The 144,179-nt window shown below is 38.0% G+C and overlaps 2 protein-coding genes, 1 non-coding gene and 1 pseudogene across 6 annotated transcripts; 2 read left to right on the top strand and 2 right to left on the bottom strand.

Annotated features, from left to right (window-relative positions):
* Window positions 1-32,760: 32,760 nt before the first annotated feature.
* FBXO48 (F-box protein 48) lies at window positions 32,761-38,346 on the bottom strand. 2 transcript variants are annotated; one of them, XM_086700968.1, is made up of 4 exons: window positions 38,244-38,346; window positions 37,456-37,694; window positions 35,366-35,707; window positions 32,761-34,889 (listed from the first exon to the last, which is right to left on the bottom strand). In XM_086700968.1, the coding sequence occupies exons 3-4, from the start codon at window positions 35,669-35,671 to the stop codon at window positions 34,728-34,730; spliced, it is 468 nt and encodes a 155-aa protein (XP_086557094.1). In that variant the 5' UTR covers window positions 35,672-35,707; window positions 37,456-37,694; window positions 38,244-38,346; the 3' UTR covers window positions 32,761-34,727. The 2 variants fall into 2 exon arrangements, with proteins under 2 accessions (XP_086557094.1, XP_025787881.1); XM_025932096.2 differs by lacking the exon at window positions 37,456-37,694.
* Window positions 38,347-38,553: 207 nt separating this feature from the next.
* APLF (aprataxin and PNKP like factor) lies at window positions 38,554-130,089 on the top strand. Of its 3 annotated transcripts, none has more exons than XM_086700967.1 (10): window positions 38,554-38,870; window positions 52,944-53,015; window positions 64,539-64,711; window positions 80,466-80,613; window positions 80,938-81,070; window positions 88,851-88,996; window positions 100,198-100,553; window positions 101,462-101,587; window positions 120,020-120,066; window positions 129,650-130,089. In XM_086700967.1, the coding sequence occupies exons 1-10, from the start codon at window positions 38,775-38,777 to the stop codon at window positions 129,778-129,780; spliced, it is 1,428 nt and encodes a 475-aa protein (XP_086557093.1). In that variant the 5' UTR covers window positions 38,554-38,774; the 3' UTR covers window positions 129,781-130,089. The 3 variants fall into 3 exon arrangements, with proteins under 3 accessions (XP_086557093.1, XP_025787640.1, XP_086557092.1); XM_025931855.2 differs by having other exon boundaries at window positions 38,556-38,870; window positions 129,575-130,089; XM_086700966.1 differs by lacking the exon at window positions 52,944-53,015 and having other exon boundaries at window positions 38,556-38,870; window positions 129,575-130,089.
* On the top strand, window positions 68,215-70,772 carry LOC147582458 (small ribosomal subunit protein uS2 pseudogene; annotated as a pseudogene).
* On the bottom strand, window positions 78,654-78,777 carry LOC112869745 (small nucleolar RNA SNORA28). Its single transcript, XR_003224403.1, has one exon. It is a non-coding gene; the product is annotated as a small nucleolar RNA SNORA28 (small nucleolar RNA).
* Window positions 130,090-144,179: the final 14,090 nt, after the last annotated feature.

The following is a 144,179-nucleotide window of genomic DNA, read 5'->3' as shown; positions in this document are numbered from 1 at the left end:
TTTAGAGTTCTAGTTAGGAATCTAGGAATGACTGCCCATTAGTGGTTAGAGATCTATAGGACTGGAGCAAAGAAGAAAGGTCAAAACTTTTAGATTTCAGAGTCAAGAGCTTGTCTATGGGTATTTGAAATTCTAATAATGGGTGAAAATGCCCAGGGAGAACAAGAGTCTATGTATTCATTAACTCATACATTCAGTATTTACTGAGAGTCCACTATGTGGTAAGTGAAGAAATGGGAGATCAACTTGGATAGATATGTACTTTAAAAAAATGCAGGAGTGTAGACTCTTCTCTCAAGAAACTTTTTATTGTTCAGGGAAAGTGATCAATAGCTGATAACTAGATAGGGTAGGAAACCAAGAGAACACTTTTAAAGGATGAGAAAGACTTTCTGGAATTGAAAATGTAGTTGAATTTTACCTACATTTGGAAAAAAGCTTTTTGTTAATGAGCTAAAAGTTTATTCTACACATATCTATTAATATTATTAAAGTTTGCAGAGGTTTAATCATATTTATTAATGTAACCGTTCACTTCTCTCATTATCTGATTGTTCTGCACTGCAAATAATGAATCTAGAAGACTTATGTTTCAAAAGAAATTGATTAAACAAATTTTAATTGACCATCTCCCGAGGTGTTATGCAGGCACAGAAAAGTCAAGACCTGATCATGCCCTCTGGGACTTACTGTTTATAAAGATTAATGCCTGTGGACTGCATAGATGATCACTGTGATGAGATTGTACTTCCATTTGTAGAAAATCTCTTAAAAAATAAGAAAGTGGAAACATTGAGGAAAGTCTAGAAAATTGAATTAAGGCTCTGTTTGTGTCAAATGAACAAATGAAGAATTTGAGCTCTCTCTTTTTCCTTGTAGGCAATGGGATCCATTTATTAAAGGGGGCCTGCACAGAGGGATCTTGTAGGACAGTGACTCAAAGGACAGGGGAATCAGTTGGGGACTATTGTAGTTTGCCTTTATGGGAGGTAATAGTATGTAGGTAGTAGAGTTAAGGATGAACACAACTATTTCAAAGGAAGAATCCACAGATCGTACCAACTGAATAAGATGGTGAGCATTAAGAGGTACTTAGGAAGGACTTTAGTGTCTTGATCCTCTGAGGAGAGTAGTTCCTTAACAGAAAAAAGAAAGTCATAGAATGAGGTGGGTTTGGGATATGAGTTTGAAGATAAGGAGAGAGGGGAGAGGCAAAGATCTGCTTAGACTCATGAGCAAAGAAGTAAGAGCTAAGGAGATATTCCTAGACCTTCTCCAAGGAGAATATGTAGAATTGAGAAATCAACACAGTTTTGTTGTTTTGAAGGGGCACATACAGCCCAGGTTTTATAGCAGTGCTATCAACAATAGCCAAAGTACGGAAAGAGCCCAATGTCCATTGATGGATGAATGGATAAAGAAGATGTGGTATATATAGGAGGAGCCAAGATGGCAGAACAGCATGGAAGTTTTTTGTGTGTCTCGCTTCCGTGAAATACAGCCAGACCAACACTAAACCATTCTATACACCTAGAAAACTGATTGGAGGATTAACACAACAATCTGCACAACCTGAACCAGAGAATTCAGCAGGTACGTGCCGCAGAGGGGTGAATTTTGGGGAATGAGAAGCCACGGAGGGTAGGGAACCACTTTTGTGGGTGGAGAGAGGATGGAGACTGGGGAAGGGGGGAGAATACGGGAAAAGCACCCTTCCCCAAAAGCAGCTGGAGAGAAAATTGGAAACAGCCACAGGGACTAAACTAAAAAGGGAGAAAGGAGAAAGGAGAGGGTTTAAATTCCATTAAGCCTGTAAATAAGGGGAGCACAGAGTCTGCACCTCCGCAGCTCGATACCTGGCAGTGCTCTGGTGGGAAGGGCGAATCCTCAGGAACAGAGTGGGGTCCGGGAGGTTCTCGGGCCACACAGGGAAAAGCGGTTCCACTGCTGGAAGGACATTTGGTAGAGGCTGTTAAAGCCACCTGGTCCCAGCAGAGCCCAGAAAACAGCCACATTTGCTGGTGCTGGAACAAGGTTGTTAAGGGTGAAGCCTGTTGCCAGATGTGTGTTGTGATTTGCCATAATCCCTGAAGCACTGCTACTACACTATCTCAAGAACTTTTTCTGGGGTGGGCTGGCACCTGACCGCAGTCTCGGGGCACCGGGAGCAGCAGGGTCCAGCAAGTGTTCCTGGGTGCAGCCGACATTTGGCCATTGCTCGTGAGACCCTCCCACAGAGGGGTGGAACGGGTCAAAGCCGCAGTTCTTCAGAAGTAAGGGGCCGGGGAAAACAGCCGCCTCTGACACAAAACTCGGGAGAGAGGTACTGCCTGGGGCTTGGTCACGGAGAGTGAAAAAGCGGGGAGTGGACGAAAGCTGAAGACACAATTGCTGACCTGGGAGAACAGACTGGGTAGCTGGGTGGTGCCATTTTCACCGCTCCTGCGCATGCGCATACCTAGTGCACCTATGAGCACTGCAACAATCCACCCCAGTAGGCTAGCAGCGCCATCTAGTGGAGAGTGGAGCTGTTGCATTGAGCCCCGCCCAATTGGGCCAACTTCGTTCTGCAAGAACACAAGTCTCACCACCGGCTTACTTTGTGGACTATAAAGCACTACACAGACTGACTTCTAGAGGAAAACAAAGTAATTTCAGTCCTACTTCAATCTGTTAGCAGGTTCATCTATTCAATTTTCTTTCTTTCTTTTTTTCTTTTTCTCTTTTACACTTTTTTTCTTTTTCTTGAATACAGGAGAAAAAATTCATTTTTATTTTCAATTTTTATTAAAAATATTTTTCTTTAATTTTTTCTACTGTATTTTTTACTTTTGCATAAATTTAAAAAATTCTAATTTACTTCCATCATTTCATTTTAGTCTACTTCAGTATATACATTTTTTCAAATTTTCCAACGATTTCCTTTTTTTTTCCTTCTTTTCCTTTTTTTCTCTAATCTATCAAGCCTCTTTCAACACCCAGAACAAAACACACCTAGGATCTGGCATCATTTATTCACTTTTGTGTGTGTGTATTTGATCTATTAATTTTAATTTTTTTATTTTAATTTATTTTAATTTTAATTTTTCTACCTCATTAATTCCTTTTCTCCCTTCAAAACGATGAAATGAAGGAATTCACCCCAAAAGAAAGAACAGGAACAAACTACAGCCAGGGACTTAACCAACACAGATACAAGCAAGATGTCAGAACCAGAATTTAGAATCACGATGATAAGAATACTAGCTGGAGTTGAAAATAGATTAGAATCCCTTTCTGCAGAGATAAAAGAAATAAAAAATAGCCAGAATGAAATTAAAAATGTTATAACTGAGCTGCAATCACGGATGGATGCAGCGGCGGTAAGGATGGATGAGGCAGAACAGAGAATCAGCGATATAGAGGACAAACTTATAGAGAATAATGAAGCAGAAAAAAAGAGGGAGACTAAGGCAAAAGAACATGATTTAAGAATTAGAGAAATCAGTGACTCATTAAAAAGGAACAACATCAGAATCATAGGGGTCCCAGAAGAGGAAGAGAGAGAAATGGGGGTAGAAGGGTTATGTGAGGAAATCATGGTGGAAAACTTTTCTAACCTGGGGAAAGACACAGACATCAAAATCCAGGAAGCACAGAGGACTCCCATTAGATTCAACAAAAACCGACCATCAACAAGGCATATCATAGTCAAATTCACAAAATACTCAGGCAAGGAGAGAATCATGAAAGCAGTAAGGGAAAAAAAGTCCTTAACCTACAAAGGAAGATAGATCAGCTTTGCAGCAGACCTATCCACAGAAACTTGGCAGGCCAGAAAAGAGTGGCAGGATATATTCAGTGTGCTGAATCAGAAAAATATGCAGCCAAGAATTCTTTATCCAGCAAGGCTGTCATTCAAAATAGAAGGAGCGAGTAAAAGTTTCCCAGACAAACAAAAATTAAAGGAGTTTGTAAACACTAAACCAGCCCTGCAAGAAATTTTAAGGGGTACTCTCTGAGGGGAGAAAAGATGAAAAAAATATATATATATGTATGTATGTATATATATATATATATATATATATATATATATATACATACAAACACACACACACACACACATATATATATATATAAATACCAAAAGCAACAAAGATTAGAAAGGACCAGAGAACACCACCAGAAACTGCAACACTACAAGCATCATAATGGCAATAAATTCATATCTTTCAGTAATCACTCTAAACGTCAATGGACTCAATGCTCCAATCAAAAGACACAGGGTAATAGAATGGATAAGAAAACAAGATCCATCTCTATGCTGTTTACAAGAGACCCACTTTAGACCTAAAGACACCTTCAGATTGAAAGTAAGGGGATGGAGAACCATCTATCATGCTAATGGTCGACAAAAGAAAGCTGGAGTAGCCATACTTATATCAGACAATCTAGACTTTAAAATAAAGACTGTATCAAGAGATACAAAAGGACATGATATCATAATCAGGGGGTCTATCCACCAAGAAGACCTAACAATTGTAAACATTTATGCGCCAAATGTGGAAGTACCCAAATATATAAATCAATTAATTACAAACATAAAGAAACTCATTGATAGTAATACCATAATAGTAGTAGACTTCAACACCCCACTCACAGCAATGGACAGATCATCTAATCAAAAAATCAACAAAGAAACAATGGTTTTGAATGACACACTGGACCAGATGGACTTAACAGATATATTCAGAACATTTCATCCTAAGGCAGTGGAATAAACATTCTTCTCCAGTGCACATGGAACGTTCCCCAGAATAGACCATATACTGGGACACAAATCAGCCCTAAGTAAGTACAAAAAGACCGAGATCATACCATGCATATTTTCAGACCACAACGCTATGCAACTTGAAATCAACCACAAGAAAAAATTTGGAAAGGTAACAAATACTTGGAGACTGAAGAACATCCTACTAAAGAATGAATGGGCTAACCAAGCAGTTAAAGAAGAAATTAAAAAGTATATGGAAGTCAATGTAAATGATAACACCACAACCCAAAACCTCTGGGATGCAGCAAAGGCGGTCGGTCATAAGAGGAAAGTATATAGCAATCCGGGCCTTCCTAAAGAAGGAAGATCTCAGATACACAACCTAACCTTACGCCTTAAGGAGCTGGAAAAAGAACAACAAATAAAACCCAAAACCAGCAGAAGACAGGAAATAATAAAGATTAGAGCAGAAATTAATGCTATTGAAACCAAAAAACCCAGTAGAACAGATCAATGAAACCAGAAGCTGGTTCTTTGAAAGAATTAACAAAATTGATAAACCACTAGCAAGTTGGATCAAAAAGAAAAAGGAAAGGACCCAAATAAATAAAATCAAGAATGAAAGAGGAGAGATCACAACCAACACAGCAGAAATAAAAACAATAATAAGAGAATATTATGAGCAATTACATGCCAATAAAATGAGTAATCTGAAAGAAATGGACAAATTCCTAGAAACATATACACTACCAAAACTGAAACAGGAAGAAATAGAATATTTGAACAGACCCATAACCAGTAAGGAAATCCAATTAGTAATCAAAAATCTGGCAAAAAACAAGAGTCCAGGGCCAGATGGCTTTCCAGGGGAATTCTACCAAACATTTAAGGAAGAGTTAACACCTATTCTCTTGAAGATGTTCCAAAAAATAGAAATGGAAGGAAAACTTCCAAACTCTTTCTATGAAGCCAGCATTACTTTGATTCCAAAATCAGACCATGACCCCACTAAAAAGGAGAACTACAGACCAATTTCCCTGATGAACATGGATGCAAAAATCCTCAACAAGATATTAGCCAACTGGATCCAACAATACATTAAAATAATTATTCACCACAACTAAGTGGGATTTATACCTGGGATGCAGGGCTGGTTCAGTATATGCAAAACAACTAACGTGATTCATCACATCAATAAAAGAAAGGACAAGAACCATATGATCCTCTCAATAGATGCAGAGAAAGCATTTGACAAAATACAGCATCCTTTCTTGATAAAAACCCTCAAGAAAGTAAGTATAGAAGGATCATATCTCGAGATCATAAAAGCCATGTATGAACGACCCAACACTAATATCTTCCTCAATGGGGAAAAACTGACAGCTTTCCCCCTAAGGTCAGGAACAAGACAGGGATGTCCACTCTTGCCACTGTTATTCAACATAGTATTGGAAGTCTTAGCCTCTGCAATCAGGCAACACAAAGAAATAAAAGGCATCCAAATTGGCCAGGAGGAGGTCAAACTTTCACTCTTTGCAGATGACATGATACTCTACATGGAAAACCCAAAAGATGCCACCAAAAAACTGCTAGAATTGATTCATGAATTCAGCAAAGTTGCAGGATATAAAATCAATGCATAGAAATCGGTTGCATTCGTAAACACCAACAATTAAGCAACAGAAAGAGAAATCAAGGAATCGCTCCCATTTACAGTTGCACAAAAAACCATAAAATACCTAGGAATAAATCTAACCAAAGAGGTGAAAAATCTATACACTGAAAATTATAGAAAGCTTATGAAAGAAATTGAAGAAGATGCAAAAAAAAAAAAAAAAAAAAAAAAAAAAAAAAAAAAAAAAAAAAAGGAAAAAGATTCCATGCTCCTGGATAGGAAGAACAAATATTGTTAAAATATCGATACTACCCAAAGCAATCTACATATTCAATGCAATCCCTATCAAAGTAACACCAGCATTCTTTACTGAGCTAGAACAAATACTCCTAAAATTTGTATGGAACCAGAAAAGACCCTGAATAGCCAAAGCGATCTTGAAAAAGAAAACCAGAGCAGGAGGCATCACAATCCCAGACTTCAAGCTATACTACAAAGCTGTCATCATCAAGACAGTGTGTCATCATCAAGAACAGACACTCAGATCAATGGAACAGAATAGAGAACCCAGAAATGGACCCACAAACATATGGCTAACTAACCTTTGACAAAGCAGGAAAGAATATCCAATGGAATAAAGACAGCCTCTTCAGCAAGTGGTGCTAGGAAAACTGGGCAGTGACATGCAGAAGAATGAATCTGGACCACTTTCTTACACCATACACAAAAATAAACTCAAAATGGATGAAAGACCTCAATGTACGACAGGAAGCCATCAAAATCCTCAAGGAGACAGCAGGCAAAAACCTCTTTGATCTTGGCTGCAGCAACTTTTTACTTGACATGTCTCCAGAGGCATGGGAAACAAAAGCAAAAATGAACTACTTGGACCTCATCAAAATGAAAAGCAATCAGCAAAACTAAAAGGCAACCGACAAAATGGGAGAAGATATTTGCAAATGACATATCAGATAAAGGGTTAGTATCCAAAATCTATAAAGAACTTATCAAACTCAACACCCAAAAAACAAATAATCCAGTGAAGAAATGGGCAAAAGACATGAATAGACACTTCTCCAAAGAAGACATCCAGATGACCAACCGACACATGAAAAAATGCTCAACATCCCTCATCATCAGGGAAATACAAATCAAAACCACAATGAGATACCATCTGACACCTGTCAGAATGGCTAACATTAACAACTCAAGCAACAACAGATGTTGGCGAGGATACGGAGAAAGAGGATCTCTTTTGCATTGTTTGTGGGAATGCAAGCTGGTGCAGCCACTCTGGAAAACAGTATGGAGGTTCCTCAAAAAACTAAAAATAGAACTACCCTACAACCCGGCAACTGCACTACTAGGCATTTATCCACGGGATACAGGTGTGCTGTTTCGAAGGGACACACGCACACCATGTTTGTAGCAGCACTATCAACAATAGCCAAAGTATGGAAAGAGCCCAAATGTCCATCAATGGATGAATGGATAAAGAAAAATGGTATGTATATACCATGGAGTATTACTTGGCAATCAAAAAGAATGAAATCTTGCCATTTGCAACTACATGGATGGAACTGGAAGGTATTATGCTAAGTGAAATTAGTCAGAGAAAGACAAAAATCATGACTTCACTTATATGAGGACTTTAAGAGACAAAACAGATGAACATAAGGGAAGGGAAACAAAAATAATAAAAAACAGGGAGGGGGACAAAACAGAATAGCCTCATAAATATGGAGAATAAACTGAGGATTACTGGAGGGGTTGTGGGAGGGGAATGGGCTAAATGGGTAAGGGGCACTAAGGAATCTACTCCTGAAATCATTGTTGCACTACATGCTAACTAATTTTTATGTAAATTAAAAAAAAAAAGAAGATGTGGTATGTATATACAATGGAGTATTACTCGGCAATCAAAATGAATGAAATATTGCCATTTACAACAATGTGGATGGAGCTATAGGGTATTATGCTAAGTGAAATAAGTCAGCCAGAGAAAGACAAATATCATGACTTCACTCATGTGGAATTTAAGATACAAAACAGATGAACATAAGGGAAGGGAAGCAAAGATAATATAAAAACAGGGAGGGGACAAAACATAAGAGACTCTTAATTACAGAGAACAAACTGAGGGTTGCCAGAGGGGCTGTGGGGGGGGGGGTGAGCTAAATGGGTAAGGGACATTAAGGAAGACACTTGTTGGGATGAGAACTGGGTGTTATACATAGGGGATAATTCACTGGAATCTGCCTCTGAAATCACTATTGCAATATATGCTAACTAAGTTGGATGTAAATAAAAAAAAAAAAAAGGAAATTGACACAGCTTTATGTCAAACAACTGGGAAGAACCATGGTGGAGATAGGGAGCAGGAAGGCGAGCCAGTAAAGGGATTGTTAAAGGTGTGGTTTATAGAAGAAGACTGTTAGAAGCCTAGGGAGAAGGGTGATTCTACAAGAAAAAGGAAGTGGTCAAAAGTATCAAATGCATAGAGCCTAAGGAGGCTGAGGCTTCAAAAAGGCAGTTGGGCTTGGTGATTAATGCACCATGGTGACCTTCAAGGGGCAGTTTCAGAAGGAGGCCAAGGGAAAAGTCACAAAGAGAAAATGGGGTGGGGCTAGTGAAAAGGGGAAGGAGTGGTTGCAGACTATTCATTCTAGAAGTTTGTTACAGTGAATTATAGAGTAGAGAACTGGTTTGTAGCTTCCAGGAATAATAGGTAACTCATTCATTTATTTGTTTACTAGGGCCATATTTATTAGAGCCTACTATGTGCTTGGTCACTGCTAGGTGAATAAGGTGGGCCTGATCCCTAGTATTACGGAACTTGCATTCTAGTGTGGAGGGATAGTCTGTAAACAGTGAAGACAACTTCAGATATTGAAAGTGGTATTGATGAAAATAAAATGAGGCATGAAATAAGCACATAGCTGTTTATGGAAAGAGAAGGTGTGTAGATCTTGAGGCAGGAATGAGCACCATATGTTCAAGGAACCCAAAGGACCGTGTGTCTAGTGCTTGATACACTAGGGGGAGAGTGATAGGAGACATCAGAGAGACACAGGGAAGGACTTTGAATTTTATTCCATGTTTACGAGAACAGACACCATTGGTGGATTTTAAATAGGGGAGTGACATGATCAGATTTACAACTATCAAATTCTCTTTGGCTGCTCTGTGAAGAATGGATTGTAGAAGAAAGCATGAGTTCAAGCTTGGACACATTAATGAGAAGCTGCTGAATAATTCAGCAAAGGGATAAGCATGGCTTAGACCAGACAGGTAGCCCAGAAAATGGGGAGAAGGGGTCAGATTTGGGATATGTTTTGGTGGTAGAATCTCCAATAGGGTATGCTAAATGATGCTGAGGATAGGGGAAAAGAAAAATGACGGGTGACTCTTAGGTTTTTGGCCTGAGTGACTACATAAACAGTGAAAACATTTCCTGATATGGGAAGACTGGAGGAGGTGCAGATATGGGGTGTGGTATGGTGGTAGGGATCAGGGGTTTCATTGTGCTTATACGGGACTTGTTTTGAGCCATCCAAGTGGAGGTGGAGTTCATAGGAGTGGCTGGAGTCAAGTGCTGTCCTAGTGAAGGGCTGTGTATTTGTAAGGCATAGATTGAGGGCAGGAATATGCTGGAAAGAAGAAGAGAGGAGGAAAATGAGGAAGGTGGGTTTGGGAGGGGGTGAAGAAGGATTCGATCACTGGCCCAGAGAGGGTTTCCATGGAAAGCAGGAGGGACACCACTGATACAGAAAAGGAAATAAAGGCACATGTAGCAACAGAGTCCTTTAGAGGTGGGAGGAAGAAAGGAGACAAGGCTTAGGCTGAATGCCCTCTGATGTCTCTCTGAAGTGAGAGATGAAGTCCCCTGGTCAGGGGGATTTGAGTGAGAGGAACTGTTGGAGCCTGAGGACAGAGGAGGTTTGGAATAACATTTTGGAGAATCATTTGAGAGTAGAGAGCATGGAGTGAGAAAAGCCCTTGACCTCAGAGTCCTTAATGACCCTAAGGCAAGAACAAGGAACCTGAATGGAATAACCCAGTGAGGGCATGTGTGGGATACAGAAAGACCCTAGAGCACTGAGTGGGGCTGGGGAGTTAGGTTCCTGGTGTAGGCAAAAGGCTAGGTGTTTGCAGCAGCATAAAAATGTGGAAGTGCAACTAAAAGCTGGGTCCACAGACCACAGTTTCAGCATCCCTTGGCAGTCTGTTCCAGAAAGCCAGGGCTCCAGCCCAGATCTCTGAGTCAGGCCATGCAATTTAATTAGATCCCTGGGTGATATCCTATGTGTATTAAAATTTGTAATGAGCTGCAGTAGGGAATGAGGATTTCAAGGGTTAAACATTTTATTTTTTTTTAATTTTTATTTATTTATTTATTTATTTATTTATTTATTTATTTATTTATTTATTTTTGGGACAGAGAGAGACAGAGCATGAACGGGGGAGGGGCAGAGAGAGAGGAAGACACAGAATCGGAAACAGGCTCCAGGCTCTAAGCCATCAGCCCAGAGCCTGACGCGGGGCTCGAACTCACGGACCGCGAGATCGTGACCTGGCTGAAGTCGGATGCTTAACCGACTGCGCCACCCAGGCGCCCCAGGGGTTAAACATTTTAAAAAATAAGAATGGTGTGTTCCTGCAGAAGGTCAGAGGATCTTTCTTATTGATTAATACATTTTCCTTTTTATAGATCTTTATGTTTTCCTGATTTTAAAAAAGAATGTACACCTGTTTCAGAAGTGGAAATATGGGCAGGTACGAAGGCACTAATGTCCAGCCACATTCCTAGGGCCTGTTTCTTTTTTTTTTTTTTTTAATGTTTTATTTTATTTTATTTTCGAGAGAGACAGAGCATAAGCAGGGGAGGGCAGAGAGAGAGAAAGACACAGAATCAGAAGCAGGCTCCAGACACCGAGCGTGCCTAAACAGAGCCAGATGTGGGACTCGAACCCACGAACCGTGAGATCATGACCTGAGCTGAAGTCGGACACTTAACCAACTGAGCCACCTAGGTGCCCCTCCTAGGGCCTGTTTCAATAATAGAAGGAACTGAGTAATGACTGTGAGGCTCCCTGCAAGTTTAGTCTCTCCCAGGGAGTTATCACCAGGAGGCAGTTTAGCAGCAGAGCATTTGTTTCTTCATAAGATGACCTTCAGCCAGTTCTTAACTTAGCCCCTATTTCTTTATCAGCAAAATGGGCATGTAAGTAATACTACATAGGGTTAATGTAAATATTACATTAAATATTTATGCAAATACTTTAATAAAAGCCCCAAAAGTTATTATTACATGTACTAGGGTGAGAAATCACCAGGCAAAACAAACTTTTAATGCATGTAATATAAAAGTTCCCCTGCTTGGTGGTCTTTGGGCCACTTCCTGTACAAACTACTAATTTGAAGATCCTTATCAGCATGACAGTTCAGGAGAAGAACCCTGGAGGACTGACGAGACAGTATACATGCCTAATGTGAGGCACATGGTCAGGGAATGGAAGCCAAGGTCTGTGCAAAGGGGAACAAGTCATGAAGACTTCGGTGTGGGAAATTAGAAGCAACAGAGCAAAATTTCAGGTCCTGGGATGGAACACAGGTTTCTCCTGGGGCTTCCTCCACTTTGGGGCTTTCCTTTTCCGTTTCCCATTAGTCCCCAGATGCAATGTAAATTGCTTTTGCAGTTAATAGCTGCAAATCAAAACTATAAAAACCAGGAAATAAATGTATGCCCATACATAAATGTATGCCCCTGACGAGGCTGGGGGTGAGGTGTGTTAAACAATTTGGAGATCTCCCACTTTCTCATGGTAGCTTGCCTACATATTTAAATAAGCACTGATGGGGGCACCTGAGTGGCTCAGTCGGTTGGATGACTGACTTCGGCTCAGGTCGTGATCTCACAGTCAGTGAGTTCAAGCCCCCATGAGGCTCTGTGCTGACAGCTCAGAGCCTGGAGCCTGCTTCAGATTCTGTGTCTCCCTCTCTCTCTGCTACTCCCCACTCGTGCTCTGTCTCTCTCTGTCTCTCAAAAATGAATAAACATTAAAAAAAATTTTAAAAGCACTGATGATACGCTATGATACATGTTCAGCATAATGCCATACAAGGGTATATGAGGTGTTTAATTTGCCATGTGGCACCTGTAAGGTTGAAGGACTACATACCTTCTAATGCACTGAGTAAGTGTGTCCCTCTTTTTGAAAGTCCCTCTAACTACGGGTTGTGCTTGAGCTACAGCACTAATATATCTTTGTATGAGAGAATAATGAAAAACCCTAGTCTTGCTTCTTTAACATCCTTTGCATCCTTTGTCTTTCCTGGGGAACAAATGGGGGATTGAAATTATTTTATGCACGGTAGATTTGTTTGTAAAGGCAAAGTTGGTACACTTTGGGCAGCACAGTTTTAACCTCATTTTTGCAATTCTTCTGGAGAAAGATGCACACTATCATTAATTCCTTGAGGAGTGACACATGTGATTTTGGAGCTTCCTTGGATTTAATACAAAAACAAACCACTTACAGAATAGGTAGCCTGGGCCCAGCACCGTGCTAGGTACTTAGCAAGCACTGTTTTATTCCAACTTCACACTAACCCTCTGAGGCAGTTCCTTCTGTTATTCCCAGATAAGGGCACCGAGGCTCAGAAGGGTGAAGTAAATTGGACAAATTTACGCGACTAGTTAGAACAGCAGAGATGGGATTCAAACCCAGATTTTGCACTTGCAATCAATGTTACATTTTCTCTTATTCCTCACAGTCTTCCTCTGGATGTCATTCAAATCTCTTGCTACCTTTAACATCTACTGTAGCAGGAATTCTCCAGCCTTCTAAGGTTACCTTTTCTTTTAGCATCCAAATAAAACGACTCTGTTCCTGTATACCTGAGAAATCTAACCACCTCACCAATGTTTCCAAAACTTCTGAAGGGTAGAGAAGACTTACATTCTTTCACCCCTTCTCATTCTGAACTCTTCCTTCTATCTTGTTCTCATTACCTGCCCCTGACATTAAGCACTTACTGTTCACAGTCAACGTATAGCCTCACATCCTGCACATGCACACAGCTTTTCCCTCTCCATTACCCTGAACACTGCTCATCCAAAGGGAGAATATATCAGCTGGGTTTTCTGTAAAGCAGAAATTGAGACAGAATTAGGAGTGGAAGAGGTTTGCTGAGAAGGGGAGGTGGTAATCCCATACAAGATGAAAGAAAAAAGAATCAGAGTTGGGCAGAGAAAGCCTTCAGACTGCCATATAGATCTGACAGGGGTGGTCTTGAATATCAGTCTCAAAGGGTAATCCTCCTAATGGAGAGTGTTTTGAGCTTTGTGTGGAAGAAGAAGTGGCCCAAGATGATAATATACATGGACTCATGAAGTGGCAGATGGCGTGGTCAGGGTCCTATAAAGAAAAAGATCAGGGGAGGAGCCAGATGGCGGGACAGCATGGAAGTTTTGTGTCTCGCATCCATGAAATACAGCCAGATCAACACTAAACCACCCTGCACACCTAGAAAACTGGTTTGAGGATTAACACCACAATCTGCACAACCTGAACCACAGAACTCAGCAGGTATGTGGTGCAGAGAGGTGAACTGGGGGAGACAGAAGCCTCTGAGGGCAAGGAGCTGTTTTTGCATCCAGAGAGAGGAGGGGGGCAGGGGGTGGGGGAGAATATGGGAAATAAACAGGGGAGCACAGAGTCTGAAACTCTGCAGCTCAATACCTGGTGGTGCTCTGGTGAGAAGGGCGAATCCCCAGGAGCAGAGTGAAGTCCAGGGTCTTTCGGCCACATGGGGAGAAGCGGTTCCTCTTCTGGGAGTACTCCCAACAGGCAAAGGTCCCAGCAGATCCTGGAGAACAACCACAGCCGTTGGTGGTGGAACAAGGTTTTTATGAGTGAATCCTGGTGCCAGATGTGTGTTGTGATTTTCCATAATCCCTGAAAGACTGCTGCCAGACGATCGTGTGAACTTTTTCTGGGGCGGGCTGGCAGCCCGCCGCAGTTTCTGGGTATTGGCAGCAGCGCAGTCTCAAACGTTCCTGGGTGTGGCTGGCACCTGCCCATTGCTCGATGAGACCCTCCCGTAGAGGGGTAGAACTGGTCATAGCTGCAGTCCCTCAGAAGCACGGGTCGGGAAAACAGCCGCATCTGAGATAAAACTCAGGAGGGAGGTGCTGCCTGGCAACCTGACGGCTTGGTCACGGACAGCGTAAAAGCGGGAAGTGGATGGAAGCCAGAGACGGAGGACGGGTGCACAATTGCTGATCGCAGAGAACGGAGTTCCAATACTAGAGACTGGGAGCTGGGTGACGCCATTTTTCACCGCTCCCGCACATGCACGCACACACACCTACAAGCGCTACAACAATCCACCCTCGTAAGCTAAGCAGCGCCATCTAGTGGAGAATGGAACCATTACACTAAGCCCAACTGACTGGTCCAACCCGGCTCTTCAGGAACACCGCAAATCTCTCCTCCTGCTTAGTTTATGGACTATAAAGTGCTTCATAGTTTGACTTCTAGAAGAAAACAATGTAATTTCAATTGTATTTCAAGTCTGTTTGCTGGTCCATCTATTCAATTTTCTTTTTTTTTTCTTTTCTTTTTCTTGAATACAGAAAGGGGAAAAATTTATCTTTATTTTCAATTTTTATTAAAAATATTTTTCTTTAATTTTTTTCTACTATATTTTTTACTTTTTTGTAAATTCTTCAAATTCTATTTTGTTTCCATCATTTCATTTTATTCCATTTCATTGTATTCATTTTTTCAAATTTTCAAACACTTTTTTTTCTTTTTCCCTTTTTTTCTCTAATCTATGAAGCCTCTTTCAACACCCAGATGAAAACACACCTAGGAACTAGCATCATTTATTTGATTTTTTTGGTGTGTGTTGTTTTTAATTTTTTAATTTTAATTTTTTAATTTTAATTTTTTTAATTAAAAAATTGTTTGCCTCATTAATTCCTTTTCTTTCTTCAAAATGACAAAATAAAGGAATTCACCCCAAAAGAAAGAACAGGAACAAACGACAGCCAGGGACTTAACCAACACAGATACAAGCAAGATGTCTGAACCAGAATTTAGAATCACGATAATAAGAATACTAGCTGGGGTGAAAAATAGATTAGAATCCCTTTCTGCAGAGATAAAAGAAGTAAAAGCTAGTCAGGATGAAATTAAAAATGCTATAACTGAGCTGCAACCTTTTAATGGTGCCACAGTGGGAAGGATGGATGAGGCAGAGCAGCCGATCAGCAATACAGAGGACAAACTTATGGGGAATAATGAAGCAGAAAAAAAGAGGGAGACTAAGGCAAAAGAGCACTATTTAAGAATTAGAGAAATCAGTGACTCATTAGAAAGGAACAACATTAGAATCATAGGGTCCCAGAAGATGAAGACAGAGAAATAGGGGTAGAAGGGTTATGTGAGCAAATCATAGTGGAAAACTTTCCTAACCTGGGGAAAGACCAAGAAATCAAAATCCAGGAAGCACAGAGGACTCCCATTAGATTCAACAAAAACTGACCATCAACAAGGCATAGTCAAATTCACAAAAAATTTGTGGCAAGGAAAGAAACATGAAAGCAGCAAGGGAAAAAAAAGTCCTTAACCTACAAAGGAAGACAGATTAGGTTTGCAGCAGACCTATCCACAGACACTTGGCAGTCCAGAAAGTAGTGGCAGGATATATTCAATGTGCTGAATCGGAAAAATATGCAGCCAAGAATTCTTTATCCAGCAAGGCTGTCATTGAACATAGAAGGAGAGAGTAAAAGTTTTCCAGAGAAACAAAAATTAAGCAGTCTGTGACCACTAAACCAGCCCTGCAAGAAATTTTAAGGGGAACTCTCTGAGGGGAGAAAAGATGAAGAAAAAAAAAAAAGACCAAAAGCAACAAAGACTAGAAAGGATCAGAGAACACCAGCAGACACTCCAACTCTACAAGAAACATAATGGCAATAAATTCATATCTTTCAGTAATCACTCTAAACGTCAATGGACTCAATGCTCCAATCAAAAGACACAGGGTAATAGAATGGATAAGAAAACAAGATCCATCTCTATGCTGTTTACAAGAGACCCACTTTAGACCTAAAGACACCTTCAGATTGAAAGTAAGGGGATGGAGAACCATCTATCATGAGAATGGTCAACAAAAGAAAGTTGGAGTAGCCATACTTATATCAGACAATCTAGACTTTAAATAAAGACTATAACAAGAGATGAAGAAGGGCATTATATCATAATTAAGGGGTCAATCCACCAAGAAGACCTAACAATTGTAAACATTTATGCTCCAAATGTGGAAGTACCCAAATATATAAATCAATTAATCACAAACAAAGAAACTCACTGATAATAATGCCATCATAGTAGGGAACTTTAACACCCCACTTACAGCAATGGACAGATCATCTAAACAGAAAATAAACAAGAAAACTGTGGCTTTGAATGACACTGGACCAGATGGACTTAACAGATATATTTAGAACATTTCATCCTAAAGCAGCAGAATATACATTCTTTAGTGCACGTGGAACATTCTCCAGAACAGATCACATACTGGGACACAAATCAGCCCTCAACAAGTACAAAAAGATCAAGATCATACCATGCATATTTTCAGATCACAACGCTATGAAACTCGAAATCAACCACAAGAAAAAATTTGGAAAGATAACAAACACTTGGAGACTAAAGAACACCCTACTAAAGAATGAATGGGCTAACCAAGAAGTTAAAGAGGAAATTAAAAAGTACATGGAAGCCAATGAAAATGATAACACTACAGTTCAAAACCTCTGGGACACAGCAAAGGCGGTCATAAGAGGGAAGTATATAGCAATCCAGGCCTTCCTAAAGAAGGAAGAAAGGTCTCAGATACACAGCCTAACCTTACACTGACTCCACGATCGACAAATCCCTTTTTAAAGGGAATGCTAAATGAAATGAAGTGTTTCTTTTCACTTTGAAAGTAGTGAGCACTTCACAGCGGTATTAGCATTACCTGTGACATTGTGAACAATAGATGTCACAGACATTTTGATATTGCATCACAATCGTCACCAGTATCTCAAAGTACCATTTATGTTTCCCACTGCCACAAACTTTTAGGCACACCACTAGCTGTTGTCATGTCATGCTTTAATAAAGAAGCATATAAATTAGGTTTTTAATATATTTTGATGATTGCATTTCAATATAATTGATATCCTTTGTAATCTTATGTATTTTATTTTTGACATTTAAAAATTTTTTTTCAACATTTATTTATTTATTTTTGGGACAGAGAGAGACAGAGCATGAACGGGGGAGGGGCAGAGAGAGAGCGAGACACAGAATCGGAAACAGACTCCAGGCTCTGAGCCATCAGCCCAGAGCCCGACGCGGGGCTCGAACTCACGGACCGCGAGATCGTGACCTGGCTGAAGTCGGATGCCCAACCGACTGCGCCACCCAGGCGCCCCTATTTTTGACATTTTAAACCAATATTGTGAAAAAAGGCTGGTTCACCGCCTTTCCCCAGACTGCTGAAGGGGTTCATGGCATGAAAAAAAGTTAAGAGCTTTCTGTATGTGTATAGACACATATACTAGAGCAAAAATGCAATAATAATAAATAATTTAACCTTATTAAATTAAATCCAACAATGATCACTGCATCACTAAAGAGTAGCATATAAGTCTCATTGTATATTTTTTACATTGATATAAAGCCTTTTTAGACACCATTTACATGCATATGTGTATACACACAAACACACACAAACACCCCTTACACCACACACACACACACACACACACACACACACACACACAGTAGTCTTCTATAATTCCAACTAGTGAACATAGACCTCTAGTTTCGTGAAATTATATAAATGTTAATTTGGTCTTATAATTTCACGATCTTTTCAAAGTGAGGAAATTCCACAGATGTTGAAAAATTCAAGAAAAATGTTATCTACTTGAGGTAGTTTCTACTGTGCCCTTTAAAATCTAGATATCACATTGAAAGGCTATTACAAGTGATTTTTTCCCCAAATTTGGATTTGCTTCTTTCTCAATTCTTACTAGTTAGAAACATTTGAACAATTATCTACATTTTATTACAGAATTATACTTCATATGAACATGGCTCTATATTGTTTTTAGATATCCCTGACTTATTTTTAAAAATCTACATTATATGATTAATTGTTATCTGGTAAAACACATACATAGGTATTTGTGTTTATGTGTGTATGTATATGTGTGTGCCTTTTAATTATGGTATTATTCAACCCACCTTTTTAAAAAATTCTCCTATCATGTTAAAATGTATTAGGCATATTACTGTGATATTTGCAGAATATCTTTGGAACATTTGTATGCTCAGAAACTAATATGAAGATCAATACAATCTCATTCAAATGAAAAGAAAAAAAAGAAAAAGATCATAGACAAGAAAGTCTGGGGTAGTGGCGTATGGATGTAATGGGAGTGGGCCTGAAGTCTGAAGGTGTTTGTATCATTTGTTAATACCCCGCAAAAAGCATTCACCCCAAAATTAGTTGGCTATTTGATGTTAGCCAGTTCCTGGTCTACTCTAGAACTGGCAGAACAGGGACATGAATAGAGTGGTCACAGTGGCAGAGATGGAGGCTATGCCTAGTGCCAACAGTATAGACTTCCACTCTCCAGGGCTCATCTAGCTACTTCCTCCTGGGAATGCGAAACCTGTCAGTAACAGAGCATGATGCTCTGAGCTCTCTGTATGGCACTGTTCTTCAAGGAGGCTAACAAGTCATTTGGCAAGTTGACTACATTGAATACCTTCTATCCTGGAAGGGCCAATGATTTATTCTCATAGGAATAGATGTCAGTTTTGAGTGTGAATTTTCCTTTACTGTCCAGAGTCCTCAGCCAGAATCACTATCCAACGGTTTATAGAGTGCCTGATCTAAGGCATGGGACCCTATACAGCATAGCATCCAAATAGCTGACTCATTTCACAATGAGGGAGGTGAGGAAATGAACCTGTTACCATGGGGTCCATTAGTCCTATGACATATGGTACCATCTAGAAACTTCTAGAATAGTAGAACATTGGAATGGCCTACTGAAAGCACAGCTGAAGTGACAGTTCAGAGCAACACTCCACAAAGATGGAGACTACCACCAAGGACGTGGTGTTATCAACTGAATCAGAGACCTCTATGTGATACTGTGAGAACCAATGGGTAGATGCAGGAGTAGCTTTACTTACCGTCATGCCCAATAACCCACCAGATGACTTTGGGCTACTGGTCCTTGCAACTCTGGACTCCGCAGGTTAGAGGTTCTCATCCCCAGGGAACACATTCTTGCCAGAAGGAGCAGAAAAATTCCCACTAAACTGCAAGTTGTTGCTGCCACCTGGGCATTTGAATTCCTTGTGTCTTGGGACCAACAGGCAAGAAGTGGAGTCACTAACTTCAAGCAGAATTAGTATGTATTTTTTGAAGACAGCCTTTCCTGGATTTCAGGAAGTGTTCTTATATATATCTTACCCATATATTTCCTTAGTGTCTAGTTAACTTTCAAATGAATTCTATCTGGTCCTATAGCTTTGGCTCAAGTGAACATAAAATTCCTTTCTTCTCTCAGTAAAACCTAGCACTTGCTAATTAAAACATCGATTTTCATAGCTATTATCTCTAAAATAAGTATCAAAGCTTAGTTTGGAACTAAAATCTGAACACTGTTTCCTTTTTTGGTGGCTGGGTTTTGTTTACCCCTCTGAAGAGGCTAAGGGGGCAATACAAATTACCAGGAATCAAAAGTGCTTCTGATAATATTTCAAATTATTACCCTGCATAGATTCATCTCATGGATGCCACATGAAAGAAACCAGCCCCCAAAGACTACATACTGCATAATTCCATTTATGTGGAGTTTAAGACCTGGTAAAATTAATGTTTATAAAAGGGAGAATATATCGTTCACTTTTGGGGGCATAGTATAAAATCTGTAAAATTGCAGGAGAGAATCTTAAAAAAAAAATTTTTTTTAACGTTTATTTTTTTTGAGACAGAGAGAGAGAGAGAGCATGAACAGGGGAGGGTCAGAGAAAGAGGGGGACACAGAATCTGAAACAGGCTCCAGGCTCTGAGCTGTCAGCACAGAGCCTGACTCAGGGCTGGAACCCACGGACTGCGAGATCATAACCTGAGCCAGAGTCGGATGCTTAACCGACTGAGCCACCCAGGCGCCCCTGCAGGAGAGAATCTTGTAGGATGCTGGAATGTTCTATAACTTGACATAGGAACCGTGTATTAATATGTGGAATGCTATCCTGTTACCTGTACATTTTGCACACATTTGTGTGGCTATCGTTATGCGTTCATGCATCAGTACTGAATGTTCTCTCTCTCTCTCTATGTGGATGCTACTTCAGGGCCCCCAGTCTTATAAAAAATTGGAAAAATACCTTTCCAGTTGATTCCCTCCCACCTTCTCTAGATAGTCACTCTTCATGTGCATTTGCCTTTGGGGACTGGTTTCTTGTTGTTGTCAGCTGAGTCAGCAAAGATGCAAATATCCCCTTACTTGATTTGTTTCTTGTGTTTCAAAGGTGCCAGGAATGCTGTTCCAAAGTCCGTGGTGTCTGTGCATATGGCAAAGCGCACACAAGTGAAGGCATCCATTTATCTCCTCTACTCCATCTGGACACCTGGATGTCAGTTACAAATACTAATTGGTTGAATGGCTTGTGTACTTTCTCTTACAAAGCCTGAAGTTTTTTTAAAAAACTGAAATTTCTTTTTATTTTTTGAAATTATTTAAATTATTTTTATTTGAGAGAGAAAGAAAGAGAGCTATTTGAGAGAGAAAGAAAGGGAGCATGAGCAGGGAAGAGGGTTCAGGGGGAGAGAGAGAGAGACAGAGAGAGACAGAGAATCTTAAACAGGCTCTATGTTCAGCAATGCCACAACCCTGAGATCATGACCTGAGCTGAAACCAAGAGTCAGATGTTCAACCGACTGAGCTGCCCAGGTGCCTCAAAACTGAAATTTCTAAAATCAATAGAAGGGTTAGTTAAAAAGCGAAGCCTCGAAAGAAAATGTAGTAATTACAGTTTATTAAAGAGTTAACTTAGGCAAATGATTCAAACTGGAAGTAAATTTAAAGTCATATATAGGCATTACTGTGTGATTTTCTATTAACAAAACTTCTGTAGTATATATTTTTCTTACTCATTCAAAGTGAAGTCAAAAACTTCAGAAGCAGTTGTTACTGAAGGGTACTCAGAGAATAGGAAAGAATACACTACTGCTTTGAAGAGAATGCTCTTATGTAGCCATTTATATCTTATTAGATAAAAGTATATGTGTGGGAGTATTTGTAAGACATCTGCCTTGTAGATTATAAAAATATGTCCCTTAACAAAAGTTGGGGTTCTCACCCTTCTTGGGAAGTAAATAATTATGCTGCAACTAGTTACTGTGAAAATATTCTGACCAATTGTTTTTCATTCATTTCATTTCATTTATTTATTTTATTATTATTATTTAAAATTTTTAAAAAAACTATTTTTGAGAGGGAGAGACACAGAGAGAGAGACAGAGTGTGAGTGGGGCAGGGGAAGAGAGAGAGGGAGACACAGAATCCTAAGTAGGCTTCAGGCTCTGAGCTGTCAGCACAGAGCCTGATGTGGGGCTTGAACTCACAAACCATGAGATCATGACCTGAGCCAAAGTCAGAAGCTTAACTGACTAAGCTGAGTAAACAAGTTGCCCCTGTTTTTATTATTTTTTTAAAAATGTTTATTTATTTTGAGAGAAAGAGAGAGAGAGAGAGAGAGAGAGAGTGTGGGGGAGGGGGCAGAGAGAGAGGGAGAGAGGGAATCCCAAGCCCGTTCCACATGGAGACCGTCACAGGGTCGATATCACTATGGTGAGATCACGACCTGAATTGAAATCAAGCGGGTCAGTGGCCAGTAGTACTCTTTTAGTGAAGGTAGTTAGGGAAGCCTTCTCCAATAAGATGACACTGGAGCAGAGACCTAAAGGAAGAGGGCGAGCCATATTGATATCTGGAGGGAAAGCATTCCAGATAGAACAGCAAGTGCAAAGGTCCTGAGGTGGCAGTATGCTTGAGGAACATCAAGGATGCCAGAATGGCAAAAGCAGAATATGAGTGGGAGGTAGAAAAAGGTACTGAAGGTAAGATCAAAGCATCAGCAGAGTCCAGGTCATATAGGACCATTTAAGAGAATACCACATATGAGTAAAAATTTCTATGCAATGTGTTCTATAAGTTCTCTGGCATTTTTTAAATACCTGAGCAACAGTATCTCCAGTTAGATTTATATATGCAAGGAATTGCATCTGTCAACCTATTGGATACTTAGATGACCTCCACATAGTTCAAATCAATGGTCACAATCACCCTATTATTTCACCTATCAGTGGCATCTGATGTCATCGATCCCCCAACCTCCTTAAGGCATTTCACTTTACTCCCTAGTTTTCCCTCTACTTCACTTCTCAGATTCTGGCTCCTTTTCATCCTCTTCAGTCTCTGAATGATGGAGTGTCTCAGGGCTTAATCCGTGGATCTCTTCCTTATCTAGTTAACCCTGTGCTGTGAGAAGTCTTGAATTTTTTAGTGTAAGATGATCAAAATGATTATGCTCCTGTATGGTTGGTGTTAATGCTGAACTTGTTATGAAACTTAAATTAAAAGGCGAAATACTTTGCAAGGATACAATGCATGCAGATATTCATTAAAGAGTCATCAAGAATACTCTGTCCTTAAAATCAAATATGGAAAAGACTATGGATGTATTGCTGTGAACTAAATATGGCCCCATTGCTTAACACCCAGACAGTCCTATGCTCTGCTTAATAAATTGGCCCCATGATGTGGTAGCAGCAATTGAATGGGTTAGTTCTGCAAAATGTTGAAGAGATTGTTTGAAATGTGAAAATGAAACAAAACAACCAACTTATTTTATACCATTAAAAAAACCCCTGCCTTAGATAACCAGCAAGCTCAGATCAAAGACTTGGTCATTTGGTTGACATTTCCACTCATCACACTGAATATAACCTTGAATGGGCATTCATAGGTGGTGACATAAACATATCATGTAATCTACTCATTCTTCATGAAATAGTGTCTTGAGGAAATTCAACTGGTGGAAAATAATCTGACCCACTTTGCTACATTGAAGTCAGTTTCCAAAAATAGAAATCACAGTATAAGGTGTAATTGTGAAGCTAAGAACTACATTTCAAAAAGTTCTCTGATTTCAAATTTATGAAAACGAGCTAAGATTATTCTTTTTACCATCTAACTGAGTATTGATACTGTGGAAAATTGCTACAAAGGAAAGTTACCAAATTCAGTTCATTAAGAGCATAAAAAAAAAAAAAGAAATAAAATGATTTCACAAGAGCAGAATTTTACAAGTATCTTAAGAATGGTAAATCTAGGTATAAAAACCATGGTGCAAAGACTGTATCCATATTTGCAAGTACCTATATTTGTGATCAGTTGATTTCACTATGAATAAAAATAAATCTCTTTCTTACCTAAATGATTTAAGGCTAAATTCCGCATTGCAAACTATAACAAGAAATGCAAACCTGACAAGGACAGCTTAGTGAGGAAGAAAATCCATGATATTTTAGTTCCAAATTAAAGAAGTAACCAATTAAGGGGCACCTGGGTGGCTCAGTCAGTTGAACGTCTGACCTCGGCTCAGGTCATGATCTCATGGTTGATGAGTTTGGGCCTTGCGTCCGGCTCCGTGCTGATAGCTCAGAGCCTGGATCCTGCTTCGGATTCTGTGTCTCCCTTGCTCTGTGCCCCTCCCCCGCTCATGCTCTGTCTTTCTCTGTCTCAAAAATCAATATAACCATTAAAAAAAATTAAAAAAAAGAAGTAACCAATTAAAAAAGGAAAATGTAATTTAACAGTGGTGATATTTAAAGAAAAGTTATTGTTGTGCCTTTCCAAGTTCATGACCATTTTCCCGGTTAGCCTTGGAGGAGATTTGGATCTGTTACGGAAGCAATGTGAGAGCAAGAATAAGGTAATACTCCTTTCTCGGCATTCTTTGGGGTTTACAGAAAGACGATATGCTTAAAATTCAGTTAATGGGCGACTGAGAGGGCTTAGGTTTTTCTGTTTTGAAAACTGAGATCATAGTGTTCATGTAAAGGAGAGACTCTGCTGGGACAGCCAGCTGGGGAGGCTAGAGCACAGAAAGGGATGGTGGTGGTCAAAACCTGCCCATTCTACTTCTGGGGTTGTGGGAGAAGGCAGAAGGAGAATCAGGAGGAGTAGAAGTATGCTGTGGTTGTCCATCTTGTCCATCTTTGGCCCTTGGTGTAGAGAATGGGAAGTCAGATAAACTGAAGGGAGAGTGGCTTTCCCTGCGCTCAGGTCAAGATTCTGGAGGAGACTCCTGCGTGGAGGCTCCGTGCCAATATGGGTGAACCAACACAGCCTAGAGAGCTGTTGGGTGTGGCCAGGAAGAGAGCAGCTCTCACTTAGACACCAAGCCTCTCTTGGTTCCATACTGAGAGCCAGGGGGCTTCTCATCAGGCCTGCCATTGGTAGGAGCAGGTTGCCCCACAGCAGATATTGAAGGGGGAGCTACTTGGCTGTGAGACTGCATGGGACACCTGGGGGGTTCAGGTCTACAGCCAGGCAATATCCAAAGGCAGGCCTGGTTAGCATGACACAGTGGAGAAAAGCCCATGTGTGCATAGATGTAAGTCAGCAGTAGAGGCCAGTAGAAAGCCTAGGACAGTACCAGCCAACTATCCTTCAGCAGCCACAAGATCAGATGATGGTAGAACAATAAACATCATATGACCTCTGGTGCAAAACCACATGAATCCTTCGCCCCCAGTGTCTTCACCATTTTGAAGGAGAACAGGGCAGAGAGCAATGGAAACACAAGATAATGAGCATTTTTCTCAAAAGTTTGATATTTAATAATTCTTTATGTTACTGGGTTGGTCTAAGGCTTGAAATGGATTGAACGGTAAACCTTCTTTCCTCTGCTGCAGGAGGAAGGTTGTAAGGGACACCTGGTCAGGTACACGAGTTAAATAAAGGAAAAACACTTTTCTATGTGTATGCAAGTTGTATCAGAATAGCTATGACAATATTCAGGATAATTCAATATTTATATTTTTCAATTTGTATTCCATTTCATTTTCAAAATAAAACCTCCAGTATTATATGAATGTGTTTGAGATTGTGTGCTTAAGCCACAGTTCTGTAAAAATAAGGCAAGTTAGGGGGCGTCTGGGTGGCTCAGTTGGTGAACCGCCTGACCTCAGCTCAGGTCATGATCTCACGGTTTGTGCATTTGAGACGAGCTTCAGGTTCTGCGCTGACAGTGAGGAGCCTGCTTCAGATCCTCTGTCTCCCTCTCTGCCCCTCCCCAGCATGTGCTCTCTCTCTCTCAACGTAAATAAATGAACATTTTTAAAAAATAAGGCATGTTTGGTTATCTTTCTTCACTTGACTTTTCTTATATTCAGCTTTCTACATTCCTGTTTATTGCCAGCTTGGGCCTTGAAGGCATTTGCAGTTTAGGTATTTTTGTATTTAAAGAAATCAAATGACTCTTTAGGAACTCCTTGGCCCTAAAAGGAACACAAAGGGAGGAGAGAAAAGAAAATTCACACACTAAACTCACACATTGAAAGGAGCTTTTAGTAATTCCATGAAAAATGAACACAAATCCAATTAAAAATACACAGAAGTAGGTTTTTGAAGAATGAGTTTGCCTTATTCCATTTGGGGTTTAGGGGAAGGTTAAACACTATATGGATCCTTAAAAAGTAAGACTTTTTCTTTTTTTTAAATTTTTTTTTAATGTTTTATTATTTATTTTTGAGACAGAGAGAGACAGAGCATGAACGGGGGAGGGTCAGAGAGAGAGGGAGACACAGAATCTGAAGCAGGCTCCAGGCTCCGAGCTGTCAGCACAGAGCCCGACGCGGGGCTCGCACTCACATACCGTGAGATCATGACCTGAGCCGAAGTCGGACGCTCAACAGACTGAGCCACCCAGGCGCCCCTAAGACTTTTTCTTTTTTAAACCAGGATGGAGCCAAGAGTAATTCAGAAAAGTAAAGTAAGAGATTTGGTTTAAAAAAAGAAAAAGAAAAGAGTAAAAGGGCTATAACTAAAAAATTAAAGAAACAAGGATTACAGATAAATATTAGAGCTAAATAAAAAAAGGATAGAAAAAGGATAAAATATACACTGTGAAGTCAAGAATAGATAGGGTGAAAAGTAAAAATGAAGCTAAAATAAATAAGCTGAAGGATAAATACAGAGAATAAAAATAGAGAGGTGACAAAAGACTAAAGGGGAAGTGCACAAAATCAAAATGTTAAACCTTACTAAATTTAACTCCAAATCCCAGGGTATTTGTGGAATGAAGTTCTGGAAAAATAAGCTCCCATTACTTAAAAAGAAACAAAGCTGACAAGTCACATGAGTAACTCAGAGTGACCTCTGGGCTAAAGTAACTCCCAGGGGTTGGGGTCCTCAGCAGAACTTCTTAAGGGCAGAGATGGCCCGAATTTCCAGGGTCTGCAGTCTCTCAAGTGTCTTTTTAATGCCAACAGCAGGCCTGTTCATCAACAGGAAGTAATCAGCCTGGAGCATCACCACTAACCAATATTAATATTTCTATTGCCTTATCTCTGTTCCTATTTGTTACTGCACAAATTTATTATTTATTAGATACTATTTATTATACTGTACTGTATAATACAGAAAATACCAGAGGAACAATATATCTTGACTATTAATGTATTATTAAATGCCTTCTGCTACTTTAGCTACAAAAGAGATATACTCCATGCTGAAATTGGCAGAAAAGACAGCCCAATCACTCAGAAGTATTTTTTTTTTCCTGGGACAGTTTTCGCTCTCCTCCTTATGGAACACTCCCCCAGTTAAGGTAAGGTTAAAAAAAACAAAAACAAAAACAATTCTCTTGAGACTCAGAATAGGCAAAACAATCTTGAAAAAAGAACAAAGTTAGAGGACTTAGACTTCCCAATTGCACTTAATGCAAAGCTACAGTAATCAAGACAAAGGGGTACTGGAGTTAAGAGTAGATAGATCAATGGAATAGAATTGAGAGTCCAGAATGAATCCATGCATCTATGGTCAAGTGACTTTCAACAAGGGTGCCAAAACCATTCAATGAGGAAGGAACAGATTTTTTCAACAAATAGTTCTGGGACAAGTAGAGAGCCACATGCAGAAGAATGAAGCCCTACCTCATAAATTTGTAAAAATTAACTTAAGTGAAAAGAATAGGCAAATTTATAGAGACAAAGTTGATAAGTAGTAGCTGAGGCAGAGAAATGGATATGAGGAGATGGAACATGACTGCTGATCTTTGTAACAGTTCTATGAGATGAATCCTTTTGTAAACATATTACAGATAAAAACTAAGGCATTGATAACTTGCCCACACGGTTAATAAGGGGAAGATGCAGGAATGGACTGTCCCTAATGGTTGTTGGAAAGGTATCTTGTACATGGTAAGCACTTACCTTAGGGTAGCAATTATTATCCATAGGCATTAATCTTGACTGGTGACTCTAACATCACAAATATACCATACTTCAGGCAGGGTCAGTAAAACAGAATCCAAAACAAGTGATATGAAATTATACATTGTACTTAAGCACATTTTGCTTTCCATTTTGAGATGTGGATATTGTATATATAATAAGATGTGTAATCCAGGAGATGTATTTCAAAATGTACATGTGACAGGTTTATTTTTAAGTGAAATGGGATCTTGCACATGAATTTTGATTACCTTGCTCAACTCCTCAAGGCCCCTGACCCACTCTTTCTGCCCAAATGAGTTTCAAATGGAAAGAATAAAAACATAATTCTAGAAAAGTCTTCACCTCTGGGTGAATTCTTTTTATAGTCTCTTCATATAAGGGCATAGAATTTACTCACAAGGTTGGTAAAAGGGTGAGAAATTTCTTGACACCTAAAGATTGTTTGACCATAAATGTCTAATTCTAAGCTGTTGAAGTCAACTTCAGAGCTCACATCCGTTACTTCAGAAGAATATACTCACACTAACAGCTCAGCCTCATAGAACTATAGCATCCATGGACACTGAGCTGAAAATTTGGAGAGCAAACCTGTGGACAATGAAATAATACCCTCATGTAAAAACATCTGCACAGAATAATCATGTGGACATATTTTTTGGGGAAAAAAACTGCAAAACTGAATTCATATGTTCTTTATTGTGCCTTTGGAAACATAGATAGAACTCTTTTGGGTGGTGGAGACAAGAATGAAAGACAGAGTGGGATAAGAATTCTCTTCATTGGAGGGTTATATTCCCTGACATCTTAACATTTAGCTAGAAAGGCTGATTGTGATTTTTAAGTTATATCCAGTCTTCTCTTCTTGGAAAGGCCCAGAAGATGGGCAGGACTAGTTTCAGTTCTGTCATTTACAACAAAAGGGTTTGTACAAATTCTGACTCAGTCAGATTTTCCAATCAGCTAACATGCCTGAAATGTGCAACTCCCACACTCAAGCTCTTGTTAGTTTCAATAGAAGTATTGCTCCCTCTGCTGGCAGTTTATTAGCATTTACTAGGTCTCAAGGATGGTGTAGCAGAAACAGCTACCTGAACCAGTCCTGAGGTCAGGGTCCTTTCCTCCAGGTACAAGCTGCTTGACCTTACTCAAATTACTTTGCTTCCATGAATCTCAATTTTTGCATTTCAAAAAATTAGTGATAAAAAACTAACTTTCAAGACTATATGATTCAAGTACATGTAAAATGTACTCAATCATTGGAAGATATTATTATTATTATTATTATTATAAGACAATTTGAAGGGAGAAAGCTAGCCTGTTCATCAAATTTTTCAATGTTGTAAAATATGATTTTCAATATTGTTGGTTTTCTGGATGTGAGAAAAAATGCACGTTATAGCAACCTAAGAAGCTATTGTCACAGCATGTAGAATAATAACAAAATATTTGTAAAGTTCTTAAAAATTCTTAGGTGTATAACTTAAGTCGCAGGTGCCAAACACTCCTTTTATAAAGTTCAATATCCATTGTTAATAAAAGTATTAGATAAAAATTGAAATTAATGGATATTCCTTTGATGTGATTAATCTAAATTGCATAATTATTATATATTGTCCTATAACTATATACATAGTTATATATATTTTGTAGCCTGCTGACTACTGAATTATTTTGTTCATATCAGTGTTATCATTGATTCTATTGGGTTTTGCAGATATATTATCATACCACCTGCAAGTGGAATTTTACTTCTTTTCCAATTCTTATGCCTCTACTTTTTTTTTCCCCTTGAATGAATACAGTGACTAATGCATCCAGTATGGTGTGAAATAGTAATGGAGATGGAGATTGTGGACATTTGTGCCTTGTTCCTTACCTTCATGGGGATGCTTTCACTGGAGGAGAATGTTGAAATAAAGAAACACTGAAAGTATCCCATGAAGGTAAGGAACAAGGCAAAAATGTATTCATCTCTCAGTTGGTCTTGCAGAAATTGGCAAATGCTCCATGGCAAGATTAACCTCAATCATGGACTTACCTCTCTGGCTCTTTTTCTTTCCCCAGACACTGGTCCAATATTTTTTTTTTCTCAATATATGAAGTTTATTGCCAAATTGGTTTCCATACAACACCCAGTGCTCATCCTAAAAGGTGAAATATTTCTTTACTATTTGTTAGCTCTATCTACAGGGAATTAATTTTTGTTGCCCCAAGTTTTCAAGTTGTCCTAAGTAGGAAGGCTTGTCAGAATTGCCTGATCTGCTATTAGCATAAATGTCAAGTTCTATACATCTAATACTGGTTTCATCTAGATATTGATTTTCTAGATATTTGTATTGGGAGGTGTTCCTTGTTAGTCTTAGTCCTTTATGTTGCCTTAATGTAAGGACTGTCAAAATTATACAACGTGCTCTACTCTAGTGGTTAAAAACTTGGTCTCTGAAATCAAAGAGAATTGGGTTTAAATAGTGATTTTGCATCTCCTTATGTTGATATGGAAAATAACTTGGAGATGATTTCCTGTGTTCTTTGAAAGTCTAATTATGAAGATGGAATATGAAAATGTTATAAAGCATTTAGCATAGGGTTTAGTCAACAGGGAATACTCTAGAAATGGGTTCTTGAAAAAAGAAATCTTGACTCTATAAGAAAATATTCTTTGAATGGAGAGATTTGAGGATTACCACCTCAATCAAATAATCAGACTTACCTGGTCACACAGACATGTGCCTCTTAATGTGGTGCATTAAAAAGCATATTACATTTATCTATGTAGTATAATTGCTAAATATGTGTTACCTGAATCAAATCATGAAGAGATAATCAGACAAATCATTTACAGAACATTCTGTAAGAAAACCAACCAGAATTCTTAAAAAATCCAACAAATCAGGTTACCTGGGTGGCTCAGTTGGTTAAGCTCCCGATTCTTGGTTTTGGCTCAGGTCATGATCTCACAATTTGTGGGTCTGACTGAGCCCTGTGTCGGGCTCTGCAGCTGGAAGCATGGAGCCTGCTTGGGATTCTCTCTCTCTCCCTCTCTCTCTGCCCCCCATCCACTTGCGCTGTCTCTGTCTCTCTCAAATAAATAAATAAACTTAAAAAAAAAAAAAAAACAACCAACAAGTCAATATCCTGAAAAAGAAAACCAAGGGCAGAGGGATACTTCTGGTTCAGAGAGATTAAGGGGACATAAAAAAATGACACGCATTCGAAACCCTGTTTGGATCCTGAATTGGAAAAAAAAAAAATCCACATATTTTTGAGGCCATTAAGGAAATTTAAATAGGGATTACAAATTATATTATTGAATCAATATAAAAATTTTATATGTGATAATGGTATTGCACATAGGAGAATGTACTTAAGAGATGCATGTTGAAATATTGAGGGGTAAAGTATTATGTCTGCAACTTAGTTTCAAATGCTTCAGTTAAAATAAGTAATAAATAAAACAAAAGTGGAAATGTTAACAACTGGTCTAAGTGAAGTATATACATAAGAGTTTTTTGTCATGTATTTTTACTTTTCTGTGTGTTTAAATCTTTTCAAAATAAAAAGTTGGAGGCTCAGTTGGTTAAGCGTCTGACTTCGGCTCGGGTCATGATCTCATGGCTCATTGAGTTTGAGCCCCACTTTGGATTCTGTGCTGATAGCTCAGAGCCGAGAGCCTGCTTCAGATTCTGTGTCTCCCTACCCCGCTTGCCTCTGTCTCTCTCAAAATAAATAAACTTAAAAAAAATTTTAAGTGAAAAATAAAAAGTTGGAGGAACATTCTTGGCTTTTTTATTCGAGTTACTCATTCTCAGATAAGCTTTTAATTCATTCATTAAAAATGTATTGAGCACTTACTACATGTTACATACTCATAGAGGTGCTGGGGAGTGGTGATGAACCGATAGGTAAGATCATTCTCCAATTTTCAGTTTCCTCATCCATAATATGGATATAGAGTAATAGTATCCCCCGCATTAGCACTGTGCTTGGTTCAGAGTAGGCACTCAACAAATGTTAGCTATTATAATTCACCAACTTTGTCCATTGTTGATCTAATTTAATCTATTTGATGATTTTGGTCTTTTAATTCTGCTCTTCCATCTATTCTTCCCAATCCACTTCCTGATGTTACTGCTCATTGTTAATATTATTAGGGTATTTGAAGTTTTGGAAAGAAGATATTATATGAAGTCAAAGCAAAGATGAAATTAAAGTGGTTAGGGTATATTTTTCAAATTAGGCTTTTATATACTTGAGTATTCTAAGATCTGAAGTTTATATTCATATAGATTTTTACTGATGATTATGTCCTGGCTTAAGTAAGATTGTGTTATAAACTAGAAGCAACTAAAGAAAAACTTCTAAATTAAAAAAATATATATTAGATCTTGAACTGATTAAATAATAAACAACTAGAAACTCAATATTCTATTCCAGTAATCTTGCCTTTTTTACAAACTGTGTATATGTAACATGTTATTTTATCTATGAGTAAGAGTATGTCTTCTCTCCATTCTACTCCACCCACTCATGTTCTCAGATGCTAATGGCTCGGTCTGATAAATGTACAGTTCATTCTAAGACCATACCATAAAAGTTATCATTAAGTTTCCAAACTTTACTTTCTGTGTAGACTGTGATCATAGCTTATAGCTTATAGCTTATTATATAAAAAATTATTTTAAGGTTATGGTACTAAAAACAACTAGATTGTTCATATAGCTTGCAAAGTATTACTGAAAACTCACTGGAGTGACCCAATAATTACAGTAAGTGATATTTTTGGGTTAAGTTTATTTTCAAGTGTTTATTCAAAAACATAAAAGAAAACATTTCTATTTCCTTATTTTTCCCTTGTAGCTTTTGAGAAGACTAAAACAATCATTCATATATTAGCATTAATAGTAAGCATCCCATCTATCTTACAGGTTTACATTGCATTTCAATACAGTTTTGTCCACTAACGATAATGTAAATTATTTTTATTATACATTCTGGGTAGGGTTAAAATAAATAACATAGGAATAATTTAACAAATCATTAGGGAAAAGCTACTATATTCCAGGTTTTGAGAACACATAAATAAATAAATGGTCCCTGCCTTTAAGAAGCTCACAGTCCTGGGGTGACTGGGTGGCTCAGTCAGTTGAGGATCTGACTCCTGATTTTGGCTCAGGTCATGATCTCACAGTTCATGAGATAGGGCCCCGCATTTGGCTTTGAGCTGACAGCATGGAGCCTGCTTGGGATTGTGTCTCTACCTCTCTCTCTCAAAATAAATAAACTAGGAAAAAAAAAAAAAAAAGAATCTCATAGTCCAAAGCGGCAGTGGGGGCAAGGGGGACAGACAAATAAGACTGACAATTTAATGTAGTAGACAGCTTTGAGAATGGTATGTACAAAGAACTATGGGAACCTTACTTAACGAGGGCCACTTGATCCAGAATGGTATAATCTAGGGATGGTTTCCAGGTCCAGAGAATAAGTTTTACAAAAGAGTTTGCCAAGAAGAGAGTTAATGGTGGCTGAAAGGTATTCCTCTAAAAGGGATTGTCAACTAGTCCTAGAGAATGATGCCTGGTCTTTAAGGTTCCTTCCAACAGATCCTCACCTGCTTGATCCAACACAAGGAATCTGCATAGAGTAAGGCATCTTTCCAATATTGTGCCTATTTGTTAAATACTGGTTTCCCGGATTCTTATTTTTTGTGCCACAGAGCACAATTTAAGAAGAAAATGCCATATTGACTAAAGTGTTTCACAGACACTTTTTACTATGGTGTTGACCACAGATTCAGAATGAACAATCTGGTATAGTGAGTACTATACCATCTACTTTTAAGAAAAAGAAAAACAAAAGTTAAAGATTCCTGGAAAGCTATAAATTTAAACAAGTCAGGTATATAGCGTACTCTAAAATAATACAGTTCTTCTCCTCCTCCTTTTTTTTTTTCACGTTTTTTCTTTTAAATGTGGGGAAAACAAAAAGGATCTAAGTCCCTTGCCTTGGTTATCTACAAGTAGTACACTAGATGGTGCTGTAAGGCTGTTGGAAAGCGTTTGCCAAGAAAAACAGTGTGGCGGTGCTGATGGCTGTCCCTGAGAGCAGTTCTAGGTCTGTAGGCAAGTAATGGGTATCATGATCTCACAAGTTTCAGCCTTCCAGTCAGATTAATTTTAAACTAAACCACAAGTTTAGCACATTTTAAAATGGGCTCAGTGTTTGACAATTCAATCTGATGCCACTGAAATGGACATTTCAAAGTTATCAAAATATAAATTTATTATATTCTACATTTCAACATGTTACTATTAATTTCATTTTAGGTAGTCTTGCTAATTATGTCTACTTCTAGTTATAAGCCTAGTTATGTCTACTACTTAATGAATCACTAATCAGTTTCTTCATATGGTTTCCTGAATTTTTGAATTACCATTAAGCAGGAAATACCAATCAAACTCCTTTGTCATTAGAGTACTGCAATATACTAATATAAATACATGAAGCAATACATTTAAAACACTCTATCAGTATAGTATTTCTTACATAAATAACATATCATGATTTTTCTGCATTACAGTAAAGCCAGAATTTTTATGAAAGTGCAGAATAAAAACAAAGCTGGACTTTTACAATATTTTCTTTTGAATGTTAAACATTAAAAAGGCGAACAAAAAAACAAACCTAAGAATCATTTTAGTTTTAAACTCTCAAAGTTACAAGATGTGTTTGTAATTTTTCAGCTTATCTTTCCAGTTCTGCTTCTAGAATTTCCCCCCATGTATCTACATCCATTGGGTACATGATTTTTTCTGGTAGGCTAAGAGGAGAACATATGTTGCTGTATCTGCCACTTAGCCATTCATGTTTCACTTTACTCTTCTGGTAATTCCTCAGTAGTATTACCTGAAAGAGGTAAATCATCATTGTTAAAAAATAGAGTAGGTGGTTGGTCAGTGAGTTTGTTTAAAACTAGAGAAGCTGAATGACAGGGCTGAAAAGAAGATTAAATATTTACTTTGATATACACATCTACTATTACATTTGTGGTAAGCATATGTGCGTGGGTGGGTGGGTGTGGGTGTACGTATATGTGTATACACACAGAGTGAGCCACAGAGTTTGCTGTGAGTTGTGGAAAAGGTGGAATGAAGTAGCTAACAGAGGAATATGCCTGAATTTAGTATTTAAAAAACGTAAAAGGATGGATGGGATGATGTGGTTTGCAGGAAAATACTAATTCAACTTCAAGGCCAAAAGCCAACACACTCTGTATGTCACTCTGTATATGAAATCCTACCTCCTCTGTGCAGAAGGCAGAGTTGGCTCAAACCTATCACCATATTGTCAAGAACACCACAGACTTCAAAGACTAAACTTACTCTCCAGGAATATCCACTTTCTAGATCATCGTCTACTTCTCTTTGGCACACAGCTCTTAAGGTCAAGCAATGAGGTTTCCATAAGGAGTCACTGTTTCTTACTGTGTAATTCCAGCTCCTGCAAGTTATGGAAGCCCTGCACAAACTCCGAATGTCCAGCTGACTGAAAATTTTAAAAGTGACTTCTGGAGGCAACAGTTCAACAAAGGTCTTTTGACTCTCTTTCTTTTCCTTCTCAGCATCCACAGAATTCAATTTTATGCCAGAAACTCTTGAATTATTGTTCCTCTTGAGGCTTTTCTGCATAGCTTGATGTTTTAGCAAATTATCCACATATGTAACCTAAAAGGCAAAGTTTAAACACGCTCAGTCTCTTCAGATCAGACTATAGAACCTACTCTGAGCCAGATATTTTCTGGGTATGATTACAAGAACCTTAACTTTCATGACTTGAGGTTTTCAATCTGTAAAATGGGGCCAATGATGCTCCTTTCCTGTGTGTTCTTACAAGGATTAACAGGGATAATGTGTAAACCATCTAGCTTCATCTAAATTGCACATAGGAGGGGCGCCTGGGTGGCGCAGTCGGTTAAGCGTCCGACTTCAGCCAGGTCACGATCTCGCGGTCCGTGAGTTCAAGCCCCGCGTCAGGCTCTGGGCTGATGGCTCAGAGCCTGGAGCCTGGTTCCGATTCTGTGTCTCCCTCTCTCTCTGCCCCTCCCCCGTTCATGCTCTGTCTCTCTCTATCCCAAAAATAAATAAACGTTGGAAAAAAAAAATTAAAAAAAAAATAAATTGCACATAGGAGACACTCAACACATGTTACTTCCCTTTAAAAAATTTTTTTTTCTGGGGCGCCTGGGTGGCTCAGTCGGTTGAGCGGCTGACTTCGGCTCAGGTCACGATCTCACACTCCGTGAGTTCAAGCCCCGCGTCGGGCTCTGTGCTGACCGCTCAGAGCCTGGAGCCTGTTTCAGATTCTGTGTCTCCCTCTCTCTCTGACCCTCCCCCGTTCATGCTCTGTCTCTCTCTCTCTCAAAAATAAATAAACGTTAAAAAAAAATTAAAAAAAATTTTTTTAAAAATTTTTTAGAGAGAGAGAGAGAAAACAGAGTGTGAGCAGGGAGGGGCAGAGAGAGAGGGAGACACAGAATCAGAAGTAGGCTCCAGGCTCTGAGCTGCCAGCATATAGCCCGATGTGGGCTCGAACCCACAAACCAGGAGATCGTGACCTGAGCCGAAGTTGTACGCTTAACCGACTGAGCCATGCAGGCGCTCCCTACTTCTCTTCTTTTTAAATGTTTTTGGTAAATGGGTTTGTTTCTAAACATTTATGTTTCTGCTCCCAAAGAACATTATCTAAAAAAGTGAAATGATACCTCACAAACTATACTTTGAGTTTAGTAGTAGAAATAACTATTGTGGGAACACGTTTGATTCCACGCATTTGCTGAAAATACTTTTGAAAATGTGTATGGTTCAATCTCTTGAACTCCTAAATACTTGTCTGTGGGAATTGATGCCTTGTCATTAAGTTCTTCATCTACAGTTTGTGACTTAACCACAACCCTGATGGACTTTTGTAGTTTATATGATAATTGTTATCTACTTGTACCTAATGGGTAGGTGCTCACAGTTGACACAGTGGAAAAGAGGTTGAAGTCCAGGTTATAACAACACAAAGCCTCAAATTTTCAATTCAGTTATTAGATCAGTGTTTTAGAAATGGCCTCTTGAAGGTATCCTACATGCATAATTATGAATGAAGAACACTAGGTATTGAGGCCATAAAGCAACAGTAACCAGCAATTATAAACAATGTTTATAACTCAGTTAGGTATAGCATATAATTACAGACTGAAAGTCCAGTTTCGGCTAATTTACCTAAAGTGCATGGTCTAGGCTCCAAAATCAGTTGAAAGCATGAGCTATTTTTGCATATAAAGACAGCTCAGATTACTCAAAATCAGTTTACTCCATGTTGCACTTCCTTTTATAATGGGGGGTGGGTTACAGTGCAGGAAGAAGGGTTTGCTAAATACTTCTTTTTAACTCAGCTAATGATTCCCCTTTCTAAACATGCTACTTACCTATGTTTCTGTACTTCTCAAGGCCACAATTGCTCCCATTCGTTTGATTGTTTATGATCCAAATTAGCTATAGTAAGAATTTTAATGTCTGTGTTCAACAGACATTAGGACTTCCTCTCGAAGTTTTGGGGAAGTAAAAAGCAAACTGATAGAAACAAGTTCATGAGTCAAGAGCAAATTTTTATCAGGAGCTCGTCTCTCTCAATATCAATACAAACCAAAGCCGAACTACTGTATTTCTGGGGGAAAAAAAAATCTCATATTAATGTGGAGAACGTTACTGTTGCATTTAAACATTTGTTACTTCTCCCAGAATCTCATTGGGGAATAAAACGCGTCCTCTCGTTACAGTTCTTTCCCAGGAGGCAAACGAATTTTTGAGTTTAACAGCTGGGGGGTGCCTCGGTGAGGTTCCTAAATTTCCGCTAGGCATCTTCTTCTAAGGCCAGTTTTGCCTGGATACCTGGAAAACTATCCCTCTTCTGCCCCTTCTTTATGAACCAAACTTTGCTGAATTATCTCTCGAGTTAGGGAAGAGCTCGCCCCCCCTTTCAGGTGTCACAGGAAGGGAGGGATCGAGAGGCGGCGCAGACACACCCCGCAGGTAACTCCACATCCCATCTGAGTGCCCTCCTTGAGGATCTCGCGCAGTCTGCAGCTGCCCGAGTCCAAAGAACACGGAGCAATGACAAAAAAGCGACAATAACAACCGTCAGCACTGACTGTCACCGCAGCTCCAGGGGACTGAGCTGAGGCTGCGTCGTCCAGACGTCAGCGGGAACTCCTACCTCCAGGGCCGCGGTCCCTTCTCCAGCAAATTAAATCCTCCGGAATTCGAATCCTTCGCCATAGTCCCTCCAGTTCCGCCCACTATAGTCCCGCCTTGCTGACTCGGACTTCGCACAGGCGTAGAGAGGAGCGCGCGTTGCCTTTTGGGAGTGGTAGTTTTATCTGGGCGTTTCAACTCAGCAAGAGAGGAGAAGGAGGGCGCCACGGACTACAAGGCCCGACATCCCCTGTGACGGGTGGGCGGTGAGAAAGCGGGGTGGTGGGGTGGTTAGCCGGGGCTTTTAAAAAATAATTTTGAGGCGGAGTGTTGGAGGAATCCCGGAACGCGTCACTGGCCGGAGAGGAGAGGCGGGGCTCTTGCTGCGGCGCCAGAGCTCTTGCAGTGCCAGGCCTGGACACCCCCGAGCGGAGCTTGTGCTCCCCTCCCCCTGCATTTTTCCGAGGGCCTGCCTAGGCCCTGTGCGTGTCCATGGAAGGCGGAAACGGCTGCGGGGACCGTCTCCTTGCCAAGGGGTGTAGTCTTCGCCGCCATGTCCGGGGGCTTCGAGCTGCAACCGCAGGACGGCGGCCCCCGGGTGGCCCTGGCGCCCGGGGAGACGGTGATCGGCCGCGGGCCGCTGCTGCGAGTAAGTGTGGCAGGGGGCTCGGCCGGGCCCGGAGAGCCGTGCGAGGTCCTGGCTGTCTCCTGAAGCCCCGTTTCTGGCTTCCCTACCACCCGGCCCTGCCTGTCTGGATTTTAGAAGCTAGGGAGCAGCACGGTTTTCAGTCAACTTTAAACAGCTCACAAACGTTTTCTAGTGGTGCCCTTAATAAGCACTGATTTGTATGATCATTATAATTTTATCCAGGGGTCAGCAAACTATGGCCCTGGGTCCAAATCCAGGCTGTTTTTGTATGGAGCCATGTACTAAGGATGGTTCTTAAGTTTTAAAATGTGAAATGTAAACAAACAAACAAAAAACCTGTTAGCCTTTTAGGAAGAACAATTGGCCCAAGAGTTGAGGATATTGCCTCTTGGCCTGACAAGCCACAGTATTTACAGTAGAATTTGGCCCTTTACAGGAAAAGTTTGCCAACCCCTGATTTTCTCTTTCCTAGAATGATTTCTTTTAAGCTTTTGGCCTCTTGTGGGACTGTATGGGCCTTACTTTTATGGAATAGTCTTTTTCAGTAATATCAGCAGCTAACTCTTAAAGTAGAGTGTAGTGTTCCGGACATTGATCTAAGGACTTTACATGCCCCAACTTTTTAATCACTTCAAAATCCTAGGAATTAGGTGCTCTTATTATCTTCATTGTTCAGAAGAGAAAATTGAGCCATAGAGCGGTTATTTAAAGGGTGCAAATAAGCTTTTGGACATGTAGTGCCACTAAGCTATATATTCTCCACCCTCTTTGGGATGTTTAAGAGTTAGGAAATTTTCCTGTTGCATTCTTAAATTTTATAGATCTCTACCTAAAACAGATATATTATTTTTTGTAACATTCATCATATTTTGTTTAGTGCCCACTTTGCGCAGCACCTTTGCAGACGGTAGCACTGTGGGGTTACAAAGATGAATGAGATATAGGTCTCTGCCCTCTAGGAGTTTTCTCTTGGCCTCTGGAGACAAACCTGTGTCAGTGAGCTAATGCTAGCCAGTGAGGAGTGTGGACTGTTATCCTGGCTAGCCTCCAGTGTCTACATGGAACCATTGATATTATTAGCCTTAGGCTCCTTCTTGGCGCAGGAAAAGGAGTGGTACTTGGGGGTTCTGATGCAGAGGTCAGTCCTAATCGATGTGTATGTGTGTGTGTACATATATGGATAGTAAGGTTATTGAGACAGTTGAAGTTCACCTGGTATTTATTTTTTTTACTGGACAAGTAATTACTTAAATGTTTAAATAACGTTGTTACTTTTCCCCATAGTTAGTTTACACAAACATTTGAATTTGAGAGAACTACCTGAGAGATTTGTTTCCTTCTTCCCTCCCTTCCTCCTTTCTCCATATATATTTAAATATATGTGTGTGTATACATATATATACATATGTGTGTGTGTATATATATATATATATATATATATGAAATTTAACAGAGTATGTGCTTCATCTAGAAACCTTATGTCTGTTCACAAGTGAATTTTGATTTGCTTAACAAATTGTATCACCAATACAGAGTACTGTGTTTCTGGTTAAGGGTCGATGAATTTTAGGCCTGTGTTTTATAAACATGGCAACAGGTTGCAGACTCTTTCATTACTTGTAGCTTGATCTTTGTATTATAGGCTTGCTGATGTGAGATGAGCCTACTTGGTTCCTGTCTTCAAATAGTAAGGAGTAGAAAGTTAGTCTGTCTGGTCAGAATTTTGCTTCTCCTTTTCGATTAATCATTCTGTGATGACATTCTTTTGCCAAGTTTGGCAGATATTAGAAGTGGTTATGAACAGTGTCCTAAGTGTGTTAAAGGAAAAATTTGAAGAACAAATCAGCTTGTGGTTTTTTAAAAAAGATATTCTTTCTTTGCAGTGGTTAAAACTCAACATGAAGGTACTATTTCAAACAGCAATTATTCCAGTGATGCTTTTTTTTTGTAGTGTGAGAGAGCAAAGACTTACTTGAAGTGGGAAAACTCAGGATGTTCATTGTAAATTACTCATAATGTGATTATTAATCATTAATACTTAATGATTAATAATGATTTTTGAACTCATTTAACAGGTTATGTTTTTTTGGAGACAAGTTTCACAAGCGTTCATGGCCACACAAACAAAGGTTTTTAATTCCAATGTGTAAAATGGGCTTGGTGGTGAAACAAATTGATGAGAATGTCTTTGTCTTTACAGTGGCAGGAGAGTACATATAGAGACCACTTATAGATAACAGAGTACAGTGAAATTTAATGTTCTTGTGCCATTTACTTTAGTGGGAGTCATCAGGGAACCTGAGGTCTTGGTTACTTTACCAGGTTGTAATTGTGTTTTATGATCCATACCAGTTAAAGGTTTTACACCAAGATGAATCTCCATGGAATTATACTGGCTGAAGTCAGCCAATCCCAAAGGTTACATATTGTATGAATTCATTTACATAACATTATTGCAATTACAAAATTGTAAACATGGAGAACAGATTAGTGGTTGCCAGGAGTTAAAAGAAGTGGAGAGGGGAGCAGAAGGAGACTGGTATGGCTATAACACAGCAACATGAGGATTTGTGTGGTGGTGGAAATATTCTGTATCTTGACTGTATCAATATTAGTATCCTGTTGTGATACTGGACTATAGTGTTACAAGATGTTACTGCTGGGCAAACTGGGGATATGGTACAAGAGGTCTTTGTGTATTATATCTTCCAACTATATGTGAAACTATAATTTATCTTAAGTAAAAAAATTTAACTTTAGTTAAGGTTTTACAGTATAGCATCTCAAGAGTACCTTTAGGCCAAATTATTTGCTTTATAGTTTTTCTCTAATTAAAGCTGATTATATGCGCTTTTTAAAAAGCTGATTATACTCTTAAATGAAAACCACTGTTTCTAATTTCAAATTTCCCTTTTTCTGTTTTGATGGGGATTATATGACACATTCGTTTCTAATCTGTTTCCTCCAAGGAAAAAGGACAATGCCAGCTATCTAGTGAGTCTTCCTAACGGCAGGTGTAATAGAATCTACTGCTTTAATTGAAAAGAGAAGAGGCCCTTGGTTGTGGGTGGGGATAGTCATGGGCTCTAATATAGACCTTCCCTGGTATCAGTTCACCATTTCTAAGAATGCTATAAGTGTCCTACAAAGTATATACAAAAGTAGCCAGTAACCACTCCCTGGCCTGGCAACTCTGTATTGTTTGTGCCTTTTGCAGAATCTCACTGGCCTTTCTGGAACCTAGTCCTATCTGGTCCCTAGGGATGTGCCAAGCACTCCTAGCTGCTGGGTATCCCCTCCATCTCCTGCACCTTTTTAGTCTAGTACAGTGTCTGGCACATAGTAGGCCTTCAAAGGACATGATCTCTTCCTTTTCTGTGTCTCTGCTTCTCATTCTTCCAACCCTCAAAAAGAGCCTACTTGTAACTTAGGTTTGAAAAGGATATAGAATTTTGCAGTGAATTTAAGCATAGCAAAGAAGCAGTGCTACCAACTGCTAAAGCTTTCAGAGCAACATTCATGATGGATTGAATGTTAGCATTTTTTTCTATTCCATTTCCTATTTCATTTTCATTTAGTGAATTCAGAAAATAGTTCAATATATACTGTAGTCAGAATGGAAGGATGAAAGAGAAACAAGTCATTACTCTCAAGAAACTTAGTTTCCTAGGTATGAGAGTCAGAGAAACAAGTAACTAAATAGCATTTGCAACCTCAAATGGGAACTGGAACCAGGCAGGCACCTGAGTGAATGAAATGGGACTGTGTAGGAAAAACAGCACAGGGATGATGGTAAATAAATTACAGCAGTGTCATAGATGACAGCTGCCTTAGTGTTGGGAAGGCCACAAGGAAAATGACCTGTAATGTGGTCCCCACCACTCACCCCCATGCCCACCTGGTAACAAAGTCCTATGGTTATTTTCAAGATTAGTAAGAAACATGAAAAAAAAAAAAAAAGGAGAGTAGTAAGAAATCTGGATTTTTAGATATAACCCCCAACTTCTGAAAGGTCACATTTAATTAAAAATTTTGTTTCAGTACTATGAGCCAAACAGAAAAGGATGTTACATGATACAGAGAGGTATAGGAAGGAACCCACAGTTAAGATGAGGGGTTAGGGAAGGCTTCCTGACTCAGTGACATTGAGTTGACTTTGGAGTGTCAGAACAGTTAGCTGTTTGGTAGGTGGAGAGTGGGTGGTAGAGAGGGAAAGGCCCTTCAGGCTCAGTGGATGTATGATTTCCCGGGTCCGAGACAGAAAGTGTATGACCGATTGGATAATTGGGTAAGTGCTGACCAGGCTTGTGGGATAATCACATTACATCACTGATCCCCTTTTAACTTTTATGGACTTTGCTTTTACAGTATTTATTTTTCTTCTTTAAAATAGGCTTTATTTTTTCAGCAGTCTTAGGTTCATGGCAGAATTGAGTACAAAATACAGAGAGTTTTCATCTCTGTTCCTCACCCCACCTTTCTTCGCTGTCGATATCTTGCACTACACTGGTATATCCAATGAACCTATATTGACTTGTCATTATCATTCAAAGTCCATGGTTTAGCACTAAGCTTCACTCCTGGTGCACATTGTGTGGGTTTTGACAAATGTGTAATGACACATATCAGGTATTGTAGTATTACACAGAATAGTTTCACTGTCTTAAAAATCCTCTATGCTCTTTCTGTTCTTTCTTCCTTTCCCAACCCCTTGCAACCTACCGAACTTTTTACTGTCTCCATAATTTACCTTTTCCAGCATATCATATAGTTGGAATTATACAGTATGTAAATATAGACTTTTTTAGGCTGACTTCTTTCACTTAGTAATGGTATTTAAGGTTCCTCCATGTCTTCTCATGGCTTTTTAATGATGGGTAATATTGCAATATCTGAATGTTCCACAGTTTATCCATTTACCTGCTGAAGGATATCTTGGTTACTTCCAAGTTGTGGCGGTTATGAATAAAGCTGTTACAACCATCCATGTGCAAGTTTTTATGTAGACATAAGTTTTCAGTTCATTTGGGTAAATACCAAGGAGCTCAATTGCTGGACCATATGTTAAGAGTGTGTTTAGTTTTGTAAAAAGCTGCCAACTGTCTTTCAATGTGGCTGTACCATTTTGCATCCCCACCATCCATGAATGATTTCCTGTTGTTCCGCAACTTCACCAGCATTTGGTGTTCTCAGTGTTTTGGGTTTTGGACATTATAATAGGTGCATAGTGAATTACTTTTCACACGTATGTATATTCCTGTATATTTTACATATATTTATTTCTTTTTTTTTTTTTTAATTTTTTTTTTCAACGTTTATTTATTTTTTTTGGGACAGAGAGAGACAGAGCATGAACGGGGGAGGGTCAGAGAGAGAGGGAGACACAGAATCGGAAACAGGCTTCAGGCTCTGAGCCATCAGCCCAGAGCCTGACGCGGGGCTCGAACTCACGGACCGCGAGATCGTGACCTGGCTGAAGTCGGACGCTTAACCGACTGCGCCACCCAGGCGCCCCTACATATATTTATTTCTAAATCAATCTCTCCAAATTATCTCCCACGTACTACTCAGCCTGAATATGCCATCTTCTCACATGCTTTTGTACCTCTCTCTATGTTCCTTCCACTGGTATTTTGATTCTTGTAGGTAGCATTTGGGTATCTGTATTTTTATTTACTTATTATTATTTTTTTAATGTTTTTTATTTTTGAGAGAGAGAGACAGAGTGTGAAGTAGGAAGGGGCAGAGAGAGGGAGGCAGAATCTGAAGCAGGCTCCCACGGCGGGGCTCGAATTCACGAACCATGAGATCATGACCTGAGCCAAAGTCGGTTGCTTAACCGACTGAGCCACCCAGGCGTCCCTGGGTATCTGTATTTTTAAAAGCTCTGAAGATGATTCTGTTGTGAAATCAGAGTTGAAAACCACTTTTGGACACACTAAGAATGCTTGGCACAGAATAAGTCTTTTAAGAAATTTTTGCTGAACTGAATTTTATTGAGAAACTTTAATGTATCAAAGTCCCAAGTGGAGATTTCAACCCAGTTTTGTCTTCCTAAGCTCTGCTTATGTTTTTACTCATTATATTGTCTCTATTATGATGCCATCTATCACATCAATGGTGAGGATAATGTTCTTACGTTTGTATAGCATTCACTTCACAAGTAGCATTGCAAGCCAAGCAGGTTGGGTGAGTTGAAACCTCAGTGGCATTAAGTCAGCCCAGTTTTATCATATTGGCTGGCTATTCAGCAACCTTGAATTAGGAGCTCAGCAGGTATTGCATTTTACTTTTTAAAATCTAAGTGATCCATATTTCATCAGTATTGTGGATTAAATAGATAGTTGTGAGGTAACCTGATAGCCTAACTACTATTATACCATTGGTCTTATGGGAAAGTATTTCACAAGTTCAAAGACCATTTCACATCCAGTGTTTTAATAACCTTTTAAAGAGAGCTTACTGGAATCTCTCTAGAGAGCCTATGTTTGTTTCCTCAAACTTGCCCTTTGTTAATATCAGAAAAATGAACTTCGGTACATTCCAAGTATGGTAACGTTAAACACCTTGTGTCAACTAACTTTTGCTCTTTTGAGGAATAAGATTGACTTGTCTAATGTTTTGACAGAGTCTCAAGGTAGATTGAGCTCTGGGGAGTGCATCTTGGATCTGGTAACTGGGAAGCACTCTAGATACGACACTTTTATGCTTCATCAACAGGTTTGTCAGCAATGAGTCTGTTTAATTTGGGTCTTAATTTTAGGTTTTATGTACTTGCCACATATACACACAAAAGTTTGAGGAAGATATTTTATGCAAACTATGCCTAAAGTAGAGCCTATGCTTCTTTAGGTTTATGCATTGTCTCATGATATAGATTCAAATCTCCTACCAGATGTTTTTTTTTTTTTTAATTTTTCTCTACCGTGGAAGTTTGAATTTGCTTATTTTTTATTTGTCTGTTGTTAATAGAGCAAACTAGACAATCTTGTGTGAAAGTACTGTAAGTTATTAAGCATTGTACAAGAAAAATTTTATTACCTTACCCTTTGGTGTCTTCTGTAATTCATCTTGGAAAAAGCAAATCTTGCCTCTTCTCTGTTCTTGTGTTTATAGGAGCCAGGCTACATGGGGATATTGTATTTATGAGATACATTAAACTTGCCTGTGATATTCAGAAATTTCTGTAGGAAAACATTTTAAGAAAAATGGACTGTTGTTGGTTTTTTAGTAAATATATATAGGCAAAAATGAAATGAAAGGTACCAGTCTATTCTATTTCAGGGTCCAATAACTTTTCTGCTTTTATTTTATTCAGGTTTGTTTTTTATTTTTAGAATTTTGGAAATAATAAACAAATAGGTCAGAGACCTTGAGTCAAAACATCCAAGCATTTCTGCTAGTAGCGTAAGAAAATCTTCATTCTGTTTGACTTCAGTAGATGTCAAAAATAAATATTTGTCAAACAACTCACAAACAATTCTTTTATGTTTTCATGTCTTTATCTTTTCTTCTAGCACAAACTTCATGTCTTAAAAATGAGACATGAAGACAAGGCGAAAGGACTTGTCCTTATCAGGAAACATTCAATTCAGAACCAGAAAATCAAAGAGAAGGGATCCACATTGTATCAATACAAAAGACAGAGTCCTGTCCCCATTCACGAAACCGTATGAAGAATGCAAGTAAAAAACATTTGTTCTGTAGTGTCTGAAGAAGAATTTCTGTCATTTCAGCTGTTGTTAACAAAGGATAGGAGTGATTTCAGCATTACCCTGTAGCCTGCGTATGCTTCAGCTCCTGCTGTATGCTGTGCAGTTTTTTTAATACTAAAAAAAATTCTTGTGCTTGAATGCACAGATTTGGTTAGCTTCTCTGTTTTCTACTATTCCTTCTCTGACTGGCTGAACATAAATAAATTTGTTATTAGATGTCCAGTATTGTTGAAGTAAAGGATATTAATCATAATTGCTTTTGGCTGCAGGTAACCGAGATGTGACAAACCAAATTGATTTTTCTTTTGTAAGAGAATCTCAGGGGCAGTCAGCCCGGGGCTGTTGCAGATACTCAAGGAACCGGCTCTTCTGTGTTCCTCCTTGGTCATCCTTTGCATGTGATTCATGCCTGCAGTCGAGATGGCTGCTGTACTTTGAAGTGTCCCATTTAAGCAGGAAGAAAAGAGAAAGGCACAGGGCAAAAAAAGGTCCACTCCTTTCGAGCCTGTTCCTTGTTATCTTGAAGACAATAATCTTTCCAGAAGCTCCACTGTTTTAAAATGGAGATTTTGTTGTTTTGTTCAGGAATGGTGAAGCCAACTGATCATGGATGATTGCCACTGAAAAGATAATTTATTACTCACAGTTCCCAAGAGAAAGAAAGGCACACCATGCCACGCAGGGCCACGTGAGATTGGTGGGAGGCAGAAGGCAGAGAGAGCTAGGGGAACTGCAGGAAAGCCTTTCTCACAACTTTCTTAGGAATGAATGGGCAAGGCAAGATAAACAGGTGTCGGGTGGTCTAGTTTTGAATAATTTTATGAGCTCTGAGCTGTATGGGCTGTCCCTAGTTGTCTGATGCCTAGTCCTGGGGTGATTAGCACAGCATAAGAGCCAGGTAAAGCCATAATCGGGGGTACAGACTTTAGATTGGTTATTTTGCATATGAAAGGTATACTTGCAGGTGAGTCATTTACTGTGTCTAAGAACCTGATAACCCTTGGGGTAGTCCTTCCTTAGTTCAAGGTGCCAGATATTAAAACATCAGATACGGAAACTAGAAAACGTCGTTAATACACACCCTCCCTCTCATATTCTTTCCTAGAACTTGTCGTTTGGCTATCCACAGCTACGAGGAGTTCTGGGCATTTGGATATTTTTAAATGGGTACCTTGTTGGCCTAAACAAAAGGAGAGTAAATATTAGTATGGAAGAAGAAATGAATAGCTATTGATCAAGCGACTAGTAGCATCTGGCGTACAATGTCACATGTGAAGAACTGGCATCTGAAAGCATAGGTGTAGTTTGGGGCTGCCAAACTGGTTAGCTGGTGGAACGTGCGTCTCTTGGATCTCAGGGTTATGATTTCGAGCCCCACATTGGGTATAGAGATTACTTAAAATAATATCTAAAAAAAAATTAAAATCTTAAAAAAGGTGTGCCTCAAATCATAAGTTGGAAATTCAAATGCCTGCAGAGGCCAGGCATACACTAAAGAGTGAAAGGTGTTCAGTGGGAGATTGTAGGGGTGCTGAGCACTGTGGTGAGATTGAGGGTACATATACTTTTCAAAACTTGAGAGAAAAAACAGCCTGAATGATTTGTAGCCAATTGCCAACCAGTTTGTGGTACCGAGTCTCAAGCGAGGAAGTTAGAAAAATCTACTATAGAAAGAGTCTTATTAATTTTACTGAGATGACTGTAAATAAATTTTACTGAGATGGTGTATTTATGTCATTTAGCAATCATATACTACATTTTCTAGGTAATTTGATAATAAACCTTTTAGGCACCAACATATTTGAAATTTTAACTATTTTTCCCTCAACTTTTCATTTTGAAAGATTTCAGACCTGCAGAAAAAGTTGAAAGAATAGTACAATGAACACTTAATATGTCTTTAGCAGATTAATTAATGGTAACATTTTGCCACATTTTCTTTATCTCTCATACACACACATATATATATATGTATATATTTATTTTTTTCTCATATATGTATTGTTTTCTGAACCCTTCTGAAGGTACATTGTATGGATTTTGGCTCTTCATCCTTAAATATGTCAACATGTATCACCTAAGAGCAAGAACATTTTTATATAAAATGTATATATACATACATAAATATATATAAACTGTTATGTACATACATATAAACTTACCACATTTGAGAAATTTATAATTGTACAGTAAATTTTAATGGTCCTATATTTAATTTTACACAACTTTTCCAATAATGTCCATTTTTAGCATTTAAAAAAATTAGGATCCAATCAAACGTTCTCTTCTTTAATCTAGAACTATTCTGTCTTTCATGGCATTCATGTTTTTAGGAGTCCAGGCCAGTTGTTTTAAAGAAGGCCCACAATTTTGATTGTCTGATTGTTTCTATATAATAGGATTCAGGTTAAACATTTTGGGCAAGAATATTACATATTCGATGTGAAATTGAAGCAGCTTATCACAAGGCCCAGCTAGGAGTTTGTGCTGTTGTTGGCGATGTTGGGTGGTCACTTGGGAAAGGTGGTGTCTATCAGACTTCCCCAAAAAAGACACAGTTCCCTTTGTGAGTAATCTGTGCAATGATGCTTTGAGACTTCAGGAATATTCTTTTTCTCATCAAGCTTTCACCTGAAAGTTAACATCCACTGGTCTGTTACTGAGTCAATTATTATATTTGTAGTTGCAAAATAGTGATTTTTCTGGTTCGATCATTTCTTCTTCATTAGCTGGGATTCTTTTATGAAGAAGGGCTTTTCCTCCCAGCCCTAGCCCCAGGCCCTTTTTTTGAGTTCATTGTGAACTCATGGATTATTTTTGTATTCAGTGTTTGTATTCCATTGTTACCATTATTCCTATTGATGCCCAAATTGTTTCCAGTTTTGCTGGACCACTGAACTGCTGGATGTGAGATGTGTTTTATTTCCCACTCAAGGCGTGACTATTTCTGAGAGTGATATTATCTGTGCCCCACCACCCCTAGGTTCTCATTCCCTCTCTTCTCTTCCTCCCAGTTATCACTTGCCTTGAAGCTTGATCCTGCATTTGGTGTTTCTTTCCCCTCCTATATGTAAAGTTTGTGGTAATCTCTGTCTCCTACTTGTGCTTTACATGTGGAATGTAGGTGGTTTTATGTGTTCTATTTGTTGATCTCTGATTTTTTTGTATGGTATGATTAATATTTAGGTGACTGCAGTTATTTGCTAGGAAATGGGAATTCCTCTATTTTAACTATTTTTATGGCTTTCTTAAGATGTGAAATGTCTGACTGTCAAATGAAATTTTCATTTAAATAGGGTAATCAATAAGTAGACCCTGGTAAGTGTAAGTAGTACTTTTTGAAGTATGTTATGCCATTTGTCCCTATTCTCTGTAGCTTCTAGCCAGTACATTCTTTCTGAGTCTTTGGGTTTCTTTGCTTTTCCATAGCCTTTCTCTTTCTACTTACAGACCAATAGCAATCATTTTCCCCCAGTGTTAATGCACTGCCTGTTGAGCCCTATCCACTTTATTGTTTGCTGTGAATAGAGAATTGCAAATTCATATAACACAGCTTGTTAGATTTGGGTATGACATTAGAATAAATGAATAAATGGAAACCTGAAGAACTTCTGGAATTTCTTTTTTTTTTAATTAATTTTTTACTGTTTTTTTTATTTTTGAGAGAAAGAGAGACAGAACGTCACCATGGGAGAGGCAGAGAGAGGGAGACACAGAATCCAAAGCAGGCTCCAGACTGTGATCTGTCAGCACAGAGCCTGATGTGGGGCTTGAACTCACAAACTGTGAGATCGTGACCTGAGCCGAAGTCAGAGGCTTAATCGACTGAGCCACCCAGGTGTCCCAAGACCTTCTGGAATTTCATTTAGGGCTTGATTTTCTCAGAATGTCTACTTGCTTGTTAAATAGTCATTCTACCTTATTTCCAGTTCTTTGGTATGTTCTAGTTTAGATAGTTAAGCTGATGGTAAATAATCTAAAAAATTAATATTTTATGTAATGATAATGAGGGAGGCAATACAGTGTTAAAAGCAAGAGTGTCCTGTCCCTAGAATCAGATTCCTTGGGTTCAAGTCCTGGTCCTGCTGCTTATTGGCTGCGTAACTATAAGTAGTTGCTTAGCCTCTCTGCACTTATATTTCTCACTTACAAAATGAAGGTAATAATGTCTTCTCCTCAGGTTTTGTGAAGACTTAAGATAATACATGGAGTGCCTGGGTGGCTTAGCTGGTTAAGGGTCCGACTCTTGATTTTGGCTCAGGTCATGATCTCATGGTTCATAGATAGGTTCAAGCCACGTGTCATGCTATGCACTGACACCGCGGAGCCTGCCTGGGATTCTGTCTTCCTCCCTTTCTTCTCCCACCCCCCATCTCTCAAAATAAATAAATAAACATTTAAAAACAAAAAAAAAACCCCACTTTTTTTGGTATACTATAGAAATGCACAGCTTGCCATGTAATTACACTGTTGTGGAATCATGTGTCCACTAGAGGTCATGTTATGCTTTTATACATTTTTTTCATGCTGGGGTCTGGAAAGCCTCCTTCAAAGAAAGACTGGGATAGGAAAAGTCCATTATTGCTTCCTGCAAATATATGGTTTGAAAAATAAAGAAACCCAAGCTAGACTATTACAGGAACCATCATTGCTTGCCATGATTTTATATTTGGCAGTCTGTTACTCAGTCGGTTAGAAAATCGATTTGTATTATTGCAGTTTACAATGAGATCTTACTACCTAAGTTAGAATTAGAAATTTCTTACTCCCTGACGCAGAGTAATTTTCATTTCTTGAAACTATTTCTGACTGATTATATGCAGATGTAGAGTCATATATGACTCTTTTTCTCACATATTTATTTTTATTAATGAATATGGATTTGTAGGCCACCTACTCGAGGAGTGGCCTACACAAGTTACTTAAATTCTCTAGACTTTCAATTCCCAAGTTCATAACATGTGAACAATAGCTATGACAGTATTGTGGTGAATCTTAAGATTTAAGGGAAAGTTCTATGCAAATGATAAATCATTTTTATAATGGTAAAGTGCGTTATCACCTGATAATGTCCACAAGACACATTATGGGAAAGAATACAGGAACCTCCGAGTTTCTTCTCCCCTCTCTGGTAGATTATTAGTTTAATAGTGTATATATTTTAAATGGGCTACCTTTAAGACACTTCATTTTAGAAAATGTTCTAAAAATCAACTGTAGCGATCAAAAATTCACATATGTGGAATTCATTCCACTGTGATGCTTGATGTTACTACTTTTATATAGTCATAGTCTTATATGTGAAACTGCTCTCTGGTTAAAAAAGATGACTACTGATTCCTGGCACTTTGACATTTTTGCAAGTTTTTGCGTAACTAAAGAGTTTAATTGAACTGGGCATTGCTGTAGTCTGTTTTTACTGATAATTTTGGTACTGATATGGATAATATCAGAGTTGAAGTGATACAGATACTAAGGTAATCAAAAGATGGGCCACATAATTATGATGTTAAGTAAAGTTGGTGCTTGAAACATTTTCATTATGTATCAACCACAAATAACAAAGGCAGTCTTAACCATCATGTTTATAGTTCTGCAGGGAAGACTCAGTTGGCAATTTCAAGATTTAAAGTGCAAGCCATTTCTAAACTTTGGTATGCAGAAGTGCTTGTGTGTAACTAAAGCATGTTGACTCAAAAGGGGAAGCAAATATATGTATTTTACCTTTTAAAATTAACGTGTATGTATTGTATTATACACACACACACACATACACATAAATGATAATCTCTTACTGTAAATATTTGGTTTACACCACTCCCCCTCCCACCTTCCTGTTCTCTTAACTACTGCTGATGGCCCCAGAGCTCCAGTGCAGGTGGGCCTGACCCCAAACCTGGTTGTCACACCTTTATATTTACCAGACTGCTGCTCTTTAAAACCTTTGTCATTATAACATGCTACATATTTCTTGTACTTGAGAAGTTTCCTAATAAGTACACATTGTATACGTTTTTTTCCCATTTTATGAGTTTTATTGATGAGAATCTCCACTAAATGTCTATCTTGAATGGAAGCCATCATGAAAATTTTGGGATGTGTTAGATCTCAAGCTTGAGTCTCTGCTCTTCTATTTTCTTCCTGTTATCTTGGGCAGGTCCCTTAATCTCTTGAGTTGTTTTGTTATCTGTTCAATGAGGACAATCATTTTAATATACAGTTGCTGAATAAGTATTTGATATGTAGCCTACTAATATCAGAAACATTGCTGTGGGTTTTTGTTGTTGTTACTGTTTTTTTTTTTTTTTTTTTTATGGAGGTAGCTGCATTAGAAATGTTTATTTTTTCCCCCCTGTAGATAACAGACAAGAGAGTGTCCAGAAGACATGCAATTCTTGAGGTGGTTGGTGGCCAGCTTCGAATCAAACCGGTAAATATGTTATTCATGACTCATTTAAAAAAAAAAATTTTTTTTACCATTTATTCATTTTTGAGAGACAGAGTGTGAGTGAGGGTGGGGGGAGAGAGAGAGGGAGACACAGAATCTGAAGCAGGCTCCAGGCTCCGAGCTGTCAACACAGAGCCCAATGCAGGGCTTGAACCCATGGACCTCAGGAGATCATGACCTGAGCCGAAGCTAGACGCTCAACCTGCTGAGCCACCCAGGCGCCCCTATTCATGACTCATTTTAACTCTTTGTCTCTCACCTTTTTCCAGCTCCTGGTTAGAGGGCTTATTTTCTAAGGTTATGCAAATAGAGAATCAATTTCAGAATATATCCTTCTTATTTCCAGAGGATAATTGGGAGATAAAATCTAAACTATTTAAAGTATTTTTTTTCCCATAAGACAGTGCTACATTTACATAGTTACATTTTAGTGAAAGATGACCACCAGTTCATGTATAAATTAGGATTTTGTTCATAACTGGATATTACAAATAAGATCCTATAAGGAAGCCTGTAACTATGTAATGGTTTATTTTTGGGGAGTGGGGTAGTGACCAGAGTTACTTAAATGTTACAGGATTGGGGGTGCCAGGATGACTCAGTTGGTTAAGCATCTGACTCCTTGATTTTGACTCAGGTCATGATCACACGGTTTGTGAGACTGGCTGACAGTTTGTAATGCTTGGGATTCTCTCTCTCCTCTCTCTCTCTCTCTCTCTCTTTTAATTTTTATTTATTTTTTTAAATTTACATCCAAGTTAGCCTGTAGTGCAACAGTGGTTTCAGGAATAGATTCCTTAATGCCCCTTCCTGTTTAGCCCATCCCCCTCCCACAACCCCTCAGTAACCCTCTGTTCTCCATATTTGAGTCTCTTATGTTTTTGTCCCCCCTCCCTGTTTTTTTTATTATTTTTGCTTCCCTTCCCTTATGTTCATCTGTTTTGTATCTTAAAGTCCTCATATGAGTGAAGTCATATGATATTGGTCTTTCTCTGACTAATTTCACTTAGTATAATACTCTCTGGTTCCATCTGTGTAGTTGCAAATGGCAAGATTTCATTCTTTTTGATTGCCAAGTAATATTCCATTGTATGTGTATGTATGTATATATACATATACATATGCCATATGTGGCATATATATATATGTACACGCCACATTTTCTTTATCCATTCATCCATCGATGGACATTTGGGCTCTTTCCATACTTTGGCTATTGTTGATAGTATGGCTATAAACATGGGGGTGCTTGTGTCCCTTCGAAACAGCACACCTGTATCCCGTGGATAAATGCCTAGTAGTGCAATTGCTGGGTCGTAGGGTAGTTCTATTTTTAGTTTTTCGAGGAACCTCCATTCTGTTTTCCAGAGTGGCTACACAAGCTTGCATTGCCACCAGCAGTGCAAAAGGGATCCTCTTTCTCCGCATCCTCACCAACATCTGTTGTTGCCTGAGTTGTAATGTTAGCCATTCTGACAGGTGTCAGGTGGTATTTCATTGCGGTTTTGATTTGTATTCCCCTGATGGTGACGGATGTTGAGCATTTTTTCATGTGTCGGTTGGTCATCTGGATATCTTCTTTGGAGAACTGTCTCTTCATGTCTTTTGCCCATTTCTTCACTGGATTATTTGTTTTTTGGGTGTTGAGTTTGATAAGTTCTTTATAGATTTTGGATACTAACCCTTTATCTGATATGTCATTTGCAAATATCTTCTCCCATTTTGTCAGTTGTCTTTTAGTTTTGCTGATTGTTTCTTTCACTGTACAGAAGCTTTTTATTTTGATGAGGTCCAAGTAGTTCATTTTTGCTTTTGTTTCCCTTGCATCCAGAGACATGTTGAGTAAGAAGTTGCTGTGGCCAAGGTCAAAGAGGTTTTTGCCTGCTTTCTCTTCAAGGACTTTGATGGCTTCCTGTCTTACATTGAGGTCTTTCATCCATTTTGAGTTTGTTTTTGTGTATGGTGCAGGAAAGGGGTCTAGGTTCATTTTTCTGCATGTCGCTGTCCACTTTTCCCAGCACCACTTGCTGAACAGACTGTCTTTATTCCATTGGATATTCTTTTCTGCTTTGTCAAAGATTAGTTGGCCATACGTTTGTGGGTCCATTTCTGAGTTCTGTATTCTGTTCCATTGATCTGAGTGTCTGTTCTTGTGCCAGTACCACACTGTCTTGATGATTACAGCTTTGTAATGCAGCTTGAAGCCCTCTCCCTCTCTCTTTATCCCTCCCCTGCTTGTTCTCTCTCTCTCTTTCTCTCAATATAAGTAAATAACCTTTAAATAAATGTTACAGCATTGTATTTTAATAGATTTTTATATATCTGTGTGTACAGTGGAATATTTCTAAAATTTAGACCTTGTTCTTTAGGGTTCTATTTTAATTTGAAAGTTCTTATTTAGGGCTAAAATTTTAACAGCTTGCTTTATAGTTAAGTACTGATATATTGTAGAGATATCAGTTTCTGATATTTCATTTGAAAAATGAGTTGTGTAGGAGAATAAAAAATGTGTAGGGGCGCCTGGGTGGCGCAGTCGGTTAAGCGTCCGACTTCAGCCAGGTCACGATCTCGCGGTCCGTGAGTTCGAGCCCCGCGTCGGGCTCTGGGCTGATGGCTCGGAGCCTGGAGCCTGTTTCCGATTCTGTGTCTCCCTCTCTCTCTGCCCCTCGCCCGTTCATGCTCTGTCTCTCTCTGTCCCAAAAATAAATAAAAAACGTTGAAAAAAAAAATTTTAAAAAAATGTGTATGAGAGTCCATCTATTTTGGACTGCATGCTGTGGCAGTAAAAGTAATATGGCATGAAATTATATAAGTCATATATTATATATAAAAATAAATATATATTATATAATAAATTATATAATAAAATATATAACAATATAAAATAAATTTATAACATTTAAAATTTATATGTATTTTCATCTTATATGTACAACTGCCTTTTGTATCATTAGTGCTTTCTTTTACACATAAAGTACTTTTATTATCCTATGTTGAGCTATTGAGATTGACAAATGCCTATGAATTTCTTTTTTTTAATGTTTATTTATTTTGAGAAAGAGAGAGTATGAGTGAGGGAGGAGCTGGGAGAGAGGGAGAGAGAGAATCCTGAGCAGGCTACAAGCTGTCAGTTGTTCTCACAAACCATGTGATCATGACCTGAGCCAAAGTCAGATGCTTAACTGACTGAGCCATTGAGGTGCCTCCTGCCCCTTTTTTTAATATTTGTTTTGTGTTTGAGAGAGAGAGAGAGAGAGAGAGAGAGAGAGAGAGTGTGTGTGAGCAAGGGAGGGGCAGATAGAGAGTGGGGGATAAAGGATCTGAAGCAGGCTCTGTGTTGAAAGCAGACAGCCTGATGCAGGGCTTGAACTCAAGAACTGAGAGATAAGATCTGAGCTGAAGTCAGATGCTTAACTGATTGAGCCACCCAGGTGCCCCAAGTTAAACTTTATCTTTTGTGAAGTGGGTCAGATTTCTGCATGGGAGTTGAGCAATTTTCCATTAAAAGAAGATATCTTTTAGAAAGCATTCTTCATCTTTACTTGGTCTTTAATTAGATTATACTCCTGTAAAACAATTGTTTGAAGTCAACAAGTGTCTTTTGAGTACCAAACTGTGATAGATACAAAATTAGAAACTAGAGAAAAAAATTCCTCATTAGATTATAGGTATAAAACTAAAATTTGGTACAATAAGGTTTTTTAAAATTATACTTTTGTTCATATTTATCTTTTAAATATTATTAGTATAATTTATGAACTTTCTAGTAAATATGACCTTATATACATGGGAGAAAGATAAATATTTTTTTACCTTTTCCTTGGCAGCATTGTTTTTGACAATTTAGAATATCAGGGCCCTCTGGAGAATACCTAATTGTACAAAGTCGGCAAGTTGTTAAGTGGGAATTAGAACTCAGGTTCTTTGAACCCTATGCATTATTATTATTTTTTTTTCATTATATTTCCCAAGTCAGGATTCCTTTGCCATTTGATATTCTCTTCTTTAAAAAATTTCTTGAAGGTAAGACTAACTGGTGAGTTTTCTTCACAAGATGATTTGGTTCCTTCAGTTGAGTAGAAGTTTACAATTGAAAGCCCCCTTAGATCCAGTCTTATGTATGTGGGAATTGGATTTGGGCCAGAGCTGGCACTGCCATCAGTGGAGAGGGGGAGTTTTCATCAATAAATGGTACTGGAATAGTTTGTTATTTGTTTAGGGGAAAAAAATTAAACCCCCTGCCTCAAACCATACACACAAATCAGTTTTAGGTGGCTTAAGTGTGAAAGTCAAACGGTAAAACTGTTAGATTATATAGGAAAAAACCTTTGTGACATTAGAGTAGGGAAGTTTTAAAATAGCTATAAAAAGAAAGATTAAAAAAATCCAATTACATTAAAATTAAGAAACTTTGCTTATCAAAACACTATAATGAAAATGAAAAACATAGCAGGGAAAAGTTATTTAAGACACAAGTAGTTGACAAAGGAATGATATCCAAAATATATAGCAAATGCCTTCAATCAATGAGAAAATATAAACAATCCAATCAAAGTATGGGCTAAAGACTTACTTGAGTGGCACATTATAGAATTGGAAACCTGACTGTTTAGTAAACATGAGAAAAGTGCTCAGCATTGTTATTAAGCAGAGAAATGTAAGGAAACTGCAGTGAGATACCATTGCACACCCAACAGATTGACAAAAATGAAAAGTCTAACAATTTCAAGTATTGATGAGGATGTAAACAAGTAGAACAGTTATAAACTTTTGGTGGGAGCTTAAATGTTGTAGCCACTTTGAAAAATAACTTGACGTTAATTTCCTAAAGATGAAGGGGTGCATTTCCTACAAGCTAGATCTCATACATGCATAGATGTGTACAAGAACCTGAAAAGCAAAGTTATTTATGTAATAGCAAGAAACTAGACACAACATAAATTTCTATCAACAATGGAATTGATAAATATATTGTGATATATTCATTTAATGAAATAAACTACAACAGTGAGGATAAATTACAGTGAAAGCATGAAAAATACAGATTAGAATCAGGAGCATGACATTGATAAAAGCAACATTGAAAGAATATATACAGTATAGTTTCATTTATATAAGATTAAAAATTCTACAAAAATAAACAGTATATTCATGATCATCAACTTGAGTGCCAAAATAATAAAGAACATTAGGGAAGTGATAGATACAACAGTCAGTATAATAATTACCTTTGAGTGAACTAAGAAGAGAATGGGATAGGGAATGACTCAAAAGGGACATCAAAAGTTAATATTCTTGGAGCGCCTGGGTGGCTCAGTCAGTTGAGCATCCAACCTCAGCTCAAGTCATGACCTCACAGCTCACGAGTTCGAGCCCTGCGTTGGGCTCTGTGCTGACAGCTCAGAGCCTGGAGTCTGCTTCTGCTTCTGTGTTTCCCTCTCTCTCTGCCCCTTACCCACTTGCATTCTGTCTCTGTCTCTCTCAAAAATAAATAAACATTAAAACAATTTTTTTTAAAAAGTTAATATTCTTTTTCTGAAACTGGGTGGTGGATCCACACATATCTAACATGAATTATGTCTTTAAAAATTATTATTGAACACTTATGACATGAAAAAGGTGTAGTGAATAATAGTACAATGTGATGCAGCTACTTTTGTAATGCCAAACTACTAAACATGAAAGGACATGAAAAAAATGTATTTATTTTTAAGGAAATGTACAACTCTAGTACTCGAATTTTATTTTTTAGAATAGTATTTAATTGGGTTTTGAATTTTATTCTGAGAATTATTTACACCATACCATTTGAAGGAAAGTTGCTTCTTAGACTTGGTGATATACATATAGGTCCTTTGCTTTATATAATGCTTGATTCCTTGTTTATGTTAATGTAGTTGCAACAAAATGCCTATCTCCTTGAAATAGGTGTATTTGTTTATTCACCTGCTTAATGTAGCTGCACCATCAAGGTGTGATTTAGGGAAATTTAGAGAAATTCTAAACTGACCATAGTTGTTAATAGAAATGTTAAGGTCTTGAAAATAAAGAGATAGACAAGTAACTTCTAATTCATTCATTTAATCTTAACATGTGCTAAATATAATTTACCTTCTGTTCTGTAGTCAGTCACAAATTGATCTATTAAAGCAGGTTATATGTACAACTGAAATATAATTTTGAAAGAGAAGCCATGGTTTAAAAGTTTTTTGTAAAATTGTGTAAATGAATTATAACAAATGTTTTATTATGATCCTTTCTGTATGCTATCTACTCCAAATTATGTTTAAGTGATTAAATTTTTTCTACTTTCCTTCAAATTAGAAATCCAATCAAATAGAAACATAACTTTGACAATGATGGATGAATGCAATTAGTGCAATTACTAATTTGTACTTTTAAATTGGATGAATTTGTCTTTCTTTTCCCCCCTCTAATATTTCCTTTTAAAAAAGACTCTAGCTCTCAGCAGTTCTTGGAAATAGTGCATGAGGAGATAATGTTAGCTCATAGGAGATGATGTTAGCTTATTTGTGAGTCATTTAAATTTAATCTCCAGTCTGGTATCAGCAGGGAGAAAATGTATTATAAAGGCAAAACGACAGTGTTCTCTGTAAATGACTATATCACCAGTAGTTAGATATGTCCTCTGGGTAAATTCATAGCTGTCAATGCTTTTATTTCATTTTAATAAAATCGTACTCTTTTTGGTTCTTGGATGACTGAGGGAGTAGTTCTAAAAGTACATATAAATTGCAGAAGAGGGGCGCCTGGGTGGCGCAGTCGGTTAAGCGTCCGACTTCAGCCAGGTCACGATCTTGCGGTCCGTGAGTTCGAGCCCCGCGTCAGGCTCTGGGCTGATGGCTCAGAGCCTGGAGCCTGTTTCCGATTCTGTGTCTCCCTCTCTCTCTGCCCCTCCCCTGTTCATGCTCTGTCTCTCTCTGTCCCAAAAATAAATAAACGTTGAAAAAAAAAATAAATTGCAGAAGAATATATTTTTTTGCCATTTGGTATTAATCCTTAAAATATCCATCTTTAGGTGACTGTGTTTTTTCTCTTGTGCAATAAAATTCCTGAGCTGTGATTGTTTTTCCTCCTATGAAATTATGAGTGTAGTTGGAAAAAAGCTGTAAAATACTACAATAGCTTTTCCACATCTCATTTTGTAAAAAAAAAAAAAAAAAAAGAAGGAAAGAAAAGAAAAACAAGGCTTCCCAAATTAAAAAAAAAAAAAAAAATTGAAAATGAGAGGAACTTTTTTTTTGGGTGTACACATTAATCTTTCTTTAATGTTTATGATAATTTCAAGAGAAAGCTGTAGAAAACTGCTTTGTATTTTATTTAGTTCCATTTCTTCAGGGATAATGCATCCTTTGCACCACTTCTGAAATTATAGCATAATATATTTAAGTTTGCACTTATACTCCCATGGATATGTTAAAAGGCACTTACCAAAAATATGCTTCTCATATAGGTAGCTCATATCTTTTATTTACTGTGAGTTTGGGTTTGCTGGTATTTTGCCTGCCCTTATCCACTTTTAGAATCAAAGTAAACTTAACCTTATTAAAGGAATTGGAGAGCTTTCCATCTTTTTCCGGTCTCAGGAAGACTTTGAATATTCAGAAAATTTTTAAATTTTTTTTTTCAAAGTTTTTATTTATTTTTGGGACAGCGAGAGACAGAGCATGAACGGGGGAGGGGCAGAGAGAGAGGGAGACACAGAATCGGAAACAGGCTCCAGGCTCCGAGCCATCAGCCCAGAGCCTGATGCGGGGCTCGAACTCACAGACCGCGAGATCGTGACCTGGCTGAAGTCGGACGCCCAACCGACTGCGCCACCCAGGCACCCCTCAGAAAATTTTTAAATCCATTTGGATCTTGTTTAGGGAGAAATTAGAAAGATTTTTAATTACTGATTATATTGTTAATTTTTTTTTTTTCAACGTTTTTATTTATTTTTGGGACAGAGAGAGACAGAGCATGAACGGGGGAGGGGCAGAGAGAGAGGGAGACACAGAATCGGAAACAGGCTCCAGGCTCCGAGCCATCAGCCCAGAGCCTGACGTGGGGCTCGAACTCACGGACCGCGAGATCGTGACCTGGCTGAAGTCGGACGCTTAACTGACTGCGCCACCCAGGCGCCCCTGATTACTGATTATATTGTTAAAACATTATAGGTCTAATCCAAAAGAAACAAAAAGCTTGTTTTTTTGTTTTTTTTGTTTTTTGTTTTGTTTTTTGTAGTCAATTGGTGTATACTCTAAGATGATTGTCAGTTTTGGCCTTCTTTACGAATATATTGGCATGAAATATTTGCAGTATTCTACTAAGTTTTGTGTGTATTTAATGTCATTCTTTTCATTCCAAAATGTATGTGTGTGTGGTGTGTGTGTATATGTGTATCTTCTCCCTTTTTGTTTCTTAGTACTGCTAGATTTTTGTCTACTTTATAACTTTTAAAAAACTACTGTGTAGCTTTTTAGTTGAAGCATATGTAATTTGACATAGATTTTAAAAACCTGGGGCACCTGGGTGGTTTAGTCAGTTGAGTGTCTGATTCTTTTAAAAAATTTTTTTTAAATGTTTACTTATTTTTGAGAGAGAGAGAGAGCAAGTGTAAGCAGTAAAGGAGCAGAAAGAGGGGGAGACACAGAATCCAAAGCAGGCTCCAGGCTCTGAGCTGTCAGCACAGAGCCCTATGCAGGGCTTGAACTCATGAGCCTTTGAACTGTGAGATCATGACCTGAGCCAAAGTCGACTGCTTAACCAACTGAGCCACCGAGGCAGCTGAGGGTCTGACTCTTGATTTTGGCTCAGGTCATGATCCCAGGGTTGTGGGATCGAGCCCTGCATTGGGCTCCGTGCTGAGCATAGAGCCTGCTTAAGATTCTCTCTTTCTCCCTCTGCCTGGCTCATGGGCACACTCCCTCTCTCTCTCTCTCAAAGCCGTTTAAAAATTTATTCAGTAAGTAATATTTATTTAGGTTTAATTTGTAGGACCAAATATTAGATTTCTTGGAATGTCGTTTTTGCTCTTGGTTCTGGAATCCCCTGTATGAACAATTTTAGGAAAAGAAAAAGATGATCATAGACCACATACATTGATCCACTTTCTCTATGACTGAATTTGCTAAATACCTGACATTTGACCACTTGAAATTTAAATGTTAAGTGCATATCAACAATAGCCAAATTATGGAAAGAGCTTAAATGTCCATTGACTGATGAATGGATAAAGAAGATGTGATACATATATGCATTGGAATATTACTTGAAGATCAAAAAGAATGGAGTCTTGCGGGGCGCCTGGGTGGCGCAGTCGGTTAAGCGTCCGACTTCAGCCAGGTCACGATCTCGCGGTCCGTGAGTTCGAGCCCCGCGTCAGGCTCTGGGCTGATGGCTCGGAGCCTGGAGCCTGTTTCCGATTCTGTGTCTCCCTCTCTCTCTGCCCCTCCCCCATTCATGCTCTGTCTCTCTCTGTCCCAAAAATAAATAAACGTTGAAAAAAAAAATTAAAAAAAAAAAAAGAATGGAGTCTTGCTATTTACAACAATGTGGATAGAACTAGAATGTGTTATGCTAAGTGAAGTAAGTCAGAGAAAGATAAATCTAGGATTTCACTCATGTAGAATTTAAGAAACAAAACAGATGAATATAGGGGAAGGGAAGGAATAACAAGATAAAAACAGAGAGGGAGGCAAACCATAAGTAACTCTTAAATACAGAGAACAAATTGAGGGTTGTTGGTGGGGTGTTGGTTGGGGGAATAAGGAGGGCACTTGCTGGGATGAGCACTGGGTGTTATATGTAAGTGATGAATCACTAAATTCTACTCCTGAAACCATTATTACACTATATGTTAACTATCTCATATTTAAATTAAAAACAAACAAACTTTAAATAAAATTTTAAAAAATGTTAACTGCATTCAACTGAGTAAAAAATACTGAAAAATGAGTGTTTGTTTTGACTTTGCGCCTGTGATGTCTTATTAACGGAATGTAATTAGTTTCTTTTTCCAAAAGTATTTTACCTTTTCTACCTTTAGAATATTATGCCTTTGTATTTAACATCTTAGCCTTTGAAAACTTAGAACTATGTTATTTAAACTATGTTATTTATTTAGAACTATGTTATTTAATGTTTAGAGATTCACTTGAATGTTTAAGATACTAATGAATAAGAGCATGGTCTTATCTTAGCCTATTAGAAGCAAACCTCGTTTATAGAATATTTGGGGTTCAGGCAGAAGCTATTGATATTTCTCTCCTGATTCTTGTCCTTGCTACTTAACATCCCTGACTCTGGTGATCATGGTATACTCAAGGAAGGGGAAGGTTCATTTAAAAGTCTGAGGAGTAACAGGGAAGAATTTCCAAGCCCAGCAGTGTGTACAAGCTCAGAATCTGGTGGCTTGTCCTCGCTCAAAAACCCTAGCCATGAGCCAGAGCCACTTTGAAAGATAAGTTAGGGGTGGTTGGTACTGTAATGAAAGATTTCTAAACATAGTTTAAATTATAACTTGATTTTTAAAAATGAAGCATTCACAACTCTTTTTAGTGATATGGTGTTGCATAAATAGGTGTTACATTGCATGTCCATTCTTATGAAGTCTTGTATATAGTTTGTAAAATAACTCTGACCTATAAAATAATTGCCTACCAAATTGTATAGTCTCTGTGTTTAATTTCTACCTCTAATCTTTATCTCCACATTTTATTTCACGGCATTCTTTTAACAGATTTAAAAGAAATAGAAATCTTTTCAATTGCAGATACATATAGGAATGACTTATGGCCAGATCCTCATGAAATTAAATTGCCAGAACTAGATAAATTATATTCATTCTAGCTTTCAAAGTTTTTTTTTGTTGTTGTGTGTTTGTTTTAATTTGGGCATGTAGGCAACAATGCTTATTTATTTATTTGTTTTTGGACCTTTTGTCTTAGTGCTTCTTTTTCTGTATTAATCTATGTTAGAAAACTCCTCAGTGAGGAGCAAAACCAATCAAAACAAGCTATGTTGTTTGCTTGAGAGACTTGATCAAAGTCTCTCTTTTCATAGTAGCTCACTTTTTAATCATAGTAAGAAATTACTAGGAGAAAATAAGTATAAAAGAAGCTAGTCATTTCCAAGAGATTAGTGAATTACAGATATGAAAGTTAGGGGACTCAGTTTCCATACTGAGAAGTATTTTTCATGTTTCTCTTTCCAATGTCTGAGTGCGCCTCTTAAGCAAAGCAGAAGTAGTTTTTCACCAGGTAATTGATAATTTTGCTTCTTTCTTTGATTCCTAGGGAAATAGGAGGTATATTTTAGTTCTCTTCCCTTTTTTATGTATAGATAATGATTATGGTACTTACAAGTGCCAAATTTATTAGACTTTTAAGTCTAAGTTTGTACCGAAATTGTTTTGATACTGAAATTTTGGACCAGTTTGTATTTAATTGTATTTTTCTCATAATTTAGAGTTATTTCACTATATTCTTTTTTATTTGTTAGATACACACAAATCCATGTTTTTATCAGTCTTCTGAGAAGAGCCAGCTCTTACCATTGAAGAGAAATCTATGGCGCTGGTTGAATCCTGGAGACAGTTTTTCTTTGCTGGTCGACAAATACATTTTTTGTGTTTTCTCTACACACTCTGAAACAGAAATGGAATGTACTTTAAGGTAAGAATGCCTGATGAAATTAAGTAATGGTATTTGTAATCTAATTCCTCAGCCATCCACAAATGCTTCAGTAGAAACCATATTAGGGTTAAACTATATTGGCAATATAGGAGTTACATGGTGTGTGTGTGTTTGTGTGTGTGTGTGTATTTCTCTAGAATACATTTGACACTGGAAACTTAGGTCTCCATAGTGATTGCTCACATGCAGTGTGTCTTTTGCCAATGTGTTCAGAATGTATTTTCCATTTAATAGTAACTAGGATAGTTAATTTGAAACCAACTACATTTTCTTAATCTTTTCTTTTAGCTTTTGAAATTTTATTAACAAATTAACCTCTGGCTTAGACTACACTCATATAACTCCTCTTTCTTATAAAAATAACAGAAAAATGGGGTGCCTGGGTGCTCAGTTGTTTGAGCATCTGACTCTTGATTTGGTCTCAGGTCATGATCCCAGGGTTGTGGAATCGAGCCCCGCATTGGGCTCCATGCTGTGCATGGAGCCTGCTTAAGATCCTCTCTCCCTCTCAGGGGGTCTGGGTGGCTCAGTCGGTTAAGCGTCTGATTCTTGATTTTGGTTCAGATCATGATCTCATGGTTTGTGAGTTCAAGCCCGAAGTAGGGCACCATGCTGACAGCTGAGAGTGCAGGGTCTGCTTGGGATTGTTTCTCTCCCTTTTTTTCTGCTTCTCCCCCACTTGTGCGCTCTCTCTCTTTCTCTCTCTCAAAATAAGTAAATAAATTTTAAAAGAAAAAAGATTCTCTCTGTCCCTCTGCCCCTCTCCCAGCTCTTTCTCTCACTCTCTCTCTAAAAAAAGAAAAAAAAAAACCCAGAAAATATAGAATAGAGAAACTGAGGAAATGAGGTATTACAATAAACATCTGATGTAAAGTTAAAATTAATGCACTCCTTTTGTTCAGGCAGTCATTAGCAGATTATTTATTGCTGTTTCAGCTTTTATAGAGTACATAAACTGGACTTATAGAAGTAAATGGACAGAAGTATAGAGTGTGTTTTGTGGTCATAGTAGTATTAAATTAAAAATCAATAACAATACAGGGGCGTCTGCGTGGCTCAGTTGGTTAAAGCGTCTGACTCTTGATTTCAGCTCAGGTCAGGCATGATCTCACTGTTTGTGAGTTCAAGCCCTGAGTCAGGCTTCATGCTAACAGTGTGGAGCCTGCTTGGGATTCTCTCTCTCTGTCCTCTCTGTCCCTCCCCCACTGTCTCTCTCTTAAAATAAGTAAATAAACTTAAAAATTAAAAAAAATCAATAACAATAAAATAGAAAAATCTCCCCAAACTTAAAATTAAAGAGCATACTGATGAATAACTTATATGTCTAAGAGAAATCACAAGGAAAATTAGAAAACATTTTGGGGCACCTGGGTGGCTCAGTCAGTTAAGCATCCGACTCTTGGTTTTGGCTCAGCTTGTGATCTCATGGTTCGTGAGTTTGAGCCCCGTGCTGGGCTCCTAGCTGACAGTGCAGATGGACCCTGTTTGGGATTCTCTCTCTCCCTCTCTTCCTGCCCCTCCCCTGCATATGCACACACACACTCTTTCTCAAAAATAAATAAACTTAAAAAATAAAAAAAGAAAAGATTTTGAACAAATACTGAAAACAGCATAAAAATTTGTGAGGTGAAGTAGAAGGAAATTTATATTAAATGCCTGTATTAGAAGAGAAGAAAGTTATAAAACCAATGATGTGTGCTTCTCCTTTAAGAAGATAGGCAGACAGGAGCAAATTAATGCCAAAGCAAATAGAAAAAAGGAAATAAGAGTAAGACTAGGAGTCAGTGAAATAAAAATAGACAAATAACAAAGAAAATCAACAAAACCAAAAGTTGGTTCTTTGAAAAGATTAATAACATTGGTAAACTTAGGCTTCCCAAGAAAAAAATGAACAAAATGAAAAAATACAAATTATCAATATCAGAAATAGAATAAATGTATCACTAGTGATTTTACAGGCCTTAAAAAAATAATGAAGAAATATTATTTAAAACTTTATGCCAGTGAATTTGACAGCCTAAATGAATGAATGCATTCCTGGGAAAACATAATTTGCCAAAATTAATACAGGAAGATATAGAAAATATAATGAATTTTTTATTTATTAAAGAAATTGAATTTACAATTTAAGAATTTGCCACAAGGACCTTCACTAGTGAGTTCTATGAACTTTCAAGAAAGTAATACCAATACTATACTCTTCTCCCCCAAATAGAAGAGGTTATACATTCTCACTCATTTTGGGAAGCTTCCATAATCCTGATACCAAAATCAGACAATAACATTACAAGAAAACTAGACCAATATCCCTCATAAGAATATAGAGAAGTCAAATCCAGCAATTTGTAGAAAGGGTAATATACCATAACCAAGTGGAATTTGAAGACCACAAGGTGGATTTATCATATAAAAATCAATGAATTTCACTGCGGCAGATTGAAGAATTGTCATTTCAATTGATGCTTAAAAATAGCTTTGACAAATTCAACACCTGTTCATGATTAAAAAAAAAAAACAGAAGAAGAAGGAAACTTCTTTGTATAAAAAAAATTGTCTTTATTTACAGATGACATGGTTGTGGACTTAGAAAATGCTGAGGTATCTACTCTAAGAAGTGAAACAGTACCTGCTGTATGATTACATTTATATCACGTTCTATAATAAACTAAACTATGATGGTAGTGGTTATTTCCAGAGGCACAGGCAAACTTTTTGGTGATGAACATATTCTGTGTCTCGATAAGAGTTTAGGTTACATGGATGTATGCATTTGTCAAAAACGACCAAATTGTGCACTTCAGATCTGTGCATTTCAGTAAATATAAATTACATCTACAATTCTTGAACTAGTGAATGAAAAGAAATTATGTGAGGAAATGTTTTTTGATTTGTTAAATTCAGTAACCTTTGCTTTCCACTTTACATATCTTCCTATTCTTTTTCTCTTATCACACATGTAGAAAGAACATTATTTTTAACCAGCTGTTGACCACAGAAATATAAAGAACTAATTTTTTTGTTACAGTGAATTTCCACAGTAGAATTATATGCTTTTTAAAATAATTTATTTTTATTTTAGAGAGAGTGCAAGGAGGGAGAGGGGCAGAGAAAGAGAGAGAGAAAGAGAGAGAGAGAATCTTAAGCAGACTCCATGCTCAGCACAGAGCTTGATGTGGGGTTCCATTTCACTACCCTGGGATCATGACCTAAGCCAAAATCAAGAGTCAGACACTCAGCCGACTGAGCCACTCAAATGCCCCATATACTTTTTTTAAAAATCTGGAAAATATTGCACATCTGTGTAAAATAAAATACAGTCATTGCCTCATACTTAAAGTATTATATGTCAACTTTAATTTTATATATATATATATATATATATATATATATATATATATCCATTCAAACAGGCTTGTCCCCTTAACGTGAAAGACCAGTGCTGTAACTCAGATAAATCAGATTGTGGGAAGAGTGAATTTTGAATGTTTGTTGTGGGGCGCCTGGGTGGCTCAGTTGGTTAAGCGTTCGACTTCGGCTTGGGTCATGATCTCACAGTTCGTAGGTTTGAACCCCACATCTGGGCTCTGTGCTGACAGCTTGGAGCCCGAAGCCTGCTTCAGATTCTGTGTCTCCCTCTTTCTCTGCCCTTCCTGCACTCGTGCTCACTCGCGCTCTCTCTTTCTCTCAAAAATAAACAAGCATTAAAAACAAATAAAAAAAAAACCTTTGAATGTTTGTAGTATTGATAAAAGTTAAGAATACAACCCACTTTAGCAGCACTGTACTTTTTGTAGGCTATTTATTATGAGTAGTAGTATCTGGTGTACTGTTGGTATCAAGCTATGTGTTGAAAGAGGTAATAAGTACTTTGTGTATGCTTTGGTAATCGTGTGCCTAGGTTAGGGTAACCAAATTAATTGTGTTATTTTATATTTGAAAATTAAATGTTTTGCTTTTAGCTTACTGGTGCAAAATTTCTTTCAGGGTGTTGATTTCACTTTTAGCTTTTTCCAGTTTATGATTTAGAGTTTTCAGGTACTTCCATAATACATTGGATTTCTGATGTGTAATCGTCATTTTTAGTGCTTTTTATGATGTTTACAATTCGTATATGATTTATTTTTTTATTTTAGGGAGAGAGGGTGGGAGATGGGGGAGAGGGGCAGAGGGGGAGAGAGAATCTTAAGCAGGCTCCACACTCCGTGCAGAGCGTGACACAGGGCTCCATCACACAATGCTGGGATCATGAATCAAGAATTGGATGCTCAACCAACTGAGCCACCCAGGTGCCCCTATGGTTTTTAAAACTTATTTCTAAGTCCAGCTCATTTATGTTAGGAGCATATTTTATATTAAAGATGAAAAATACATGGTTTATATTTAACTCTAATTTGGAGTTTATTTTTAAGATTTAAGAGTAACTTAATTGCTAAAACAGGCTTTAAAAAGAAGAATAGGGGCACCTGGGTGACTCAGTTGATTGAGCATCCAACTTCAGCTCAAGTCATGATCTCACAGCTTGTGAGTTCAAGCCCTGCATCAGGCTCTGTGCTGACAGCTCAGAGCCTGGAGCTTGCTTCAGATTCCATGACTCCCTCTCTCTCTGCCCCTCCCCCGTTCATGCTCTCAAAAATAAGCATTAAAAAAATAGTAATAAAGAAAAAAAAAGAAGAATAGAGCTTTTTGTGCTACCCAAGGAGGGGTTCATACAGCGTTGTTCTGCAAGAATGCCCTTTGGGGTCCCCAGCATCCCCCAAAGCCACCGGAACAAGCTTCCTGCTGGAGTGGGGGATTCTTGTCATTATTTAAAGGGAAGCTTTCACAATATCTGGAGCCCTTGATGTCCTACAAATGAAGAAGAAGGATATTCTCCAATTCCTTGTAGCAGGATCCACTTTGGTGGCACCAATCTTGACTTCCAAATGGAACAGTGTATTTACAAAAGGAAAAGTGATGGTATCTGCATCATAAATCTGAAGAGAACCTAGGAGAAGCTTCTGCTGGCGGCTTGTGCCATTGTTGCCATTGAAAACCTGGCTGATATGTCATATCATCCAGGAATACTGCCCAGTGAGCTGTGCTGAAGTTTGCTGCTGTTGCTGGAGCCACTTCTGTTGTGGCTGTTTCACTCCTGCCTTCCTAACCAGACCCAGGCAGCCTTCTGGGAGCTGAGACTTCTGGTGTTTACTGATCCCAAGGCTGACCACCAGCCTTTCACAGAGGGGTCTTAAGTTAACCTGCCTACCGTTGCTGTGTGTAAGACACTCTCCTCTGCACTATGTTGACATTGCCATCTCTTGAAACAACAAGGGAGCTCACTCAGTGGGTCAGATGTGGGGGATGGGAAGTTCTGTGCATGCCTGGAACCATTTCCCATGAACAGCATTGGGAGGTTATGCCTGATCTGTGCTTCTACAGAGATCCTGAAGAGATTGAAAAGGAAGAGCAGGCCACTGCTGAAAAGGCTATGACCAAGGAGGAATTTCAGGGTGAATGGACTGCTTCAGCTCCTAAGTTCACTGCCACTCAATCTGAAGTTGCAGACTGGTCTAAAGGTATGCAAGTGCCTATTCAGCATTTCCGTACTGAAGACTGGGCCATTCAGCCCTCCACTGAAGACTAGTCTGCCGCTCCCACTGCTCAGGTGACTCAATGGGTAGGAACAACCACCAAGTGGTCTTAAGCTACTCTTCCACAAAGGCAAACAAAATGGAAATAAGGTTAATGGAAAATAAACAGTTCCTAAAAGTTGGAAGAAAAAAAGTTGGAGGATTCACACTTCCCAATTTCAAAACCTACTACAAAGTTACAGTAATGAAGACAGTATGATAGTAGCTTGAAAAAACACATGTAGATCAGTGAAATAGAATTGAGGGTCCAGAAATAAGTCCTTATATTATGGCCAACTGATTTTTGACAAGATTGTTAAGACAATTAAATGGGGAAAAGAATAGTCTTCTCAACAAATGGTGTTGGGACAACTGGATATCCACATGCAAAAGAATGAAGTTAGACTCCTACCTCACACCATATAAAAATGGACTTAGGGGTGCCTGGGTGGCTCAGTCGGTTAAGCGGCCGACTTCGGCTCAGGTCATGATCTCACGGTCCGTGGGTTCGAGCCCCGCGTTGGGCTCTGTGCTGACAGCTCGGAGCCTGGAGCCTGTTTCAGATTCTGTGTCTCCTTCTCTCTGACCCTCCCCCGTTCATACTCTGTCTCTCTCTGTCTCAAAAATAAATAAATGTTAAAAAAAAATTTTTTTTAAATGGACTTAAAATGGATCAGAGACCTAAATATTAGAGCTAAAATTATGAAAGCCTTAGGAAAAAACACAGGTGTAAATCTTTGTGACTTTGGATTAGGCCGTGATTTCTTAGATACAACACCAAAAGCACAAGCAAAGCAAACATAGATCAACTGCACTTCATCACAATTAAAAGCTTCCTATCTTCTAAGACACCATTAAGATTGTAGAAAGACAACTCACAGAATGAGAGAAAATATTTGCTAATCATATGTTGGATAAGGAATTTATATCCAGAATATATAAAGAACTCTTGCAATTCAACAGTAAAAAGGCAAATAAACCAATTAAAAAATACATAAAGGATTTGAGTAGACATTTCTCCAAAGAAAATATCCAAATGGCCAATATCCAAACTCATGGAAAGATATTCAACATGATTGGTCATTAGGGAAATGCAAATCAAAATCACAATGAGGTATTACTTCACGTCCACTAGGATGACTATACTTAAAAAGATAATAACAAGTGTGGGCAAGGATGTAGAGAAATTGAAATGCTTATGCACTGCTTGTGGGTTTGTAAAATGGATACAGCCTCTTTGGAACATATTCTGACAGTTCCTCAAAATTTTAAATATATAATTACATGTGGTCCAGCAATTCCACTCTGTCCATACATGGGACAGAAAACATCTGTCTACACAAAAACTTGTATAGTTCCACTTATATGAAATGTGCAGAAAATGTAGATTCATAGAGACAGAAGGTAGTCTAGTGGTTCCCAGGGGCTGGAGGGAAAGGGAATGGGAGGTAACTACTCATACACACAGGATTTCTTTATGAGGTGATGAATATGTTCCAAAATTAGATACTAATGATGGCTGCATTACAGATTAACTTTGTAAATATCCTAAAAACCACTAAATTTTATGTATGCTTTAACAGGATGAATTTTATTATTAAGTGAATTATGTCTCAATAAAGCTATTTAAAAGGTTAAATCAGTTACCTTTATTATATTGTATTTAGATAAGTTTCCAAGTTTTAATTTTTGCATGTAGCAAACTCTGGTAACCCTGCATTATAAATCCTGTGATAGTTGATTGCTTGTAGAAGTCTTTGAAGATAAAATAAAAATACAGTTATATCACAGTGACAGTGTTTGATATTTATTTATTTTTTTATTTATTTATTTTTTTAACGGTTTATTTTTTTTCTTTTTTTTTCTTTTTTTTTATTTATATATGAAATTTATTGTCAAATTGGTTTCTATACAACACCCAGTGCTCATCCCAAGAGGTGCCCTCCTCAATACCCATCACCCACCCTCTCCTCCCTCCCACCCCCCATCAACCCTTGGTTTGTTCTCAGTTCTCAACAGTCTCTTATGCTTTGGCTCTCTCCCACTCTAACCTCTTTTTTTTTTTTTTTTTTCCTTCCCCTCCCCCATGGGTTCCTGTTAAGTTTCTCAGGATCCACATAAGAGTGAAACCATATGGTATCTGTCTTTCTCTGTATGGCTTATTTCACTTAGCATCACACTCTCCAGTTCCATCCACGTTGCTACAAAAGGCCATATTTCATTTTTTCTCATTGCCACGTAGTATTCCATAGTGTATATAAACCACAATTTCTTTATCCATTCATCAGTTGATGGACATTTAGGCTCTTTCCATAATTTGGCTATTGTTGAGAGTGCTGCTATAAACATTGGGGTACAAGTGCCCCTATGCATCAGTACTCCTGTGTCCCTTGGATAAATTCCTAGCAGTGCTATTGCTGGGTCATAGGGTAGGTCTATTTTTAATTTTCTGAGGAACCTCCACACTGCTTTCCAGAGCGGCTGCACCAATTTGCATTCCCACCAACAGTGCAAGAGGGTTCCCGTTTCTCCACATCCTCTCCAGCATCTATAGTCTCCTGATTTGTTCATTTTGGCCACTCTGACTGGCGTGAGGTGATACCTGAGTGTGGTTTTGATTTGTATTTCCCTGATAAGGAGCGACGCTGAACATCTTTTCATGTGCCTGTTGGCCATCCGGATGTCTTCTTTAGAGAAGTGTCTATTCATGTTTTCTGCCCATTTCTTCACTGGGTTATTTGCTTTTCGGGTGTGGAGTATGGTGAGCTCATTATAGATTTTGGATACTAGCCCTTTGTCCGATATGTCATTTGCAAATATCTTTTCCCATTCCGTCGGTTGCCTTTTAGTTTTGTTGGTTGTTTCCTTTGCTGTGCAGAAGCTTTTTATCTTCATAAGGTCCCAGTAATTCACTTTTGCTTTTAATTCCCTTGCCTTTGGGGATGTGTCGAGTAAGAGATTGCTACGGCTGAGGTCAGAGAGGTCTTTTCCTGCTTTCTCCTCTAAGGTTTTGATGGTTTCCTGTCTCACATTCAGGTCCTTTATCCATTTTGAGTTTATTTTTGTGAATGGTGTGAGAAAGTGGTCTAGTTTCAACCTTCTGCATGTTGCTGTCCAGTTCTCCCAGCACCATTTGTTAAAGAGACTGTCTTTTTTCCATTGGATGTTCTTTCCTGCTTTGTCAAAGATGAGTTGGCCATACGTTTGTGGGTCTAGTTCTGGGGTTTCTATTCTATTCCATTGGTCTATGTGTCTGTTTTTGTGCCAATACCATGCTGTCTTGATGATGACAGCTTTGTAGTAGAGGCTAAAGTCTGGGATTGTGATGCCTCCTGCTTTGGTCTTCTTCTTCAAAATTACTTTGGCTATTCGGGGCCTTTTGTGGTTCCATATGAATTTTAGGATTGCTTGTTCTAGTTTCGAGAAGAATGCTGGTGCAATTTTGATTGGGATTGCATTGAATGTGTAGATAGCTTTGGGTAGTATTGACATTTTGACAATATTTATTCTTCCAATCCATGAGCAGGGAATGTCTTTCCATTTCTTTAAATCTTCTTCAATTACCTTCATAAGCTTTCTATAGTTTTCAGCATACAGATCCTTTACATCTTTGGTTAGATTTATTCCTAGGCATTTTATGCTTCTTGGTGCAATTGTGAATGGGATCAGTTTCTTTATTTGTCTTTCTGTTGCTTCATTGTTAGTGTATAAGAATGCAACTGATTTCTGTACATTGATTTTGTATCCTGCAACTTTGCTGAATTCATGTATCAGTTGTAGCAGACTTTTGGTGGAGTCTATCGGATTTTCCATGTATAGTATCATGTCATCTGCAAAAAGCGAAAGCTTGACTTCATCTTTGCCAATTTTGATGCCTTTGATTTCCTTTTGTTGTCTGATTGCTGATGCTAGAACTTCCAGCACTATGTTAAACAACAGCGGTGAGAGTGGGCATCCCTGTCGTGTTCCTGATCTCAGGGAAAAAGCTCTCAGTTTTTCCCCATTGAGGATGATGTTAGCTGTGGGCTTTTCATAAATGGCTTTTATGATCTTTAAGTATGTTCCTTCTATCCCGACTTTCCCAAGGGTTTTTATTAAGAAAGGGTGCTGGATTTTGTCAAAGGCCTTTTCTGCATCGATTGATAAGATCATATGGTTTTTCTCTTTTTTTTTGTTAATGTGATGTATCACGTTGATTGATTTGCGAATGTTGAACCAGCCCTGCATCCCAGGAATGAATCCCACTTGATCATGGTGAATAATTCTTTTTATATGCCGTTGAATTCGATTTGCTAGTATCTTCTTGAGAATTTTTGCATCCATATTCATCAGGGATATTGGCCTGTAGTTCTCTTTTTTTACTGGGTCTCTGTCTGGTTTAGGAATCAAAGTAATACTGGCTTCATAGAATGAGTCTGGAAGTTTTCCTTCCCTTTCTATTTCTTGGAATAGCTTGAGAAGGATAGGTATGATCTCTGCTTTAAACGTCTGGTAGAACTCCCCTGGGAAGCCATCTGGTCCTGGACTGTTATTTGTTGGGAGATTTTTGATAACCGATTCAATTTCTTCGCTGGTTATGGGTCTGTTCAAGCTTTCTATTTCCTCCTGATTGAATTTTGGAAGAGTGTGGGTGTTCAGGAATTTGTCCATTTCTTCCAGGTTGTCCAATTTGTTGGCATATAATTTTTCATAGTATTCCCTGATAATTGTTTGTATCTCTGAGGGATTGGTTGTAATAATTCCGTTTTCATTCGTGATTTTATCTATTTGGGTCATCTCCCTTTTCTTTTTGAGAAGCCTGGCTAGAGGTTTGTCAATTTTGTTTATTTTTTCAAAAAACCAACTCTTGGTTTCGTTGATCTGCTCTACAGTTTTTTTAGATTCTATATTGTTTATTTCTGCTCTGATCTTTATTATTTCTCTTCTTCTGCTGGGTTTAGGCTGCCTTTGCTGTTCTGCTTCCATTTCCTTTAGGTGTGCTGTTAGATTTTGTATTTGGGATTTTTCTTGTTTCTTGAGATAGGCCTGGATTGCAATGTATTTTCCTCTCAGGACTGCCTTCGCTGCGTCCCAAAGCGTTTGGATTGTTGTATTTTCATTTTCGTTTGTTTCCATATATTTTTTAATTTCTTCTCTAATTGCCTGGTTGACCCACTCATTCGTTAGTAGGGTGTTCTTTAACCTCCATGCTTTTGGAGGTTTTCCAGACTTTTTTCTGTGGTTGATTTCAAGCTTCATAGCATTGTGGTCTGAAAGTATGCATGGTATGATTTCAATTCTTGTAAACTTATGAAGGGCTGTTTTGTGACCCAGTATATGATCTATCTTGGAGAATGTTCCATGTGCACTCGAGAAGAAAGTATATTCTGTTGCTTTGGGATGCAGAGTTCTAAATATATCTGTCAAGTCCATCTGATCCAATGTCTCATTCAGGGCCCTTGTTTCTTTATTGACCGTGTGTCTAGATGATCTATCCATTTCTGTAAGTGGGGTGTTAAAGTCCCCTGCAATTACCACATTCTTATCAACAAGGTTGCTTATGTTTATGAGTAATTGTTTTATATATTTGGGCGCTCCGGTATTCAGCACATAGACATTTATAATTGTTAGCTCTTCCTGATGGATAGACCCTGTCACTATTATATAATGTCCTTCTTCATCTCTTGTTACAGCCTTTAATTTAAAGTCTAGTTTGTCTGATATAAGGATGGCTACTCCAGCTTTCTTTTGGCTTCCAGTAGCATGATAAATAGTTCTCCATCCCCTCACTCTCAATCTAAAGGTGTCCTCAGGTCTAAAATGAGTCTCTTGTAGACAGCAAATAGATGGGTTTTGTTTTTTTATCCATTCTGATACCCTATGTCTTTTGGTTGGCGCATTTAATCCATTTACATTCAGTGTTATTATAGAAAGATATGGGTTTAGAGTCATTGTGATGTCTGTATGTTTTATGCTTGTAGTGATGTCTCTGGTACTTTGTCTCACAGGGTCCCCCTTAGGATCTCTTGTAGGGCTGGTTTAGTGGTGACAAATTCCTTCAGTTTTTGTTTGTTTGGGAAGACCTTTATCTCTCCTTCTATTCTTTTTTTTTTTTTTTTAATTTTTTTTTCAACGTTTTTATTTATTTTTGGGACAGAGAGAGACAGAGCATGAACGGGGGAGGGGCAGAGAGAGAGGGAGACACAGAATCGGAAACAGGCTCCAGGCTCCGAGCCATCAGCCCAGAGCCTGACGCGGGGCTCGAACTCACGGACCGCGAGATCGTGACCTGGCTGTAGTCGGACGCTTAACCGACTGCGCCACCCAGGCGCCCCTCTCTCCTTCTATTCTAAATGACAGACTTGCTGGATAAAGGATTCTCGGCTGCATATTTTTTCTGTCTAGCACACTGAAAATCTCGTGCCAGTTCTTTCTGGCCTGCCAAGTTTCAAAAGAGAGATCAGTCACGAGTCTTATAGGTCTCCCTTTATATGTGAGGGCACGTTTACCCCTTGCTGCTTTCAGAATTTTCTCTTTATCCTTGTATTTTGCCAGTTTCACTATGATATGTCGTGCAGAAGATCGATTCAAGTTACGTCTGAAGGGAGTTCTCTGTGCCTCTTGGATTTCAATGCCTTTTTCCTTCCCCAGTTCAGGGAAGTTCTCAGCTATTATTTCTTCAAGTACCCCTTCAGCACCTTTCCCTCTCTCTTCCTCCTCTGGGATACCAATTATGCGTATATTATTTCTTTTTAGTGTATCACTTAGTTCTCTAATTTTCCCCTCATACTCCTGGATTTTTTTATCTCTCTTCTTCTCAGCTTCCTCTTTTTCCATAACTTTATCTTCTAGTTCACCTATTCTCTCCTCTGCCTCTTCAATCCGAGCCGTGGTGGTTTCCATTTTGTTTTGCATTTCGTTTAAAGCGTTTTTCAGCTCCTCGTGACTGTTCCTTAGTCCCTTGATCTCTGTAGCAAGAGATTCTCTGCTGTCAGCTATACTGTTTTCAAGCCCAGCGATTAATTTTATGACTATTATTCTAAATTCACTTTCTGTTATATTATTTAAATCCTTTTTGATCAGCTCATTAGCTGTTGTTATTTCCTGGAGATTCTTCTGAGGGGAATTCTTCCGTTTGGTCATTTTGGATAGTCCCTGGCGTGGTGAGGACCTGCAGGGCACTTCCCCTGTGCTGTGGTGTATAACTGGAGTTGGTGGGCGGAGCTGCAGTCAGACCTGATGTCTGCCCCCAGCCCACCGCTGGGGCCACAGTCAGACTGGTGCGTGCCTTCTCTTCCCCTCTCCTAGGGGCGGGATTCACTGTGTGGTGGGGTGGCCTGTCTGGGCTACTTGCACACTGCCAGGCTTGTGATGCTGGGGATCTGGCGTCTTAGCTGGGGTGGGTAGGCAAGGTGCACAGGGGCAGGAGGGGCAGGCTTAGCTTGCTTCTCCTTAGGTGATCCACTTCAGGAGGGGCCCTGTGGCAGCAGGAGGGAGTCAGATCCGCTGCCGAAGGTTTGGCTCCGCAGAAGCGCAGAGTTGGGTGTTTGCGCGGAGCGAGCAAGTTCCCTGGCAGGAACTGGTTCTCTTTGGGATTTTGGCTGGGGGATGGGCGGGGGAGATGGCGCTGGCGAGTGCCTTTGTTCCCCACCAAACTGAGCTCTGTCGTCAGGGGACTCAGCAGCTCTCCTTCCCTTTGTCCTCCAGCCTTCCTGCTTTCTGAGCAGAGCTGTTCACTTATGACCTCCCAGACGCTAAGTCGCACTTGCTGTCGGAACACAGTCCGTCAGGCCCCTCCGCTTTTGCAAGCCAGACTCGGGGGCTCTGCTTGGCCGGCGAGCCGCCCCTCCGCCCCGGCTCCCTCCCGCCAGTCCGTGGACCGCGTACCGCCTCGCCGCCCTTCCTACCCTCTTCCGTGGGCCTCTCGTCTGCGCTTGGCTCCGGCGACTCCGTTCCGCTAATCCTCTGGCGGTTTTCTGGGTTATTTAGGCAGGTGTAGGTGGAATCTAAGTGATCAGCAGGACGCGCGGTGAGCCCAGCGTCCTCCTACACTGCCATCTTCCCTCTCTCCTCAGTGTTTGATATTTAAATAAAAGTGTAATAAAATAATTTGTACTTTGACCTATTTGGAACTAAATGTTAATTACAATTTTGTTCTGGGATTGGATTTTTTTTTTTGTTGTCACATTTATTCTTGGTAAATATTAAGCAAAAATTATCTGTGATCCATAGGGTGTGTTTATGTTAGTCTTGAATTTATGCCACAATAGAAAATAAATGAAATGGAATGGATATTATTGATTAATTTCTTTCTTTCTTTTTTTTCCCCCCTCACTGTTTAAGTCTGTATAACAGTTGGTCTCATGGAGGAGAACACTGGAATAGGTTAGACTTTCTTGCTATAGCCAGCTCCAATTGCATCAGACAACTTCAATCATCTGACACAGAGTGTCACAACTATAAATTGTGAAAAGCTATTGCGCTAGTGAATTTTTCTTAATATTTTTCAGATTAAATATGAAGAAAATTTGGGGAAAAAAATTGTTGTTTGGAAGCACACCTGTGTCCTCTGAGTAAAATGGATCTGGATATTAGAAGGGGAGTGAGGTATCATAGATGGGATAATCATACATTTTCAGTCTTTATCTCCAGCATCTGGCACAGTACCTGACACACCATAGGTGTTTTAAAAATATTGATTGAAAAGGCACAGCATAGGGAATATAGTCAATGATATTATAATAGCATTGTATGGTGACAGACAGATGGTAGCTACACTTGGGATGAGCATAGCAATTTGGAAAAGTTGAATCACTATGTTGTGCATCTGAAACTAATGTAAATAAACGTTGAAAAAAAAAATTGAAAGTAATGTAACATTGTGTGTCAACTATAGTCAAAAGAATTTAAACAATATTTATTGAATGAACAAACACTGTCACGTTGCACAGTGATTTAGTCTAAGTTTTTCTCTTTTGGCTGATTTCTGCCATTGAAATTCAAGTCTGCCTTTGAAAGAGATTATTCCCGTATAAGAAATACTCGAACAAAACAAGCCATTAACTGTTATCTTCTCAGCTAGACACATTTGTGAAATCTTCTATCTTCTGTTTTTATACACAGTGAAATCCATCCCTTTTAAATGTATAATTCAGTGTACTCTGATAAATGTATGTGGTTATGGAAGTTCTACCACAGTGAGGGAGATAGAGAGCATTTCCATTTCCCCAGAAAGCGCCCTCATGCCACTCTGTAGTCATTCCCCTCACCCCATGCTGGGCCTGGGCATCCAGATCTGACTTCTGTCCCTGTAGCTTTACCTCTTCAGAATGTCATATGAATGGAGTTATATGATATGTAGCCTTTTGTGTCAGCTTCTTTGACTTCGCAAAATGCCTTTGAGATTCATCCATGTTGTCGTATATCAGTTTTCCTTTTTATTTCTGAGTAGTATTTCCATCTATACTTTCAAATTTTCAAAAAAGTACGTTTGTTGGATTGTCTCTAAGCATATTTAATGAGTAATGACCCATCAGCTTTGGATGATCTTCGTGCGCTTTGCAGCAAGCGCGAGGTAGTTGGTTCTGCTAAGTATGTTCCACATATGACTGTAGATGCTCCTGTGTCAGAACATTTAGCTTCCAGTTGGACTACAGGTTTGGGGAGATTTTACAAGTGGCTGTCCTGTCCAGAACTCCAGTAGTAGCCATGTGTGAACATGACATTAGGATTTTATTTATTTTTTTCTCCAAAGCCGAACTAGCTTAGCTGATATTTTTGCAGTTTGCATTTTCTCTTTGGATGCTGGGTGCTGATCTTAACTTTTATGGGCTATCTGACAAATACTAAGTAAATAGCTCTTAAGCTTTAAGAGAGATGGCCACTACCCATCTTCATAAATAGCTGTGCTACTAGGCCCATGATTCAGAAAGATAAATGCATTTTATGCTGATACAGTGGGCAGAAGATGAAGAACATATTTTCATCTATATATTTTATTCTAGTATACTATGGTCTGCTTTTTTATCTTGCTAAGGCCAAGAAAAGGAACACAATTCATTAGTCAGATGTCCTTGGGAGAATCACATTTATAATGACGTGGTATAATAGAAGTGTTTTAAATGATTTTTATTTTATTTTTATAGAAATAGTCAGATGCTTGATGAAGATAATATTCTAAATGAAACACCAAAATCATCCTCGGTTAATTCGCCTGATGAAACAACTGGTAACCCACAGCTGGAAAGAAGCACAGAAATAGCTAAGACCCAAACTGCCACTGCAAATAGTGAGGTGAGAAATTTAAGACCCCGTCCATTTGTAACATATTCCTTACTTCAAGAAGAGAAAAGACACCTGAAATTAGCCATATCATGACAATATTACTGGCATTGCCATTTTTAGGTTAAGCTAAATAGAATAGCTCAGAATAGAGTTTAGTCTAACACATCAACTAATAGAGATAATGAATTTCTTTCTTTGTGAAATTTGACTAATTCAGTCCATGGTTGCAGATAGGTTTTTTTTAATGGTAGTTTTCTGCAAAGTAAATAATCTTAGAGTTTCACTAAGGCTGAATGATTATTTTTAGTAACTAATATATAGATGCCTTTTTAGTGTTTCCTAGGTGAAGGTAGAGACATCAGTAAGCAACAGTCTAACCCTGCCCAGAGGAGAAGAATCCTGCCAGCATGGATGTTAACAGGCAATCGAAGTGACCAAGACCTTTCAGCACCAGCCAGCAGTGGGGGTAGGTTTTGTTTAGAAAACAGTAAGCAGAATTTGGAACTTTTTCTGAACTCATGGAGCTAGACTAGTGGTTATGTTAGTGTATAACTTAGCCTAACGTTTTTAGACGCGTATGTGAAGTCTAATTTAAAACATAAATTATTATTTTATGCCATTTATCATATCTATCATATACCATCCTGCTAATTACCATTTGATTTAACAAGTGCTATTTATCTTATGTGCTAGACTTATGTTAATATAGATTTTCAAACATACCTGTTGTTGTTGTGTCAATCATGACAGGACATAAAAGGCCAGTACAGTAAGAGCTTTCTAAATTAATTTAATTAAATAAAAAACTGCCGAGCACACAATATTATGAGCAGGAAAATTCAAAGAAGGGGGCACCTCTGCCCTGGCACAGTTCACTGTCATGGCAGATACCACAATGATTTATGTCACCTGCTGGGCATTTCCATTGAGTCAAGATGATTAAAACTAGATCTGGTAGGATTAGAGTGACTTCATGGGAAAAGTAGGTTATATATTATATATTGTGGGAGATGTGATCTGGAGAATTTTCATATCTAAACCTAAGATTTCCTGGTAAGAGTTTTATAGTGGTTTTCAATCTCCAAGACCCATCATTACATATGTAATATGTTTTTATCAGTAACATTTTTCATTAAGCGTGGTAATTCCTCAGTTGGCAGGAAGGAAATGGGGAGTGGGGAATGGTACTGGAGAGGGGGCAGGTACTTTCTCTCATAGAACAATTTCTCTAATATAGAAAGAATAACTTTACTTGACCAAAATTTGGACCGATGTGAACTGCCTCCCTGCAAGCAAGTCCTTTTCTTTCAGAGTTATTTTGCATGGTACCTGCTTTTGTGCTGCCACTATTATATTACCTTTAATAGTCCAAAATATATTTGGCTGCAAATTAAAAATAGCTATTAACTTTCACTAGCTAGATGTACCATGTAAAATCTGAAGCACCTTTCTGAGTACTTCACCTTAAACATGCAAAGGAAAACAATTTGACATTGATTTGGATAGGAATATTATATAATACACAGTGTTCTTAAAATGCTAAAGCTTCAAAATAAGATAGAAAAGTGTTTGGATTCTGACATGAATTCTTTCTTGTAAACAGACTTTGGGGGTAGTTGTAAGAACAAAGTTAGGTTACTTGTTTCCTTCAGAGACACGAAGATTTAGAAGTGCCTGTAGGACAGTTTAGTACTTGAATCCAGCTAATCAAAACTCAAAATAATTTGACTTTCTCTGCTGTGTAGTTTATAATTATCATTATTGTTGTTGTTTTATTTGTTTAAGTAATAAATCATCCAGGTCAATGTATCAATGCTAGAGATTTAAAAAAATCAATTTCTAGGATGCATTTTGGACTCATTTAGATGTCGGTTACTTTCTTAAGTCTTTTGCAGGTTTAGTACTGTACTTTGTTCATTCATATCTCTTTAGATGGTCTGATTAACGTGATGTTTTAGAGCCTTTTGTGTCATTAGGTACAGAACAGATGATGTAAACTGATGTTAAATGACTTCTCCAAGATCACGTAATGAATCCCAGAGCCGTAATTGAGACCTAGCTCTGGCTGAGAGCTTTAAAGCCCATGCTCTGAGCAGTGTCACTATACTGCCCCACAAATTTACCCTCCCTATGTTCTGGTGTTTTTATTCTTTTCTTTTTTAATATGCTCTTGCATCCTCTCCTAGATCTTTTCTCAGTTTAACTCTTGGTTTAATCCTTAAATGTACCTGAATGTTTGCTGTGTTCAGGCTGTCCTTTTGTTTTTTGGCCAGAATAGTTCTAGATTATTTTCTGGGTCCCCAGATATTAGCCCTTGGAAATTATCATGAGTTTCTCAGGCCTGGGCTAAAATTTTCTCTGTGTCCCTTGGTGATTGGCAAGTGAATAGATTTGGGCATGGCTGTCAGAGCCTGCCCTCTCCTGACTGCCAGTCATCCCTGTTCCCTCAGCCTTCTAGGCTCTAGGAGTAGTCACAATTCCTGGGCTAGGGTATTCTTGCTAGATTGAAAAAGGAGCTTTTATAGTTTCACTGGTGTCTGCTACTCTGCAGTACCGTCTTCTAACGTCTTCTAACCCTCCAAAATGGAGTCAAGAAAGGTGGCACATGCTGAAAAAGATTGAAGTAGTCCCCAAATCATCTGGTTTGCATTTAATTTTGTACTCTGAATATTTTCCACATGTTCTCAGAATAGTCACATATTCTGCTCAATGCAGACTGTAAATGCTGAACTGACATTCTATTAATTCGACTATAGTTTAAAATTTACTTAAAGTGCTAGTTATTCTGTTTACTTTATTTCCAACAGCCCTGCTAAATTATCTAATTAACTCTAGTAGTTTTGTAAGTCTCTCAGATTATCTAGCTGTATGACTTCATATCTGCAAAATTATGACAGTTCTGGCTCTTCTGCTCTACTGCCTTTAAAACATTTTTAGTTAATGAACTAGACCCTATAAATTTTGAATAAAGTGGATAAAATTGGCATCTCTATCTTATTCCTGATTTTAATAGGAATTCTATTAGTGTATCAGCTTTAAAATGATTGGAATTCAGTTCTGATACTCTGTCATTTTTAGGATGTTTTATTTCTTTATTTTTCTTTCAGGAATAACTGTTGAATTCTTTGACAAATTTTTTGGTATAGAAATAGTCCTGTCAAGGGGTGGGTGGGGACAGAGAAAGGGGAGGGCATAGGTGAGCAGTGGGGTCAGGGCAGGGCTATAAACAAAAAAGAAAAAACAAAAAGAAATAGTCCTGCATTTTCTTGTATCAGTGTAGTTAGTGATGTTGGTAGATTTCCTAATGTGCCATGCTTGGTTTCCTAGAATAAGTTTAATTTATCATGATGGCTTATTATTTTTAAGTTGTGTTAGGTTAGAGTTGCTTAGTTTAGGACATTTGTATCTATATTCCTAAGTGTGATTAGTATTTTTCTCCTTGTGTGCCATCTATGTCAGATTTTAGCGTTGAGCTATGTCAGTGTTGTACAAAATGAATTAGGAGATTTTTCCATGTGTGCTCAAGGACAGTTTGAATAACAGAAATACCTCTTCCTTTAAAGAACCTTTTTACATCACAATCTGGGTCTGGTTTCTATTTTAAGTAGTTGATAATTCCAGAGTGGGAATACATAAGTTAGACCAGTAAAAAATGAACAGAACACTGAGAAACAGACCAAAATAACATACAGTTAATATATTCAAAATTATTAGATCAAATTGCTCGGGAAATGATGCATTGTTATTATAAATAATGTTGGGAAAATTAGCTTTCTATTTGGAAGACAGCAATATTAGAGCACTACCTCATACCATGTTCTTAAATAAATTTTTATTGAGTTAATAATCTTAATGTAAAAATTAACTATTAAGGCATTTGAAGAATATATGGGGACAATATTTTTATTACTTCTGGGGAGCTTTCTTAAGATGGTAGGGAGCCCAGAACCATCAGGGAAAAATGAACAGGTACATTTAGATTAAAAATGAAAAAAAAAATTCGTGTGCATAAGACACTTATAAACAAAGTTAAAGGGAAATAGCAAAGTGGCAAACCTACTGGCAGATATTATCTGTCACCCTTATAAAAGGTAGAAGGTTTTATTATTATTATTATTTTTTTTTTAATTTTTTTTTTTTTTCAACGTTTATTCATTTTTGGGACAGAGAGAGACAGAGCATGAACGGGGGAGGGGCAGAGAGAGAGGGAGACACAGAATCGGAAACAGGCCCCAGGCTCTGAGCCATCAGCCCAGAGCCCGACGCGGGGCTCGAACTCACGGACCGCGAGATCGTGACCTGGCTGAAGTCGGACGCTTAACCGACTGCGCCACCCAGGCGCCCCAAAGGTAGAAGGTTTTAAATAATTATTTAGTAACAAAAAAGAAGGTAAAACTCAGAAATTTGGGGCATACTACAGAAGAATCGTTAGGCAACAAATATATGACTACTTTGGCAGCATCTCTTACATATTTAAGTATACAACACTCTTGGATCCGGAAATTCCAATTCTGTGTCTTTATCCCACAAAAATGATAGCATTTATTATTTTAGTCATGTGTGTGTTTGCGCATATGTATTTGTATATTTGGTTAACCTTAGGAAGTTGGGAAGGATACACTTCAAATTGTTAATGTAACTGTTACGGTGGTTCTTTTAGAGGATAAAGTTGGATGGTTGTAATTTTCCCATCCAAGTACTAACCAGGCCCAACCCTGCTTAGCTTTTGAGATCAGGGATGGTTGTAATTTTAATGACACCTGCATATAGCTGTTAGTATAACAGCTCATACAAGTAAATGAAACTAGTAATATTAAAAATAATTTGTTTTAAGTTATTTTCTTTTAGATTGTGATCATTTAACTGTACCCATTTGGGACGTAGAAAAGTATTTGCTATGCCTTATGATTATTATGAGCTAATTAAGCTGTTTATTTTATATACTCTTTGTAAAGAGCATTTTTACAGCAGTATCAAAATGGCTTCTTCCTATGCAAAAAGAAATTAGCTCTGGTCCTTAGAAGAATATTTGTAGTAGAAAATTTGGAATTTTGAAGAATATTTTAAATATATATTTTTTAAGCTTAGGATTTTATGTACATGTGTGACACTTGGAATGTGGTAAACTGCCATTTGGGCAGATGCTGTGTCTTGCTTAATTTACATTTTTGGTTCTTAGCGTAGTAAGCAGTACCATTAGTTGATTATTTCTCTTGATTTGACTAATTCTTATCTCTTGTAGCATTTAGACATTTGCTGCATGAAGCTGTGTAGTCTTATTTAGTCTTATTCCTCACAGTTTCTAAAATGATATGAAATCTTCCTAATTTAGATTCAAAGCAAATATTTAAGTAATTTAGGCAGTTCAGTTATTGAAAAGTTTATTCATAAATTTCTTATATAAATACATTATATTGGTTCAATTGATTTTCCTGTTAAATAATATGGACAGTATTTCTTTCCTTACTTAATGAAGGAGTGTTATTTCAGACCACTTGAATATCCTTTAGTTCAGATCTGAGCAAACTACAACCCACGAGCCAAATCTGGCATGCTGCCTGTTTTTGTCAATAAAGTTTTACTGGAATACAGCCATGCTCATCCATGTGTGTTTTGTCTGTGGCTGATTTGCATTCTAAAGGCAGAGGCTGGTAGTTGTGACAGATACTATATGGCCAATGGAACTTAAAATATTTATGTCTGGCTTTTTGTAGAAAAATTTGCTAAACCGTGCTTTAGAACATTAGAATAGTCACTGTGGATTGCGTTACAAAACCTCTCTTCAGGCTCTCAAGGGAACCTTTGGGTCAATTCTGTCTTTTTTTTTTCTTTTAATTCTCAGAAAATAATTTATTAAAATGTATCAATCACATGGTGAGTACAATTTTGTTGTAGCATAGACACCCATTCACAGATTTGTTACAAAGAAAACTGAACAGGTGTTGAAGTGAAGACACTTTAGTTGTGGAAATGGAGAGCAAAATACTTTATTTTTTAAATCCCAGAGACTGAAATGCTTAAAGATATGTGTGCATTAAAAAAAAACAAACAAAAAAAAACGTGTTATCACCTTGAAGAGTGTGCCTAAACCTGCCTATTTCTAGAAACAGTGATTTGAAGCTGAGAATAACTGCATGAATGGAACATTGACTAATACACTTAGAGGGGGACTGCTGAAGAAAGGTGACATTTTTGCTTCACATGTCTTCCAGTGGGAACAGTGGATTCCTAGCTTCCTAACTAATGTCATCATGAACATAAAATTGTTATGCCACACTGACTGAAAAATCATTACCTCATAGTCTATGTTCACTACATTTGCAGTTATGTTCCCATATCATTATTCTTTTTTGTTTAATTTATTTTTTTAATTTACATCCAACTTAGTTTATAGTGCAACAATGATTTCAGGAATAGATTCCTTAATGCCCCTTACCCATTTAGCCCATCCCCCCTCCCACAACCCCCCAGTAACCCTCTGTGTGTTCTCCATATTTAAGAGTCTCTTATGTTTTGTCCCCCTCCCTGTTTTTATATTATTTTTGCTTCCCTTTCCTTATGTTCATCTGTTTTGTCTCTTAAAGTCCTCATATGAGTGAAGTCATATGATACTGGTCTTTCTCTGACTAATTTCCCTTAGCATAATACCCTCTAGTTCCATCCACGTAGTTACAAATGGCAAGATTTCATTCTTTTTGATTGCCAAGTAATACTCCGTTGTATATATATACCACATCTTCTTTATCCATTCATCCGTCAATGGGCATTTGGGGTCTTTCCATACTTTGGCTATTGTTGATAGTGCTGCTGTAAACATTGGGGTGCATGTGCCCCTTCAAAACAGCATCCCTGTATCCCTTGGATAAATACCTAGTAGTGCAATTTCTGGCTTGTATGGTAGTTCTATTTTTAATTTTTTGAGGAACCTCCATACTGTTTTCCAGAGTGGCTGCACCAGCTTGCATTGCTACCAGCAGTGCAAAAGGGATCCTCTTTCTCCGCATCCTCACCAACATCTGTTGTTGCTTGAGTTGTTAATGTTAGCCATTCTGACAGGTGTAAGATGGTATCTCATTATGGTTTTGATTTGTATTTTCCTGATCGTGAGTGATGTTGAGCATGTTTTCATGTGTCGGTTGGCCATCTGGATGTCTTCTTTGGAGAAGTGTCTATTCATGTCTTTTGCCCATTTCTTCACTGGATTGTTTTTTGGGCGCTGAGTTTGATAAGTTCTTTATAGATTTTAGATACTAACCCTTTATCTGATATGTCGTTTGCAAATACCTTCTCCCATTTTGTCGGTTGCCTTTTAGTTTGGTGATTGTTGCCAATTCTGTTTATGTTCACAATTCATTTAGTCAAACATTTACCAAGCACCAGTTTTATGCTAGGCACATTTCTAGGTGCTGGAGACAAAAGGAGGCAACAGTGAACAAAGCACATAAAGTTCCTGCCCTCATGAAGTGGCCATTTGAGTGTAGGGGAGACAGATAATTAAGCATGAAGATTGTCCTCTTAAAAAGAGCAGATTTTTTATTTTTTCTGATTAGAGGGCTCATGGATTTATTAACAAAATATGATACCGACTTAGGTTTGCCAAATATGTTGCACCTTGGCTAAGTATTATATGGGATACAGTGTCCATTGTAATTTAGACTTATTTTCTATATTGGTGAAGTTTGTAGAGGTCACGCTCCCTTTTGGGTAATTTTGGGTTCTTAATCTGTTGTTAAGTTTAATTTCTCACTGTGGATGTTAGGGGCTCAATAATTATATGTAAAATTCATTGGCTGACTATATGTTAAATTTTCTGTTAGGAAATTCAGTGCTAAAATAAAAAATAAATATTTAACACATCTCAAGTACTGTGATACATAGTTTATATATCAAACCTCATTTACTCGTAGTAACTCTATGAGTTATTATTATAATTCCCTTTTTTGGGGTGATAAAACCAGCATTCAGAGAGGCAAGGTGAAGCAGTTCAAGGATAGCACCTGTTCATAGTAGCATCTTGGTCTGACTGTCTCCAGGGCTGGAGCTCCTGGCCAAAGTGCTGCTTAATACTTTTTTGAGGTTTGCAAATAAGTGTTTTCAAGTTGGCATTAATATAAATGGACTTTTACTTTTAATTGCCCTTTTATCCTCTTTCTTTCTTTCTTTCTTTCTTTCTTTCTTTCTTTCTTTCTGATTGACATTTGAAGATAAAAGATAATTTTTTCTTTTTCCTTCTGTATATGTTTAAGGTAATATAATCCAGGGAAGTGGAAAAGAAGGAATCTGCAGAAAGCGATTAAATTCATCAGGAAGTTCAAAAAGTACATCAGCAGAGCAAGACACAGGGAAAAAGTGCAAAAATGCTGATCAGGAAGAGTCTATCATTTCATCCAAGGTGATTTTTTAAAAAATTTATTATTTGGGGGCGCCTTGCTGTCTCATTTGGTAGAATGTGTGACTCTTTTTAAAAAAAATTTTAAAACATTTGTTTATTTTTTGAGAGACAGAGACAGATGGTGAACGGGGGAGGGGCAGAGAGATAGGGAGTCATAGTCCAAAGCAGGCTCCAGGCTCTGAGCTGTCAGCACAGATCGTGACGTAGGGCTTGAAGTCATGAACCGAGATCATGACCTGAGCCGAAGTCGGATGCTTAACTGACTGAGCCACCCAGGTGCCCCTAGAGTGTGTGACTCTTGATCATGGCGTTGTAGGTTTGAGCCCCAATATGGGTGTAGAAATTACTTAAAAATAAAATTTTTAAAAGAATTTATTATTTGATCATTTGTTTTCTTTATCAAGTGTTCTAGGTAAGAATTAATTATATGTTGTATGCAGCAAGGAAAAACCCAAACTGCTATTTATTACTGAGTTTATGAAGATAAAAACTAGCCCAGATTTTTTTGGCTTACAAAAACTAAATTCGTACTTGCTTTGTAGAAAACATATCTATTTAATTTAGAAATTTTCAGACTGGAAAGAAAGTGGAGACCACTAGACTCTGGTTGTAATTGGCACCTCCATTCTGAAAACCCGGTTTCTTCTATTTCATTGGTCATCCTCAGACTGCATATGTAGCCACTTTTTTCTTGATACCTGTGAAGAACAACTGATAGGCTAGTTCTTAATAGTCTGTTGCAGGATTATTTCTGGGCTAATTTACAATATTTAGAAACCTTCTCTTTCCTCTTTCAGTTTTTGCTAACTCATTATAATGGTTTGGCTGACTTAAGCATTCTTTAACACTGGGTACTTAATGAAAATGGGACCTATTATTGGATGCATTTAAAATGAGAGAATTAGAGAAAGAGAGAAAGCATGAGTGAGCGAGCAAGGCACAAAGTTCAGGTATTTTTCCTCTTCAGAAAAGGGTGGCTTTAGGTAACAGTTCTCGTGATCTGTAGTTCTGTGGCTAAGCCCTGTGGGTGTCCATCTTTTTAGTCTTAGCAGGAGCCAAAGGAGTAGGATTGGTTTTAGAATAGTGTATGCTGGGATGATTGAAATGCAATCAGGTCTTCCAGAGGGTCAGGCCTTTTATAGTACTCACCTCACTCCTGCCTCCTCTCCCATTAGAAAAGATCTGGCTTCTCACTGGATCCTTTCTTCCAGCTAGGGAAGTGAGGTCTAATCCCCATGGGCTCAACTCCTTTGCTTACTTATGGAGTGAGGTTTAATAAATGAAAACAAAATGTTTTCTAACTCACATGTATTGACCATAAAAAGCTATTAAGATAAAACTTGTTTACTTTGAGCCCTAATATGCTCTATTCTCTGAACATATTAATGTGACTGCCTTTTGTTTCCAAGAAGAAAAATTACTTTTTTCAGAAGAAAATTTGTAGTATGCATATTTTGCTGTGTTTATCCCAACCCATTACCCAAGCTTGGTAATTACAAGTAAAACTTAAGACCACTTTCTTAATTGATAGATGCAGAGAGTAGCGAGCAGTAAACAGATCCGAGATATTTGAGGTATTTGTGAGATTTTGAAGACACACAAATTAGACTGTCTGCGAGTTTTGTGACTCTAATAATGTCTGGTCATGAAGATAATTGCTCTGAAATTGTCCATATTTCTCATTAGTTCTTACATCTTCCTGCAGCTCCTTACGGGTTATATAATTGTCCATTTTGGGAGTGAACATGAGGGTGCTTGAATCTAACTTTAAAGAAATAATTTACCTAATTCACATAATCTAATTAGGGCTCTGTTATAAACAGAAGGAAGCCTACCTGAAACAACTTAAGCAGGTGGTATCATAAGGCGTGTTAACTGTTGCTGGGGAGCCAGGTCCCAGGAATGCCGGAGCGTTACTTCTCCTTCCTTAGGGTTTCTGAGGGAGATTCATCTCCCCTAGTACAGGAGAAATAAGCCTCAATTTTCCATAACCTTTTCATAACACATTACGCAGGGCTGTCTGGTAAAGTGGGGCCAGAAAAAGTGACTTAGACTAAAAAGCCAAGCAGAGCCTTTCCAAACTCCATGCTCTGTCCCTGTCCAGTTTCAGTTTTAACACTGGTTGGCAGCTGATCCTGAGGGGTTTCTATAGCGTGGAGCAGGGGAGGGAAAAAGTTAAAAGTGAGAGAAAACAAGAGGCTGGGCCCACCTAGTTAGTCTAATGGCAGGAGATTACCAGTTACAAGAGACTAAGAACGGTTTGGCCAGGACTATAGAGTAGACGTAGGTCAATTTACTTAGAAAGAATCACATTCTCTTGGGGAGAATTGGTGAGAAAGGAAGTGGAAAGAAGGGGCAGAAATCACCTTCACCCTCTTGGGCCCTATTCCTGAGATTCTGATTCAGTTGATCTGCAGGGCCTGTGCAACAGTATTATTGTAAATAAACTCCCACAATTTTAATGGCACTGAAAGGTGAGAGCTACTGATGTACCATCATTCAACACCTTAGAGGAAACTGTGGACCAAGGTCATATTGCTAGAGATCTCGGGACTCAAATGTAAGTCTTTCCATTTGGGGTATAATGGATTTCTCTACCACACAAATTAGACTGTCTACAGGCTTTGTGACTCAATGTCTGGTCATGAAGATAATTGCTCTGAGATTGTCCATATTTCTCATTAATTCTCTTACATCTTTCTGCAGCTCCTTACGGGTTATGTAATTGTCCAATTTGGGAGTGAACATGAGGGTGCTTGAATCTACTAACGTTAAAGAAATAATCTACATGATTTACATAATCTAATTAGGGCTGTGTTACAAAAAACAGAAGGAAGCCTAACTGAAACAACTTAAGCAAATAGTATTATAAAGCATGTTAATTGTCTGCTCCTGGTAAGCAAGCTACCCTAATATTTAGTGACTTAACAGTGTTTTATTATTTCTGATAATTCTGTGGGTTGGCTGGGCTCAACTAGGCAATTCTTTTGTGACACCTTTTTGGTGTTGAGCTGGACTGCTTTCAGCTGGGAACTTAGCAGTGGCTGGAACATCCAAAATGGCTCTACTTGCATGAATAGTGCTTCCACAATGGTTGACTGAATGACTGGCTGCTGGCTGGGCCTCCCTTTCTCCACTTAATGATTAAGTAATCTAGGCTGAGCATCTTTACCTGACAGCTGGTTTCCAAGGGAGTGAAAGTAGAAGCATCCTTCTCTTAAGGCCTACATTTGGAACTGGTGCACTGTCATTTCTGCTGCGTTATTTTGGTCAGAGCAAGTTACCACCAGCCTAGATTCAAGGGGAGGGGATAAGGACTCCTCCGCTTAATGGATAAAAGGATATAAGGAATTGTTGGTAGTCATCTTTGATGACTGTCACACAAAGATGAGGAATAACTCAGTTTCCAGAATGGAAAGGAAAATACCAAGAACTATGGATCATAAAGACCAGCTGGGACAAGGGGCTTGATCACAATCATGTTGGTCTGTGGTTTTCCCATCTTTACCTCTTGAATCGTTCTTCACTGTTGTCAGCAGGCTTGTTCCACCTGGAGTACGACATGGTCACTGGTAGCTCCAGGCTTGTGTTGTCTAGTTGTTCAGCTGAAGAGGAAAAATGAGAGTTTCTCTGTGGTTTCTTCTGTGTTAAGTTCTAGGGACTTGGATCATGAAATCTCCACTTAGGCCCTTCATAGTGGTTGGGGAGATGAAGTAGTTTAATTACCCCTTTCTGAGTCATATATGCACTCATTATCAGACAGATGGAGGAAAGGGGGAAGAGCAGATGTGAGGAAGAAAGGGCTTTCAGAATTTCAGTGTATCTAGAGGGGATTCTCTTGTTTTGACTTGGCCTCTATTGAACAGTCAGGTGTCAAGGTGGTCAGTTAGGACAAAGAGCCGAACTGAAAGTGACTCAAGCCTTTCTTCACTTAGTGCGACGATGCAAGCAAAGGGGGAAATGAGTTGTCAGCTTCCCAGTGTTCCATTTTGTCCCAAGGAATGGCACTTGGCAAGGGTCAGGTAGAAGAAGGTATGAAGAATCTTCTAACTGCTGAGGAGCCCTGAACCAGAGGCTTCTGCCTCTTTCTAGACCAGCAGGAAGAAGAGGAAGAGGTAGGAGTGGAAAGGTACAGAGTCAAAGTAGAGAAAAGTGCCTGTGCCTCAGCCAAGGCCCCCCATAAGGAGATCTCAGTGGAGATCCCAGAGAAGGGCCTTAGCCAATCACCCCCTTCCCCCACACACCTCTCCAAAGAGACCTCTGGATGGAGGCACCTGGGCAAGGAATGTCCCATAAGTATGGCTGGTCCAGCACGGCTTGAGTCCTTGCTTACAGCTCCTTCCAGGAAACTGTAGCATACTGGCTGTGTACCATGTCTGATGTGGGGAGGGCAGCTTCCCCCATGAGGCCTGCCAGTCAAAGCCTTGTGATTGTCTAAACTTGCACTTGAAAGATCACATATAGAGTTTTGGCCTAGAGCCAGACTCCTCAGTCTGCACCTTGCTCTACTGACTGCTGTTTCACATGAGTTCCAGAAAGACCAAGAGGTCTGAGTGTACTCCACCCAACTGCTGTCTATTCCTTTTAATCTGAGTTAGGGCTCCCACATTGAATCCCATCTCCTTTTCTGTTTGATAGGCTTGACTAGACATCGTAGAATGTGGCATATTAAGCTAACAATTTATGATAATGTAATCTTACCTCCATTTCCACCCCCCCCCCCAACCGTATTTGTCTGACCCAAATCTAACTTTCACATTTAAATCTTTGAGTACTTCTAGTAATATGCCCTTATTTGAGCCTTGGGACTGATAGTAATAGGTGATACAGCAGGTGGAATGATATTGACCTCTCGGTCTAGCTACAGGGGTCACAAGTTCCTAAGTCACAGTGGGAGTCTTTGCCAGTTAACCCTGAGCATCCCAGAAGTCCATTCAGGCGGTAAGATATTAAAGAGATATAAAGAGAACAAAAATACCCAATTTAGAGCATCCTGAAGATAAAGGCTATTCTGCCCTATCAGGATGCTTTAGTGATTTATTTGGCAAAACCAACAATTTGGCAAGTGTTTATCTCAGAAAGTGTGAATCTGAACAACTGATCATAGAGTGTAATGTAGGCCTATTGGTACTTTGGATGTATCATTTTTCCTGCCAACTTTAAGACTGCAGTCAGGGTTATTCAGAAAGAATTTTTTAAAAAGTCATCCAGAATATCGAAAGGTCCAAGTATTCAATAAAGTCTTTAAGGCATTACCAAAAATAGGTTGTTTATTCTTGAAAGCTGGTTGGGGGGGTGGGGTGGTATTTTGAAACTATCTTCATTTGTCTTGAGCACATTAGATACCTTGGCTTGGCTGCTTATATTATAGTTTGTTTGGGGGAAGATGTATGTTTGGGGGGAGGAGAAAGATGCTTATTTAATCTCTTTGAAGGAGATTTTGTATTAGGTGTTGAAAGATGGCTGGCATGCTAGCAAGTGGGCATGACAGCAAGAAGCGTCAGTGAACGGCACAGTGTGAGCAGAGGCACGGAGGGAGGGAAGCGTGTGCGGCCCGTTAGTGTACATTTACACTGTAGTGTCACCTGCATGCTTGCATGGACGTGTGTGTGGATGTGTGTGGGCGGGATAAGGGGAGGAAGCCACTGCAGTAGACTGGGGAACAAATCAGGATGGCGCTTGACACCAGACTGAATAGAAATCAGGACAGTATTGTATGGCCTCAGAGACTTTGAGAAGGAGAGTAAGATGGTCAGGAAAATGGCTATAGCAACGGTATGTAAGATGGAGGTGGGAACCTCCTAAGAATCTGCCATGGGAGGCCATAGGGAATGAAGGCCTGAGCTAGAATGGTGGCATTGGGACCAGAAAGAAGTGAGGGATAGGAGACACATTTTGGAGAGAGAACTAACAGAACCAGATGACTTAACAGTATATTGAGGAGAAGGTATTGAAAATGTTCTCAACACAACAGAGGAGTAGGTTTGACAGTTGGGGGAGGGAAGGGAGTAGCTGCTTGCAGTGAGGCAGTGATAGCATATCTCTGAAAGCTGTCTAATAGACTGAAATGAAAGTCTGTTTCACGGAGGAGGTAAAAATCAGCACTAAGGAGAGAGTTCTGTTATATCTGTGTTATTTGGAAGCAGACTTGGAAACAGTGCATTTAGAGTATAGGAATATATGGAGGTGGAGGCTTTGGCAGTGAGAGCCATTTCTGGTTTCACTGCCTGTTCTGTATGTATATGCAGCTTCCCCTGTGCTAATAATTGCTGACGTGAGTATGCTGGCTGTTAGGTATTTCATTTCTCTGTATACAGATGCCTGCTGTGGAGTCTTACTCCTATTTCTTTACGAAAATAGCAGGGGAGATGAAAAATATAACTCTTATTGTGCAGCCATGTCTTAAGTAAGGCTATATTCCCCAGAGCTCCTTGATACTGGTTTAGTACATCAAAAAATCCTATATCCTTTGCTTCTGACTAGCCATATAATGCCATTTATGGCATGGCTCTGATGAGCCCCACAGAAACATCTTTTTATTCATTCATTTATTCAGTAAGCACTCATTAAACAAATAGTAGTAATATAATGGCATTGATAATGCCATTGATAAAAACAACTTACACACACACATACACACAAGCATTTATCGAGCCCTAATTATGGGCTAGACCCACCATTAAGATATACTTATTTCATTTAATTTTTAGAAAATCCTGGAAAGTTGATTGATAATATCCCCAGTATACAGATCAAGAGACCTGAAACTCTGAGAGTTTATTTTACTGTATTTTTTTTAATGTTTTTATTTATTTTTGAGAGAGACTGAGTGTGAGCAGGGGAGGGGCAGAGAGAGACGGAGACACAGAATCCAAACCAGGCTCCAGGTTCTGAGCTGTCAGCGCAGAGCCCAACATGGGGCTCGAACTTGTGAACCGTGAGATCATGACCTGAGCTGAAGTTGGACACTCAACTGACTGAGCCACTCACGTGCTCCAAGACTCTGAGAATTTAAATCAACTTGTTCATATTCAAAAGTTAAGAAATGGCTAAACTGATAATCAAAATATGATTTTTTACTTCAAAGACCTTTCTAATAATCATTACACGAGCAGTCTTTCTGTTATATGCAAGGAATGTAGGATAAAAAGTGAGTAAGATAGCTGGTAAGTCGTTCATAGTCTTGTGGGGGACATACTTCAAAATCATGAAATAACGTGACACCACATTGATTTTTCTGGGGGCCTTGTGGACTGCCTAAGCCAACTTCTAGGGAAGGGATCCTCGCATAAGTGATCTGAGTTGAATCTTAACAGAAGAGGAGTAGGCATGAACCAGGTGCAGAAGAGGTAGAGGTAGGACTCCAAGTAGATGGGTAGCAGGTACAGGAGCAAATAGGAGCAAATAGAGGGTACAAATAGTATGCTGGGAACTGTTGTTCTTAGAATTCTCAGGTAAAGCTGGGCAACAATGTGAGATGAGGTTGGAGCTGGCAGTGGGGACCAGTTGCAGAGGGAGGACCTTAAAATGTTTTTGGCCACGAAGATAATCCTGGCAGCTCTTTAGAGGAGAGATGGAAAGAGAACAAAATAAAAGACAGGGGGATGAGGGAGGAGATCAGGACATCTCAGTCAAGAAATTAAGAGAATGTGACCGAGGTTAGTAGCATTAAGGATGACACAAAGCCGTTGGGTTAGAGAAATCTTTAAGAAACAAAACTGCAGGACTTGTTGCTTGGATCTGGGCAGAGTGAGGGAAAGGAGTGAAAGACAGACTTCCAAGTTTCTGGCTAGAATAGATGGAGAAGTCTTGTTGGCAGAATCTTGGGTACAGAATTCAGGGAAGGATTTCAGTTTTGACATTTTGAGTTCAAAGTATGTAGGATATTGAGGAAGCAATGTCTAGCTAGTGGTTGAGTATAAGTTTGAAGTTCAAGAATGAATGCGGGACTGGAGATTGGGACTTTTTTTTTTTTTTTTTTTTTTTTGAGACAGAGAATGAGAAGGGGGGGGAGGGCGGAGAGAGAGAGGGAGAGAGAAAGAGAAAGAGAAAGAGAAAGAGAGAATCCCAAGCAGGCTCTGCACTGTCAGCACAGAGCCCAATGTAGCACTCAAACTCATGAAGTGTGAGATCATAACCTGAGGTGAAATAAAGAGTTAGATGCTTAACCGATTGAGCCACCCAGGTGCCTCTGGAGGCTGGGATTTTTGAATCCTTAGTATGTGGGTGCTAATAAGACTAATGCAGGACTTTTAAGGCAACTTAATACAGACATTCTTTCCAAGGGTAGCAAATTACCTCAATGAACTTGAATTGGTAAGAAGTTCTTTATCCTGTCTCTTCTGGTACATTAAAACTTCAGATGGTTTAGGGGCAAGGGAGGGCATGCTGGATTAACAAGACTATTTTAATAGCCTTAATAGTACATTCCAGCCACCTCCCAGTCCAAGATCACCTTACACCAACTCCATGCTCCTTGATCCCTGAGGCCTCTAGTGTATATTTTTATAGCAAAGGAAACCTGGGTTCTCTATCATGAATCTTCAGCCTCCCACATTTCATTCTTCATATTTTCATCAAATCTAAGAAATAAGCAGTGTAGGTTCTTATAACACATGGACCTCTCTGCCTTTCTTCTGCTTCTTCCGAGTACAGAGTACCTTCCATCTTTCCTATCCCCTCCCCCGCCAGTTCTGTGACTGGCTCCTGAGCTCTGTAACTGGCACAGGTTGAATTTGTGTCTCAGCAAACTTACAAATTACTGCATGTAATGGATTTTGGGGATCATTTATAAATAATTGAAATCATGAACGTTAAATTCTTGAATGCCAAAAGTCTACTGAGTATCAATATTTCATGAAGTTCCATAAAGAACATTATGAATTCCAGCTTTTGTGCCTCTTCAAATATATTTGAGAACACCTGATCCGTAGTATTGATATCTGTGTCTTTATCACTCCTTTTTCTTTTAGAATAAATTATCATGTTAAACTTATTCTTTGTGAAGATTTATTTTAAGAAACAGTAGGGACAGTTGAAATAATGTTAAACATTTTATATCTTATATTTCATTTTCTTTGGTTTGTTTTTTATTTTTTAAATGGCAAAAAATACAGGCTATTGTCAAAAAATAGAATGTCAGAGCATGTGGAGTATAAAGTGAAAATCTTGATTTGCCTTATCCTTCAGTCCCATTGGCCTTACTAATATTTTGGTTTGTATCCTTCTAAACCTTTTATTTTGATTTGTACAAGTAAGTATACACATAGGTATATAGGGTTTTTTTTTAAAGCTAAATGGAATCATAATATATATGTATATATATATGTGTGTGTGTGTGTGTGTACATATATTTAATTTTTAATTTAAAAATCCTTAGATACATATATAGAGAGATCTATTCATTTTCCACCTCTGCACGGTGTTTCATGGTAAAAATGGATTCTAATTTATTTAACTACTTCCCCAGTTGTGTCCTTTTTTTTCCCTATCATGACTGACAGGATGTTGAGTGGGATTTTTTTCCCTCTATCATCTGAGAACTGCTGCTGAGGCCCAGAGCTGGGGACAAAAGTACTAAGTGTAGGTATCTCATGTTTGAAAGGAGCCCCCAGCAGTGGTAGCCAGGCCTTTCCTTGTGAAGCTTATTGAAAGATTTGAGAAGTGTTCACTACCCAACCCCCAGGCTTTATACAAACAGAACTGAGAGGCCAGAAAATTTTAAGATTTAGGGAGTGCTGTGTTTGTAGGGAGATGTTATGTTCTCTCTTTTGAAAACCCAAAGTGCAAGAGAATTCATTGTGGAATTTAGAGATGCCAACAGGGAATAAGAGACTGGCATTTTATTGAACATCTGCTAACCTGCCCTACTTCTACTTAAACGGGGAGAAAGAAAATTGGTGAGTTGACCCAGTGGGGAACTGCCAAGTGGGGAGGTGGGGCAGGATTGCCCCATTCCCACCCCAGAGTTCTAGTCCCTGGCATTTGTCAGTTGGTCCTATACTGGAGGGAGAGGAGATTGGGTTGTAACTGAGCAGCTTGGGAGAAAAGAGTGTGTGTTATAGACAGGTGTGGCATGAATGCCACCAGCTGAGGGTCAGCTCCAAGAGGTACCCAAACAATTGCCTTTCCCATGGGTTATTTATTATTATACAAGAAACATAAGAACTAGGTTCCTTTTGCAAGGTCTTTAGTCCGTTTGGATTGCATTTTAAAGTTACATACTATGTTTCTTAAAAAAGAAAAGACTATCAAAACATTTAAGTAATTAGTCCCAAAAAAGTCATGCTAATTAGTATCTTCACAGGAAATTTGAGCCATTGGCTGTTAAGAATATTAAAACCAGCTTTCTCCAGATGGCAGGCCAGCATACATGAGTCCTTAGTTATAAATTGGTGTGAACCTTCGTATATACCTGTTATGTTGTCATCACATCCTAGAAGTGGTTACCAGCAAGACCGAAGTTTATCTGACAATGTTTCCACTCCACAGGATGTATAAGTAATTAAAAAGTTGTTTTTAATAGGATATGACTAGGTTTAATGTTCCTGGTGGTAAGTACAGATTAAAAAGATTCTGCAGTGCTAATGAGAATATTTACTTGGTTCAAAACACCCTTTGGTTAAACTGAAACTTTTGTTCAGACCACTTCAAGGGAGTCATATTTATTTTCTGAGTCTTTCATGACACACCTTCATACCAATTTTTCTGTGAGGGAGGAGCAGTTTTATTTTAGCTAAAGGAAAAAAGTCATGATTATATTTAGAGGGCAGAAATAAAGTATTGCAATAACTTAGAAATTATAAAGACAGTTCAAGTTAAGAGCATGACACATTATTGAATGGGGAATTTAAAAGACTAGTAGTTTTGGGGGGAAAGATTATATTCAATTGGAAGCAAAGTTGTATTCTCTTATGTTTCATTTGTATTTTTCTGGTTATTTTTAAGTGAATGTTTGACATAATTGTAAAGGTTTGATACAGCTGTATATTCCTTTTCTAATAACTGTAGATTGTTTTAAAGCTACCAAATTAGAGACATGGAAAACAGCATTTTAAATAATTTTAAAATGTGAATCTTGAAGTTTAAAAAATATAATATTGAATGAATCTTGCAATTTCATGCCTTTTATTAAGTTTACATATTTCTTTTAAAGTACGTTTCATTTATTTCTAGTGTCTTCTTTCTGATTTACCTTGTAGGAAATGCCGCAGTCATCTTCTGCAATCATATTAAATAATGCAGAAGTAAATAATAAGAAGGCTAATACACAGAGAAGTGAAATCCCAATAGAGGAATGTGGTAAGGTTCCTGAACATAAGATTATTATGAAAGGAACACGAGATAAAGAAGGCAAGATGATGGACTGTTCTGAGGGTTACTTGACTGCCCAGGACAAGTCCTTCCACGAGGAGTCTCAAGGATCTCCTCCTGAGTCCAGTTCTGATCTCTCCAATCCTGAAACTTTGCATGCAAAGGCAACTGATTCAGTTCCACAAGGTTCTGAAGAAAACAAGATCAAGAGGACATCCTGTATGTATGGGGCAAACTGCTACAGGTAAAATGAAATTACAGGTAGCACGAAATTTTGTTGTTTCCATAGCATGTAGCTATGTGGTACATGTGTGTTAAAAGCCTAATAAAATACATTGGCCTAAAGGTTAGGAGCTTTATCATGTTTCTACTGGTTTGCACTGTCTCAGTATTCATTCCTGCAAATCCTGCTAGAGACTTTCAAGATACTGTGAGGGAATTAAATGTTTCATATGTAGACATGCTGATTAATGCAAGGACATGAACTAGGTAGTCCAGACTTGAGAATTTAATCACCCAGACCTAAACACATGCTTATGTAATGTCTTATTTAGATATTAGAAAGATGACTTCATAAACAGTTGTAGTATATAATGTAACTATCAAGAGAATTGTAAGTTGTGTTTAAGGCATTCTGCTGGTGCTTTTTTCTTTATATTTTTCTTTTTTTTTTTTTAATTTTTTTTTCTTTTTTTTTTTTCAAACGTTTATTTATTTTTGGGACAGAGAGAGACAGAGCATGAATGGGGGAGGGGCAGAGAGAGAGGGAGACACAGAATCGGAAACAGGCTTCAGGCTCCGAGCCATCAGCCCAGAGCCCGACGCGGGGCTCGAACTCACGGACCGCGAGATCGTGACCTGGCTGAAGTCGGACGCTTAACCGACTGCGCCACCCAGGCGCCCCTCTTTATATTTTTCTACTTGTGTTTGTGAATCACCATGATACTTTGTTTTGGGACCAGGAGAGCTCTGTACCGAGTAGATGTCATGAGTTTTGTTTTTAACAATGTAGCTCATTGATTCAATTTCTGGAATAATTAGATGTGTATTGCTTGGTTTCCTGCCATATCTTACAAATTATTTTTTGTAGTATATCTAGAACTCTAGTATACCCTATTAATTATTTTTTCTGTATATTTGCCACCCTCCTAGGAAGAATCCTGTCCATTTTCAACACTTCAGTCACCCTGGAGATAGTGATTATGGAGGCATACAAATCATGTGTCAAGATGAGGCTGATGAGAGGCCTGAATGTCCCTATGGAGCATCTTGCTATAGGTATGTACACTTGAAATGTTAGCTGTATTCCTTTTCTCCTTAATCTCTGTTCTATGTTCAGAAGCAATTGCAGGCAACTTCTCACTTCAAGCCTTTTACTCTTTAAATGTCCATAGATAGCAGCTTTTCATTTTGTTCAAAAGTAGGATTATAATGTTTCTTTTAGATAAACATAAATTGTTGAAGTTATTAACCTTGTAAGTGCCTGAATTTGTTCCTCATTTCTTACTTTCCAAAATGCAAATCAGGTAATTGAAAAGCTGTCGATGCTTCCCCATTGTACACTCTATCCAGACTCCTTAGTGTGACATAAATCAATTCAGGATGTTATCTCTGCCTTCCTCAACTCCTGCCACTCCACCATTCTTACCAACACAGGAAACTCGATCCTCATAGAAGAGTGCCTTCTCCTCTTTCCTTTCATAGCATCTTTTGCCTGTCTGTGTCATGCACGGTAGAATTTACCTTATGAGATTGCATTTGTTTCTTTACTGGAATGGCATCTCCTCCAGACAATTAAGTTTCTCAACAGCAAGGACTATTTTATCCTTGTGTCTGCAACTTTGTTTAATGAATGAATGAACTAGAAATAAATCAAAATACCAAAGAAAGTAGTAGTGATTCCAATCTTAGAGAGCATTAATTCCAAACAGCTATCTTTCTTAGATAAATTTGGAACAGTTTACAGAACCTACTGTTCTATTTGAAGTTGTTACTGTTTCTATGATTGTGGTTTTCAGTTGGAATGCAGGATAATCCTCTGAGGCTAGAAAGAAAAATCAGAAAGCTTATGCCTTATTATTTGAAAATTGCTTTGTTTCATTCCAGCAGAACATCTTGCAGACCTCTGCATATGCAGGTGACATATTTATGAAGAGGGGCATTGCAGGCATTGATAAAAGTATGACAGTTTAAAATTAATTTTATTGCGATAAGGGTATCTATTTAGAGAGAGAAAATTGGAATCCTAATTCACACCATAGTCAAAAACTGGATTCCAGATGGATCATAGAACTGAAATGTGAAAGAAAAAAACAATAAAGCTTTAAAGATATGTGTAAGAACATTATTTCATAGTCCCAGACTAGGAATTGTTTTCTAGAACAAGATAAAAAAGCAATAACTAAAATGGAAGACATTTAATTATTTGACTACATTAAAATTAAGATTTTTTTATACATCAGTAGACACTATTAAGTGAAGATAAGCTACAAAATGAGAAAAAAAAATTGCAACCACATAATTGATAGTTGGTGTATATCCAGAGTACAGAAAGAGGACTTAACCAATTGCTATTGTTTTTCTCTTAGTGACATGTACAGGCTTTTTGTCCAAAAGGAAATCCAAATAGTGAATAAACTTATGAAAAAGTACTCAGTATCATTATTAATTAGGGAAATTTCACACAAGCATGTACACACATGTGCATACATGCACACACAGACACACACACACACCCTTGAAGTAACTAATTCCTTGCTCCCTTTTATTCATTCAACAGATATTTCCCAAAGAATCATTAAATGCCAAGTACTGATGAAACAGTGTTGAGTGAGATTACTTGTAGAAGAAATGTGTGTCTGTCTGTCTGACTATCTATCTTTAGAATAAAATACCTTTCACAGCTCATGGTGCCATGGTGATATTCCTTTTCCTTTTTAGGGAACTTTAGGGAATATTTTAGGGAACTTTTGTAATATAGAATTTTATTCATATCCATAAGTGGGGGAAATGTAGAACAAGTTCCAATGAAGCCATAATTTATTTTCAAGTATTCGCCAATATTGTTGCATCTATACTTCCCTCTCCTCCACCTGCTATCCCTACCTCTAGATTATTTTGAAGTAAATCCTTGATGTTGTATCTTTTCATCCCATTTTATTCATAGGTATCTTAGGGTATATCACTAAAAGATAAAGACTTTCTAAAAATATACTACAACACCATTATTAAATAAATATCATTTAGATCCTATCAGGTATCCCAGTTGTCTTATAGTCTCTCTCTCTCTCTCTCTCTCTCTCTCTCTCTCTCTCTCTCTCTTTTTTTCTTCTTTGATTTAGGAGCTAGTTAAGGTCCATATATAGCAAAAGGCATCCGTGTTTCTTAAGTTATTTAATCAATAGGTTCCTCTTCCTTTTTTTTCCTTGAATGTATTTGTTGAAGAAAGCTAACCATTTTTTCTTAGGAGTGTCTGATTGTCTGGATTTTGCTGACTGCATTACCAAATTGTCATTTATTATGTTTTCCTATAATTCCTAATAATTGGTATTTAGAGCTAGAGACTTGATCAGATATCAGTTCTAAAAATTGTAAAAGTTGCCTGGTCCTATGAATATCATGTCCCTCTTAGTCTCTAAACTGCTTCTTGCTATAAAGTCTCCTTTGTCTAATACTTACAAATGTTTAGGGGTTGCTCTTGATATACTATTATTAATTTATAATTTAGTTTTGTTGTGGTCATACATTTTTTAGAATTTATAATGTATTGAAATTTGGTTTTGGCTCAGCATATGGTCTGTTTTTGTTGAACATATGTGCACTTATATATGCTGTGATTTGGGGGAGTAAGGTTCTGTAAGTGTCAATTTGGACAGGTAGTTATAGTGTTGTTCATGTATTTATTATCTTTGCTGATTTTTTTCTGTAGTTGTTCTATCAGTTACTGAGAAAAGGATGTGAGAATCTCCACTGTAATTGTGGGTTTGTCTATTTCTTCTCTTAATTCTGTCAGTTTTAATTAACGTACCACCTGTGGTCTGTCCTCATTGGAAAAGCCATAAAAATGGGAAACTCACTCAAGCTGCTTCCTTTTTCCATGTATTGACTCCCCTCTGCTTTTGGTAGCTTCCCATTGCCTTAAGATTATGGTTTGTTTGTTTTTTTTTTAAGGTTATTTATTTAATTTTGGAGAGAGAGACAGAAAGAGAGAGAGCACGAGCAAGTGAGGGAAAGGAAGAGAGAGGGGGAAAAAGAGAATTCCAAGCAGGCTCCATGCTGTCAGCACAGAGCCCGACATGGGGCTCGAACCCATGAACCATGAGATCATGACCTGAACTGAATTAAGAGTTGGACACTTAATTAACCAAACCACCCAGGCACCCCAAGATTATTGTTTTTATATTTTTAACAGAGTATAATTGTTACCTGCGGGAGGTTTAGTCTGATATGATCTCCTCTGTCATTACCAGAAGTAGAACTTCTATTTTGTGTAATATAATATAGCCACTCCAGCTTTCGTTGCTTAGTGTTTGTGTGATGTCATTTGTCATCCTTCTACTTTCAACCTGTGTCCTTATGTTTATTTACTTTTTATTTTATTTCATTTTAAAAAAAATTTTTAATGTTTATTTATTTTTGAGAGACAGAGAGAGACAGAGCACGTGCAGAGAAGGGGCAGAGAGAGAGAGAGGGAGACACAGAATCAGAAACAGGCTCCAGGCTCTGAGCTGTCAGCACAGAGCCCAACACGGGGCTTGAACTCACGAACTGTGAAATCATGACCTGAGCCAAAGTCGGACACACCTAACCAACTGAGCCACCCAGGTGCCCCCCTCTGTCCTTATATTTAAAGCCTGTCTCTTGCAAATGACATATAATTGGTTCACTGGTTTTACTTTTAATCCAGTCTGACAGTCTGCTTTTTCAGTGGATTGCTAGTCCAATTACATTGAATACAGTTGCTGTGTGTGTGTGTGTGTGTGTGTGTGTGTGTGTGTGTGTGTGTGTTTTGAGAGAGAGAGAGAACACGCAAACAGGGGAGGGGCAGAGGGGGAGGGAGACAGAGACTCAAGCAGGCTCCACACCCAGGGCAGAGCCCAACACATGGCTCAGTCACACAACAGTGAGATCATGACCTGAGCCCAAATCAAGACTCAGACGCTTAACTGACTGAGCCATCCAGGTGCCCCTAATTATAGATATTTTTAAGTTTAATTTTATCATTTCACTATTTGTTTTCTACTTGTCCCACATGTTCCTTGTTCCTTTATTCTTTTCCTGACCTCTTTTGGATGATCATTTTTCATTCCATTTTTTTTCCTCCATTAACTTTTTAGTTATATATTCTTTTTTTCTTTCTTCATTAGTTACATTTGATTTTAATAAGCATCATTGACTTATTACAGTCTACTATACAGTTGGTTCTTTTACCACTTCCCAAAGAGAACAGTAATCCTACGAGTCAATTTAAGTTCATTTACTTTCTCTTTTGCCCTTTTTGAAAAAATATTGCTGTCATATATTTCCACCTCTACATGTGTCAACTTGTAAGGCATTGCTATTATTTTCTTAAGTTTTAAGCATTAGCATTCACTTCCATTTATTGACGTATTTATCATTTTGGGTAGCCTTCATTTATTTCTGAAGTTTTATCCTTTTATCTGGGCCAATTTTCTTAGTCGTAGGAACTTCTTTTCATATTTCTTTAGTGAAAAACTTATGGAAGAAGATTCTTTCAGCTTTGATGGGTCTGAAAATGTCCTGATTGATTGATTGTTTGATTGATGACTCTTCACTGGGTGTAGAATTTGAGCTTGACAGTTTTGTTTTCTTTCAGCACTTTGAAGATGTTGTTCCATTGACTCTTGCATCCATAGCTTCTGTTAAAAGTTGATCAAGAGTCACATGTTCTACTGACTGAGCCACCCAGGTTCCCTTCATTGCTTTTACTTTCAACAGTTTAATGTGTTTCTAGATATGATTTTTTTTTTTACATTTATCCTATTTGGGGTTCACTGAACTTTTTTGAAGGTTGATGTCTTTGTTAGTTTGAGGAGATTACTTAGCTGTTACCTAGTTTCTCAGATATTACTCTGCCCCATTCTCTGTCCTGTCTCATTCTTCTACTCTAATTAAGCATGCCCCATATGTCTCTTATACATTGTTTTATTATTTCCATTCTTTTTTTTTTTTTACACTTCTGTGCTTCAGATTGGATATTTGCTATTGATTGTCTTAGAGTTTAGTAATTCTCTCTTCTCTTGTGTCTAGTCTGCTAATAAACCTCTGCAAAAAGTTCATATTTGCAGATATTGCATTTTGTGCATGTTATCTTTCATCAGTGAGGGCCCCCCTCTGTTTGGGTAGGAGCTAGTCATCTCTGTCCAGTTAGAGATTTAGATAAGTAATACTTAGGTTGATATTTTAATAAAACTCAGTCTGCCTTTGGTTTGTCCCTGTTCCTTTGGCATAACTTTTCTAGACTTTTGATGGAAAAGCAGGTTTCTGTCTTCTCAGCTCTGAAACTTCCCTTTGGAGATTTTGAGCTTAGCCACTTAGGCTACCACCACCCCATGCATCCTAAATTCTGACATGTTTCTTGAGGGGAGACTAGTTATGTGTTTGTTGCCAATCCCTTCTCCCTAGTGGGACTTTATCTGTGAAGCACAACATGAATTAGAGATTTCATTCTGCCTTTTTGAAGTTTCAGACACAGACCTTAAACCTCTCATACTTCCCAGGAACTTAGGAAATGTTTCTTAGGAAGAATCAGCCTTGGGGCGGCTGGGTGGCTCAGTCGGTTAAGCGTCCGACTTTGGCTCAGATCATGATCTCACACTCTGTGAGTTTGAGCCCTGCGTCAGGCTCTGTGCTGACAGCCCAGAGCCTGCTTCGGATTCTGTGTCTCCTTCTCTCTCTGCCCCTCCCCAGCTTGTGCTCTGTCTCTCTGTGTCTCTCAAAAAAAAAAAAAAATGTTTATTTATTATTTAAAGAATAAATGATTCTTTTTTTTTTTTTTTTTTTTTTAAAGAAAGAATCAGCCTTGTGTTTGGGGTTCTTTTAGTTTTCAAGGTGTCATGACAACCCTGTGAGACCATGAAAAGCTCTACTCGTTTATCTTCTCTCAACTAGAGTTCCTCCAGGTGACTCAAATCTTATTATTCAGCCCACACTAAGAATTGGTAAAGACCTCTAGGGAAGAAAACAGCCAGTGATTGTCAGATAACCTTGGAAGGGTTTTTTCTCTGTGGAATTTAAATAGTCCAAAATTCTCATTGGTCCCACAGTTCCCTCATAAAAATAATTTTTATAGTTTATCAGTTTTTTCCTGCTTCTTAAGAGTATTGGCCTGTGATGATGTTCTATATCCTTCTCAAAATCCAAATGTGCCTATTCTTGAGAAGAATGAACATAAAATGCAAAACCTTCTTAAAAATAATCAATGTCAAATACTGTCAAAAATAGTGTCAAAAATTGCTGCCTTCATGTCATCGGTCTCTTTAAGAGAGGTCAGAGGAGAGAGTAGTCAAGAGAAAATACTCCAATGCCAGTGATCCACATATGCTAATAGAAACTTTCAGATCTATGTCTAAATATATTTATATATTCACAGAGTGTATTTTTTTCATCTGTTGAGCTGCTTGGTGTCTTGATCTAACTTGGAGATAAAAATCTGAAGATTTTTTTTTCCCTTGTTAATTTTAATTACAGTACAGAGAGACTCTTGGAGAATGTTAGATCTGATTGCTTACTCTGACTACTATTTTACAAATAAGGGAATGGGAACTAAGAAAGGTTAAGTGAGTTACCTAAGACTCCAAAGCCAGTGAGCTCAAAACCAAGTTTCTTTCTTCTCTCCTCTGCTCCAGCATTTCTCTTGGCATGGCCTGACTCCACCATTGTAATGCATAGCTTTCTAAAGTATTAAGTAGACTCCACACCCAGCACATGACTTGAACTCACAACCCTGAGATCAAGACCTGAGCTGAGACCAAGAGTCGAACGCTTAACCAGTTGAGCCACCCAGGAGCCCCAGTAGTGGTTATGTTTTATTCAAATGGCAAAGTATTATTTTGGACTTGGAAGAAAAAACTCCAGATAAGGTACTTTGAAGAAATTGTAAGTTTTTTGGATCAACGAAAATTTTTTGGATCACGCCTAGTTACTGAAGCATGATATATATTTATATACTTTTTCTGGTCACATTATTACTATTAGGCAAAAAATACGATGTAGTAAATATGTCATTTATCATAATATGACATCACTTTAGTTTTGCAATTTACTCTTTAACAGTCTTGATTTTCAAGAGTGTATCATTGTTAAGCTGTATACCATTTAGTGCTATTAAAAATGATTAAAGAAGACAATTAGGTAATACAAACAGATTTTATTTAATACTTCATGAAGCAGATGGTCTCCATTCAGAGAATTGCAAAATGGGTTGGAAGGTGGGAAGCTTTTAGAGGATAAAGAATAAAGAACAAGGAAGAGAAAAATTGAAAATATCTGATTGGCTGGGGCCACTTAGTCAACCTTATTTGAGGTAAGAAGAAACAAGGAAATAATTATAGAGCCCAGACAGAGTTGGTATGGCATTTGGGGATTGGCAGACTGGATATATTGTGTTTCTGGTCAAGCAGAGCATTTATAGAGACATGAGCATTATCTAAATGTTGTTTTGCTGATGTGATACCTCAGGCAGGAGCGGCACCGTCTCAGGGCTCCTTACTTTTACAATGCTGGAATAGAAGCCTACTGTATCAGAATGATAAAATGTTCTAATTTAGTTTGCTTGAAAGCAAGTTTTTATGTAAATGCGTGCTAGATTTTTTCCTAGAGCCACAGAAGAAAAATATTGAAGTCTCACAGATCATAAAATAACCCACAAAAATCAGCCAGAAATTATTACATTTAGAAAATTATATATGTATGTTTTCTGAAAGTAGAGCTGTGATAAGCATACATTTGGGAGATGAAATTTACAAGCTGAAACATCTTTGTTTGCTTTTTAATCTTTGAAAATTTGCCTTCACAAAACAGGATAAGAATTATCCTCAAGTAAAAACAATCAGTCTCTCAAGTGAAATACTAGGTTGATTTTTTTTTCTTTTTGCTTTCTAGTTTTTCCTTCTAATTCCTTGAATGTGTGCAAGTCAGTTTCTCTTTTTGATATATTCAACTGCATACAATACACTAAATAATCTTAGTGTATAAGACTCAATAATATTAGTCTTATAATATTATGTCAGCTACCTAAAGTTATATGGTATTGTATTGTATTGCTAAGTATTGTTGTCTGCAGCCAAAGTTTTTATCATGATAGAGCAAATATGAAAACACCAAAATGTACATATATGGGTATATGTCATTTTCAACCATTTCTATCCCATGAGTAAAACAGAAAAACCAGTATGAATCACATATTAAATGCATACTACAGTAAAAATAAAGATTCCTAAAGCCTATATAAGAGGTTGATGTTTAAAAAAAGATATAGGGGCCCCTGGGTGGCTCAGTTAAGTGTTCGCCTTTTGATTTGGGCTCAGGTCATGAGCTCATGGTTCGTGAGTTGAGGCCCTGCATCAGGCTTTAGATAGTACAGAGCCTGCTTGGGATTCTCTCTCTCTCTCCCCCTCTCTCTCTGCCCCTTCCCTACTCCTGTGCTCTCTCTTGCTCTCTCTCTCAAAATAAACACACTTTAATAAATAGATAATTTAAAAAGATAATTATTAAATTTTACTCTTTTCTAGACAACAGGCATTACTAAAATTTTGTTTGACATTCTACTTTTTTAAACCTCACAAAAAGAACTAGTTGATGTTGTTTTAAGTATCTTGCCCATTTAATCTGATTTATTCCTTTTGAGCTGTTTACTATAGTCTGTCAGAAGACTTGCTCAGTTTAATGTTTTTGATTAGGTTAAGGTACTTGTCTGAATTAGAACATTAGATACTTAATATCTAATATAACCTAGTGATTGCTGTGTCTGCCTCTGACACATTCATTTCCTCTGGTGTGTAATAGGATTTAATGCAGTGCATTATTCCTGTTCTCGTTTGTTAAATTAAGCACTAACCTTACACACACACACACACACACACACACACACACACACACACACACACACAAATGAATAGAGTCCATCTTCAGTCAGTTTAGTACAAAAATGGAAAGTCAAACTCACATACATTAACTTAGATTTACAAAACTTAAGGCAGGTATGTATTATGCAAATGAAAAAGTCAGTGCCTTGTTGTTTTTTGGAAGCCAATGACCTACTTCTAATTTTTTAAATTATAATACCTTCTAAGAGGGATGATGTAAGGAAGTGTATTAGTTATCAACTGTAAGTGTTCTCATTGTAATGAATCTACAACATGATCTCTATAATTGAAAGAACACAGTGTTTTGCAACAAGCATAAATCATTGTTAAAAAAGTATATTTGAGGGGCGCCTGGGTGTCCGACTTCAGCCAGGTCACGATCTCGCGGTCCGTGAGTTCGAGCCCCGCGTCAGGCTCTGGCTGATGGCTCGGAGCCTGGAGCCTGTTTCCGATTCTGTGTCTCCCTCTCTCTCTGCCCCTCCCCCGTTCATGCTCTGTCTCTCTCTGTCCCAAAAATAAATAAAAACGTTGAAAAAAATTAAAAAAAAAAAGTATATTTGAGGGGTGCCTGGGTGGTTCAGTCGGTTGAGCATCCGACTTCGGCTCATGTCATGATCTCACAGTTCATGAGTTCAAGCCCCACGTCAGGGCCTGTGCTGACAAGTTGGAGCCTGGTGCCTGCTTTGGATTCTGTGTCTCTCTCTCTCTCTCTGCCCCTCCCCCACTCACAGTCTGTCTCTGTCCCTCAAAAACAAATAAACGTTAAAAAATAAAATAAATAAATAAAAAAAAATTTAAAAAGTATATTTGATAGTAAATTCATTATCTTTTGTTATTTGCTAATCCAAATTTATAGTTATGCTCTAAAATTTCATTCTATCTCCTGTTTTTGAAAAGTGTCCCAAGTTATTGCAATACTATCTTAATTGATCATGTATGCAAACGTATGCTTCAAACCAGGAGATACTGATTTTGGGGAGTTGCTTCATAAAAATTAGGAATGTGTGTTTAGTGCAAATCCATTATTATTTTATTCGAAGCAAAATGAATAGGTTTTAATAAGGAAAAACTCAGTTGTCTGGTAATTGAGATTTCCAGAATCAATCATGTGAGACCTGTCAATCATTTTTAGTTAATAATCAAAGTTGATAGTGTCTTATCCACTTTTATAGGATCTGCACACAGAGGGAGTAACCTGTTATTGTTTGTGATGCTTGCAGTTCATTAATCATGTGTAAGAATATAATCTTAGAAGAAAGTATCTTAGACTAAATACACTGCTTAGCTGTGCAGTGTTACATAAGACATGGCTATACTTTTTTTTAAACTTCATTTAGAAGTAGCAGTAACCACATCAATTATATTTATATAGCCTTGAAAAAATGTACTGGAATGTCTTCTGTGACTTTGTTTTTCTTGGTCCTTTATTTGAATATGCATCTATTTTCATAATAAGAAGTTTGATTACCTTTGTTATGTTTAGTGTTAATTGCACATATATAAGAATTTCAGAATTCTTTTGGCATAGATAGTAAATTGTAATGATATTCAATTAACAAATTGGCTATTTTCTATTATCTCATGCTGGTTACTCTCTTTTTTTATTTAATGAAGACTGTATTTGGTAACTCTTTTTTTTTTCCCTAAATTTTGAGACTTAGATATTTGGTAACATAGGATTCATGTTTTTGCTTTAGGTTTTAAAATAGATTGGTGGGTTTCAAAAATGCAAGATAAATTATTTTGTAATGAAAACAAAAATAATAGTATGATCACTTATTTATTGAGCAAATATTGAGCATCCGATGTACTAGTCACTATTATAGAAGCTGATGTAAAATAGTACTTCAGGTTCATTTAAAACTTTTGGTATTAAGTTACCAAATCTTTGGAAGTAAACAAAAATAAACAGTATTATTCTGTTTTTGTTACTGTTGCCTAGTTAATCTTTAGGTATTGCATACGGTGGAGAGATAATGGGTTTTTAAGTCGGCAGACTTAGGTTGTAGATGGTTATGCTAACTCTGTGGCATAACTTTGCATGTCATTTGATTTTCCTGGGCTTCAACTCCTCATGAAAACATGGAAAACACAGAGGTTGGATCATTTGTATTCTGGGGTCCTGCACTCAGTAGTGGGGTTATCCAGAACACAGAGCAATTTATTCATATTCATAAAGCCAGACCAGTTATATTCCTGGCTGCTCTTCCTTAACCTTCTTTGCTGTCTCTTCTTTTCCCTACCTGTAATTATCACAGGGCTACAGGGCTTGGTTCTCTGATTGCAGCCCTTCTGTATTCTGTTCTTACTCATGAGAAGATCTAATTCAATTTAATGACACCAGACTCACACTTTGGTAGTTCAAACTTACTACATCTGAAACAGAACTGTTGATTTTTATCATTAGTAAACAACTCTTCCCCAAGTGTTCACCTGTGTAAATGACTTCACCATTCACACAGTATTTAGGCCTCAAACCTAAAAGCAGCCTTGATGCTTCTCTTTTCTTCACATGACTCATTCAGTCCATCAGTGGTTTTTGCCATTTCAGCCTTGAAAACATATTGAGACCGTGACCATTTCTTACTTCCCCTACCTCTACTATTTGAGTCATAACCACCATCATCTCTTACCTGAACTACTGCAGTAGCTTCTTAACAGATACCCCTGTTTCTCCTCCTGACCTCCAATAGTTCATTTTCCAAGCAACCAGAGTAATTCTCTAAAATTAAGTCCTGTCATGTTTTCTTACTCAAAATCTCCCAATACTTTCCCACAAAACTCTTTATCATAGCTTACAAGCCCTTCTCTGACTTCATTTCCTGCTGTTTTCTTTCTCACCCATTCTCTTTGAGCTATACAAATCTGTGTGTTTTTCCAGATATCCTAGTTTGTTTCCTACCTCAGGGCCTTAGCAAATTTACAGGTATTTTCTATTTCCTATTCCTAGAGTGTTCTTCCTTCTGATATGTATCAAATACCAATATCATAAAAAGCAAAAATTTTTTTTGAAAATGTGTATTTTAAAATATAACAGCTCCTGAAACCCAGTGTGGTTATGGGTCTATAGTTTTAGGGGTAGAAATTAAAGATTACCATTAATAATTAATAATAATGAGAAAAAAACCAACTCAGAGCCTCAGGATTTTGAGGCCTGCTAAGTTACAGAAAATGCCATTTATGAAAAAGATGGATGTAAATCTTTTATGAATGAACTCTAAGAATTGCCATTCATTATTAGGAAAAAGTCCTAGTGGAACTTGGCATTATTCCTGAAAGTTATTTCAGATGCTCAATATGTCCCCATGGAGCTGCACAGAATTGCCACTTAGCCTCAACCCAGGGTTGTATGAAAAAGACATTCTGCTTTGTTATGAAATGACTGATTTTTGAAAATGAGATATGCATAGGTAAGTGTTAGAAAATATTATATAAATGTGAGAAGTATGGGGAAAATATTCAATCATAATAATATGTATTATTGAAAGCCAAATCAGGTATTTAGTATTAATTGGCAATTACTTTTACTAACACATAGAGTTTCCAAACATTGTTGGCTATCTAAAAGCAAAAGTAATTTCTATTTCTTGTTTTTAATTTTTAAAAAATGTTTATTTTTGAGAGAGAGAGAGAGAGAGAGAGAGAGAGAGAGAGAATGAGTGGGGGAGGGGCAAAGGGAGGGAGACAGGATCCAAAGCAGTCTTTGCACTGACAGCAGTGGGCTCAGTGTGGGGCTTGAACTCACAAACTGTGAGATCATGACCTGAGCCAGAACGTCAGGTCGAATAGTCACCCAGGCGCCCCATTAATTTCTTTTTCTATAAAAATAGCTGACACCTGGAATATGCTTAATAGCCTACAAGTGTTTATACATATATATACATATTTAACCCTTGGAACAAACCCGTGTGAGGTAAGCAGTATTATCCCTGCTTTACAGATGAGTAAATGATGGCTTGGTTTATAGGACTTGTCCTGAATCACACAACCAGTAAAAGGTATAGTTCAAATTCAAAATCAGCTCTTTTGATCCTGAAACCTGAACCCCTTTCATAGCAATGCCAGTGATCCAGCATTTAACAAGCCAGGTCAGAACAGGTCCAAGACACATGGCATCCATTTCTTAAGCATTTGTGACTCTGTGTTCCTGTGTTCCTTGCACAGTTGATTGACCAGAGCTAAGTGTCTTATGCTGAGCAGTCGGTATCTCAGGAAACTGATTACAGTGGAGTCTGCTTAATATGATTGTTAGATTTTCATTGTTTCCTGGGGAAGTAATATGAATTGTTAATGGCAGGAAATTCTAATACATTGTAGGCTTAGGTTTGTACAAAAAGGTTCAGTGAGTACTTGGATTATTAACTTTGTGCGAATGTAAAGCAGTTTCAGCACATTGACACTGTTTCCAACCTAATAGAATAAGCATTCTCTGGGATCTTTCTGGCAGAAAAACTGCCTTTCAAAACTGAGGTCTGAAAACATCAGGATCCATTGATTAGGATTTATTTAAAAAAAAATTAAGTATGAACTGAAAATCTTATCAGTTTAGAAATTCCTAGAAACTGCTTTTTGTATTCCAACCAATTAGAATTTTAAACTTCGATTTGTATTGCAAATGATTCTTTCACATTCTTTTCAACAATTATTGTCTTAAAATAATTTTTAAGTTTATTTATTTTGAGAGAGCATGCGCGTGCATGCGCATCAGTGGGGGAGGGGCGGAGAGAGAGAGGAAGAGAGAGAGAATCCCAAGTAGGCTCTGCACCTTAAGTGAGTGAAGAGCCCGAACGGGGCTCCAAGCCATGAACCGTGAGATCATAATCACAGCCAAAATCAACAGTCGGACACTCAACTGACTGAGCCACCCTGGCACCCCTCAACAATGATTTTCTTAAGAAATAATAGTAAAGCTAGCAAAAACAAGTTTCTTTTTTTCTTATAAAATAGAAAAATATAAAATATTCCATCATTTTGGGAACTCATGTAAAAGCTTAATTAAAAAAACTTTTTTCAAAGAAAAGAGTTGATTATATTCTAGTAGATAAATTTGTTAAGATTACCGTTGAATGCCACCTTGTAGAAGGTGCTATAAAAGGTATCGAAAGGTATAAGAAAAACTCTGTGGCTTCCAGTGACTGATTTGATGGATGATAGAGATAAAACACACATGTGCACACACACATTTGTGTTGAAAATTTAGATGACAACATAAGAAATTATGTAGTGAGTACCAAACAGTAGATATAGATGACATATTCTAGGGCTGTGTCCCAGTGATTATCGGCATTGCCTTTCTGAGGGAGGTGATTTTAACTTAGGCAATGTATACTTAGAATATTCTTGGCAAAAAGGCTGGGAGCAAGTATCTATCAATGGCAAAGAATCAAAAACTACTTCCCCAGAGTAGAAATGAAGGAAGGGTTGAGCTGCAGATAAAGGTTGGGACTGGGATTATGGGGTACCTTGAAGAAGAAGATAATTTAAGAGTTTAACATTCAGAATACTTATTTTTTTAACATTTAAATTGCTACATAAACAAAACATGTCTAAAATTTGTTTTTATTTTGAGTATGTACTTTTGCATGTGATATACTATCTTTTCTTTCTTGGATCATTTTCCTCCTGAAGTGTGTCTAACGAAGAAAATATATTTGGAAATATATCCTAAAGTTCCTAAACAGGAAACTTTTGAACTTATCACAGAGGATAGTTTTTCTTTGTTTTCAAGATAGAGTTTGGCCTCTACATGTGGAAGAGTACCAAATCAACTAGTTGCTTCTGGCCTCCATTGCAGTCTTACACTTGTCTTAAAATAGCAAGTTTTGGGGCGCCTGGGTGGCGCAGTCGGTTAAGCGTCCGACTTCAGCCAGGTCACGATCTCGCGGTCCGTGAGTTCGAGCCCCGCGTCAGGCTCTGGGCTGATGGCTCGGAGCCTGGAGCCTGTTTCCGATTCTGTGTCTCCCTCTCTCTCTGCCCCTCCCCCGTTCATGCTCTGTCTCTCTCTGTCCCAAAAATAAAAATAAAAAACATTGAAAAAAAAAAATTAAAAAAAAAAAATAGCAAGTTCTGTGAGAGGGTGGAAACTATTATCAGAGCCTCAAAGAAACATTTCTCTCTCTAAGGCAGATGAAAATCTGTCCATGGAGCTGAAAATCTTTTTTTTGTTTTCTGAGTACAAAGTTTCATAATACATTTTTCTGCTCTTTTTGGAATATATAAGTATTAAGCTTTTTTTTTTTAGAAATCTTTCATTCTGAAATGGTTTGCCTAGGTAGTATGTAAGGTTAGATTATGTAGATGGGGTATATGAGTGCAATTATGGATGTGTTTCAGGATAATAGAGAAGACAGGGGGCGCCTGAGTGGTTCAGGGGATTGAGTGTCCAACTCTTGATTTTGGCTCAGGTCGTGATCTCATGGTTTATGGGATCGAGCCCTGCATTGGGCTCCATGCTGATGGCGCAGAGCCTGCTTGGGGTTCTCTCTCTCTCTCCCCCTCTCTCTGCCCCTCCCCTGCTTATGCGCTCACTCTCTCTCTCAAAATAAATAAAATAAACTTAAATAAAAAAGATAATAGAGAAGGGGAACCACCTTCTGCAAACTTGAGGTTGAATCACTACCTGCTCCCCACCTGCATCTGCCTTTTAAAAATGTTGTTTTCACTTTCAGTCTATCTGGCATTGACAACTGTTATCAGCAGTCTTTTAACTGGTATTTGGTGCGTAAACTGTACTTGAGTCTCTGTTAAGTCCTTGGTTTCATTTCTGTACTTTTTTTATTTGAGTGTAATTGACACACAATGTTACATTAGTTTCAGGTATACAACCTAGTGATTCAACAAGTTTATATATGCTGACCACAGTGTAGTCGCCATCTGTCACCATCACTCTTACAGTATCATTGACTATATTCCTTATTTTGTGCCATTTATTCACATGACTTGTTCATTCTATAACTGGAAGCTCTCCTTCACCCATTTTTGTCCATCCCCCAGTTCCCTCCCCTCTGGTAACTGTCAGTTTGTTCCTGGTGTCTATAGGTCTGATTCTGATTTTGTTTGTTTATTCATTTGTTTTTTTTTTTTTTTTTATTCCACATGAGAGTGAAATCATATAGTATTTGTCTTTCTCTGTCTTATTTCACTTAGCATAATACCCTCTAGGGCCATACATGTTATTTATTGCAAATGGCACAATTTCATCCATTTTTATGGCTGTGTAATATTCTGTGTGTGTGTGTGTGTGTGTGTGTGTGTGTGTGTGTGTGTATACATATATACATATATATGTATATATACATACACACACTACATCTTCCTTATCCATTTGTCTATCGATGGACTCTTAGGTTGCTTCCATATCTTGGCTATTGTAAAGAATGCTGCAGTAAACATATGGTGCATATATCCTTTGGAATTAGTGTTTTTCTTTCTTTGGGTAAATACCCAGTAGTGAAATTATTGGATCATATGGTATTTCTGCTATTAATTTTTTGAGGAACCTCCATACCGTTTTGGAAGAGGCTCTGGTGGCAAACAATTAAGACTGTATTTAACTTTTTAATATTTCTTTTCTTAATTATTAAAGGCAAAGTGGGAAAAGACAGGACTGCTTAAGACCTGAAAAAAAAAAAAAACATTTTAAAAAGAAGGAGAGGAGTTCTTGGGTGGCTCAGTTGGTTGTGTCTGACTCTTGGTTTCGGCTTGGGTTATGATCTTGCAGTTTTGTGGGTTCAAACCCTGTGTCAATCTCTGCACTGATGGCATGGAGCCTGCTTGGGATTCACTGTCTCCTCTGTCTCCCTGCCCCTCCCCTACTTGTACTGTCTCTCTCAAAATAAATAAATAAACTTTTAAAAAATTTTTTAAAAAAAGAAAAAGTTTTAAATCTCAAAAGACCATTAATAGTAACAACAACAACAACAACAACAACAACAACAACAACAATGGAGCATCTGTGTAGAGGGTTAACATTTGAAGAATCTCGATGAAGGTATATGGAATTTCAGGGTACTAATCTTGCTACTTTTTAGTATGTTTGATATTTTTTTTCAAAACAAGCTACCAGTGTGTTTAATTTTAACACACACACACACACACACACACACACACACACACACACACAGAGTTTTTAAAAGGTTACCCAAAATAATCTCAGATGACCAACGGTCTTTTTCTAGATTATTGATGAAGAATAATTTTGGTATTAATGTCCCTCATGTGTCTGTTCTTCCTCCCCTGACTTGTCCAGCATTAATTGAATTTTAATTCAGGCTGAATTAAACACATCAGTAAGGAAAGGTCTTCCCACAAATCATCATAGCAGCTTTGTTCATTTGCACTTCTCTTTGCCGCATTTAAGTTGTCCAGTTTATTTCTCTCAACTTTGAAGTTTCTTTTCCATTAAAAGGTCACATTTGGGTTAATTATCCCAAATACACAATCTTTTGTAGAATCTTTTTTCCACTTTTCAAAACTGTTGAGTTATGGCCCTAATTAACTGTGTGGTTGCAATCTTATACTGTATTAAATGCTATCCTAAAAAGAAGAGATATTAGCAATAAGCAATGTCACTGACACTTGACACAGAGACTGACATACAATTAGTGCCCCATGACTATTTCTGGAACCAGTGATGGATGTGTCAATGGCTAACATTAATTACTTACAACTTATTGCGTCCTTAGACTAAGGACTTGCTCCGTATTCTTCATGAATTCTCACAACAGCTTCGTATGAGCCGTGCACCTCAGCACATACCTATTGTCAGTGTCCCCCAGCTCTCCCATATTAGCCCACCATAGAGAGGTACTCATCAAGCTGATAATGATGGACCAGTTACTGCTTTGGATTTTGTGCTGCTTGGGCAGTTTATTAGCTAAATGCTATTTTATTCACATTTAGCTAATAAAATAATAGAAGAGATCATGAGTACGTATAATAAAAAATAGATATCCAAACAGTAGTTTCCGTTTGACTTTGGAATATGTCATATGAATTTCTCAATGCAAATTAACTTTTCTGTATCCTCATAACAACTGGCAATCTTTAGAGATATGACTTAAGTGCTTTGGTCTTTGGATTCAAGAAGAGCCTTAGAAGTATCCTCTTAGACATTACATGCATACACACATAGACACACATATTTGATACTTTGTGTTCTATGTTTTATACACTACTTTACATTATATTTTTATATATGGTATATGGCATTGACATTTTAGAAATACAGTATTGTATTTTGGGAATATGATATGTTGTATTTTATTTGTCTTATACTGTTTTTCTCTAGTAAGTCTTGAGGTAAAAATTTTGGTTCACCAGGATATCTTTGCATCTGCCCAGCAGATATTTCCCCAGAAATATGCCCAGCATGTAGTAGGCACTTAATAAATGTTGTAATTAAAAAGCAGATGCTTCATACAACATAGTGACTATAGTTAACAACAATAACAAAAAAGCAAATGCTTTTCAATAAGACACTTATTGGGACCTAATTTTTGTTTGTAGGTTAGTGTTCTAGTTTAATTTAAATAGTCTTTACTAATATTTAGTGATTGGAAAAATCTTATATTTGCCTTTTTTTTTTTTTTTTTTTTTTTTTTAGGAAGAATCCCCAGCACAAGATAGAATATAGACATAGTACACATCCAGGTAAGTAATTTTACTTGAGTAAACTAAAAATGAAACTGTCAAATGATTCTCTTGTTGAACCTAGATGTAGTTTCCACTTATGTGAATTTTTTTTTATCTCTGCCTCCATGAATTTGCTGATTTTAATGATTTTTCTTAGATGAAAAATAGTGATAAATTTTTTATGTAGCAGAGGTTTTCTACAATCACTGCATAACAATGTATATGTATCCTTGTATCTGTTTTGATTCTTTTGTTTGCCAGTACCTGAAAACATGATCTCAAACTAGCCTAAATGGTAATGAGAACTTCCTGACTTCTTTAAGTGAAAAATCCAGAAGTAGAGATGGATTTAGATAAGATTTACTGCTTTGACTCATTAGTAATGTCAATATTATCACCACTGACCCAATATCCTTTCATCATTCTGTCTTGAGAGGCGTCATTATTATCCTAAGACTGGCTCCTGTCCCAACGAAGGAACTATGTGCATCCTTATTCAGCACCCATGTTTATATGTAAGGAGAGAGAGAGGATGAATAACTTTAGCTCTCACTGTTCCTACGAAGAATCAGGAAATTCGCTTTTTTTACTGGTTTAGATCACATTCTTACTCTTGGACCAATCACTATGACCACTGATTAGTTTGTACCATCCCTGGAACCAAGATAGGGTCACTGCAGGGATCCCCAACAGAAACTAAAGTTTTGGAAGAAGGAGAGGGAGGGAGGACAGATACCAGAGAAGCAATGATCAAGTGTCCTTCAGTCCTAGGTACAGCAGTTCTATTTTACCTTCTCTTTCCCCTGCTTCCAAACCCTAATATTTTTTACCTTTAACAGATTCTGCCTTCTTCATATCATTTATATAGTGCAGAGGCCAATTCAGCATACAGTATTTCTGCCCACAGAGTGAGAGAATAAAATGCATACTATACAGGCTATGACCCCATGCACTTGTGTGTGCGTAAACATAACCACCTTGTAACCAAGTGATGAAAATAATGAATTTCACCATAAGAGAATTCCACTTGAAATTTCTCATTGAAACACACTTTCATGCTTTAGTACTCCAGACACAAATAACTCATTTTATCTGAGCTAATAGGGTATAGAGGTTATATGTTACACTTTTTTTTTTTACTGGGGCTATATCTAGTGATATAGCATGTATGGTGGTTAAATGAACTTTCCTTCCAGGAGTCATGTAATGTATAGCAATTAGAGCTATATTTCACTGACAAAGTTTAACACTGTCCCATGAAAAGGCATTTGACACATCTGTATTTTCATAGAAATAGGAACCATTTTCCTAAAAGTTATCAATATGCATCAGATGGCATAGTTAAAAATATCTGAATTTTCTTTGAAAAGTCTCTTTGGATTATTATTAGAGAATCTTCTGAAGGAAGACATATTTTTGCAACAACTATAAGAAAAACTTTTCATTGGAAAGACAGTTTTCTTAAAAAGTATAGATAGTTTTATTTTTAATCTACTTTCAAGGGTTGTTACATGGCAATGTAGTCAGAACATTCTTCCTGTTCTAAAACTTACAAATTAGGTTGTCTGGAGTATTTCAAATATTAAATTGAATGTTGGGGGGTCTCATTGTATTTCTTAACTTAGAGATATTTAACACTGAATTCTAACATCCTTGTTTTTCTCATCTCCCAAATCCTTAAAGTTTAACATCGCCCAAGTTCTTAATCATGTTTGTATACCTAATTTGTTGTACACTTACTTATTCATTTATTATGTCTTCCAAGTGAGCAGAGTTACAGAGATCCATGAGAACCAGTTCTGGCTCTATATGCTTGTGATGAGATGGTCTAAAATCTCCAAGGAAAGGGCAGGAGCACTTTCTAGTGGGACTTATCAGGGCAGACCATGATGTGGGAATTTATGCTAAGTTGTTCTTGAAATTGGCCTTGGTTGTATTTAAATCATCTTTGTCTCTTAACTTTGTGGTTGGTAGGTATAGGACATCCCAGTCAAAGTAAATAATAGATCAATCAAGGACATCTAGGTAGAAATGGTAAGTTGTGTGTGGAGTTAGTAAGTGGATCAGTTTAACTAACGTGGAGAGTTTCTGTAGTTACCGTGGATGATAATGAAAAGATATATCAAAGCCAGATCATAGAAGCTCTTGAAAGCTAGACCAAAGGTGTGGGTGCATTGGCAAATAATGGTGAGGCAGTATTTTATCCAAATCAAGCTTCTGACAATGAACAGTCTGAATTAGAGTGGGAGAAGTCTTCTGGGTGTTAATTAGGCAATTGAATAAAGGGCCAGAACTAGAGTGGCCACCATGAGAATGGAAAAATAGAATTGGATACAAGTGAGAGTTTGAAGGAAAAATCAGATCTGCCAACTAATTGGTTATGGTGTGGGGGCTGGAATGACATAAAGGAAATAATGATGACTCAGAATTATGATACAGTTTATCAGGTGACTGGGGATGACATTTACATATCGTAGAGATCAGGAGGAAGAACCATGTAGTTTTGTTTTGTTTTTTGTTTTTGTTTTGTTTTTTTGAGAGAGAAAGAAAGAAGGGCAGAGGGAGAGAGAAAAAGAACATCAAACAATCGTGAGGTCATGACCTGAGCCGAAATCAAGAGTTGGACACTTAACCCACTGAGCCACCCAGGCACCCCGTCTCCTTTTTTTAAAGTTTAAGCATGTTGAATTTGAGGTGGGGGTATCATAACTACACAATAAGACAATAAAATTTAATATAGTACCACTATTAAAATAACTGCGTTGAACTCTTACTATTTAACTTCTGATTTGTAGCACTCCTAGAACATTTCTGTCTGCAGAGTTCTTCCACACACGTAACAGTTTATGTAGTGCATTTTGTTTTCTGTAGGTTTGATGCTATCGTGTTAAACTTCTTACATATCTAATTGGCTTAAAATTTCACTAACTTTCCACACTTTTTTAAAGTGCTGGGGTTTTGGCACAAGATACTGAATGCAAGAGTAATCAGTGCCAGGAAAATTTTATTTTATACTTTCTTAGCTAACTTACCTGTTGAGATATTTAAAAGAAATTATCATTAGCATTTTGTCATCTGATTATTGAAGTCATTCTGGCTTTTATCATTATGTGATACGCATTATTCCGTGCTGTCAGTACCATTCGTGCCTGGAAATTTAGAATTTTCTACTGATAGCTATTTTAATATTTCTCTAGTTCTGCCACTGTATGCGCACATTTGCTTATATATGCTTTTTTCCTCAGAGGTAGAACCCAAAAGCTCTAAAAGCTATTGTGAAAATTAATGGAATTTAAATGAGATTATATAAACTGCTGCTTAGTGTGGGGAAAGCTGAGAGATTTGGGGATATGAAAAAGGCTAGTGCAATGGTATTTAAAAAAAGAAATTCATATATAATAAAGTAGATCAGAATGGTAAAGGAAAATAAAATCTGAAGAATTATTGATGTTAAGCTGTAAATCTGCTATGAGGCATCTGGCATCTTAGATCCTAACACCCGAAATCTGTGTGCAAAAATCAGCAGTTTGGAACAATCTTTTCTTTCTGTAAAACCAGCATTTCTTCCAACATGTATTTGACACTGTACTCTTCACTAGCTCTTCAGACTTATGTTCTTGGGGTAAGAGTTGACAATGAAATTTTAAACTGTAAGAGAAAGATTAGATACAAATTTAGGAATTGTCATTCTGATATCACACATTCCTCTGCATAAATAGAAAAGTCAGAAATTGCTGTAGCCTAATTCCAACCAGTTAATACCATGTTGTTTTAAACGTGTTAAGAGTTTGTTTCTTCCCTAACGGTGGTTATTTTCCATCATGGAAGTCTGATGTTACCCATCAATTTTTAAAAATAAGTGGCAGCCTCTTTCTCTTGTACTGCTTCATGCAGTCAAGCTGTCAGTCCATTCCTACATTTCATATTACTCACTGATCTGTAGAGAAAATGAAGATTTCTACTTTGGCCTTAAAATTAGAACTTCAGTTTTAAAATCAGAATTCAGAAAGGATTTTTGAAGTAATTTAATCAACATCCATTGACTCACAGATAAAAACATAAATTCCATTAAGCCATTAAGTTAAATGACTTGTTCATTTTTTATGGGCTTGTTGATGACCCAGATCTTTGGACTTCTACCCTCCCATCTGTCTAGCCTCTTTCTCTCACCATGCTGCTTTTTAAAGAGACTTTTTGTTGAATGAAGGGGATGGCCTATCACATAAAAACAGAAAACTAGCAGCAAGAAACTTCTAAGTGAAGGTAGAGGAAAAAATGACTTCTGAGTTCGCCTTGATTTGGAAGAAACAACCTCACTTCTTTTTTTTTTTTTTTTTTTTAATATTTATTTGTTTTGGAGAGAGAGACCGAGCATGAGTAGGGAGGGACGGAGAGAGCCAGAGACACAGAATCCGAAGCAGGCTCCAGGCTCTGAGCTGTCAGCACAATGCCCGACGCGGAGCTCGAACCCACAAGCCATGAGATGAGATCATAACCTGAGCTGAAGTCGGACGCTTAACTGACTGAGCCACCCAGGAGCCCCTAAACAAGCTCACGTCTGATTTCTCAGACACACTCAAGAATTATATTTCAAATCAGGTAGTTGTAATACAAGAAAATGCTACATATAGGCACTTATTTTTTCAAAAATGGCATTATGCTATTTAATTCTGTGGAAATTTAACTACAAAAAATAACACTACAAAAAATTATGTTTTGTTGTAGAGTAAACAGTTAAACAGCTACTGCTGTATCTCCTGTTAGTTTAGTTTAGTTTAGTTTAGCATGTTAATAAGCTTTTCACCAACCACGGCATTCTCTGGACAATACTGGAGTCTTAGCTTGGGATCTTCTGTGATGGGATTCCTCATCGAATGTTGCCTGGTTCTCTAGTCAACAAGCTTCCTTGTATGAGAAGCTTTCTTTGAAATTTCTGTATAGCAAACAGTGCTACTAGCGAGGTTTATGTGAACGTGACTACTTTCATCACTTTAAATCCAGATATCCAGATACTATACTGTGTTTCAGCTTGCCGGTTAGAGAATACATGCATGGGATTTTTTTCCCGCCTTGATTTCAGTGTTCTTCATATCCCTTTTGTATAAAAACTTACTAATTGTGTGGTAAAGATAGGCATTTTATTCCTAGGTTAGGTGGTAGCCATGTTTAGTTAAGAACCGGGCTTCTTGAGATTATTTCCATGATTCAGGAAATCATATAGTAATTCACATCAATAGGTGTGCTGATTCAGAGCATTTTCCAAATAAGTAAAGTTTCACTCTCTGCATGGACCAGTTACATCAAAAGGCAGAAACTGTACGTTTTCTAAGAACACCTTCAGCAATTAAAAAAAAAAAAAAGTAGGTGTCCATCTAGATGGCATTTACACTGTAGAATATTTATTTTTATTTATTTTTTAGATGTCTATTTATTTTGAGAGAAAGGGAGAGAGAGCATGTGTGCAAGTGGAGGGGGTGGTGGGGCAGAGAGGGGAGAGATAGAGAACCCTAAGCGGGCTCTGAGCTGTTAGTATGGAGCCCGATGCAGGGCTGTCTCACAAACCATGAGATCATGACCTGAGCTGAAATCAAGAGTCAGACACTTAACCAACTGAGCCACCCAGGTGCCCCTACACTATGGAATATTTAAAGTCATGAATTAATTGGCTAAGGAGGGTCCATTATAATTGATTCCAGAAAGATAATCACATGTCAGCATTTAAAACCCTGTTAAGAAGTATGGACATGACACTACTAACAAAAGACATAGAGCTGGATTCTAGAGCTGAGTTTGACTCTTCAGGTGCTTTAACTTAAAGCACAAAATACCTGTTCATGTGAAGTAAAATGGATGAAATTTGACTACCAGCTACTTGGAGTTCTGTTACAGATTTTTTTTTTTTTAGATTCTGAACCTCCTATTAAAAGAATATGAGTGTAATGTTTATGTAAATGACAACTTGATAGATGTAAACAATTTTTTGAGGAAACAAATAATATGGCCTATTGCTCAAGAAATGAGCCTGCCCAATAAGTTGCTAAAGATTTCCAGGGTTCATTGAAGCTTAAAGCCCCTTCAATTAGCAGGATTTAAATAAAAGTCTTTATTGTAATTCATTGTATAGACAGGTTAGTGATAAAAGTGTAGGTTATAATATGAAGGATTTCTGTAAAACTAAAGGTGTTCAGCAGTTGATTTGTTCATTCATATATTCAACAAATATACATATTAAGTGTCTTCTATATGTTAGGCACTGTTCCAAGAGCTGAGGATACAATGGAGGCAAAGTCTTGCTCTTGTAGAAGTTTACAAAGGTGGGCACTGTACATGTAAACAACTATATGATGTCACGTAGTGATAACTGCTAAGAAGAAAAGTTATGTAAGAGGACAGACAGAATGACAAGGGTGTGTGTGGTGGGAGGCAGGTGCCATTTTGGGTAGGATGGTAAACAGACTCTGAAAATTTGATATTAGAGCAGAGACTTGGAGGAGAGAATAAGAGAGGTGATTATCTCAGGGAAGAGCATGCTAGTCAAGGGGAAGAGTGACTCCAAAAGCCCTGGAGATGATCCTGCTTGTACTGTTCAAGGAGTAGTAGAGAAAGGGTAGAACTCAAACAAAGCGAGTAAGTGAAGAGTGGCAGATGAGATCAGAAAAGCTAGCTGTGGGCCAGTTGTGTAGGGTCTTAAGGCCAGGACCTATACACTTGATCTTAGCCAAAAGGCCAAGAAGCAATAGAGGCCAGGACCTATAAGTAAGGACTTTGGTTTTAATTCAGAGTGAGATAGAAAGCTATTGGAAGGTTTTCTGGCTCCTCTGTGGAGAATAGACAAGAGTGGATGCCAGAAACCAGTTGGGTGAACATTGGAACTGGTTGAAAAAAGAAGATGATGGTATGGGGACCAGAGTATGGAGTAGATGTAGTGAGAAGTGGCAGATAGATTTTGATGGCAGAGTCAATAGGATCTCTTAACATATTGGATATTGGGTTTTCAGTGGGGGATATTCAAGGATGACTCCAAGATTTCTTGGAGAAGGTCAAGGTTGGAGAAGTCATATACTAAGACTGATAAGAGAAAGGATTTGGGTGAAGCACCTCAAGAGTTGTGTTCTGGGAATATGTTTTGGATGCCTGTTAGTTATGCAAGTAGAGAGAGTATATAGGCAGTGAGATAAAGGAGCCTGGAATTCAGGTGTTGGTCAGGGCTTAGGATATACATTTGGGAATTTAGGGTATAAGACTGGAGTATGTTAGAGAAGAGGAACAGCCAATAAAGCAGGAGGAGAACTTGAAGTTGTTTCAGCTTTATGTATGTTTCTCTTATAAATCTTCAGGGTAATTTCTGAATCTGAAAGGAAATGCTTTGCTGAGATGTCACTAGTTATGTATATGAAATACTTCCAAAGCAGAATGGCCAAGAAGAGTATTGATGTTCTTCCCTCCTCCCTCCCTCCTTTTGCCATCTGCAAACTGCCCTCTAAATGTTTTTTAAATGTTTTCTATCATAAAAGTTATATGGGGAGTTGAGATTAGCTAGATGTAAAACATGCCCTCAGGATGCTTACAGGGGATGAGAAATGTATACAAATAAATACAGTGCTACATTTCCCTTAAGGGACTGGTGTGCTTCTTATGCTAATGAGCACTGTGCAAATCATTATGTAGCCTTTTTAGCCTTGGCTACCAAGAAACTTGGGGAGAAACCTGATGCTCAATTTATAATAATTATGTTAAAAATGAAGGTTGACATGTTTACATTCTGGTTTTTGTGTTCTTAGTTTCTACTTTCATTTGTATTTTTATGACCTCATTAATATAAGCTGGCTCAAATCCTCTCTGGAAATGAATAGCGATATTAAGAAAAATGTAAATGTCCGGGCTATGGAAGTTAAGAGGACAGATAAATTACCTTACTTTTTTGTGTTTTTTGTGTTTTTTAACTGTCTATTGCATGTGAACATTTTAGGAAGAGGTGAAGTAAAGCATATACAGAAGTACAAACAATAATATTTTTAACTCCTCCATTTGGTGTTCACGCAGGGATTGTCCTCTGCCATCCATAGATTTCCAGAGAGAATCTTCCTACTTGTTTCTTAAATGCTCCACATCATCCTAGGGAGCTTATCTTAAAATAAGCCTGTTGCTTGCAATGAAAATAAAAAAGTGGGATGAGGGAAGAAATGGATTTCGAGATGGAAAAATTCTATTATAATTCTGGTATTATTTAGAAACCTATAAATTCTAATGGTGTTACCATGGTCATCCTGATATTTTCAGCAATCCCAGTCACTGAAACATGAACTGGAAGATCTATAAAACTAAACTTTACAAAATGTGTAGACTCATATTTTCTCATTTGATCACAGATTGTGCCAGCTTTACTGTGATAACAGTCCCCAAATTTCAGCGCCTCACAACAATAAATAGGTGTATTTCTCCTTCGTGTGTCCCATGTGTGTTCTCATCCTGGAAGCCAAGCTAAAGGATCAGCCTGTATCTAGCATGAGGGAGACTGTGGCAGAGGGAAAATGGCTGCAGCAGAAACTACAGAAAGGCTCTTAAAGCTTCTCCTTGGAAGTGACACACACCATTTCCACCTACTTTTCTTTGGCAAGTCTGATGTCAGTGGGGTGGTTAAATATAATCATATGACAGGGATGGACAGTAAATAACTGGGACAAAAATACATTCTACCGCCCCAGAGGGTAGGAGAGCATAAATATGATTATGATATTATTATTTTATTTACTTATTTATTTTGAGAGAGAGAGAGTTTAGGGGAAAGGCAGAGAGAAGGAGAGAGAATCCCAGGTAGGCTTGGGAGGCTCAATCCTTATTTATTTTGAGAGAGAGAGAGAGTAGGGGAAAGGCAGAGAGAAGGAGAGAGAATCCAGGTAGCATGGAGCCCAGTGCAAGGTTCGAACTCACAAACCATAGGATCATGACCTGAGCTGAAATCAAGAGTCAGACACGTAACCAACTGAGTCACCCAGGCATGCTTGATTATATTATTAAGGAACCATTATTAGGAATCTCACAGGACATTTAAAATTTTTTTAATTTATTTTTTAATTTTTTAATGTTTATTGAGAGAGAGAGACAGAGTGCAAGTGGGGAAGGGGCAGAGAAAGAGGGAGACATAGAATCTGAAGCAGCCTCCAGGCTCTGAGCTGTCATCACAGAGCCCAAGGTGGAGCTTGAACCCACGAACTGTGAGATCATGACCTGAGCCAGAGTCGGACACTCAACTGACTGAGCTACCCAGGTGCCCTCACAGGACATTTTAGTTTCAGGATCCTCTTGGTAGGAAGAGTTAGAATTAAACAAATGTTTTTTAAAAAGTTAGAATTCTAACAAAGAATAATTTTAGCCCTCTTTCTAGAAATTTGTGGTGGTTAGCGATGTCTTAAGTAACAATACTTCTTGTCAGAGAAAGACATTTTATAGTTAGATATCTCTACTCTCAGGTTTGAGTGGTGATTGATCTGTTGTGTACCGAAAAAAAATTTTTTTTTTTTTTCAGTGAGGAGCATATCAGATGAAGATAGTGATAATGTTGGGCAATCCAATGAGTATGACCTCAATGACCGTTTTCTAGATGATGAGGAAGAAGAATATGAGCCAACAGATGAAGATTCTGACTGGGAACCAGGGCAGGAAGACCAAGAGAAGGAAGATATGGAAGAGCTTTTGAAAGAAGCAAAAAAATTTATGAAAAGGAAAAAGTAACTTTTTTTCTGTGCTAATATATGGCTCATATTGTTCTTTCTGGAAAAAATTCAGGAACTAAGGAGGCACTTAAGCGATAATTGTTTTCCTTCTTTTTATAGTTATGAGTTTATTATTGACTCTTTGCAAATGAAACATTGATAGGTCAACCTTCATGCAGTGGATGGAATTTGTTTTGTTGCCTTGCTTTTTCTATCCTATTTAAAGCATCTGGAAATAGGAAGCAGAGAGTTAAACAGAAACAATTGATATTTTTTTCATTTACTTTGTGTGTTGGTAATAAAAAGTAAAAGCCATAGGTTGCACAAAGTTTGGCCTTGTTTCTTTTTTCCAAAGATTCTACCTTTATAGAATACTAGGCAAGCATAACTAGGCAAATTACATCATGGGTGGGAAAGCATGCCTCTTTCATTGCTATTGCAGTAATTCTTCAAGCAGAACCAGGCTTTAAAAAGTGACAGCCATCATATAATGGCTGTTATTTTTTCTAGTACCCTGGATATGAGCTTTACAATTTCATTTGCTACTTTTATGCTTTGAAACTTGGGGAAATTAGTACCAAATGGATACTGAAAATAGATTCAACTAGACTATCGAAATGTTCACCATGCAGGGAATGTTATTTTGTCCCCCGTATCTGTAATTTACTGTATGTCTGAACTTGAAAGTAGAAAAAACCAAAGGATTTGACGGTTTTGGGTTTTTTTTCAAACCTGAAGTCCTGCCTGATTATTTTAACTCTCAATGTTCTTTCATTACATTAAAAGATATAGAAATGATTTTTAACCATAATTTTCTCAAATGACGTTAGTTCTTTTTCCTCAGATGAAAGCAGCAAGTTGTCTGCTAGTGTTCAAGATTCTGGCCTTTTATTTCAAGAAGAACCCCTTTATTCTCCAGTTTTATGAAGTATATCTCTGTTCTCAAACAACTTTAAGCCCTGTAGTACTCTTCATTTTAGGTGACTTAGAATTTTTGAAATACAGTTTAGAATCTTTAATAGCAGTTGGGTATCCGAACACGGCAGTAGGCATAGTATTGAAATCATAAATCACTAGACCAAAAGTATCCTTGTTAAATACTAATATTTTCTATTCTAAAAGAACCTAGAAATTTATATCTTAAAAAAGCAAGACAGATTTATAATTGTTCTTAGTGTTTTTGAATGTCTTTCCAAGTTAATTATGTAATATTAAAATTAATTTAAGCTGACCAGGACAAGATAAATGTTTCTTTAGGCTATTATTACCTATTATTCTGACTTTGCCTTTGTTATTTAATAACTCATTTTTCCCTTCTAATGTCCCTTTAGTCTCGGGAGCTTGACAGATCTGTGAAAAAAAACCTTTTGACTTATTCTCATCCCTGCATTGACTCAATCCTTAAAGTGTTTTTTAATCCACTCATAGATAAATCCCAAAGGAATTGAGAACGTGTTCACATAAAAACTTGTACGCAATGTCCACAGAGGCATTATTTATAATGGTCAAAAAATGGAAACACTTAAATGCTCATCAGCTAATGAATGGATGAACAAAATGTGGCATATCTCTATAGTGGAATATTTTTTGGCTATGAAAAAAACTGAAGGATTGATAAATGCTATAACATACCTGAAAATGTTGTGCTAATTGAAAGAAGCCAGACAAAAAAGGCCACATATCATATGAACTCGTTTGTATGAAATACCCCAAACAGGCAAATCCGTGGAAAGTAGATGAGTGGTTGCCAGGGGCTGGAGGAGGTGGGGACAGAGGGTGACTGCTAATGGGTACAGGGTCTCTTTATGGTTGTTAAAAATGTTCTAAAGTTAGTGTTGATGGTTGCACGATTCTATAAATATACTAAAACCCACCAAATTGTACACTCTCAAAGGTGGATTTTATGGTATGGGGTTTATGTATTTCAATAAAGCTGCTATAAAAAGAGAATGTAAGAGGTGACACTAGTCTTTCAGAAAGAAGAAAGCATTAATGTCAGAATGTGTTCTTGGCAATAGTGTAGTAGCTCATGGTAGCTGTTTTTTAAGGATAATTTGATGTGGCTTACCTACTCATCCTGAAGACACTAATGAGTATAACATATCTCTCTCTCTGTCTATCTATAACTCAGTTGACTAGAGTGTGGTGTAAATTTGACACTCACAATTGGATTATATTTAAATTTGTGATTTACAAAATAGAGGGAAAACTGATGACATTAGCTTGTCAGTGGGCTCAGGAGCAAGAGCAATGTTAACAAAAACTTGGTTCTTTAAAAGTAATTGCTGTCCCAGGGCTCCTGGGTGGCTCAGTCGGTTAAGCGTCGGACTTTGGCTCAGGTCATGATCTTGCGGTTCGTGAGTTCGAGCCCCATGTTAGGCTCTGTGCTGACAGCTTGGAGCCTGGAACCTGCTTTGGATTCTGTGTCTCCCTTTCTTACCATCCCTCTCCTGTTTGTGCTCTGTCTCTATCTTTTGCAAAAATAAATAAACATTAAAAATTTTTAAATAAATAAATAAATAAATAAATAAATAAATAAATAAATACATAAATAATTGCTGTCCCAAACAGTGTATAGGAGCTAACCCTCTCTATCATGTGGGTTCACAGAATTTAAACTATATCTGTGTCTCACATTATACATTTCTCACCAACGTGCTTAATTCTAAAAGCAAATGTTTTTTGTTGATTTCTTGGTGGGGGTGGGGTATTTCTGGGACCTTGGGAAGCTGAGACATGAAGATTTTCAGTGACCCCTGGACACTGATTCTGTTTTTGCCCCAGGTAGAGGATGGCCTTGTTGATACTATTGGTTTCTAGAGCTAGAAGATCCTAGTGGTTGTAAGCATTCATTACATGTAGTGAGAGCAAATAGATTGTGAGCATAATTTTCCAGAATGATGACATAAAGCTGAGAATAAATGGGCAATGACTTTCTTCCAGTTGATGTGTGCAGAGTTCAGTGTCACCAACATACCCCATGGTGGGAGGAAATGCATACTGACATCCTGCATCCAACCCTGCTCTGTGGGACCACGTTGTTCCTATAAAGTTCTCTTTCTTGAGTAGGAATCTCTAATGGGTGTGTGTGTGTGCGCATGTGTGTGTGCGTGTGTGTGTGTGTGTGTGTGCGTCCTTCTGCCAATCTGCAACCATACTCAGCTCCTCTACAATAGATATTGAGAGAAAATAAAGATTCATTACTGCTGGCATTATTACTGGCTATCCTAATATAATGTACATAATAAACTTTAGTATCATAAAGAACCGCAGTTGTGTTCTGTTGGGCCCAACACCCTGTCTTAGGTGTTGGTGATTCAAAGAAGAATAGCATAGAATCCCTATTTCAATGTGCTTACGATTGGTCTACTCAGAAAGATAGAATATACTCATTCAGTAATGACTACTGAATAATATGGAGGTTACAAGGGAGAAAAAGACCATGGGGTCTATAGTCACAGAGCTTACAGAGGCAGTGAGACAATTACCCAAAAAACAACAGAATGTGACTAGTCAGAGAAGGGCATGCTGGATTATAATTTAAGCATCTTGTCTTGCTGCATATTGAAATATAGTCTCAATCTTGAAGAAAAGCCTTTGTATGATGGAGTTGCAAGCTGAGTTGGTAGATTTTTTCATGGAAAACAATTTTTACTTGAAAGAATTATAGGCAGATATGCTACAGTTATTCAAACTTGAGTATTTGACAGACATTTCCTCAAAAATGTACTAAGTGGGCCTGTTTTTCAAGGAAAACAACCAACAGTATTGGTTATAATTGTAAAATAATAAGCTTTCAAGCAAAAATTAGAAATTTGGAAAATCTATATTTGTCACTATGAGCTTGATAGCTTCCCAAAGCTTTAAAAACTGTTATCATGGTATTGTTAGTAATGTAATATCATATAATGCTCTTAAGGCATTAGAGAGATTTACAAAAGTGTAAAACATTGCCACTCATCTTAATAAATTAAAAAATAAACCTAATTGTTTTTCATAAAATACATAAAATACATTTCATAAAATACATTTTCATAAAATACATTTCATAAAATACAAAATAAATAGGTTTGTTGTTTTCAAATGAATTAGTAAATGTTTTAAATTTCTCAATTATAATTTCCAAAGTGATATATAGCTATAGGTATGACCCTCATAAACAAAAGCTCTTTGGGGTCCTTACTAATCTTTATGAGTAAAAGAAGTCCTAAGGCTCAAAATTTTGAGAGCCACTCAATTATATCAGTGTACCATTCAGTTATGGTGGGATAATCCTAAAATCTCTGTGCTTTAACAAAAGGTGCATTTTCTTATGCCCAGATTTCCTGTGTTGGGTGACTCTCCGGAGCATGGACTTCCATGTGGCAACTTGGTAGCCCAGGCTTTCAGAGCCTCCATCATCTTGTAGTTGTACCATCTGGAACCTGAAACTGTCTTAACCACGACTGCAAGGGGAATAGAGGAAGTTGAGGCTTGTGCCCTGCTAATCAAGTGCTGCAGGCTGAAAGTGAACCCATTACTCCTGCTCGTAGACCATTGGTCAGAAGTAGTCACATGGCCCTGCCCACTGAAAGGGGTGCCCAGAAAAGATGAGAACCAGATAGAGTGAAGACTAGTCCTGGCCACCACAGTCACTAAAGGAGTGGGTGATATTAGGGAAAAGAGATTTGGGAACAAGAGCTTGAGTTCACTATTTAAGGAGTAGAAAGATAAGATTCATTGAAGGAATTAGAGAAGAGAGATGTCAGGAACTTGCCCTCTGTAACTCACAGTCTGTGATTCGTAAAGTCTCCTAAATGATCACCTCTTCCCTGAACATTCTCATGATATGCTCCTTCATGATGGCCTCCTGCCTACCTCTACTAAAGGGAGAGGTCTCTTACCCTTCCTGGCCTCCTGTCCTTCCTCCCCATCTTGCTCATTCTACCTTAAGACTCATGTTTCTGGAATTCCCCAAGCTCCCCCTCCTGCCCTGTGGCCTTTGTACCAGGTACCTCTGTTGGGAATACTCTTCCTCTACATCTTCACATGGCCACTGCCATTCACTCTTGGCCTCTACTCAAATATCACTCCACAGGGAGCCTTCTCTGACTACCGATCTAAAATAGCCACTACCTCAAGCCCCAACCCCACTGTCTCTTTTTCCTGCTGTATTTTCATAGCACCTATTATACTGCCTTCATTGTCCCAGTTGTTTGTTTATTTGCTGTCATCCCACTAGAATATAAGTTCCCTTTGGGAAAGAACATTGTCTTGTTTATCTCTGCATCTTCAGTGACAAGAACAATGTCTGCCATGGGTACAGCTACTCAACACATATTTGTTGAATGAAAGAGTGAATGAATTTTCTAGAATTTCCAGGATGCTCTAGGGAAAAAAAAATCATGTTTATATAAGCTTCAGAAGCCATAAATACTATAAACCCAATTTTGAAGATTCACGGTACAAATTTGTTTACATAAGGCTATGCCATGTCTCCCAGTGAGAAGCACATTTAATCCAGCATTTCACAAACTTCTATCACCACTCCTTTTTGAGCCTCACCTAATAAACATCCTATAAAATCAGAATTCCATTTGGGAAAGGCTGCTGTTGGCTATGGAAATCTCTTGAGGATATTTTAGGAGGAGAATGACATCTTCTGACCTCCAGGCAATCCCCTGCTCCCTTTGTTTCTCCTCCTGCCTCCAATTTGCTAAAACACTCTCCACAGTCTGAGCATCTGCAACCTGAACTCCCATGAAAGAAAAAAGTCTGCTGGTGGCCACTCAGGAGTGTGTGTGTGTGTGTGTGTGTGTGTGTGTGTGTGTGTGTGTGTGTTTATCTATTTTGAGACAGAGAGAGCAGGGGGAGGGGGAGAGAGAGGAAGAGAGAGCGACTCCCAAGCAGGCTCTGTACTGTCAGCTTGGAGCCTGATGTGGAGCTTGAACCCACAAACTGTGAGATCATGACTTGAGCTGAAACCAAGAGTCAGATGCTTAACCGACTGAGACACCCAGGTGATCCTCAGTTGGGAGTTTTTTACCCCAAGAGCCATATGGTAACCAGCAATGTGACACCCAAATTTGTCTCACATAGATCACAGAAACCTCCAGGACAGCATCATCCAATCTTGCCCCATTCCAGCTTCCTCCCAACACCAAGCTGTCCTCCTCATTGTAGGATGTGAGGGTTGGAGGACACTGTTAGGAGTGAGGATGTATCTGCTTGCCACTGCAACTTGTTACTTCCCCCCCCCTCCCCCCCCCCCGAAGATCATTGTGCAGTCTTCATTCCAGGGAACACTGCAGCCAGAGGCTGAGGCCAGGGGAACTGTGTTGTGGGAGATATCTTGATTACATTTCATAGATTGCAAATTTTTCCTAGACAAAGTGAAAGTCTTGGAAGGCAGAGAAATGCAGTCTAGAGAGCTCTCTCCATCTTTACTTAATCTTGGCACAGCCACAATGATAACTTCTGATGTTTAAGTGCCCCCCCCCGCCAAAATGCACTCAATCCTGATGGAAGCCTCTGTAGCAAATCCTAATCACTTTGCTTACATCCTCTCTGCTCGGTAAATCTGCAATGGGATTATTTTACCTACCTTGGTAGCAGTTTAAAAGTTGACCTGGAAACATGAGAAATTATAGGCATGGCAGTAGTCTCCAAATATTACTAATGCACAGTACATGAGCAAGAAATTTTGAGCATGCATATTTCTTTATATCAAGGATTTACGTAAATGTGAAGTATTTATGTAAATCCTTATATAACAAATTTATATGTGCCACTATATTAATATATACACTATAAAACACAAAATAAAAAATTTAAAACGATGAGGTCAACTCGAAATAATATTTGCTAACATAGGATTCTTTTCAGATTAACTAAGATAGAGCTATTCAACACTTCCTTTTAAGAAATCTTTTTTTTAAAGAAATCTTTTAAGAAATTATCCCCATGTTCCTTTTCCTTTAAATTGTTCTAATATTTTTAAAGGAAAATCTCAAAAATGCAGAAAGTTGAAATAATAGTATGATGATATTTGGATACTCACCAACTAAATTCAAAATTAACATTTTTACCATATTTGCATTATTCTGTGTGTGTGTATGTGTGTATAAACAAAGCCATTAAAAAATAAGCTAAATTTATTATGCCACTTCCACTATAAATACCTCAGTGTATATCTCCTACAACTGAGAACATTCTCCCTCACAGTCCAAATACTGTTATCATAGCTGAGAAAATTAACAATGATTTCCTAATATCACCTAATATTCAAATTTAGTTCATATTCAAATTTCTCCAATAGTCTAAATATATCTTTTATAGCTGTTTTTCTTTTCTTTTCTTTTTTTCACAAGGATCGAATCAAGATTCATGCATTACATGTGGTAGTTAAGATTCTTTATGCTAGTTCCAGAGTGGTCCCCACCTATCTTTTTAGAATACTGTCTTTTTAGAAGAGACAAGGTAGAATGCCCCACATTTTGAATTTATCTGGTTATCTTATTGTGGTGTCATTTACCATGTTCCTCTATCCACTATTTTTTGTATCCTGGGAGTTAAATTCAAAGCTTGATTAAATTCAGTAAAACATTTTTGGCAAGAACATTGAAGCACATGTCAGGCTATCCCACTATTGGTGGGTGGCACCTGACATCTCCTTTATAAAGTTATGTTTTCTCATGTGTAAATTATCTGTGGGAGGAGGCTTTTCAGGATCTATTGATGATCCTTACCTGAATCAATTATTACACTGGAGGGTTAGATAATGGTTATTTCCTAATTCTCTCCTTCCTTTCCCATGTATTAGCTGATACCCTACTATAAAGAAGAAATTTTTCTCATGTACAGGAGATGAAATATAGTTCTTCTCCAAAGGCAGAATAAGTGTTTCTTTAAATTTCCAGAGTAAGAAGTTAGTGGAAATGAGCTTTTCCTTTCTTTCTTTTGCTTTTTAAAAATACCTATTTAGTAGTAGTAGCAGTAGTATCTCTAGGTACTCAGATTTGTATTTATTTAATGTTTCATAATGAATTACAGCCCTTAGTGGTTTTTTTCTCCAAAAAATCAGGGGTGCCTGGGTGGCTAGCCAGTTAAGCATCTGAGTCTTGATTTCAGCTCAGGTCATGATCTCATGGTTTGTGAGTTGACAAACCATGCTGACAGAGTTTAGCCTGCTTGGGATTCTCTCTCTTCCTCTCTTTCTCTCTGCCCGCCATCCCCCCTGCTCACTCTCTTTCAAAATAAATAAATAAAACTTTTTAAAAAATCACAGAAAATAGACAAGCAGAAAGAACAACAGAAAAGTCGCCCATAGCAGTCACCACCTTCAGACCATCACTAGTAATTCCCTTTTTGAGTATCCTACTCCTGCTTTGCAATTGGTAAATTAAAGATTAGAGAGTTTAAGTGAGTTCTCCAAAGTTGCAGAGTAAAAATTAGTAGCAGCGGTGGTTCTAAGGGGGATGGCAGGTGACTGAGGCCTTCTCCACATTTACTCTACAGTCAATAGTTCAAGAACTCCCTTCCAACCTACCGAGTCCCTTCTATCTTCTGAAGCTGCCCCTAGTTAGTAGTGGTGGGTTCAAAGATAGAACCAGTTCACCTGATGCCTGGACCAACTCTCTCACACCTAAATTTATAAACAAAACAAAGTGCCAAGTGGTCTGATTTTTATCTCCTGCTTTGATCTTGCTTCAGTGCCAAGTGGTCTGATTTTTATCTCCTGCTTTGATCTTGCTTCAGGGCACTACTTTAGAATGGATAATCAATGACAGCATATTAATACAAGGACCAGCTGTATTGAATCCCCCCTTTCAGTGAACTAAATTCTTATTTGCTAGATTTGCTATTTAGAAGAATGAGAACTCAGGAAATAAATCAGGAGAGAAAATACATGCCAAATGGTGTCATTCTTTCCGTGATAAAGTATTTCTGAAAGAGGAGTTCATGATTAAAGATGCAAGGACCTTGTCATGTTAATGTTAGCTCATTTCCTGCTTCAAAATGTCTTCCTGCCTCTGTCACTGCCAGTGACTGACAGCTGACTTACTAATTAAATTCAAGCTGTGTTTGCGTTCCTTGACCTTTACTGAGAAATGGATTTTCAAGCTCTGGACATGAATAAAGTGCTTTAATTTGAAGAGAATAATGTGTTTGCATCAGCCTAGCAATCCGTGGATCTGATTACCTGTGTTATTTCTACATTCCACTTCACAGCGGACTTTTGCAGGATGCCTGGTAGTTACAGCCCCACTGTAATTAGTGCCCAGCTTTGTCTCTGTGCATGTGTCACCCCAAAGGGGGCATGTTTGTTTCTGATGGAATGAATGAAGGCTCTAGCTGATCGCTGCTCTCAAGAGCCTCCAAAACCTATTTCTTTTGAACCCCCTCAATTTTTCATATTGTGTTAAGGTCTTTGTTGATGCTGGTTCACATGAACAAATAAGTCTGTCAAGTTGTAGCCTTGATTTTCTTGCCTTTCTTCACTGGCCCTTTTCTTGTTTCCTTGTTGCTCTCTATCCCCCTCTACTGGGGAAGACTGGGTGGTGCAGCAGCTCCGTTCCATGCAGGGGGCCGCCTGGGGAGGAGTGCCAAAGGGGTGCGCTCAACCAAGCAGGTGGGGAGCTGCACAGAAAACAAAAGTAAAAACTGGAGAAATTGGGCTACCCAAAAATGTAAAGCTTCTGCATGTCAAAGGACATAGCCAACACAGTGAAAAGTCACCCTGTAAAATGAGAGAAAATAATTGTTAATCCTATATCTAATAAGAAGTGAATACCCAGAATATATAAAGAACCTCTACAATTCTAACAGAAAAAGCAAATAACTTGGTTAAAATATGTGCAAAGGACGTGGATAGACGTTTCTCCAAAGAAGATTTACAAATGGCCAACAAGGATATGAAAAGATGCTCGATATCTGTGATCACTAGTAAAATGCAAATCAAAACCACAGGAAAACATTGCCTCACACCAATTAGGGTGGCTACTTTCAAAAACCAACAACAACAAAACCTAGAAAATAAGTGTTGGTCAGGACACGGAGAAATTGGAACCTAATGCACTGTTTGGTGGGAATGTAAAATGGTACAGCTGCTGTTGAAACCATCATGGTGGTTCCTCAAAAAATTAAAAATAGAATTACCATATGATCCATCAGTTTCACTTCTGGGTATCTGCCCCAAGGATTGAAAGCAGGGTCTCAAAGACATTTTCATGGCAGCATTATTATGCACAATAGGCAAAAGGTGGAAGCAACCCAAATGTCCACTGACAGATAAATGGATAAACAAAATGTTGTATTATGGACAACGGAATATTACTCAACTTAAAACAGAAGGAAATTCTGACACCTGCTACCACATGGATGAGCCTTGAAGACATTGTGCTGAGTGAAATAAGCTAGTCACAAAAAGACAAATACTGTAAGATTCCACTTCTATGAGGGAGTAGACTAGTCAAATTCATAGAGACAGACAGCAGAATGGTGCTTGCCAGGAGCTGGGAAGAGGTGGGAAATAAACAATTGTTGTTTTATGGGTGTAGAGTTTCAGTTTTGCGAGATGAAAAAGTTCTGAAGATTGTTTGCAAAACAACGTGAAGGTATTTGACATTACTGAAATGTACACTTGAAAATGGCTAAGATGGTAAATATTATATGTAATTTATCACAATTTAAGAAAAGAAATTCTTCTCACAAGTGGAGATGTTCCAAAGCACAAATTAGAGAATATCAATTAAAGCTCCTATATAAGTTTTTTAGATCCTCTAGCTTTTTTTTTTTTAATTTTTTTTTCAACTTTTTTTTTTTTTTTTTTTTTTGGGACAGAGAGAGACAGAGCATGAACGGGGGAGGGGCAGAGAGAGAGGGAGACACAGAATCGGAAACAGGCTCCGAGCCATCAGCCCAGAGCCTGACGCGGGACTCAAACTCACGGACCGCGAGATCGTGACCTGACTGAAGTCGGACGCTTAACCGACTGTGCCACCCAGGCGCCCCAGATCCTCTAGCTTTTATAGGGATAAATTTCAACATTTCTGCCTATAGGCTTTGTTTTCGATAAATCCAATTTTCTAAAAGCTTTAAAAGTTAAGTTGTTTTGGTGTTACAGTATTGAATACTTTAACTGAAGCTCTGAAATGTTTATGCTCAAAATGCAGCCAAAGTTTAGAGGGCCTATTAAAAAGGTTTTATGTAATTGTAAGACACTTCAATTGACAAAATTGTTTTGCAAAGGCACAGACATTTCTAAAATCTGATTGATAACAGGAAGTAAACAGAGAAATTCTATCAAACTAAAGGGATTATTTTTGTATTTAACAGTAAATTAATTTTAAAATTTTGTTATTCTGTGTATATTTATAATGTTTATAAATGTTGACAACTATAGTGTCTATGTGGTTTTATAAAATATTGAAGTTTGAGAACTATGAATTATACATGCAACAAAACTAATTCTAGAGATAGAATTCTGCTCCATAAGTTTCTTTATTTAATAAGAACATAGTTTTTATCACAATACTGTGCTGCGTTGAAGTTCTGATTATCAATACACACACACATACACACACCCCCCAAATAATTTTATCATCAATGTTGAACTTACTACTTGGATTTATAATAGCATTTACTATAATGTCAAATGTCTACCAGAATGAACTTCCTCAAGTTTTACTATGAGTTTGTAAGTATTGAAAAAAACTGATCAAACCATTATTGGAATCAGCTCAACTGACTTTTAATTAGAATCATTTGAAGACACCAATATAAAATGTTTATATAGAATTTTTCTTTTATAAATGGAGCCAGAACACTAATGGCTATTGCTTCATTTGTTTGCACAGACCAAAAGAACTGAACTAAAGCAGAGTTAATTAACTTAAAAGAATGGTCATTTGATCTAAATGGAAAGTCCTACTTCACAGAATGTAACTAAATGCACCTTCTGCATTCAGACAGAAAATTCCACAGTCTTCTTAAAATAATTTCTAATTCTCATAGTAGATGCTGACGCTTTCTGGCAGATGTGTATCTTCTTGTTTTCATGTGGTCAGTGATATCACCGTGAACCCCAGAGTGGACATGTATCATCAACTTCCCTTAAAAAAAATGAGAATTAGTACTTTCCTTTCTGTAAGTTCATTTCTACCAAGAGAATGATTGCACAATGTTTTTTTTTAACCTTTATTGTAAATTTTTAAAATTTCATATTTTTCTGATGCCTTAACATTACACAAACTGGCTGAGGACAGCCTACCCAGGTGACCAGTTGCACCAGCATGATAGCACTGGTCCCTGCCACAGGTTCCCCTTCTTGCCCTCCCTGTGACCTAGTGGCATTCAGTTGCATTGATGAAATCCCCTCATGCCTTTTGCTTGTGTACTTCACCTTGACCCCAATAAAGTCACTTGTCCACATGTCCTCACTCTCTTTTGGCTCCCCACTTGCTTGGTTGAGCCCATTCCCTAGACACTCCTGTTGGTGGCCCCCTTCATGGAGCACTGTGCCTTTCTCTTTTAGGACCTGTGAGTATAATAAATCTCTCTGACTTTCGTATGTCCTTCTGTCACTCCATATCCATAACAGACTGATTATCCCAAAACACCATTTTAAATAACATAATTATTCTGTATAATGCACAAACATTAAAAATAAATGGGCAAATCTAGATTTACACAGGAAATGATCAAAGCACTGTAGCACAAGCATTCAGTCTCCTCTATATACTCTGGCAGGGCAGCTCAGCCTCTGCTCCCAGCTCCTATCCTATCATTTCCCATGTTTCCCAGGAACCCTGTCAGCTGCTGTCTGGGAAGCTTGGAGCATCTCACAGGCCATGGCATTGGGGCCATGGCACCACTGGCTGGCTGCTTCACCAAGTAGCCAGCATGAACAGAAGCACTGAAGACTTCCGCTCCCACCAGAAAAGCTGAAGAAGTTAGATGACCTTCAGGTCTGGTTTTATCTGCCCTTTGAGGCTTCACTTATTTACATTGCATTCCAGGCAGACATTTGACTTTGCATTCCCTGGTTCTAAAATGGTTTTGCCCTCCAGCCTTGTTAAGGTGTATTTTTGTCTATAATCCTTGGGGTTCTCTAGATGATTACGTAACTAGATTTGTCTAGCTTTTAAATTTTACCTACTTTTTTTTATTTGACATATATTTAAAATATATTTGACATATAACATTGTGTAAATTTAAGGTGTACAGCATGTTAATTTTATATATTTATATATTGTAATATGATTGTCATTGTGGCAATAATTAGCACCTCTATCACATCACGTAATTATCCTTTCTTTTCAGCAGTTGGAATAATTAAGTTCCGGTCTCTTAGCAAGTTCGATGATTATAACATGGTGTTGTTGTCTATGTTTACTGGATGGTGCATTGTATTTCTAGGGCTTGTTCGGTACTCATTGCATGTAGAGGATTTCAAATACCTCTGTTCTGCATCCTCTTACTTTCTCAAATACCTCTGACAGAAGCCAAGTGCCCCTCCCATGCCTGCAGTGCAAGTTGAAAGTACAGCTAATAAATGGCAGCACAGGAACTGATTCCAAGCCTTGTGCTCTGTCCAAGACTCCTCACCGCCCCTCTTGCACCTGCGCACTGGTGGGAACACAGATGATGGATGAGTGCGATTGTCGCTGTTGAGAGCCGCCAGGGTCTGTGGTAAGCATTTTAGGTTCTGGAGCACTTCAGTGTCTCAGTGTTGTTGCTTTAAGCTGCTAAATCAGGGTAATTTTTATGTAGCGATCGATAATTAATGTAATTAATGTTTAATTCGATTCCTTTAACCAACTAACCAAATTTAATTTAGCTTCCACTGCCATCCAAGAAACTAACCCAAAGAGAGATGATTCCTGGGGATCTGCTTGTCCGAGATCCCATGGGAGTTAGAATTTTCTTTTCTTTTCTTTTCTTTTCTTTTCTTTTCTTTTCTTTTCTTTTCTTTTCTTTTCTTTTCTTTTCTTTTCTTTTCTTTTCTTTTCTTTTTTTTAATGTTTGTCACTGAAAGTGTTGACTTTATTCTTCAGTCTCACCTGCTGGAAATGATAGGAGTCCACTTTTAAGAGACGGACCTGCCCTCGTTTTGGCTGTGAAATCAGGCTGGTGAGCCCATGAGGCTGCTGGCCATACCCTGAGTGGTTGTGAACATGGGAAGTTAATGATTGCCCTGGGAGGGTAGGACAGCCTTCAGAACATTCCTTCAGTGAATGCGCCTGCTTTTTGACATAAAACTCTTCAATGTGGCTACCTGGGAGTAAGTAGGAGTCTTGAGGAGCCTAACTTTCATGGGGTTGGGGGGAGCCTTGAATTCACAGAGCCCATGACTGTTTTCTGTTTTAAGTTTCAGTAGAAGCTGAATGAGATAGAAGTTGTGGTGGTTAAAGAAAGGAATCAAATATTTATAGGTAT

The sequence above is a fragment of the Puma concolor genome, chromosome A3 (genome assembly GCF_028749965.1).
Source record: "Puma concolor isolate L17-30 chromosome A3, mPumCon1.1.hap2, whole genome shotgun sequence".
NCBI classification, from domain to species: domain Eukaryota; kingdom Metazoa; phylum Chordata; class Mammalia; order Carnivora; family Felidae; genus Puma; species Puma concolor.
Note: the sequence above shows the minus strand (reverse complement) of the source record. Positions and strands in the feature narration are given on the sequence as shown.

Excerpts from the sequence above, each read along its gene's own strand:
- FBXO48 (XM_086700968.1), bottom strand. The coding sequence starts at position 35,671 with ATGCAGAAAAGCCTCAAGAGGAACAATAATTCAAGAGTTTCTGGCATA. Across the intron at positions 34,890-35,365 it reads AAAGTGGATATTCCTGGAGA|GTAATACTACTGAGGAATTA; the intron begins GTAAGTTTAGTC and ends TACCTCTTTCAG.
- APLF (XM_025931855.2), top strand. The coding sequence starts at position 38,775 with ATGTCCGGGGGCTTCGAGCTGCAACCGCAGGACGGCGGCCCCCGGGTG. Across the intron at positions 100,554-101,461 it reads TATGGGGCAAACTGCTACAG|GAAGAATCCTGTCCATTTTC; the intron begins GTAAAATGAAAT and ends CCACCCTCCTAG. Across the intron at positions 120,067-129,574 it reads TAGACATAGTACACATCCAG|TGAGGAGCATATCAGATGAA; the intron begins GTAAGTAATTTT and ends TTTTTTTTTCAG.